The 144179-nt window shown below is 38.1% G+C and overlaps 1 protein-coding gene across 2 annotated transcripts; it reads right to left on the reverse strand.

Moving 5' to 3' along the window:
* Nucleotides 1–9917: 9917 nt before the first annotated feature.
* On the reverse strand, nucleotides 9918–94689 carry A1CF (APOBEC1 complementation factor). 2 transcript variants are annotated; one of them, XM_081250110.1, is made up of 12 exons: nucleotides 94609–94689; nucleotides 68402–68545; nucleotides 51433–51567; nucleotides 49504–49634; nucleotides 44347–44585; nucleotides 38051–38215; nucleotides 31743–31840; nucleotides 27042–27315; nucleotides 24883–25064; nucleotides 21476–21612; nucleotides 20609–20760; nucleotides 9918–17596 (listed from the first exon to the last, which is right to left on the reverse strand). In XM_081250110.1, exons 2-12 carry the CDS (start codon nucleotides 68498–68500, stop codon nucleotides 17445–17447), a joined length of 1764 nt encoding a protein of 587 aa, XP_081106236.1. In that variant the 5' UTR covers nucleotides 68501–68545; nucleotides 94609–94689; the 3' UTR covers nucleotides 9918–17444. The 2 variants fall into 2 exon arrangements, with proteins under 2 accessions (XP_081106236.1, XP_081106235.1); XM_081250109.1 differs by having other exon boundaries at nucleotides 24883–25088.
* Nucleotides 94690–144179: the final 49490 nt, after the last annotated feature.

Genomic DNA, 144179 nt, shown 5'->3' on the forward strand with positions numbered 1-144179 from the left:
AGTCTCATAGCATTGTGGTCGGAAAAGATACTTGATACAATTTCAATTTTCTTAAATTTACCAAGGCTTGATTTGTGACCCAAGATATGATCTATCCTGGAGAATGTTCTATGAGCACTTGAGAAAAATGTGTATTCTGTTGTTTTTGGATGGAATGTCCTATAAATATCAACTAAGTCCATCTTGTTTAATGTATCATTTAAAGCTTGTGTTTCCTTATTTATTTTCATTTTGGATGATATGTCCATTGGTGAAAGTGGGGTGTTAAAGTCCCCTACTATGATTGTGTTACTGTCGATTTCCCCTTTTATGGTTGTTAGTATTTGCCTTATGTATTGAGGTGCTCCTATGTTGGGTGCATAAATATTTACAATTGTTATATCTTCTTCTTGGATTGATCCCTTTTTCGTTATGTAGTGTCCTTCTTTGTCTCTTCTAATAGTCTTTATTTTAAAGTCTATTTTGTCTGATATAAGAATTGCTACTCCAGCTTTCTTTTGATTTCCATTTGCATGGAATATCTTTTTCCATCCCCTTACTTTCAATCTGTATGTGTCTCTAGGTCTGAAGTGGGTCTCTTGTAGACAGCATATATATGGGTCTTGTTTTTGTATCCATTCAGCCACTCTGTGTCTTTTGGTGGGAGCATTTAGTCCATTTACATTTAAGGTAATTATTGATATGTATGTTCCTATTCCCATTTCCTTAATTGCTTTGGGTTCGTTATTGTAGGTCTTTTCCTTCTGTTGTGTTTCTTGCCTAGAGAAGTTACTTTAGCATTTGTTGTAAAGCTGGTTTGGTGGTGCTGAACTCTCTCAGCTTTTGCTTGTCTGTAAACGTTTTAATTTCTCCATCAAATCTGAATGAGATCCTTGCTGGATAGAGTAATCTTGGTTGCAGGTTTCTCTCCTTCATCACTTTAATTATGTCCTGCCACTCCCTTCTGGGTTGTAGAGCTTCTGCTGAGAGATCAGCTATTAACCTGATGGGGATTCCCTTGTGTGTTATTTGTTTTTTTTCCCTTGCTGCTTTTAATATGATTTCTTTGTGTTTAATTTTTGACTGTTTGATTAATATGTGTCTTGGCGTCTTTCTCCTTGGATTTATTCTGTATGGGACTCTCTGTGCCTCATGGACTTGATTAACTATTTCCTTTCTCATATTAGGGAAGTTTGCAACTATAATCTCTTCAAATATTTTCTCAGTCCCTTTCTTTTTCTCTTCTTCTTCTGGAACCCCTATAATTCGAATGTTGGTGCATTTAATGTTGTCCCAGAGGTCTCTGAGACTGTCCTCTGTTCTTTTCATTCTTTTTTCTTTATTTTGCTCTGCAGCAGTTATTTCCACGATTTTATCTTCCACCTCACTTATCCGTTCTTCTGCCTCATTTATTCTGCTATTGATCCCATCTAGAGTATTTTTCAGTTCATTTATTGTGTTTTTAATCGATGCTTCATTCATCTTTAGTTCTTCTAGGTACTTGTTAACTGTTTCTTACATTTTGTCTATTCTATTTCCAAGATTTTGGATCTTGGAAATAGAATCTTGGATCATCTTTACTATCATTATTCTGAATTCTTTTTTAGGTAGACTGCCTATTACCTCTTCATTTGTTAGATCTGGTAGGTTTTTATCTTGCTCCTTCACCTGCTGTGTGTTCTTGTGTTTTCTCATTTTGCTTATCTTACTGTGTTTGGGGTCTCCTTTTTGCAGGCTGCAGATTCGGAGGTGCCGTTGATTTTGGTGTCTGTCCCCAGTGGCTAAGGTTGTTTCAGTAGGTTGTGTAGGCTTCCTGGTGGGGGGGACTAGTGCCTGTGTTCTGGTGGTTGAGGCTCGATCTTGTCTTTCTGGTGGACAGGTCCACGTCTGGTGGTGTGTTTTGGGGTGCCTGTGGCCTTATTATGTTTTTAGGCAGCCTCTCTGCTAATGGGTGGGGTTGTGTTCCTGCCTTGCTAGTTGCTTGGCATAGGGTGACCAGCACTGTAGTTTGCTGGTCGTTGAGTGAAGCTGGGTGCTGGTGTTGAGATGGAGATCTCTGGGAGATTTTCGCTGCTTGATATTATGTAGAGCTGGGAGGTCTCTTGTGGACCCGTGTCCTGAAGTTGGCTCTCCCACTTCAGACTCACAGCACTGACTCCTGGCTGTAGCACCAAGAGCCTTTCATCCACCCGGCTCAGAATAACAGGGAGAAAAAGTAGAAAGAAAGAATTAGTAGAAGAAAGAAAGAGAGAGGGAAAGAAAGGAAGAAGGGAAGAAAGGAAGGAAGGAAGGAAGAAAGAAAGAAAGGAGGGAGGGAGGAAGGATGGAAAGAAAGAAAGAAAGACAGGGGGGAGGGAGGGAGGGAGAAAGGAAAGAAAGAAAGACAGGAGGGAGGAAGGAAAGAAAAAGAAAGTGGAAAGAAGAAGGGTGGGATGGAGGGAGGGAGGAAAGAAAAAGAAAGAAGGAAAGGAGGAGCAGAAGGAGGGAGGGAGGAAGGGAAGGTAGGAAAAAAAGAAAGAGCAGGTAAAGTAAAATAGAAGAAAGTATGAAATATAGTAGCGTTATTAAAATTAAAAAGTAATTATTGAAAAAAAAACGGACCAATAGAACCCTGGGACATATGGTGGAATTAAAGCTGTACAGAGAGAATCTTACACAGAAGATTGCACATACACATTCACAAAAAGAGAGCAGGGGGAAAAATCAAAAATCTTGCTCTCCAAGTCCACCTCCTCAATTTGGGATAATTCGTTGTAAAAAGAGCAAAAGGGCAAGAAGTCTGAAATCTTACTCTCTAAGTCCACCTCCTTAATTTGGGATAATTCGTTGTAAAAAGAGGAAAAGGGGGGAAAGTCTTAAATCTTGTCCTCAAAGTCCACTTCCTCAATTTGGGATGATTCGCTGTCCATTTATGCACTCCACAGACGCAGGGCACATCAAATGGGCCGTGGAGCTTTAATCCGCTGCCTCCGAGGCTGCACAGAGAGATTTCCCTGTCTCTTCTCTGATCTCACAGCTCCCGGGTCTCAGCCTTGGACCTGGCCCCGCCTCTGTGCGTAGGTCGCTGGAGGGCGTCAGTTCTTCGCTCAGACAGGACGGGTTTAAAGGAGTCGCTGATTCGGGGGCTCTGGCTCACTCAGGCAGAGGGGAGGGAGGGGCGCGCAGTGTGGGGCGGGCCTGCGGCGGCTGAGGCCGGCGTGATGTTGCAGCAGCCCGAGGCGCTCCGTGCGGTTTCCCGGGAAAGCCGTCCCCAGGTCCCGGGACCCCGGCAGTGGCGGGGTGCACAGGCCCCCCGGAAGGCGGGGCGGACAGTGACCCGCGCTCGCACACAGGCCCCGTGGCGGCGGCGGCAGCAGCAGCCCCAGCGTCCCACGCCCGTCTCCGAGGTCCGCGCCTGTCTCCGGCGCTTCCCCAAGCAGCCCTCTTAATGCCCTCTCCTCGTGCACCAGGAAACAAAAGGGAAAAAAGTCTCTTGCCTCTTCGGCAGCTCCAGACCCTTTCCCTGGACTCCCTCCGGGCTAGCCGTGGTGCACTAACCCCTTCAGGCTCTCTTCCTGCCGCCAGCCCCAGTCCTCTCCCTGCGCTCCGACTGAAAGCCGAAACCCGAGCCTCAGCTCCCAGCCCCGGCTGCCCCGGCGGCCAAGCAAACAAGCCTCTCGGGCTGGTGTGTGCCTGAGGGCACCGATCCTCTGTGCCGGAATCTCTCCGCTTTGCCCTCCACACCCCTGTTGCTGTGCTCTCCTCCGCTACTCCGAAGCTTTCCCCCTCCGCCACCTGCAGTCTCCGCCCGCGAAGGGGCTTGTAGTGTGTGGAAACCTTTCCTGCTTCACGGCTCCCTCCCACTGGTGCAGGTCCCGTCCCTATCCTATTGTCTCTGTTTATTCTTTTTTTCTTTTGCCCTACCCAGGTATGTGGGGAGTTTCTTGCCTTTTGGGGTGTCTGAGGTCTTCTGTCAGCGTTTAGTAGGTGTTCTGTAGGAGGTGTTCCACATGTAGATGAATTTCTGATGTATCTGTGGGGAGGAAGGTGATCTCCGCGTCTTACTCTTCCGCCATCTTCCTCCGGGGCCCTCTCATGATCTTTTGTATTTCTGCAGTGTCAGTTGTTACTTCTCCTTTTTCATTTCTAATTCTATTGATTTGAGTCTTCTCCCTTCTTTTCTTGATGAGTCTGGCTAATGGTTTATCAATTTTGTCTATCTTCTCAAAGAACCAGCTTTTAGTTTTATTGATCTTTGCTATCGTTTCCTTCATTTCTTTTTCATTTATTTCTGATCTGATTTTTATGATTTCTTTCCTTCTGCTAACTTTGGGGTGTTTTTGTTCTTCTTTCTCTAATTGCTTTAGGTGCAAGGTTAGGTTGTTTACTCGAGATGTTTCCTGTTTCTTAAGGTGGGATTGTATTGCTATAAACATCCCTCTTAGAACTGCTTTTGCCGCCTCTCATAGGTTTTGGGTCGTCGTGTCTCCATTGTCATTTGTTTCTAGGTATTTTTAAATTTCTTCTTTGATTTCTTCAGTGATCACTTCGTTATTAAGTAGTGTATTGTTTAGCCTCCATGTGTTTGTATTTTTTACAGATCTTTTCCTATAATTGATATCTAGTCTCATAGCATTGTGGTCGGAAAAGATACTTGATACAATTTCAATTTTCTTAAATTTACCAAGGCTTGATTTGTGACCCAAGATATGATCTATCCTGGAGAATGTTCCATGAGCACTTGAGAAAAATGTGTATTCTGTTGTTTTTGGATGGAATATCCTATGGTTGCAGGTTTTTCTCCTTCATCACTTTAAATATGTCCTGCCAGTCCCTTCTGGCTTGAAGAGTTTCTCCTGAAAGGTCAGCTGTTAACCTTATGGGGATTCCCTTGTGTGTTATTTGTTGTTTTTCCCTTGCTGCTTTTAATATGTTTTCATTGTATTTAATTTTTGACTGTTTGATTAATATGTGTCTTGCTGTATTTCTCCTTGGATTTACCCTGTATGGGACTCTCTGTGCCTCCTGGACTTGACTGACTCTTTCCTTTCCCATATTAGGGAAGTTTTCAAGTATAATCTCTTCAAATATTTTCTCAGTCCCTTTCTTTTTCTCTTCTTCTTCTGGAACCCCTATAATTCATATGTTGGTGCATTTAATGTTGTCCCAGAGGTCTCTGAGACTGTCCTCTGTTCTTTTCATTCGTCTTTCTTTCTTCCGCTCTGCAGTAGTTATTTCCACTATTTTATCTTCCATGTCACTTATCCGTTCTTCTGCCTCAGTTATTCTGCTATTGATCCCATCTAGAGTATTTTTCAGTTCATTTATTGTGTTTTTAATCGATGCTTGATTCATCTTTAGTTCTTCTAGGTCCTTGTTAACTGTTTCTTGCATTTTGTCTATTCTATTTCCAAGATTTTGGATCATCTTTACTATCATTATTCTGAATTCTTTTTCAGGTAGACTGCCTATTTCCTCTGCATTTGTTAGGTCTGGTGGGTTTTTATCTTGCTCCTTCTCCTGCTGTGTGTTTTTCTGTCTTCTCATTTTGCTTATCTTACTGTGTTTGGGGTCTCCTTTTTGCAGGCTGCAGGTTCGTAGTTCCCGTTGTTTTTGGTGTCTGTCCCCAGTGGCTAAGGTTGGTTTAGTGGGTTGTGTAGGCTTCCTGGTGGAGGGGACTAGTGCCTGTGTTCTGGTGGATGAGTCTGGATCTTGTCTTTCTGGTGGGCAGTTCCACGTCTGGTGGTGTGTTTTGGGGTATCTGTGCACTTTTTATGATTTTAGGCAGCCTCTCTGCTAATGGATGGCACTGTGTTCCTGTCTTGCTAGTTGTTTGGCATAGGGTGTCCAGCACTTTAGCTTGCTGGTTATTGAGTGAAGCTGGATGCTGGTGTTGAGATGGAGATCTCTGGAAGATTTTCGCCATTTGATATTATGTGGAGCTGGGAGGTCTGTTGTGGACCGGTGTCCTGAAGTTGGCTCTCCCACCTCAGAGGCACAGCACTGACTCCTGGCTCCTCAATTTGCGATGATTTGTTGTCTATTCATGTATTCCACAGATGCAGGGTACATCAAGTTGATTGTGCAGCTTTAATCCGCTGCTTCTGAGGCTGCTGGGAGAGGTTTCCCTTTCTCTTCTTTGTTCTCACAGCTCCTGGGTCTCAGCTTTGGATTTGGCCCTGCCTCTGCGTGTAGGTCGCCGGAGGGCGTCTGTTCGTCGCTCAGACAGGACAGGGTTAAAGGAGCAGCCACCTCTGCGACTCTGGCTCACTCAAGCCTGGGGGGAGGGAGGGGCACGGACTGCGGGGCAAGCCTGCGGCGGCAGAGGGCGGCGTGACGTTGCACCAGCCCGAGGCGCACCGTGCGTTCTCCAAGGGAATCCGTCCCTGGATCCCGGGACCCCGGTAGTGACGGGCTGCTCAGGCTTCCTGGAAGGGGGGCGTGGATAGTGACCTGCGCTCGCACACAGGCCTCGTCGGGGTGGCAGCAGCAGCCCCAAGATCTCAAGCCCGTCTCTGGGGTCCGCGCTTTCAGCCGCGGCTCGCACCCGTCTCTGGAGCTCCTTTAAGCAGCGCTCTTAATCCCCTCTCCTCACGCAGCAGGAAACAAAGAGGGATGAAAAAGTCTCTTGCCTCTTCGGCAGGTCCAAACTTTTTCCCATACTCCCTCCCGGCTAGCTGTGGCACATTAGCCCTTTCAGGCTGTGTTCACGCCGCCAGCCCCACTCCTCTCCCTGCGCTCTGACTGAAGCCCTAGCCTCAGCTCCCAGCGCCGCCCGCCCCGGTGGGCGAGCAGACAAGCCTCTTGGGCTGGTGAGTGCTGGTTGGCACCAATCCTCTGTGCGGGAATCTCTCTGCTTTGCCCTACCCAGGTACGTGGGGAGTTTCTTGCCTTTTGGGAGGTCTGAGTTCTTCTGCCAGCGTTCAGTAGGTGTTCTGTAGGAGTTGTTCCACGTGTAGCTGTATTTCTGGTGTATCTGTGAGGAGGAAGGTGATCTCCGCATCTTACTCTTCCGCCATCTTCCCCGGAAGTCTGTTTCTTCCTGATTAAGTTTTGGTAGCTTTTTTGATTCTTACCATGTCAGGCCTTATGATGAGTATGCCTATGTACATGATCTCAGTTCTCATAGCAACCCTATAGTGGAGGTGTTACAATTTCTCCCTAATGAATGAGGAAACAGAATCAGGTAGGTTAAGTTATTTTCTCATTCCCAACCATAAGTAGTGGCAGGGCAGACTTCGTTCTGACTGGCTACAAAGCTTGTGCTTTTAGCCACTCTGCAAGGCAGCATGGGGTTAAAAAGAACAATTGGAACTATGCTGAGGTTGACCTCGATTGATGGAGTAGCAGGTCTCAGTCCACAAACACAAGCACTAAAGAAAAAAAAATCACTTTATTTTTCTATAACTCAACTTGATTTTCGACTGACTCCCATTTTGTGGGGTGGATTAAAACAAAAACTTGCCAAGGCTCATCCTCCCATTCCTGAGATTGTGTTACAATCTTTGGTGTCCTTCGTACTAGTAGGAATGGAGGATCTGGTCCCCATTACTGGGGCACAGAGATAACTTCTGAGAAGGCCAATGTCTCTGTTGCTTTAGTCCCCTTTAGGGACTCCTTTGAGAAGTCCGTTCTTTGTGTGGGGCATGGGTGTGTATTCAAGCCTGCCTGAACTTGTTCTGCAGCCATTCTTTTCTAAGATCTTATTACCTTCTGGTGGGTGCTGCTTGGATGCAGAATCCAAATTCCCTATATTCTTGGCTTTTCAGGTCTCACTATTCTCTCTCTCCCCATCCCCATTCTGTTTTGGAGATGAGGGCACACGTCATTCCTCTTCCTTCTCTATGATACTCTCTCTATACTATGAATCACTATCTCCTACTCTTTCACTTCTGTAAATTCTTTGAATTGATAAATCTTTTGGAAAACCACAGTCAGAAAGCCTTGCATGGAATCTCTGGTTGATGTTTGGCCAGATACCTTTACTGAAGCAATGGTAGACAGATGGACCTTCTGAGAAAGAGGGATAAAGTGAGAGTAGAATTTAGTTAATGTCTTCCTTTTCTCTCTCTTTTCTTTCCTCTCTTTCTCTACCCCTCCCTTCCCTTCTTCCTTTCTTCTTTCCTCCATCCTTCACTCTCTCCCTTCATCCGTCCCTCCCTTCCTTTCTTCTTTCCACTCAGCCAACATTTTTGAGCACTTCCAATCAGGTATCTCCAACCTCCTTAGCTTTAATCCTCCCTAGTATTGGGCATATGGTCCTGCATACGGACAACAGCAAAGTTATTCATAAATTTAAAAATTGAGTTTATTTCTCTGATTTTGAATAACAGCTTCAATGACTCTCAAATAAGCACATTTGCATTCACTATAACTTTATGACTTTTCACTGTTTCATTAATTACTGTTTCACAACAAATTATCCTAGAACTTAGCAACTTAACACAACACATTTTACCTCCTGTGGAACAGGAATCAAGATGCAGTTTAGATGGGTTCTCTGCTTCGGAATCTCTCATAATCTGCTGTTAACTCTGTTAGCCTGGACTGCAGTTCTATTGAGGAGGAATCTGCTTCAGAGCCCAGTCATGTGGCTCTTGGCCTGACTCAGTTACTCACAGGCTGTTCCTTACCATATGGCCCTCTCCATAGCACAGCTCACAACATGGCAGCTGGCTTCATGAGAGTGAGCAAGCAAGATCCCAGCAATGGAAATCCTAATCTTTTACAACCTTATCTCAGAAGTGATATCCCATATTCTGTCCATTAGAAGTGAGCCACTTGGTCCACACTGAACTCAAGGAGAAGGGATTATTTAATGGTGGGAATACCAGGAGGTTTCAGTGGAACCATCCCTACCACAACTATACTTTCAATGGGTGACAACACTTTAAGAAATTCTGAGGTAAATTGACAGTTTCTTTTATTTGGTGAAGGGGAGGGAGGCAAGGGTCCTAGGCATCTAGCATGTGCCAAGCCCAGTGCTGAATGATCTCAAGTGCCTTACTTATTTAACTCTCACATATTTCCTGTGATGTAGGTATCTGTGGCAGACTCTGCTAGCTTTCCCTCAATATTCATTCTTCCATTCTTTCAGAGTAAAGTAATTTTTGATGGTTGCCCAGATGAAGACTACCTTTCCCATTCTTTTTTTGCAGCTAGGCCTAAGTTCTGGCCAATGGGATGGAAGCCATAGTGTTGTGTGGCAGCTTCCAGTAAATTCCCTTTAGGGAAAGCTAGTAGGGGTCTTTTCCTCTTCTTCTTCATCCTGCCTCTATCCTCCTATGTAGAATGTAGGTGCCGTCACTTTAGATCATGAGATTGAGACCATGCAGGTAAAGTAGCAGAAGAGACTCTCTGTTCATGATATCGTGAAACACAATACCAGCATTGTACTGCATTTTGGGACTTTGGGTGAAGAGCAATAAATTGCTATATTATTTAAACCACTGTCATTTGGGACTGTCACTGGCAGCCAAACCTAATCCTAGCTAATTCAGAATTTAGTACCTAGAAGTGGGATGCTACCTGTAACAGAAGATATTCTGTTAATACCATCAAAATGTGTGGTATTGTCTTAGTGCAGGCTTTGCAAACATTTTGTAAAGGGCCAGATGGTAAAGTCTTTAGTCTTTATATGCCATCTATGGGCATTGTCACAAATTCTTCCTTTTTTTTCAAAGCAACTTTATAAAATGTAAAAAACATCTTAGCTCAGTCCTATAAAAATACTACAACCATCCAGGCAGCTGGATTTGGTCCTCCAGGGATGGTTTACTGACTTCTGCTCCCATCCATTAAGGGATCAGCAGATACCCCCAGGGTAAATGTTGACTTCAGAGCCCACTTACCTTTCTGCAGTCATGTTTTCTCATTATTTTTTTGTTTCTTAGTATTTCTCTTGTTTCCTTTATTGATTGGAAAATAATGCACTCAATCATTAAAAGTTACATTTATTCTCAGAAGATGCACCAGAGGGAAATTTTATAAAAGATGTGAATGTAAAGAAGTCACCAAAGGGACATTGCAAATATAGATCATTAATATTTAGGTATTTACTCAAAAAGAGCAAAACTTTAGTTTTCAGGAAATAAAAAATGAATCAGCAACACATGTTGATACTTTTAAAAACTTTATAATGGTGCTTGAAAATTCAGTTAAAATCATTTCACCATTCTGGAATTACACTAGTCATCACAATATTGCGTTATTTCTCATTTCATGTGATTTATGATTCTACAGTGCCCATTATCTTCCAAACCAATGATTATTTTCCCAATGAATGAATGTTGTAATTTTACTCAGTATATATAGATAGATCACAGAGTTTTATAAAACATTGTACTCAAAGTACAAAAATAAGTGCTTTATGCATACTCTTTAATACTGTTTTTGTTTCTTGGTACGTCAGCTAACTCGCATAAATAATGTCAATAATAACAAAAAGGAAAAGAAGAGATCGTTTAACATCTAGAAACTAGAGATACATTTTGCTGACAGCATGCTTTTCATTAAGAGAAGAGATAATAATATCTGGCTATATTGCAGTCAGAAAAGTAGAAAAAAGAACTCATGAAGAAATAGGGATAAAAATGCCAATAATAACATTACATATTTGAACCAGTGATAATGACAGATTGATTTAATAGACTTATCTGCAGCCTGTGAGCCCAAAATTCCCTTATAAATTATTGTAGAAAATGCCAAGTTTCAAAATAAATTCACATTTGAAAATAGGTATACTTCATTGTAAATCATTTACTGCAAAAAATATAGGTATAGATAAGGCTTTTTACGCAGGAGTTTTAAATTTTATAAACACAGGTATATTTAGAAAATAGAAGTTGTTAATAACCAAACTGTTTTCAAGTAAATAAAAAGCATGCATCCCTGCTCATTAACATCATAAATCAGTATGTGAATTTGTCAACTCCATGTTTTAAAGCTCCTTCTGGGTCTCTAACTAAAATTTTTTCCTCTTTTTAAATTTTTGCATGGTCTGTTATATTTCTCCTGGGGAAAATATTTGAAAACTCATTTTACTTAAGTAGCAATAATGATAGATCAAGAGTTAAATTCGTCTTTAAAAAGGCTTACTATACGAACCTAGTGTTTGGCAGTGATAGTGGAAACAAGGTTTAGAACAGAGTCAATTTATTTTGGGGATTCTGACTAAGTGACAAAACCTACCAGATGACACACTTAAATATGTGCAATTATATTCAGTTTTAAAAACTGCAGAATGGATCACTAGACTGTGTACCCCACTGAGGGAAGAAATTTTTAAAAATAGATTTGTGTTCACAGTTTCTGGCATAAGAGTAGGTGCATAGTAAACACAGGCTGATCATACATTCTATGAAGAATAGTTTTGTGGGTTAATAGCAATAGAGACTGTAAAATTTGTTTAATTCTCAATATTAGTAAAGAGAATAAAGGAAGAGTAGAAAGGGATTCCTGTTAAAAAGGAAACTATCTGTTAACATTATTTTCCATTAAAAATAATAAATTCTTTATATGGGATTATATGATGATTTGGGGTGAAGGATAGTTGATGAGCAAACTTAATGGTGAAGTTAAATAGAAGGGAGTCAGTGTTTGAGCAAATCTGGAAAACACAGAAGGAGGGAAAAAGACATCGTGCCTCTTAATATGAAGATTTACATAGGAAGTCCTTTCTGGTTTGAGGTGTAGGTAGCTTGGTTCAAGGAAGAAAGAACCCAGCAAATGCTCTAAGACCCTACTAATGCCCTCTTGACCTTGACAGGCTAAACACATGCCCCCAAGAACTATCTTTCATCTTTTCTTCTGCACCATGTGGCCAAGTGGCTGCTAGCTCTGTCAACAAAAGGCAGAACTCAGGACCCAGAGCCCAGGGGCAGTGGGAAGAAAAGTAGGACCAGCAAGGGTCAGTAGAGGGTCAGCTAGATGGGGAGTGGAAGAGTGGAAAAGATGTTACCTTCCTCTGTGTTCACCATGATCCTACCCCAGTCAGAAAGAAGTGGCAGGGCATTTTAGTTTAAGCTGTATCTGCTCTAGAGAGGATAAAGCCAGTTCTACAAAAATAAAAAAACAGAAAGAGCCATAAAGATGAGGTCACTGTATAATCTGTTGTCTAAACTGAGACAAATTTGAGAGTAAGGGGGACAGGTGTTCATTTTAATTGTTGATTGTTAATATTTATAGTGGGACAGCAGACATAAGGCTGCACTGTCCTGGCAAACCAGGATGTATTCTCACTCCAGAGAGATGGTGTTAAACCATGAGTGGGGTGGATGCTCTTGTGTCTTCAAGAAATTCCTGCTGGCAGCTAACTTTCTTTAAAGACCTGTTTCTTGGTATCTCTCCTCCCCTTAGACAAAGTACCATATGTGAAGAGAGAATGGGGTTTATTCTTTTTCTTGATTTCCCTCTCAAAATAAGAAGAAAGTCCACAAGGGAGAGGTGATGCAGAAGAGTTCTCTATTTTATTCCAGGCACTTTTGAATGAATGAAGGTTTCTGGTTTCCTAATTACTTTTTACTTCTGGATTGGTTATGAACTTCTCTTCACTATTAGCTAAACTATAAGGTGTTCTTTTATCTTTCCTACAAAACTGAGGGTAACTGGGGATGCATAAAGTCTGCCGTTTCCCATAAATGACTCTGTGTGTTCAAGGTATACACTGCTGTCCCTATTAAATTTGTTCATTCTATAATCTTTATCAACATTGTAAGAAAAAGCTGGCTTTTAAAATGTTGGACATTTTGGGGGCACTAGAATATTCTGTACCCATTTATTATTGAGTAAAAAAAATTTTTTTTAATGTTTTACTACATAAGTAAAGAGATAGGTATGGAGGTCAGAAAAAAAACTTATTTTCCTAATAGTTTCACTAATTATAGCAGGACTTGCTTTGCTTTGTTCTAATGTTGGCAAACACAAACATACCGTTTGTGGATACTTTACACTTTCTATGAATATGTTCTCATTAAACTGAGAGATTTTCAAGATGTCACTAGAATGAAGTGAAATTTCAACATCAGATTTGACAATCAATTTAACAAAACCCAGTAGATAACCGTTGCCTCTCAGGTAGGAATGTCTGTTGCCTAGTTTCTCTTTCAATAAGTATATTAAAATTCCTAAATTATGCTATTAGTATTTTCTCTTAAAAGTGTTTATCATAAAGTTCACTTATGGTGTCATATTTGAAACTTAGTTTTGTCTTTAGCAGATGTCTCTACAATATATAAAAAATATATCTACAAAACATAAAAAGTACTAATTCTCTAGGTTAAGTTGTAGCTATGTTTTCACCCCCTGGAAACTTCTATATGAGTGCAAGGGGGTAATACATGATCATGGCCTTGTGTGAATATTGGGCACATTGTTCCCTTTTAGTTGTAAGTTACTTTCAGGAAGTCTGGGACAGGGCTGGAGTTGCACAACAATAATAAACTTTATCAAAACTTTGTAGCTTTGAATACAAGACAGTTTACTGAAAATCCTAACTTTCTTTATTGACCCTTATTCTGCCAAGGCACCCTGGAAAGTTTCCCTATCCCCATGAATTCAAATTGTGACCCAGCTGCCCAAGAAAAAACGATAAAATAGTCATTTTAAAATATAGTGAAAATTAACATAAATTAAAAATTATATTGAAGCAATATTTCTGAAAAGCTAATCTATGTGATTGGAAGAATGTTTTTTTTAAAAAAAACTTTTACATAAGACTAAAATTTCCTGCATAGCTATTAGCAATACATAGCTATAATTTAATTTCCATCCATCATTAGAAAGTTAAACACCTGTGGTTTGGAAATACATTCTCATTTGTTAGATATTTTTTGAAGTCAGTGTTTTCTTAACACGAGGTAGCTTTCTAGCAGCATTTTGGGTGCTGTCACACGAATATCGTGTGATTTAGCATGATACCAGGTTTGGGCGGAGATGGATGGGTGTGGATAGTCATCTAGGAAAATTATATTTTGTGGCAGTTAAAGGCAGTTCTAGCTAAATTAATGGGGTGGGAGAGGAGTATAGCAATTTAAGAAGAGGAAGCATTTTTATAGATAAGAAATTGATATCTAATCTCACTGCTGTTTCATTTCCTCCTAAGTAACATACGGCTGATTTTAATTCTCATTACGCTATTAATTACCCAAATTTTGAAACCCAATCCTAATTCACTAGATGTTTCTAAATTATTGGTTTGGGTATTTTGTTGTTGTCACTTAGTGGGTTGACTCATTTTAATTTTGTTTCTATGAAGATTTTCTTCTATTAAGCAATAAAGTAAGAAATAGAAAAAAGTGTATTGATACACAAGGTACGATAGGTATTAAGTAAGTGCTAATTTCTGAAGTTCAGAACTCTAAACATAATGCAAAATAAACCTTTGGTTCTACACTTGATTTTTTTAAAAATCCCGATTTTTAAAGTTTCAAACTCATCATAACAGGAGTTGCTCTACATTACTTAATTTGGGCAAAGGCAATGCAAACATATGGCATGGCAAACACGTTGATACTTTCTATGATTTATGTTCTAAATGGAATTCTCTAGATTTTACTAGAATAAGATTTCAGCAAAAAATAAAACCACATCTACTCACTTGAATAAAACTAGTTCTCAGGAAGTAAATGTTATGCATACTTGTGACTTTTTTCCTTGAGCAAGTAATGAGATGATATTCCAGTGGTAATTTTCTTGATACTTTGCTATTATTGTATATTTATGTCTCTGCTCTTAATCTTTTAAAAAAGTGATTATGATTTAATCTGGAATAATGACTTTTTTCTCATAAAATGATTCCTGTATTAACTAATTGTTCATTTTGATTAAATTTAAAACTCCTCTGTATCATACCTTCTTTTTTGCATATACTAGATATGCAGAGTATCTTTTTATGTTTATTTTCAAAGATTTTAAAGAACATTAAAACTTTTGTTCTTGGAATTTGGAATGCTTCTTTGGACTGATTAGCAATTTGCCTGCCCCCACTGTAATTACTCTCCTTGAGTATGAAAGCAGGTCTGTGGAAGAGTGTAAATTTGGACCTAAGAATTACTTAAGGAGGAATGTTTCACTTTCTCATACTTAGAATTAGTTTGGCCCAAGAGTTAGTTTGAAGCCAGTATGAATTATATTCACATTCATACTTTTCATGAGATGAATATATGTAAAAATATCTGGCTATTTATTTTAACTTAGACAATTTTTCTTGCATTTTTCTATTTAATAAAAGTGAAATAAAAAAAGTATTAAAATACCAGCTTACCCTTCCCTCTCCCCGTATCCTCAAGTTCATTCTCTAGTAGGAGAGAGTGGCATGGACATATATACACTACCAAATGTAAAATAGATAGCTAGTGGGAAGCAGCCGCATAGCACAGGGAGATCAGCTTGGTGCATTGTGACCGCCTGGAGGGGTGGGATAAGGAGGGTGGGAGGGAGGGAGACACAAGAGGGAAGAGATATGGGGATATATGTATATGTATAACTGATTCACTTTGTTATAAAGCAGAAACTAACACACCATTGTTAAAGCAATTCTACTCCAATAAAGATGTTTTAAAAAAAAGTATTAAAATAGAGTGGAAATACAAAGAATACAGCAGTTCCCAAACTTGGTTGTACACGTGAATCAGCTAAGATCTTTAAAAACAAACAAACAAACAAACTGATGTCCAGCTCCGATCCCAAGACATTCTGATGTAGCTGGTATGAGGTGTGACCTTGGCATTGGCAGTTTGAAAAGCTCTCCAGGTATTTCTAATGTGCAGTCAAGTCTGGGAAACACTGTTCTCAAAAATATGAAAAGCAAAACAAACTGAAAGCATGAGGCCTTTCAGAGTTTCAGCCGTAGCCTTGAGGCCTTTGATATCAGATTGGAGTTAATAGAACTGAAAGATTACAAGGACTCTTAATTGTTGTTGGAATTTACCTGATTTTCATTGGAATCTGGCATGATTTTGGGTCACAGAATTCCATTCAAGACTTGACAGATTTTTCTATGCTTTGGTGTTTATGTCTTCCCTTTAGTCTTACAGAAATTTACAAAAGCCAAGGGAAATGGAAATCTAGTACTGTATGTCTTAAACCACTAATAAGACTGGAGTGGTAGTAATAGGTATTTTGTGTTTGGACTTTGATTATTTCTGTTTTGAACAAAAAGCCATCATTTATAAGTATGAAAGAAAGCAGTGCCTTCTACTCCCCAGTTTTTGTAGCACACTCACCTCAGATGTTCTAGAGAAGAGACCCAAAACTCTAGGAGATTTTGATAATAACATCCTTGTTGAATATCTGAAAAATTGGCTTCTAATAATAATCAGTGATGGATATAAAGTTCTCCTGTGATAACTTCAGGACTCAGATATGGTAAAGCTGTCTGATACTTATTGAAAGTAAAAGGAAGAGAAGGTGGTGGATTTCTCGGCAGATTTAGTATAAGTGGGTTAGATAGTCCAAGTCTGAACCCAGGTTAATAACTGTCTCTGAGTGCTGGATGGTGGGCTGGGTGCTACAAAAACATCATAGGAATGAGAGTAAATCTTCACTCCTCCCTTTGAAATGACTTTTCAGCCAATTTGCTGAATAGCAAAAAGTATCATAAATGATATGCTGTAGATTTGATTAATTTTTTAATGATATCAGAGATGAGCAAAATGAGATTGAGATGAAAATAAATCAATATGGATAAGTCAAAATGTTTAAAATGAGAAAAAGTCATTTCAATTTGGCATGACTATTATGTTGTGGGCATCCTTAGGAAGCGTTGGAGTTCTAGGGAAAAAGAGGTGTGGGCTAATGAGTTTAATAAATGGTGGGCCTGGATTTGTCTTAACAATAACTATAACATATCACATCAATTTCCTAGTCCCCAGGGGCTGCAGGGGATGAGAAGATCCTGACTTATGACAAATTGACTGGATGGAATTTTCAGACTGAAATGTTGCTGACTCCATTAAACCTTGGATAATCTCTCACGAGGTCCAGGCTGTGAATATGCCTCATGCAGTGGGCAATAGGAAATATGCTTGGAAAAGCATCTCCTACTGTCCCTCAGCCTTTTGTGACTTTGTGTATTACAAAAGCAGCTGTGAGCCAGGGGTTAAGACTCTGGAATTACTTGGCCCCCTTGGTTGTTACTGGTTGTCCAGGTCTGCTTAGCCCCTGAACTCCTGCTGGCTAAACATCTCTCTCCACTCTGTCAGGGTTTATAAACATACTCCCAAGACACTCAGGAACCTTTGAAGAACAACTTTTGGGGGCAATTGCTGTTAGCTTCCTGTTAGATAAATGGCTCCTTAATGTTGGATTTCATTAGAAATAAAGTTCTCATACCATGATTCTACAATTAGTATCAATGTAAGCTGTACAGTCTCAGGAAAGGAATCACTCTGGGACAAGTATTACTTGTGATAATTAGGGGACCGAGTTAGAGGTGTATTTCTTCTAGATTGAGTTTCGTGTGTTTTATTCTTAAAAGAAAGATGTCTTCAGAAGGTTCCATATCCATCCCCTTGGGCAGTCACTGCAAAAGTGGGGTAGACCTCATACGTTGCATATGCTGCTAAGTCTTGTCCCAAGGTCACCGCTTGCTTGAGCTGGGCTGCAGACACAGATGCAGTTGCATTAGGGACAGCATAGCCTGGAGGAGAAGACAGAGAAAACTTCATGAAAGGGGTTCGGATTTGCTTCCTTTTGGCTTATTGTCTTTATGAAAGATGAAAATTTAACATATTGCTTAAAGCCAAAAGTTAACGTGTACATTTTAAAAGGTGCCCTCAGGGGACGTAATATCTGGACTCACTGATTAGGGAAGAGTGTTCCTCAAAGTGGGGTCGACCATTTATATCAGAATCGTTTCACTCTTAGAAAACTGGCAACATGGGGGATAGACCCCAAGAAACAGAAACTTGACAGGTTGCTGAGCTGATTAAAGTTTGATGTTCAGAACTTTTTCAGAGGGTCTCAGAACTTGTGAAGGAGGGGAGGCAGTTGATGGGTTTGCAAGGAGATTGGGGTGGGCCTTGTGGGTCTGGTTCTGCTGCATCCCCACCCTCATCTAAATAGAATATTAAAAACCATTGCCTTTACCCAGGGAGGATTGTAGGGACTGGGTAGACCAATAGGAGAAATAGTTAAAGTTTTAGCATATTTCTATATAGCACCATAAAAGCAAATACCTAGGGTGTCCACATTTTGGTCTAAATGGATAGGACAAACAATACCTCACCCCACCATCGAGCTGTCTTTGATGTGTGCAGAGATCTTAGTGCTCGTCCTCACTGTCAGAGAACTAAGGGGTTTGAGTGATAAGGAAATACTCATGTGCTTTTGTATTACTATCATGTCTAGCTGATTAACACTTTTGAAGAAAAGAGCATAATAGCTATTATCTAAAAGCAGTATTTCCCTGTTAATGTTTTAGACCCAAATCTGGTTATTTCTGAGATGATCCCCAAATTGTGAAAGATGATGAAAAAAAGGGAAAAAGTATACTTAAGCAGCAAATGGGGACCTGATTTAAAAAGAAAAGAAAAGAAAGAAAACAAGCCCATTTGGTTTATGTGTTGTCGAAGTCTGCCCAAACCCAGGCACATTGATTTCTTTCTGGTGGCCTCTGAGGAAGTGGTGGTGGGAAGCTGGCTGCACTATTTGTAAAAAAAATTGAATCCACTCCTTGGCTCGTGCACTTTGGGCAGTAATGCTTACTAATGTGCTAGTGAAGTTTGGTACATTTTCCAAGGATATGAGAAATATGTTAACAGTTACTTTCATAATTTTGGAAACAGTATTTCTAAAGTAAGTAAGTAAAATATATGTGTATGTGCGTGTGTAGTGTAGGTTTTACCTTTAGGGATTTTGAAAAAAAATTGAATTTTCATTTTCAATTTGACTAATTTCTAAAGTACAAGAACATTTGTGTTTTAAATAGATTCTTCCCTTGGAGCCTATTATTCTTTGCTTGACTCCATAGCAAATTATAAAAGATCTTCTCAAATTCTTAGGCATTCCCAAGGCAATTCTCATGCTCTAAATAATTTTTTATTTCTTGTGGGAGCAAATAAAAGTGAGGATAAGATAAAATATATTTGGGCAAAAAGCAAATCCTTTCCAATGTGAAAGCAAACTTTAAAATTCTCCTGGCAGTGGCTCATTTATTTTTATAGTATATTAATTTGGTGTCTTTGGGGTACAGTTTTCTGCAAGACAGGGCCTTAACTTTCTACAAGAACTGAGAAGCCTGGCACAAGTCCCCAGAATATGGATGTGTCAACACCCTGTTGTATGGAAAGCAAGCACGGCACTGATGGCTGCAGCACAGCCCAGGAGGGACCTGGCCCTCGCAGTGACAACTGTTGCCTTGATAACCTCGAAGAGGTGCATCACACACCTTCTCCACGTTCTAAGAACAAAGCTGGAATTGAGGTCACATTTGTGTGGGAAGCATGATTCGTTTTGGCTTCACTTGCCAGAGTGGAGGCCACATTTGCAAGTTTTGAGAAATAAAAGGAAAGGAGAGCCAGCTCAGGTGTTATGGATGTGATGTATATAGCAGTTCTCATACCTACACAGGACCAATATATGAATTAATCAATTGATAGGAATGTCTTATTTCTAGGTCTAGTCAGAACTCTCTGATTTGGGCTTATGGGAGGAGGTATGCCAACACAATGACAAGTCAGAATGACAGATTTCTTCGAAAGACCTAAACTTTTATTACTAAGAAAGAGTGGAGTTGCTCAAACTAACTGCTGAGGGAAAATTTCTTGTCTGGTCCTCTTTAATCTCTAGAGGATTCATTTTTAATTGTTAGCATTTGTTGTGGGTACATAATAAACGGAGGAAAGTCTTTTAAATGTGACCCTGAAGGCATGTTGATCTACAGATAGGCTTTACTTTAAATAATCAGCATATGCCCCGGACCTAAATTATAGAACAGATAAAATGAGCCTGATTAGCCACTTATTGAAATGGTCTCTCTTTTTCTTTTTCTCCATCTCTCTCTCTCTCTCTCACACACACACACACACATAGATTTTTGTCTTAAAATAATTTTTAAAAACCTGATCTACACGTTTCTTTCAGAAAGCAAAGCAATACAAGTAGAATTGAGTAGAACTGAAGATTAGAATTGGGGAGGGAGTCCATGGATTGCTTAAAAGCTGATTGGCCTTGGCTGAATGACTTAATCTTTCTACTGGTGGTACTTGGTTTCTTCATCTGTACAATGTGCATGATGATAGAACCTGTCTCTTTTGGTGTCATGAGCATTGCTGAGATAAGTCAGCACCTGGCACATAGTAAGAGTTCAAATAAACATCATCCATGAATGTAGTAGTAGTAGAATGTAGTAGTTCTAAACTCTTACTAAAAGTAAAAACCCAAACAAACTAGATGCAGAGAGATTGATTCATTCAAGGTCACACAGCTGCTTATAGCTGAGGTGAGACTAGACTCCCCCATATGCTGCCCAGCTCAATTCTCTTGCCTTGTTAATGGCTCACTCATCGGGCAAATTCTTTTTGGTCACAGGTGGTGTAAATCAGATTTATTGTAGTTGGAGTTCACAGATAACTCTGTGAGTCCATGGTCCCAAAGAGGGTCTCCCAAACACTCTCTGCAGAGTGCCATTTCTGGCATTATTTTTCCATACCTGGAAATGCGGTGGCAGTAGCAGCAGCAGCAGCTGCGGTCTGGGCATCGGCTCCATCGGTGGGGATGCCCAGGGTCTGCAGGGTGTACTCGGCTGCATATGTCTTTGCTTCATCCACATAGGCACTTAGCTTCGGGGGTGTGAAAGGGTGGCTGGAAAGCAAAGTCAGTCAGGGTGTGCATTTTAAACTTATGTAGCTGAGACAGGTGAAAACCTAAGGCGCTGTTCAGTTTTTTGATTGGATAATGGAATTTTGCGTGGGGACATATCACTCTCTGCTTTTAAAGCTTCCAGATATACATGCATGTTGGAGCATTTGTGAATGGACCTAGAACATCGATGGTTGATGAAATTCCTGGAGCGTACTTGCAACTCATTATAAGTTCTTTCTAATGTATGTGTGAAACAAGATGGTTCCTAAAACACGTAGAAATGCAGGCTCAAGGTGAAATTGAGAAGGTGATAACCACTAATAAAGAGGTTATAGCTTTGGTTCAAAACGTAAATGGCTAGGCATGGTGTTGTTAGTTATAAAAGGGCAGTTTCGTATGGTTCAACCCAAATACTACACAGATAAAAGGATGGGCTATAGTTTTCATTTCTATTACACTTAACATCTGCAGTTTTCCACTGGTTGGTGAGAGTACACAGTCTTCATTGTCTATATGAAATTTAGGGGCTTTGAGATGCTAGTCTCATAGCTGTCACATATATCCCAAATACACATCTCAACGTTTGCACTGAATGAAAAATGAGTAGGTTGTAGACTTGAATATTTATCTTATTTAGATAGCGATAAAATACACTTAATTTACAAGACTCTTATTCTAAAATCAAAATGATTAGGAATTTGGAGAAGTTACACACATGACAGGATTCTGACTGGACAGGGCAGGAATAGTTATTTTGTATAAGAAGAGTTGTCTTTGATCTTGTCCAATGGCAGAGTGCAGCTGATATACAGGTTGTCCCCAGTTATTTTTCTGACAAACTTCTTCTAATATCTACAAGAGCAAAAACAACAACAACCAAAAGTGACTTCCCTTCCAAATATCACATTTGCATTATTTCTCTAACTTTCAGGTTTTTAAACTTGAATCTTCAGAGTTTAAGCAAATATAAGAAGATATAAAATGCCACATGGTTTAATGACTCATAAAATTTAAGATGAACTCAATTTGAACTCCATTTAAAATGTTGTGTCTATTAATTCAGGACAATCATTTTCACACCATTTATTCTAATACACTTTTACTTTAGTCCATTAGCTCTAACTTTTTACCAATAGTTTAATTTACGATTTGTTTGGTATATTTATTCCATTTTTTAAAAAATTGATATTCCAGCACTGTGTAGTTGGATTTACTCATTGTTACCCTGAATCCTTCTGTTTATAATGGTTTAGAGAAAATAACCTAAGGATTTGTTCCTATTTCATGTCATTTGTCATAGGGTTTTAACTTTACATTTTCATAAAAATAGAGTTAAAAAGTTTAATGGGTTAGTATTTATTGATGAACATTAATAGAGGGGTGTTGAGGGGCTTCCCTGGTGGCGCAGTGGTTGAGAGTATGCCTGTCGATGCAGGGGACGCGGGTTCGTGCCCCGGTCCAGGAAGATCCCACATGCCGCGGAGCGGCTGGGCCCGTGAGCCATGGCTGCTGAGCCTGCGCGTCCGGAGCCTGTGCTCCACAACGAGAGAGGCCACAACAGTGAGAGGACCGCCGCGTACCACAAAAAAAAAAAAAAAAAAAAAAATAGAGGGGTGTTGATAGTTGCAATGTCTTTGTTTGGCAAAACACCACTTCTGGCTATTTTTATGATGATCTGATTTTTGGGATCTTCCTTCATGCTTCTTTCTTCTGTCATTACTCCAAACCAAACCTTGCCTGAAGGCACATATTTTCTTCATGCCAAAGCCCTTTCTGGTGGCCCACAAGCCCTGATACTCCCATTGGTCAGAAGATCCAGTAAACTGTGCAAAACAGGGCATAAGTCCTAAAAAATAACTCTTGGGACAGAACAGTTCCCAGGTTGAGTCTGTGGAATTTCTTATCTCATTTGCTCTAATGCTTATCCAGCTGTAATAGCATGACATTTTCCAGTTTATTGAATTTATAGATTGCTCCTATCTCCTCTATTAACTGTTGCTTCTTAATACTCTTAGTTTTGTAGCATCTTTTGTCATCTACAAACTGTTCTCTAAGGTTCCTGGGCAATAGTCAGTTACTTGAGCTGGCAGATATTCTGCCTGCTTGTTTGTGCCCATTGTGCAAACACATGTAAAGGATTCCAGCTCTAACTCCTGACTCTGCAGGGCAGCCTGCTCTTCTTTTTGGAAGTTCATAACTCCACCATGGAGTTGTCCAGGCTCCATCTATGCTGGTTGGGGGTGGCATGGCCCTTAATTTCTAAGCCGTAGTTGCAGAAACAAATTAATTAAGAAAAACTTTCATTAGTTGATAGAGATAGTTATTCATATGTTACTATATAATTTTGGGGGGTACATTTATTTATTTTATTTATTTATTTTTGCCCACATTGGGTCTTCATTGCTGCGTGCGGCCTTTCTCTAGTTGTGGTGAGCAGGGGTTACTCTTTGAGGTGCGCAGGCTTCTCATTGAGGTGGTTTCTCTTGTTGTGGAGCACAGGCTCTAGGCACGTAGGCTTCAGTAGTTGTGGCACACAGGCTCAGTAGTTGTGGCTCACAGGCTCTAGAGTGCAGGCTCAGTAGCTGTGGCTCACGGGCTTAGTTGCTCTGCAGCATGTGGGATCTTCCTGGACCAGGGCTCAAACCCGTGTCCTCTGCATTGGCAGGCGGATTCTTAACCACTGTGCCACCAGTGAAGCCCCCATATATTACTATAAAGCATGACCAATTTCTAACCTGGATTTAATATAAAACCAGAGATCATGACTCATGCTATGGCAGTTCTTAGAACTATTACACAGAATTTATGACAATGATTATTTTTTATTTTCTAAAAATATTTCTGGGTATCCTAGTACTTTAATTAGGTTGCTTATTTTAAGTTTTAACCCAAGGTAGATTGGATTGACTAGCTTTTGTGTTTTCTGAGCAAAGCTCCATCATGGCACTTACTAGATTTTATTGTAATTATGTGTCAGGATTGCCATATGATTTTTGATGGCAAGGGTTGTGTTATATTCACTTTTCCATCCCCAGCACCTAGCACAATACTTGGTGCATAATGCGTGCCCCCCAAATGGGTTTTGAACAGACACATGATTACTATTTACCACTCTGATAGGCATCCTTTAAAAAAAATTGTATGGGGAGGGGTAGCAGAAACTGTAGATGAGCTAATTTGTATGTAAAAGAAAGCCATTAATACACCAAAAACAGAGAAAAAAACCCACTCAAGATGAGATTTTAGAAAATCAAGTTTTCTACTTGATTGCAATCATAAGGCTACTCGTATAAATTTGGGGCTTATACCTTTGGGGTGGGAGTTGGGAATTTTCCTTTAGGATATGCAAACTGTCACTCTGAACAACTGGATATTGATTATTCAGCCAAAGTGTCTCTGCAGAGAGTCCAGCATGTACTACACGTCCAGAGGGGACAGTGTAAGGGTTAACACAGATCCTGTTTTGTTTTATTTTTAACCCTGTCATTCAGTTTCCATACTGGAACAACTTTTATAATTTTTAATTTTCCGATAATAAAATCATAGCCTCATGCAGAAACATGGAAACTTAGAATTGTGAAGTGAAAGCAAAAAATTTACCTTAATGTTACTGCCCAAATACAGTCATTGTAGATGACTTGATTCAATATGGCTGATGGCATCTTATAGTTAATATGAGTAATGATACACCAGAGATAGCACAGTGTTTTCTCTTAGACACAGTGCTTTCAAGAAAAGATGTTCTAAATGATCTATTCATTCCCTGTCATGAGTGCTCTTCATTTGCCAACCAGCCTTGCTTCATTTTATTCTCATTTAAGGTATTGGTTGATAATTCTCGGTAGTGCTCAGGATCCTTGCATTTCAGTGGAAGATTACTTAAGATGTCAAATTTCATAATTTAAAAAAAAGAGACTAAAATGAAACAATTATACTCAACACCCACTTTTCTCTCACAGTACATTATGTTGATTGGCCACTGTATCTATTTAATAAAACAAAACAAAACAAGACAACAGCTGAAGTAGGGATCAAGTCAAATCCTTTGATGAATGGTAAATGATGGTCTTTGGCCCAACTTATACAAATTATCCAAGCTATCTCTGGAATAACATTACCTACCTGTGGAGCAAGTTTAATTCCTTGGGGTTTTAAAGTGACAGGATTCATTGGAGTGAGCTCCATCCCAGGCAAAAGATCATAGAGTTTGTCTTCTCTCTTGTCTCCTTTGACCTGGTATCCTCGACCCAGGCCTGTGTAAGCCAAATAGCCACGGCCGCCCAGTCCTCTCACTCCCGCAGCCCCTACAGGTACATTCATGTAAATTTCTAGGAATGTAAGAAGGCATTAAACCGAATCAAACCACCAGAAAATCACCCTGAATCTTACTGTAATGGAAAAGTTAGCCCAAGTCACACTGATTATTTCCCTGAAGATGGATAGAAAACTCCAGGATTCTAATGTAATGAAACTCAACATAGAATAGGGTTCACCACAGGTGTCTTTTTTTTTTTTCTTTTTAACTGTCTGTGGAAGAAAGCAATACTATCAAAGCTATGGGTAAGTACACATGCAACTTTAAAACTTTGGTACAGAGAAATTTTGCAATTTCTCTCTTCAGTTAACCTTTTGTTGATGTTTTTCTGTAGACTAATAAATGTTGGGAAGGTATTTATGAAAACAACCCAGCATAATATGACCACATGTATTAAAATAAGTCTTGCCTTTTTGTCTTTGATCAGTAAATTAGAAATGAATTCTAGTTTCTCTAATATCCCATTCGTGATGGCCTGCTGGAAAACCAACATTTAGAAAATGTGTTTTAAAACTCACCATTTTCTCTCTTATATTCTATCAATGTGAGGCTTAAATTTCCATTGAGTTTCATTAATAGATTCCTTTTGATTTTTTGTTTTGCCACATTGCTACTTTGATTTTCTATTGGTGGCATAAAGAGATAAAAAATTAAATTGATTACCCTTCATCCATGAATATCATTCATTGATTTCTTTCTTGTTATAAGACAGGTATTTTTTCCCTTGGAGTGAAGTTTGTTTTTTTCCTACATTACAACTGGTTGATAACTTATACTTAATGTAGGGATTATTTAATGATGTGATGTTAGATTATAAATGTACAATGTTTTAATGACATAATTATCAAACCTATAGACAGATCATCATGAAGGAAATCCTGAAGATTTCTTTTACATTAAAATTTTGGGTAGAGTATTATGAGTATGGAAATTTTAAGGCTGTTGAAGACTAGAGTTCCTAGGATGTGGTCAATTCAGTTCTCCTGAAAAATAGTAAAACACAGTAAGATAATTGTTTTCACAGTAATCTGGACATGCCCCTTTTCTTCTAGTCAAACCCAAGAATAGAATTAAGTACACAGTTTGCTGTTGAGTTGCTCAGACTGGTGTCATATTTGGCAGACAGATCTGAGATTCCGTAGGCATTGGTTCTTAGCAGAACCACTCTGAAGGATCCCATTAGGTAGAGACAAAACAGTTTCTTGAAAATAAAACATGCTTTCCTTATCTTTTACATTTTTTGAAATAACTGAGCTCAGAAAACTGCTTGAACATTTGGAATTCTCCCAGGATTCAGCAGGAAGATTTGTTGTTTGGCAGTAAGATTGAGGTCGCATTTTTTTTTTTTTTTATTTTTCTATTTGGACTTTACTATTTGTTTCCTGATATCCTGGAGAAAAAAGTTGATTTCCTTAGTAATGTGGCTTTTTAGAAGGCATAGAACATATTTCTTGGGAGAGGTCAGATGAGAGCATCTCATATATCTGTTAAGTATATTTATGATGAATTGTGATTTATATATGGATGCGATGGCACTGACTCACTATCCAATACTCATGTGTCTTGATATTTGAGGTAACTGGTTTCCACTGAACCATACTGCTCTCAGTTGGGAGTTTTGTAATGAGTCACATGACTTCAATATGGTAGTACAGTGATAAGGAAGAAACTAATAATTGTGGACCCGAGTTTTAGTTTGTATACATTTTACGGGCCCATGCAAAGATCAAATGTGTACATCAGACTCACTTATACCATGTTCTGACCAAGTTTTTTCAATAACCAGTTGTAATGTGAAAAAAGATTCATATGGAAGGAAAACTATTGATATAATATTTGATTTTCAATAAACAATTTTCCAATTCTTGTCTCCCAGTGGACCCGTCCAATTTGTCTAGGGCTATTGCAATACAAAGCATTTGAAATCGCAGAGTTTTTTTCTAAGACAAGAGCTGATTAATGTTACCTCTAACAGAAGGGGCTCTGATAATGGCCCTGTTGCCAAAATGTCCTTTGGTGGCTGGGAAATGAAGGCTGGGAATTGCTGTGTAGGCTTGGGGGGCATAGAAGACAGGAGCTCCAAGGTAGGCTGTGGTGGGATCATAAACATGACCCAAGGAGTAGGTGTACTCTCCTTGAAGCACGGTGCCCCTTCCACCTGTTCCTCGGGTGTACCTAACATAACTATCCTTGTCCACTGGTTTGGCTAGGGTCACTTCGATGGGGGACCCATCCAGCACCTGTTTTAGACAGCAAGGGAAAAGCAATGTGAAAAGATATGAAGACAACCAGGTGTGGCTGAGTCCTAGTAACATGTCTCCTAAGGGTTAATCTAGTTGCTGCTGTGTTTACTGACAGTTTCACTTATAGGTGTGAATGAAAAATATCGCCTCTCATATCAGTAAACAAAGGATGTTGCAGCCATTGAGCCATCACATTACATACTCCCCCAACTGTGATCCTGAAGAAACTCAGGATGTGAAAACACAGGATACTGGCCCCAGAGCACTGAGATGCATATCAAAGGAATGATTTCAATGAGCACAGACTCTTGCATCTTCCTATACATAGAAAGTGCTAAATTCCTTAACTTGAGATATCTGGCTTTCTTTAACTAACAGTAATCTTTTGGTGTTCCAACTACCTGTCTTTGTTGCAAAATCTCCTACATATCCTGGCTCTCCTCTTTCCTCTTCAGAGCAATCCCTTAGAGCTATCTGAGAGGCTGTCTCCTGGGCTTGAAGTCCTCAGAATATCCACAGAAGAAGACGTAATTCTCAACTATTAGATTGTGCAAGTTTTTTCCATTGACATATGTATCTTATCTTTTCATAGGTTCTTGTTTTGTGTGCCAGCTGAGTTTTCTCTGAGTGGTTTGTTGGTAAATTGCATATAATCTATCAACAGGTTTGACAGTGAAAAATTGACCACTGTCCATTGACATATTATTTACAAATTTATTAAGTGAATACAGTTACTGAGACAGAGAATTATGTAATATTTATATGTGATATATATTTTTTAATTACCTATTTATATAATTATTCTAAGAAATTTTAGGTTAATTATGGATGGAATATAATCTCCAGTACCTAGCACAGTGTAATGAAGATAAAAGGAAACCAATAAAAGATCTTACCAATTGTTAACACCTTGGCATGGGCAGCATATCAGGCCTTTCCAGCTGCCAGCCAGGTACGTGTCTTACTTCTTGGTGCAGCTACGCAATAGGTGAATTTTTACTGGAAGAGAAGTGAGGCTTAAAAGTGGGGCCCTACTTAAGAAAGAGGAATCATTGAGGATACTGCATTGTTCTCTGTAGGTGCTTCCTTATGAAGCAACCTTTTGATCTGTTAAACATCTGGGAACTAACAAACAGGGATGGCAGGGCAGTACTGAAGTTTCTCAAGTCAGGCACTACTTAAAACTTGTCCTCAAGAATTGTTGAAGTGGTTTTTTTCTGACACAAGTTTCTGATATTTTGTAACCAGATCCAGATATTGAAGATAATGGCTGTGTGTAGATCTACAAGTGTGACTTGCTTTTATGTGCTGCTTGCATACACAAAAGATAAAGATAGCTCTCAACAAATACTTGATAGATTGGTGAATTTCTTATCAAAGGGACAAGGTGTTTTGAGGAAACAGTTGGTGGCTTCTTTCAAATAAGAATGTCGTTTGTTATAAAGAAAAGAAATGATGTAAAGTGTTCCTGCAAAAACTCCCTTTCACAGCAGCTCATGATTTCATGAGTGATTCAGTGGTTCCTGCATCACTGAAGTCTGCTGGACAAAATTTGTGCTTCATCCTGATCATTTTGGTCAGCCTCTTGTTCCTAGTTACATGTATCTACCTTACTTTTTAGTAGCAGGAGTCAGTATCAAATATGTTAGATGGACCACACTGAGAGATAGAATTCAGCTCATATTCAACTCTATTATATTTATGTTGATGTAATTAGAAGAAACAGATTTGGAGTATTAAAGAAATGGGGTGACCTTGGATGTAATTCTTTGTCTTCGGTCCTGTCTTGAAGAAGATGATACCCAGATAGGTCTCTGCTTATAGGAACTTCCATATCAAGAGATGTTTTTAATATTTTAACTGCAAAGTCAAATATCTTACTGTAATAGATTTTGTTCTGCATTACTCTGCCCTCTAACCGTGTTTTAAACCCAGTACTGTATTTCATTTATTTGGTTTAGACGTTTCAAGATCTAGGACAATATCTTATTAACCTGTATAGCCACAAGCCCAGCAAAATTCCTTTCACATCGTAGACATTCACAAGTATTTACAGAATAAGTGAATAATCACGTGCAAACTTCAATTCATCCCCTTTCTTTCCAAATAGGTTTCTCTTCTTGACTTCCCTATCAGCCTTCTCTGGTCTCTTATATTGAAAACCTATAATGGCTCATCTTGATTTCTCACTGCTATATACAATCAATTGCTTGATCCTTTGAATTCACCCCTCCATAGTCTTGTATAGAGCTCTCTCCTACATTCCATTCCCACCCTTATTCAAGCCCTTATTTCTTCCCATTTGAGCGACTATAATAGTTTTTTAACTAGTTCCAATTACATCTCTCACTCTACTTTATGAAACTTCAATTCTTAAGAGGTTAATTTCCCTAAATTGTTAACATGATCATTACTCCACTGCACAGAAAAACTTCAAAGCCTCACCTTGTCTAATAAATTAAATATAAATATTCATATGTATATTTAAAAACCTTCATAGTTCCTAGGCAAACTTACTTTTGATTTTCCCATACCACATTATAGTTAAATATTATTATAATATTTAGTATATATATTTATAATTACACTGAATATGTATTTAACTACATAATACATGTATACATTGCTATAAAATTATCTAGCTCTAAATATATTAGCTACAAAAATTGGAAACAATTTGAATACTTTTCCATTGTGATTATTCCAATGTAATTATTTAGCATTTAATTTATGATGATCCCTTCTCAGTAAGCATCATATATACCTCAAGAATGTTTTCAAATTGAGAAACTAATCTACAGACTGTTTTCAAAGTAATAATTGTTTTGATAATAAATATAATCATCAATGAAGAAGAAATAATGTTTTGCTTCATAGATATGCATTTAAATATACATTAATTTTTGCTCTGCAGTTTTCTTTTTGTGTTTTGGAGTCAGTACTTCCCCCCTCACCCCCGCCACCGCCCACCAGGATTCAAACACTTCTGTAGGCTCATAAGCCCAGGCCCCACTGTGTCTGAAGGGCCTGTGCTGGGAGACCATTTATTTGCCCTCCAGATCCACTTCCCACTGGTCTCCAGCCTCCCAGCTCCAGGAGGGTGTTCTGCATGGCATCCTCTTCAGGGTCTTGGGCTTTCTGGATTATGATTGGATTTGGCCAGTGGAGAGGCCTGGCAGGAGGTTGGAGGGAGAGAAAACAGTGAGTTCAAGCCATTTCTTCTCTTGGCTCTCTTTCTGAGAGGTCGCCTTGGCCTGGATGTGTCCACTGGCCAAAGATCATTACTTTTCTCAGAGACCTGCTCTTTAGAATCCTGTCTCCTTTAGATTTCCTGTTCCTTCTGTAGCCCCTTGTCCCCCTGGGTTCAGGAGTGGGTGAGCCCCAGTTTCCTGCACTCTTTTAATTCCCCTACCCCACACTCACATGTTTGTAATTAGTCTCTTTGCCAACTGTCTCCTATTAGGACCGACTGATGCAAGTCCGGCAGGTGAAACAGCCCTATGTGCATTAGGTTCGTAGCAAAGCAATCTACTTTTACTGTCCTCCAATCATATCTTGCTCTTTCCAAATTCTGTGCCTCTGAGACTACCTTTCCTTTTCCATGTTTTTTCTTTTGGAATTCTGCCCAACTTTCAAGGCTTCTCTTAAATATTATCTTCTCATATCCATGAAGATTTTCTGATTCTTTATGACCCACTCCTCTTTTCTTTGAACATTCTCACCACTTCTTTTTTTTCCTAAACAAAACTTATCTGGCTGGACTTTGCAAAAGTTCTGCATACTTGTCTTAATCTTCCAGCTGACTTTTAGCCCTTTGATAAACATCTTTGGTTTGATCCTTTTTGTATCCCAAACATTATTTAGCATGATAAGTGGTCTACAAAAGCCTTTTAATGTTTATTGGAGTAATAAGTAAATATTATATTTCTATATACAAATTAGAAGTAAGGATATAGTATTTGAGTTTTCCCCAGACCTTACTCTTGGCAAAGTGAAGAGATTCCAAGGCTTCCAGAGTTTGGAAGATCAAACTCTGAGGGCAAAATGATAACCTTGACATCTTTTTAGATTATCAGCCTCCAAAATCCTGCACTACAAAGGTGATAGTTTCTTTGAAATAGAGAAAACTGGAATTGGGAAAAACACCTTGGGATAATCCACTCCAACTCTCTCCTTCTAAAGAAATTGAGGGCCAATGACATGCCCAAATCAGCCAAAATTAGAGAAAGAATTGGACATATGAACCACATCTCCGCTGTATTTTCCATCACTTCTCTTTTGTTCATCTTAGCTGGATTGAGGCAGCCATGTCAGAGATGGAGGAAGGCTGAGTGAGAAGGACTTGCAGGACTGTTCCCTTGAATAAAACTTCCACACCAAACTTTGATGTAACCTGTACATATTTTTTCTTGGTCCTACATTACCTTCCCATTTAAAGCTTTCATAGCCTCCACCGCATCTTCTCTGTTAGTGAAGTGCACGAAAGCATAGTCTCGGATTTTCTTTACCCTCTCAACAGCACCTGGAAGCAGATTGAAAGTAGTCCCATTAGCAAACCTGAGATAGCATTGAACATGATATATTTAAGCATTTAGCTTCCAAGAATATTTTATCCTTTTTTTTTTATTTTTGGAGACTCTATTTAAGTAAGGAGGTCATTGAAAATATTTCCTGTGTCCAGGTTTAAAATTCTGCACATTCAACAGATGATTTTTTTCTAATTTTTAAATAATACTTATATTCTGCCTTATTGTAATTAGTTGTGGATTTGTGTTTCCACTTCCTAGATTATAAGATCTTTGAGGGTAGGAACGGTATCTTGTATATTATATAATATAAAAGATAGTAACTTATACATGGTAAAATATTGTTGAGTTGGACTCAATTATTGGTCATATTATAAATATATATTTAGGTAATTACCTTTTTAAATTTTATGGCTTTTTCCCCAGAAAAATACCTTGTCTCTTTTGATTTATATAATAAAAAGTGTTAGAGTTAGGAGAGACTTTAGTAATAATTTAATTTTTAATTCATTTTACCTTAATTTATTTATTTTTAACTTAATGATTTGGAATGTAAGGTTCTGATAAGGTATGCGAGATTTCTGAGTTCACATAGCTAGGAACTAGAACTCAGATCTCCCATCTGCTTATCTCATACTCTCTTGATCAAAACAAACAAACAAAAAATAGTTTGTGAAAGAACATCTGAAAACCAAGATAGTTCCTTATGATGTTGTTCATAATATCTAAAAGTTGGAAACAATGTAGATATCTACTAATTCTACCTTGAGATATCTCTTTTACAAGAAGCATTCACACATATACAAAAAGATCATGCATAAGGGTATTAATTACACCAGTCAGTTGAAACAGCAAAAATAAAACAATGTCCAATTTCATGAGTGATTAAATTTGGTATATTCTTATTAAATAGCACTAAGGAGTCTTTAAAGAGAACAAATAGGTCTATATATACATGGAAAGATTCAGAGCCTGTTGTCAAATTTAAAAATTTACAAAATAATAAGTATAATATCATAGCATTTATGTTTTTAAAAATCCCAACCGACATACATGTGCACATAAATATGAATACACACACACACAGAAAGAGAACTGGAAGGATAAATATCAGACCATTAGTAGGGGTTACTTCAGGAATGGGGAGAAATTTGGGGAGAAGAAAGGGGACTTTGAAATTTTAATTTATATTCTCCAGTATTCTCCAAATATTAACAAGGCTTGTTTATATTATTCGTGTAATAAAAAAATAACAAATCAAACTATCCTATTTTTATGTAGAGGGATTGCTGAATATGTTGATGGTAATGTGTAAAAATAAAGTTCTACTGAGATGGTTGAGCTTTATATTTTACATTTTATTATGACATGTTGCTTACTCAATTTTAAAAATAGAAATTTTGCCTAGAGTGAAGGTAAGAGGGAAACTTGTTTAACATTAACCTGTTAGTTTAGCATGTAAATTACCACCTTTTAGTTATAGTCTCTTGGGTGTATCTTGAGAGAACAGGTTTTCTATTATCTTTAGTTTCCAGAGACAACCTAGGATGGGACCCCATGCCAGGGAGGATCAGAAGAGAGGAGAGAAGTCCTCCTTTTCCCCTCTCCCTGTCAAAGTTCAGTTATCTACCCTCTTAGGTTCAAGGTCACAAAGGCAATTAGGCTTCTACTCTATCATGTGGTTCAATGACTATAAACTGTCTTCCTTTGCAATAATGGTAGGGTTCTAATGGAAGGATAATTTAAAAATATTGCAGTACTTCTCTTCTCTCACCCCTCAGCATTCAACCCATGACTTCTTATGATAGTGGTTGTACAGAGCAAAATGGTCTGGCTTAGCTGATAATAAATAAAGGTATTTGAGACCATGAACCATAGGACATGTGATTAACTGAACTTCTAACCTGGTCCCTTTATTCCTTCAGTGTCAAGTGGGGTAATTATTGTGACTTAACCTTATGACTTATCTTGGAAATTAAGTAAAAAGTGGGCCAATGAGGACCTTTACCTTTCCAGTGTTTGCGCCATTCATTCTCCAGTGCCATCCTCCACCCAGGCTCCACTGTTAGCTCCCAGAGGCATTTTGGTATTGTCTTTACCCTAGTTCCTACCTAGTGTTTTGTACACAGGGGCTGAAACTGAGTAGGGCCCTCTGGGGCCCCCAGGCACTGAAACCGAGTGGGACCTGGGCACAGAGGATGAGCAAATATTATCAGTCAGTTCACACTCCAACTCCTATCATTCACATTAGTTAGGTGGCACTTCAGATGATAATGGATTTTGATGTTCTCAAATTCTGTTTGTAGATATTGAAATCAGCTTGCATTTTTGAACAGTAATGTCCAGCCACACATGCTTTTGGAAATCTTTTTCTTTCTTTAACTTTATTTTATTTATTTATTTATTTATTTATTTTTGGCTGTGTGGGTTTTTGTTGCTGTGCGCAGGCTTTCTCTAGTTGCGGCGAGCAGGGGCTACTCTTCGTTGCGGTGCATGGACTTCTCACTGCAGTGGGTTTTCTTGTTGCGGAGCATGGACTCTAGGCACACGGGCTTCAGTAGTTATGGCATGTGGGCTCAGTAGTTGTGGCACACAGGCTCAGTAGTTGTGGCGCATGGGCTTAGTTGCTCTGTGGCATGTGGGATATTCCCAGACCAGGGATAGAACCCGTGTCCCCTGCATTGGCAGGCGGATTCTTAACCACTGCACCACCAGGGAAGTCCTAGAAATCTTAAGATGTAAAAATTTAACCTCATAAAGAAGACAAATTAGAAAGTGAGAGTTTTTATCATAAAAGCTGGTATTCTCTACAGTAGTATCCAACATATGGCTTATTTTAATATGTTCCTTCTTTGTGCATAGGAGTTTGATTATTGATTGATCCTCATTTGGCAGAGGGTGAGGCAATAAAATACCAGTGGTCATCTGTAAGACTCATAATGCAGAGAACTGGGAAACAGTTACTCTGTTTATTACCAACTTGTCAGAGACACATCAATTACCTGAAGACAAACACATCTGCAATCTCAAGGGGAGACTTTCAGAGGGTCGTGGTGCCCAAAGTGTGGTCCCCAGACCTGCAGTATCAGCTTCACCTAGAACTTAATGGAAATGCAAGTGCTTGGGCCCCACCCTAGACGTACTGAATGTGAAACTCAAGGAGTGGGGCCAGCAATCTGTTTTAACAAGCCCTCCAGGTGATTCTGAAGGTAAACCCCTTTAGGAAAATCAGATTTTATAGAATGACTATAATTGGAATTTCAGCAGATACCCTTAGGTTACACTGGGGAAGAACATACATTTTCAGGACCCAGTTTTTGTTCTGATTGTCATTTATTTGTCTGAGTACCGATATAATATTTTCAGGTCAATCAGGGTTAAAATAATTCATTGATAAATATTTGCAAGGAATATTCAGGATCCTCCGAGGGATCCAAACCTTCAATAGAATTTTTAAAGAGTTATTTTTCTGTTTCTCAAATTTTTCTAGGTAAGTATAAACACATCCTTTCCACTGGAAAGGAAACTGGTTAGCTCTGACTTTTTTTTTCCCAATACAGCAGATGTCTGCTAGTAGTCCACCCTTTGCAATTCATTTTCTTCTGCAGAGTGCCAAGAAGCAGCCACACATCGTTATAGAGCCCTGAGGGTTGTCCCACCAGCCTCAGAGAGAGAGAGAGAGAGAGAGAGAGAGAGAGAGGAAGAGACACCTGGCATTTATTATTTTCATTATACTTAAAAGGGCCTGGACACTTGTCTATCTTCAACACACAGACTGGGAAAGCTGATAGCCAGTGTCTATGAAATGAAGCAGCCTTTTAGTAGTTTCTCATTCCAGCCTTTCCCCCCTAAAAAGAGTAATTTTTTAACATCTTTATTGTAGTATAATTGCTTTACAATGTTGTGTTAGTTTCTGCTGTATAACAAAGTGAATCAGCTATACATATACATATATCTCCATATCCCTTCCCTCTTGTGCCTCCCTTCCACCCCTCTAGGTGGTCACAAAGCACCAAGCTGATCTTCCTGTGCTATGCAGATGCTTCCCACTAGCTATCTGTTTTACATTTGGTAGTGTATATATGTCCATGCCACTTTCTCACTTTGTCCCAGCTTACCCTTTCCCCATTCCCGGTGTCCTCAAGTTCATTCTCTACATCTGTGTCTTTATTCCTGTCCTGTCCCAAGGTTCATCAGATCCATTTTTTTTAGATTCCATATATATGTGTTAGCATACAGTATTTGTTTTTCTCTCTCTGACTTGCTTCAAGGAGTAATGTTTTAATTACATAAAAATAAGAAGTATTATTCACTATGGGAAGGAAGAAAATCAACTTAAAGTCATGGTGGAGCAATGCTTATACATTCACAGATAGTTGTTATGCTCATAACTGCATCAACTTTCAGATCTCCAATTATACATCACTTCTCCTAAACATGAGTCTTCTCTACACCTCGGGAGTTAGGTTGCCATTGCTGTTATTCTTCTGGAGCATCTTAAACTCCTTCCACACACACACATCATACCTGTTAGCTCCTCCCACTGTGCCTGGCACCCATGAGCCACTGAAGCAATGACAGGTGAATGAATGAGTGAGTGAATGGAATAAGCACAGAGCACAGGGTCCTAGAGTTGTTAAGAACATGCTGTTAACCAGACCTGGATTCAAGTCCGGTATCTGCCACTTGCTGGTTGTATGCTGGTTGTATGACCCTGGGCAAGCTACTTATCTGCTCTGGGTCCTGGTTTTCTTATCTTTAAAATAATGGAAGTAGTAAGGTACCCTACATCATAGGGTTGTTGAGCCACACCGTTATACTAAAGTAGCAGGGAAGGCAGAGTTCCTAAAGGCTGGAAAAAGGCAAATCTCTGATGAATCTTTAAAAAGGGAGAAATGATAACCTTACTAATTACCTTTAGAATTAATTATCAGTTTATTCTATTATAACTGACAGAGCAACCAGAGTTGGAAACAGGCAACATGACTATGTGAAGTGAATATCCTCAGGCAGTTTTAAGATGATGGCATCATGGCCCATGCTTATCAACAATCTAGAGAGTTACTGCCTGAGAAATTCTCATTTATGGAAAGATGTCACCACAGTGATACACTTAGACTAATATGCTCCAAAGCATGCTAATACCACAAGACAATCTGCCAAAAAATGGGATCCATGGCCCCCAAATTGGGAAGTGAGTTATCCTACAATGCTTCTTTTGGAGACTTTCAAAGCAAATTCGAAGGTGAAGGACTCTGATAAGTCCCACAAGCAAACAAACCTTTACTTTTGCTGAATCTGGTGTTAACAAACTTATTTGACCATGAAACTCTTTTATCATTAACATTTTATAAAATTAATGTTATGCAGAACTGGCTTTGGGAAATGCTTGTTTGGACATTGTTTCTTAAAATGTTTTACTTGTCTCAGTGTTGCAGTTTCTACATGAGAAAAAAAGAGATAGGGAGTCGATCTCATGGCTTAAAATTGATAATGAAAAGTATTGACAAAATGAACAGTAATTATTCTTCTCCACCTTCCTTTTTGCTTTCTCTTCACCCAAATTAGTTTCCTAGAACAAATTGTCACCTCCTTACTTAAGCACCTAAAGTCACAATCATATTCCATTAGACCAGTGGTTCTCAACTGGGGGCAATTTGCCTTCCCAGGCAGAAAAATGTCTAGAGACATTTTTGGTTACAAAAATTTAAAAATTATAAAAATGTCCAGAGACATTTTTTGTTATTACACCATGGACTGCACAGGACAGATCCCCACAGCCAAGAATTATCTGGCCAAAAATGTCAAGAATACTGAGGTTGAGAAACCTGCATTAGATCTATAGTTATAGCCATGCATTTATTAACACAGTTAATATTTATTGAGCATCTACTAAGTCTCAGGCACACAGACAGGAGCTGAGGAGACAATAGAAACAAAAAGAACTCATGGAATTTATAGTTTAATGAAGGAAATATGTATTCATTAAGTAATCACACAGAAACATGTATAATTATAATATCGATAAATGTTATAGGACCTTAGGTCCCTATTTTCTAATCCAAAGGTAGGAATATAGTTTTAATAGTCTATGCAATTATGAGAATAAGTGAAAGCTATCTTATTTAAAGATACAGGAAGTTATCACAAGCATAAGTGTTTTTAAAGTATGTTTTGAAAAAGTAATGTTGTCTGGTATGTCCTACCTGGTTTAATATTGTTGAATTCTTTCTCAATCATCTCTTCAGAGGTAGACAGCATTAGGTTTCTTACATATAGGATTTTCACGGAAGACATTGTGTCTTCATCAACTTCTACTTCTGGTTCTGCCCAGTCTACTGCAATAGGATGTCCCCATAACTGAATTCTTCCTGTTGAGAAGGATCACAAGTACGATTAATTATATAGAAATTAATACATCATCTCAGTTCATACTAACAGACTTTTAAATGGAACCTTGAAGTCTTGATTGAGCTAGAAGACTAATATTAAAAGAGGTGATTATTGTTTTTAAGAGACATTTCAAATAAGACCTGGCTAGAAGGGAGTTCTGTATGACAAGTGGCTTATTATAATGATAGGGTATAAATGGAACTAGAACGTGGTTTGAAATGGAACAGAAATGAGGCAGCAGTGGTCACGTTTGGGTCCTAGTTCTCACAGGGTGAAGGTAGTCATTGGAGATGGCAAAAACGGAAGAAAGAAAAAGAACGGATTTAGGGCTCAGACATAGAGTCTGGCTTCCTGAAGCATTAGAAAGGTCATTAGGAAGTATATCTGCTGCAGTTGGAATCTGTGTGACTAGATGCCACCACTGAGCTGTCCAAAAATGGTGCATGTGAAGGGTGGGAAGGGCTCAGGTACCCCTAGCTTGTTTTTGGTCACTTACACTCGGTCAGAGCTCTGATCAACTATATTCCCTCCTAATTCTCGCTTTATCAGAACATAGACAACTCAGAAATCTGGAGAAAAAGTTATTATTATTTCCCAAATTAAGACAAAGAGCAATGAAGAGTCTATGAAGGGAAATTGAACTCATCTTGAAAGGGTAGCTGTTATCCATGACTACATATATATTTGTATTCCTATATAACTGCAATTTATTGAGTGTCTTGCACTCTACTGCATGTTTCCCATATTCTCTCAGTTCCTTCTCACAGTAACTTTGTGGGGAGGGGAATGACTTTCCCAATTTTACAGAAGAGGAAATGAGCTTTTGAGAGGCTACCTTACTCAGATCTATTTCACTTCTCCACTGCTTCCTTTTGTTTTTTGTTACTCAACCCCTGTACCCCTACACAGTACAGATCCATGTTGAAGTGATGAGAGGAGGGTGAGGGTCAACTCAATTTTTTAATTTGATTGGAAATGTTTAATTATTACACAAGAGGCAAGTATTTTTAATCAAAATGCATCTTTTTATTCCTTAAAAAACAGTCAGTGAAAGCATCTGTGGCATTGACATTTTAAAACTCAAACAAAGGATAGACGCATCCTAATGAGATAGTGAATCCCAGTGAGTTAGCAGAAGGCTGGCTCCTGCTATCCCAGTTGGCTGGCTACCTTGTTCTGCCTTGCAGCCCAGAGGATAGTTTTCTCCATCACTCTCTTTCCCCCCTCCCTTCCACTCCCCTTCTACATTTCCTTTCCTTTTTCTTCCATTCCCTTCCTTTCTATGCTTTACATAGACTTTGCTAAGGGTCTTATCCCCAACACCCTAAGGCTCCTAGGTGACTCTGGTTTCTGTAGCTCAGTGGTTCTCAATCTTGGTCCCATAGTAGAAGAGCTTACAAAAATATGGGTTCCACTGGGTGTGCTGGACTCAGGTCCTTTCTACCTACAAGAATAGACTTAAATTTTCAGAATTTTGTGAGTCAATTGATGTCACCTTGGTGGCTTGAAATGAACCACAATGGGAGTGTTAATAGTATGGAAATCCAAAAATATTACAAATCAGTGCTTTTGATTTTCCCCTGGGAATCGGCTCATCACTGACCTCTGGACCCTCTTTTCCAATTCTGATTTAAGTGGTCTAGGCCTTAGGATTTTAAAAAGCACCTCAGTTAATTCAGCCAAAATTGAGAACACTGTTATAGCCCATTGGCTTTTGCCTTCCCAGACGGGGACCACGGTAAGTCATTCACAGGCCTGAAGATGTGGAAAAGGTTAAAGTGGATAGAAGTGAGAGGAGGTGCAGGGAGCAGTGATTTCCATAAACATCCCTGTGAAAGTCAGTGTTGGAAAGTGATTTGTGAACTTGAGCTTTGAAGTCAGACAAGTTCAAATATCAGATTAATGATCCTGGCTAGGAAAAAAACCTTTCTAAGCATCAGTTTCCTCATCTGCAAAATGGGGATAATAAAAGTACCTGCTTCTCAGGGTTGTTGTGAAGACAAAAGAAGGTGATGCATTAACGCATATATGAGGAATCTAGGAAAATGTTACAGATGAACCTATATGCAAAGCAGAAATAGAGACATAGACGTAGAGCACAAATGTATGGACACAAAAGGGGGAAAGGGTGGGTGGGATGAACTGGGAGATTGGGATTGACATATATACACTACTATGTGTAAAATAGATAACTAATGAGAACCTACTGTACAGCACAGGGAACTCTACTCAGTGCTCTGTGGTGATTTAAATGGGAAGGAAATCCAAAAAGGAGGGGATATATGTATACATATAGCTAATTCACTTTGCTGTACAGCAGAAACTAACACAACATTGTAAAGCAACTATACAGCAATAAAAAATTTTAAAAACCCACCTATTTAAAACTTAAAAAAAACAGAAGGGACTTAATTTATCGCTTTTAAATGATAATTCAATAACATACATTCCTCTTGAGTATTGTTTATCTATTTTTTGGGATGTATAGTTTCCTCAGAATATGCATTGTCCAATGTGAGTAGTGTCACTCACTCAAATTAGGTATGATTTTTTTTTAGAACCTTGTCATTTAGAAGAAAGCAAAGTACATTGTAGACACAATAAATGTTTCTATACTGAGTGGTTCCCCAGGTGTTCCTATTTATTTCCCATGCAGGTGAGTGACTAGTGTCATTATTTGACAGATTTAGCAGTGGATCACAAAATTTGGCTACACAACAGAATTATCTGGAAAACTTAAAATATCAGTGCTCCAACACCGCCCCCCAGAGAAGCAGATTCAATTGATTAGAGGTTGATTTGGGCACTGGTATTGTTTAAAAACCTCTTCAGATGATTCAAATTTGTAGCCCAGCATGGACCACCCTTGATTTAGATGATCAGATCTCAAACTTGTGGTCTCAGGGGCAGTTGCATCCTGGGAACTTGTTATAAATGCAAATGATCAGACCCCATACCACACCTACTGAATCAGGAACTCTGGGCTTGGGGGCCCCAGCAATCTATGCCTTAATGAGCCCTCCAGGTGATTCTGATGGAGGCTAAAATTGCAAACCACTGTTGGAAAATTTTTTCAGAGCATCCTTAGAATGCTTTGATAATGCCTGAACTGGATGCATCAACTTTGTTCTACTACACCTCAGTAAAGATGCAATGTCAAGAGGGAGCTTCCACTGTTTGAGGAGGTAGGTGGTGGGAGGCAATATACCACTTTAGACCACAATTTTCTCTCTGTCTTCAAGCCTGGATCAATGAAGAAGGAAAAGCTTCTTGTGGTCCTTGCTTATCACGTTTCTTAAAGCTCTCCTTGTCCTTTCAAACTGGGGTCTCCAGAGGATTGCCCATTACTGAAATCATGTATTGTTGCTTAATCTATGGTGAGGTCATAAGTAGATGTCCAAATGGGTAATAGATTTTACTCTCAGGCTTCAGTAGAAAGGAAGCAGTTTGCTTTGGCTGGCTTATTCACTGCCTCTTATTCTGCTGATGAGGCAATCTGACTAAACTCCAGCAGACTGAAACTCAACCAGCTGAGGCCAACTTAAAGGGAAACAAGCAAAGGGGGGGGGCTGCCTCACATGATGAGGATGAGAAAATGCCTGGGGAGAGTGAGGCAGCCTATATATTGCTGCGTCCTGGCCAGAGAATCCATAGGGAGAACTCAGGATCTTGGGTGGAAGCATAGCACAGTGCTTGAGAATTCTTGCCGCCTAGCTGCTCAGCCTTGCCCGGCCTAGTCAGTTCAACTCAGGTAAAGACAGAAGCTCTTTCTGTGGGTCAATGTACTGTTTTCTTTGAAGAAGGGAAGCTGACAGGAAGTTTTAATTCCCTAGGAACACTGATTGTCTGGCTGCTGAAAACTCTTTCTCCCATTTTGGACCCTCTTTCACTGCCATCCTCCCCCATCCCCCAAATGATTATACATAACTGTTTTTACAGGTAATGAAGGAGGAAAATGATTAATGTGGGTTGGAATAGTGGAAGCTGGTTTCTCAGTGAAGTGGTGGCTAAGCTGGGGCTTTGAATGCCATGAGTCAGTAGAGACGGGGAGGGGCAGGTCATTCTAGGAAGGGATACAGCCTCCGAAATAAAGGATACAAAAAACGAGCATGGTGTTGTCTAGGACACTGAGTTTGTCCTGATAGAAAGGAGGGTGTTTATTGTGAAAAAGAAGGTCCAATTATGTTTGAAAAGAACTGGGGCTCCGAGTGAAAGGCCTTGAATGATGAGCTCAGAGGTTTATGCTTTATCTCATATGCAGCAGCAAATTGGTGAATATTTTTGAACTAATGAGTGAGTGACATCATTCAGCCTTCCTACTATTTGGAAGAACTTGTAGAAATGATGATATGTTATTTTAGGAACACTACTCTGGTGGTAATGTTTAGGATGGAGTAGGCGGGGGAGGTGGGGGGCTGGGGGCATCAAAGAGAAAGCAGAGCTGGGAGAATACTTAGGAGACCTTGAAAAAAAATAATCCAAGGTTGGGAATATATGTGTTTAGCCTACAGAGATGGCTTGAGAACAAGAAGGATACGAGGCACTTTTCGAAAGCAGAATTGTTGATGTTGAAGAGGACAGCAAAATATTAAGTTCAGGTCATGAGAGGCTAGGTAAGCAGCACGAGGGAGTTTTAGTGATTCTATGCACCTGTGAGTCAGGCGACTTGACCACTGGGTAGTGAAGAAGTAGTGAATGGAAGCTTCCCATTAAAAATATCCACCTCAGATCAAAACATTTTTGCTGGGCTTCCCTGGTGGCGCAGTGGTTGAGAGTCCGCCTGCCGATGTAGGGGACGCGGGTTCGTGCCCCGGTCCGAGAGGATCCCACGTGCCATGGAGCGTCTGGGCCCGTGAGCCATGGCCCCTGAGCCTGCGCATCTGGAGCCTGTGCTCCGCAGCGGGAGAGGCCACAGCAGTGAGAGGCCCGCGTACCGCAAAAAAAAAAAAAAAAAAAAAAAAAAAAAAAATTTTACTGTTAAAATTTTAAATATTGATTTCATCTTCCCTAGTCTTTGCAAAATTTCTCTTTGCTGTGTTTTATAACAATACTATTACACATGTATAAAATATATTAATAATATATTGAATATAAAAAATGTCCTCCTCTCAATAGATTCATCAATTTTGAGGGATATCTCATATTTTTTCACTTTAAGCTGCCTTCATGAAAATATTATTAAAACATATTCCCCAAGCTCAGAAGCCATCTTTCAATTTTGAAAATTTCTGGAAGGCTAATCCTATTGGTTTTATTTTAAAAAATAAAAATAAATGTAGGTGTTTTTGTTGCTGTTTTGCTTTGTTTTAGATTCTGGTGACTTCCACAGTGCTTAAGAGAATCCTTGATTCCAATGTGTTCAATATGCCATTCTTGACACACTTATCATTTTAATATTAATTCATTTTAATACCTTTGTGTAAGTTTGGCAAATATTTTATAACAAGCACAGGACTTTCAACAATTTTTCCTAAGTTGATCTTAGTGGGGCAGTGTCTTGGTGGAGTCTTCTAAACCCAGGAATTTATGGCTGTTGACCAAATAGGACCTACCTCGTGGTTGTAGCATCTAACTAAGGTGTCTTTCTATGGAAAGCTATTATTTCTATTCCCTAAAATTAGACAGAAATTATTAGACACTAGGGAGTCATAATAAAAGTATGTCATTTTAATTGTCATTGGGATAATGTATCACTTGCATATTTATTATTTCTACATTATAATGGATAACATATACCCTATTTCTAATAAGCCTGATAACAAAAACTATATACAAAGATAACTGTTGACTGATAAATTTACTTTTAAGGAGATTCTTCAGTTTAAAGATTCAGTGTAGGGTTGCTATAACTTCAAGTTCTGGATTTCTCCTGTGCAATAAACATTGGATTTAATGCATAAAGTGAATAGTTTTCAGAACCCAATCTGTGAAAACTTCAGGGAACTGAATCGACTGTGAGATAAATAAGAAAGACCAAGAGTTTAAAAAATGTAACATAACCAGAGATAAAGAGCAAAAAAAAACGAACAACAGGCTTTTGTTTCCTTTGCTAAGGAGTACAGCAGCCTGAGGCAGTGGAAAAGTCTCCTCTTTGAGGAGGGGTCCTAACCTGGCAGAAGCTTCCTCCGGGCCATGGCAGCTGCCCGATGATTCTCATACTCCACAAAGGCAAAGCCCCGGTTTTTGGTTTTATCTGCAGCACTTGGGTAGACAATGACATCCACAACTCCTTCGGTGACCTTTTTCATCTCTGATAATATTTCTTCTCTCTTTTTCGTTTTTGGGATTCCCCCAACAAATAATCGACAGTTGTCCACGCTGGCACAAACCCCTAACAGACGCCCATTTCTGTGAAAACAGCAGGCATTTTGATTGGTGAGAGTCCTTGCTTGATTAAGGTTTAAGATGGAAAATGAAAATATATATTGAAATTAAAATTGAAAATATCAGGCCCGGGACCTGATATGGCCTGTGGATATGGAACGTTTGGTCGTCTTAGTGTTTAAACTGGTTTTGGAAAGTTGTAGCTGCTTTTGAGAAACTGGAAGTTCTGTCAACCTTGGCTCTGCATTTTTAAAGAAAAAAAATATTTGAAACTGAGTTGCGTCTGCTGTCTTTAGAGTATTTGTAGATTCACTAGTTATTGTGAATCCTCGACACTCCCTGATACATCATCCAATCCTGAGGTCTTTACACCTGGCTCAATGTACTCTTGTATCCTGCCCTGGAGGTATTCGAGGTTGCAACCCCTGGTGCTCCCTTTTTTTCCAACCAAATAGAGAAGCTATTCTGACATGATCACCATTAAAGATAGTCCCTTATACAGAACAGAGTTTCACATATTATTTGGCCAACACAAAGAGCCCGTGAGATGGGCAGAATAGGTATTGTTTCCATTTTACAGTTGAAGAGCTTGAGACTCCAAGATATTAAGTGACTTGCTTAAGATTTTGTAGATTTTGGGAGTTAAAATGGGCCCCTGGATTCAGTTTAATCCCTGTTTCTTCCACTGTGCAGTGTTGATTATCAGCCAGTTGGTGGATACCTTCAATGGCAAAGGTGTAGGTTGGTTCAACTTTTCTGGGGGACATGTGGGAAAATGTATCAAAAGTCTTAAATGTGCGTAACCTTTGGCCAAATAATGCCCCTCTAGGGGAGTGTCCTTAGAAATAAAGATGAGCATCAGCTTTTTTGTGTAAGGTTATCCACTGCTACTATTTAAAATAGTTCCCAAATTGGAAATGAGCAAAATAGTCCATCATGCAGGACTGGTTTAATGTATCTCAGCTGAGACGACTGACTCTGGGGCTGGACATTTCCTCATTGTATACCGTGGTATGTTTGTCATCCCTGGTTCTTGACCACTAAATGCCAAAAGCCACCTGTTAGGTCATCTAAGAATGCCTCTTCATCTTTCTCCATGTCCCTTAGGGGGACAATATTGCTCCTGGCTGGGATGCACTGGTATATAAAAGATGAGTGTTCATAACATAGAATGCTCTGTGGTCAATAAACATAGTAATAGAGGAGAATAAACATAGTAACATAGGAGAGTATTTGATGGTTGAAAATTCCAGTTCACGCTATGCTGCTGGGTTAAAAAAAATGTAAAATGAGTATATGAGAAAGCCATTTTGATTAAAACTATAGAAAATCTAGAAAGACTATAAAAATTCAACATAGTGATCCTCTTTAGGCAATAGGGTAATGAAGGAATGGTTTGAAATTTTATTACTGTTTTTTTGCTGTTTTTTTGTGTTTGTGTATTAGGCCATGTGACTTTTGCAATAACTCGAAGTTGTTAAAAATGGGTCAAGTTTGCTTAACGGAAACCACTCATTCCTCCTGAATAAAAAGTGCTCAGCCAGGTGAGTGGGAGATTGCTCTGATTTCTTGGAACTAGTGGCTCTCAGCTGTGTGGCAGGTGTTCTCACCCAGGTTGAGCCCTGTCCTAGTTGTCCTCTGTGCTTTGTTGAAGAACCAAGGACCGCATATCAGATATGTAAGAGGTCCGTCTCCATTTGTTGAACATTGTCCTAACAATGTGTTTTTTTCTGGGGGGAGGGAAGGGTCAATAAAGTGATCTTTCAGGGTTTTTTTTTTCTTTTTTAACATTTTGTTCCAAGATACTATTTATTTAGAAATTAATTATATTTTTGATCATTTGGGGGCCGGTCAGTTACCAGTAGGGGGAGTCTGGAGTCTCCATATCCTGTTTTTAAATCTGTGTGATTTGTCAGCAAATCCCAGAATTGCTTGGAGACGAAAAACTCTCTCTCAAAAGCTGAGGGCACGACTTTAACGTCGCCAGAAGCCAGACATTTAGAGGATGCTCAGGGGATATTTGATGACGAGGAGGATGATATGACACCTGTGGGTCTTTTCGGGATAAGAACCTTATCTATGCCCTCAGAGACAGTGGCTAAAAACAAACCAAAGGTTTGTAACAAGAAGAGGTAACAAATAAACCTCTTCTCTACAAGAAAGGTTCTCTCTCTGACAACATCCAAGGCAGAGTGGAAGTAGGTGAAGTTGGCCGTGGGGTGTCTATTCTGCTATTTCACATTCCGTTTATCCTACTCATTAAAATTCAAAGTCACTCTGTGCCTTCACCTTGCTTCTGCCATCCAACCTGAACTTAAACTGGAATTTTGGCCATCAATTCTCTCTTTCCAAATGCTTTGTCATATTTTTTCTCTTCCTTTTCTGCACCCTCCTGCCATCATCATAATAATCAGCAAACATTTATAGAGCATCTGATATGTGTCAGGCACTGAGCTTTACATGCATTATCTCCTTTATTTTTCATAATCCCACCCATGAAGTAGGTGTATTTTTGTCTCTATTTTATAGATGAAGACATTGAAATTCACAGAAGATACTGTTACTTTTTAATGGATTGTGTTCATTGTTCATACCCCATCTATTTTCAGAAAGTCTTGACAGGCTCCAATGTGTAACAATGTATTAAGTAGATTCAGCGAACTTTGTTGATTTCCTACAGAAACAATTCTACATCCATCTCAACTTAAAAGCTATTTTGAGAATAACCTTTGCTATTAAGATGTTTAGTTTCTATGAAAGACCAAGGAATGGAGAATCTTCTAATTCCTGAAAACATCACTAATATAATATAGCTTTTTATAGCCCTTTCTAAAATAACTTAGTATATATTATTTCATATGATGGATGCTCGGAATAACTCTGTGTGATCAGGTGATAATACAAAACGGATGCTGAAAGAGGTCAAAGGATTTGTCCAAAGGAACCTGGGCTAGACCTCTGATCTCCTGATTCTCATACCAAAAATTTTTCCATATATCAGAGCTCTTTTGGATCCATGGTGGCATGTGTGGAAGGGGAGCCTCCTTTATGTTTTTTCAAAGAATCTGTTCCAGAATCCAATCCTGGTACTGAATGACTAGGCTACTAGTAGTTGCCAAGTCCAATCAATCTTTTCATGGCTAAGGGGTTTAAGAAAAATTACCCAGTAGTTGACTGACTACAGAATTACAAAGGATAATGCAGGACTTATTTTGAGCCTATAGGAAGTGAGAGAAAACTAATGACAGGAAATCTACTCTCTCTATATTCATTAAATTTAAGATTCCCTCAGTATTAAAGTACATCTCTGTTACAGGAAGAAAATATAGGTGAAAGACTGTATCTCAGAATTAATGTGCTAATATGTAAGAGTTCTATCACTTATTGACCTATTACTATGTTCCAAACACTAAGCTAAACATACTGAAATCTTGATAACATCCCCATAATAAACCTATGAAATAAGTATTATTATTCCCACTTTATAGATGAGGAAATTGAGGCTCAGAGAGGTCAAGTCACTTTTTGGCACTCAGCTGAGGCCCATCTGACCCCAAGCTATTGCTTTTTCATCTAACACACTAATCTTGCTTCCATGTGGCCCTGGGCTTCCTTAAGAAAGGATTTATGTCAGTTCCCTCTGGTTTAGATTTTAGAACGTAGATAATTTCATGTATTGTCAATTTATAAAAACCAGTTATTGATTGTATAGGGTCAGTAATGTCCTGGAACCCTCTGCTAATCCCATGGTTTCAAATATTGCCTATATTTGGCTGACCCCCAAATTTACGTTCCAATTGTGACCATTCTCCTGACTCCAATATCATACAATCACCTCCTCAGCAATTCCCTGGGATGTCTAATGTGCATCTCAAATGTACATTGTCCCAAACAGAGCTCTTTATGTTTTCCTGTTATTCTCCCAGCCTTTTCCATCTCTACGACACTATCACATCCACACATACTTGGACCAAAATCCTAATTTTCCTCCCTGAATTATAAATCCACTCACACTCTAAATCCAATATTTAGCCAGTCTTGTCTATTCAACCTCCAAAATATATCACACATCTGACTTTTTACCACCTTTACCACTAGCCCCTTATGCAAGCACTACCGTCTCCCATCTAGTTCTAGACACAGCAGCGGCCTTTGAACTGCCTTCCCTCTTTCAGTCCTTACCCTGCTACAGTCCATTCTTCACTTAGTAGTCAGAGGAATGTTGTAAAAAAGCATGAATCTAATTAAAACCTCCTGTGATTCCCCCCCTTTTTTAGAATAAAATCCAAATTCTTAATGATGAAATATAAGACTCTCCAACTGTATTGCCTTCAACCCTCCTCTCTTGACTCTGTTCCGAATGCTGGCTTTCTTTCTGTTCCTTTAACACATCATGCTTATTCTCATTTTGAGACCTTTGCACTTGCTGTTCTTTCTTTCTCTGAAAGGATTTTCCTCCAGGTCTGACTGTCATGGCAGATTCTTTTCATTCAAGTCTCAAATCAAATTTTACTTTCCGGAAGAGTATTTTCTTAAATACATCAAGTTAGAGTAGCAACCTCCTCATACAACTTTACCCCATTTCCTGGTTTTTATGTTTTCAAACTCTTTTAAATAATCTTATACATCCGATTGCTCACTATGAGTGTAGGAAAGTGTACCTTGATACTTCTAACATTTTCAACAGTGTCCAGCACATATTTATGAAACAGATAAATGAATGAATTTTGCTTCTTTGAACAGTTCACAGAACTTAGTCTGGCACCTTACATAGTGTTGGTTAAATAAACATTTCATTAAATTAATTTCCAAGAAAAAGAGCTAACCTTTTATTTCTGATTTTGGCTATATTTTGCATATACTATATTAGATAAACTTGATGGAAGAACAGATAAAGGTACATTGTCTGATTCACTTTTAATCTAGAAGAGATGGATCTTACCTAATTTCATAATTATTAAGTTGCTTGATTGCATTCTTGGCTTCTTGTTTATTTGAGAATGTTACAAACGCATATCCTCTATTGTTGCCATTAAAATCCATCATCATTCTCATTTCATAAATTTTACCAATCTACAAGTAATAAGAGAGAATTCGTATTTATACATTTGTACTTCCAAATGAAAACACACACACAAATACACAACGTTTTCTGAAGTCTCTGCCGTGTTTGGCATTTGCATCCCATGTGTAATAGTTTACATGTTTTCATGCTGGGTTCAGATCTGTTATCTAACTCATGGGCAAAGTCAGGATAAATAAAGAAAACATGTACAAGTGACATTTCAGCCGGAGTTGCCAGAATGTATATTTTTGGCAGAGCAGCAAGTGACCTTTCATCACACAATTATCTGGGGATTTATACGACATCTTAGGGACCAGAAAACACATTTGTCATCAGAAGTACAATTTCTTGATAGATTTGTCCTTGCCCTTTACATTGGCCTCTGAGACCTCCATAGTTTTTATCTTTACTTGGTCATACTCACCAGTGATGTTTAAAACCAAAACCAAGAACTCATTTGGAGCCTTGTAAAATTGACTTCTTAGCTATCTTTTCCACCTACCATGATATAAAGGTGAACACAGAAAGTGTGTTTCAGAGGATGGTCCTGGGAGCCCTGTTTTCTCCATCTGTAGGCTGAAGGTAAATGCTAGTCTTAACACAACTGATCTAGGGCCAGCACCTCAACGGTAGCAGTGTACTCACTCTATCCCTCTCACTGTAACTCCTCTGCTTTGCTTATATACTATTCCCTCCTGCTACCCCAACTGTTCTCTATAATCCAGACACAGTAATTCATTATTGCTGGCTGCTGTAAGACGGGTGGCCCACACAGATGTGAGGGACATGCATGGGGAGAAGAGGCATCATTAAGTTACTTCTATTACGTCAGTGGTGTCTGACCCACAGGTCAGCCCCACGCCACCCCACGGTACTCAGTGATGGACACCTATTATTTTCTGGGCTCATTAGGAAAGAGTTCAAGCATGTTTCATCTCTGCATTTCAAGTGTTTCTTGGTGCTCATTTTCATGTTCAGTATATAAGATTCTTATAGGATTAAGTCCTTGTAATTTATGCACAGGCCAAGTGACGTTGTTTGTATAAAATTAAGAGTAGTTCTGAAACTGAGCTGAACTACACACACACACACACACACACACACACACACACAGCTGATTTTGGCATTTAGGAAAAGAAATAGCTAAGCTCTCATTAAATTTTCTAGGAATTTTAAACACCACTTGGTAAATTATCAAAAATGTTAATTTTGTATTTTTGCTTTAACTTTGGGTTTAGTAGCAAAATATCATTTGGAATTAAAACTGAGGAAATTTATTTCTTAATTATATAGTGACTTTGAAAAACCATGTTATTAATCTTATTGATTGCATTCAAATTTGTAGAAGGAAATTTCATTCTGGATCAATATGTACAGGGACACAGTTGAGCCATGACATACACATTTTTTAATGTGAAAATCTTACACTTTATAAAACCATATTAACATTTCAAAGTTGAAGCAATATCTTATTTTAGACAGGTTGTTGTAGTGTTATTCTAGATTGGTAGAACTGTTGAGTTTGCAGTAAGATGGCTATGCTAGTGGAGATGGGGGATTGAAATATAGATTAAAGTCATCAACAATGGTAGTTTCAGCTGTCAGTAACAGGACAGAGCTGAGTCAAGGCAGTGATAATTAGGGGCCAATCACTAACAGCTGGGAAGGTTTTAACTTTGTCCATGATTGAGGAATGGTAATTGGAAGAGAAACCATCACTGACCAAGAAGAATGAGAGTGAAAGCAAGGTGAAGAGAGTAGTATTTTTTCCTTGAAAGATTAAATAAAAAACATGTTTAGACTCACTTTTTCACATAATGGTATAAGTTCATCTTCAAAAAGGTCTCGGGGAAGTTTTCCAATAAAAATTTCACAGCCCCTTTCTGGGGGTGCAGCATCCCAACCAGGCGGGGGACCACCATATTTTCTTTGTCCATTTTCCTGCAAATCCCATGTGGATTGTAGGAGGGAGAGAAAACAATAGAATCTTTAGTTTGAGTTCCTCAACTATTTTCAAAATCATTTCTCAATAAGGAAGATACTTATTGACAAATAATAGTAGTGGACTGGTCAGAGGATAAAAATGGACGTCTCTTTCATATGAATTTTTAAAAAAATATTTATTTATTTGACTGTGCCAGGGCTTAGTTGTGGCACATGGGATCTTTAGTTGCAGTATGTGAACTCTTAGTTGTGGCATGCATGTGAGGTCTAGTTCCCTGTCCGGGGGTTGAACCCAGGCCCCCTGCATTGGGAGTGCAGACTCTTATCCCCTGGACCACCAGGGAAGTCCATCTTTTGTGTGAATTTCAACACCATGCTCTTGCTTCAGCGACTTGCTCCAGATAAGCACTGTGAAAACTTATAAAGTGCTGGACAAATATAAAGGGTTGTTATTTTTTTGGTTTGTTATTATTTTGCCATTCAAACTCACCAATGCCTGATTGTCAAAGGATATGATTATAATTTGAATCTGGGGTTCTGATTTAATATTGAAGTCTATGAGGTTCTGGACCTGAACTACTTGGCTCCATGACCCACTAGCTGTGGGGCATTAGGCAAATTGCTTGAGTTCCCCAAACCTCAGTGTTTCTCATATATTAAGTGGAGATACTATCAGCTTTTGATTGAAGGAGATAATGTGTCAAATATGCACAGCACAGGTCTTGGCATGTGATATATATTCAATAGTTATTAATTCTCTTCTTGCCTCCCTGGATTGAGGCTGTTTCATGCACTGAGCAAGGCAATGTAGGCCCCTAAATAGAAACATCATGAAGGTTAGCATTTGAAAGAGTGGACTGGCTAATTATGGGGGTAATGAGTGAGGGACTTAAATCTGTCTTCAAAGCTGACAAGATGGTGAAAGGTGTTTACTAATGTTGCATCTCTTTGTGGAGAACAATGCTGTTCTCAGTCCAAATACTGTAGCATTAGCTTCTTTTTTTTTTTTTTTTTCCTTTGTTCTAAAAAATCCTTGGTAAAGTCAATGTCCTTTTAGGGGAGGAGAAGCACTGATGATGGTCTGCCCTGCTGTCTGTATTTTTCTGAAGGTTAATGACCTAAAAATAACTTCAGGGGCCCCAAAGTGAAAGATAGGCCTAATCCACCACTATTGAGCTGGAATAATTCATTTGCTGGAGAAGAATAAATTTACTTTCCACTTAGGCATAGCCAAAGCTCTTTGTTATACTTTAAGTGATTTTTGGAGAAAGGAAAACATAAAAGACCAAATATCAGTATTCATTGTTAACTTCTACAATTACTACTTTAAAAAACTTTTATACCATAAAATGATACATGATGTTGGATAAAACCTAGTAATGTATAAAGTAAAAAGAATTCCCCAAAGCATCACCCTACCCATCTGTAGAAATAGTTACTGTTAAGTTTATCTGCCTTTCCAAATATTTTTCTATGTATATTTTTAAAAGACATATTAGTTATTTAAAGACATTGTTTTTCACGATAGTTGTTTGTCAAAAAAAGTCAAAGTAAAGCAGCTTCTAGTTTCATTGTTAAATCTTTATATATACTAACTTGAGACTTTCTCAATTATTTTATAAGTAGTAGTACAAAGGCTTTTTGGATCACAGTATTTAAGTATTTAAATGATGTCTGTGATTGCAATCATTTAAAAAATTACTACTAATTTAATCATGTTGCCTTAAATTAAAAAGATGTCATATGGGTGTTCTACCTTGCCTTGATTACTTTTTGCTTCAAGCTAGTAGGTGCTTTTCATTTTACTAAACACTGAAATATTTGCCTCAAGAATTCTTGTATTTTTTTCTTCCCCTATATTCTTGCAGGATTATCCAGTAGAAAAACTGTCACTGAAAAATCTGAGAAATAAAATGTTTTATACTTACAGGAAAAAAAAAAGTGAGAATTCAATGAGCATATCTCAACCAAGAATTTCCTAAAAAAATGAATTTGATATTTTCAAAGACATATTTAAAGTTTTCTTACTTAACAAATACCTATATAACACTTAGTATATGACAGCACTGTTCTAATTCTCAATATCATGGGTTAAGGGCTATTACTATTCGTACCTTACAGAAGACAGTTAAGCCCACAGAGATTAAGTAATTTGCCAAGATCATGTGGTTGGGGAGTGGAAAAGTCAGGATTTGAAGCCAGGCAGTCTGGTTTCAAAGGCCATCAGCTTAATCCCTATTACATTTTGCTTTGTTATGTGGTAGCCTAATCACTTATAACAGATTCACACATTTAAGTACTTATTTATGAAAAAATTATCATGCCACTGAATTGAAAACTCTCTGCTTCATTTAAAATCCTTTCCAATTTCCAGTCGTTTTACTACACAAATTTTGGGGAAGAACATATCTCATACCTATTGTTTACAGAGAGGTATTTCTATTGCCATACTACAATCTACTTCCTTGGGTCGACTGTCACCATTTGGTTGATGCTGTTCCCTCTGAGGCCATTTCTGTATTTCTTAAATGTCTGGAGATATACTATTCAATGGATTATTGGAATAAATTTAGTATAAACTTGGCAGTATTTTTACTATTCATGCTGAGGAAACCAAACTTTCATCGCATCATAATGAAATGGTTATTCCAGAATTTCTCACTTGACAAGCTTTGTCTGATAGCTTGAAAATAAATAGGCAACCAGCAGATTGACCTTTAGAATTTCCCCCCTCAACTTTCTTGCTCTAATTGTTAAAAAATGTCACCAACTATTTTGTGCATGTCATGTATATAGGAGAATTCATCTGCTTATAAGCCAAAATGATTGGGTAGGAGAGATGATTAATTCTGTTGTTTCTGCAAACAATTGAAATAAATTCACCAAGAGTATTTTGGGGGACCACCAAGAGTCTGACTGGTGAAGTTCAAGCACTGGGGGTGATTTGCCCTATGAGCTGCCCACTGGGCTGGGAATGCACCAGTGGTGGAGGTCCAGGCCACTTTAAGACAGGCTCTGGGCATTAGTCATGGGGTTGAAATAGCTGTCCGTTACTCAGAAAGGACAGTTGGGAGCTGGATTGCTGGTATTTTAGGCAGTATTTTTATAGTTGAGGAGATTAAAATAGATAAAGCCTAGTTATAGCTGCTCTTTCCTCTCCTGGCTGATGTCCTTCTTGTGAGATGAATTCCTCCAGCAGCACAAATGTATTAGTCATTCAGAAAGAGAAAATATAGGTTTTTGTTTTCCATGAGTGTTTGTTCATTGAACTCTGGGATCTTTTATTTTTCCAATCAAAGACTTGGAAACCATTTATTCTCTCAAGTCACACATAAATAGGTGAAGACCTTCAACTGTGTAAATTTAAAAACTAAAGACCCCATTCTAACTATAAATCCAGTGGCTTTAATTTAAATACTGGATACTGAGCCTACCCAGTAAATATTTGGAAGTCCCTTCTGTTGCAGATATTTTAAGCCTTTCATGAAGGAACCATAGAGTCTTTAAGAAATTTTATATACCATCTTCTTAACCTCGGATAAAACCATCCAACATTTAGTAAATGATTCTAAGCAATAAATCTTAGCATGAAGGACAAGTGGACTGAGTTAATTTGGGCCACCTGGCATCTGATCTTTTAATACATCTGGGAAATCTGGGCAAAACTGCCTTTTTCCTATAGGAGTTAAAAATAGCAGATACTTGCTTTTCTAGTGTCCCTTGCAACTAGGACAGTAATGGTTATAATAAAGTTAAATTGAGTTCTGGTGCAGAAATTTTCAACGTGCTAACATTAGTGTTGAATCCTCCTTGGATACATTTTCTTATCATTCCAGGTTTGTGGTGTGGTTTTGGGTTTCATTCCTAAAATCTTACTCTTTAAAAAATTTTTAAATTAAATTAAATTTATTATTTATTAAAGTATAGTTGATTTACAATGTTGCATTAGTTTCAGGCGTACAGCAAAGTGATTCAGTTATACATATACATATCTACTTTTTTCCTAAAAGCTTACTCTTGAATCTAGTTCTCTAAATTCAAAATTTCTGTAAATCAGCATCCTTTTTTATAAACTCCTTTTCTGCTTAATCAGCCAGAATTTACCTCTAATACTTGCATGTGATAGTAACAGCAGCAAAAAACAACAGCTAAAACAGTGGCTAACTGAGTCAAGCAATGTGCCAAGTGCTTCCCAGGTATTAATTCATTTAATCTTCTCAACAAACCTATGAGGATGATAGTACTATTACTTTCATTTTGTAGGTGAGAAATCCAAAGACATAAAAGTAGTAAGTGGCAAAGAGAAAATCTGAATCCTGAGTCCATGCTTGTAGTTATAACATTTTTCTGTTTTTTTTATATTAACCCAATATGCTCATTTTACAGATGAGGAAACTGAGTCCAGAGATGTTATATGACTTCCTTAAAGTTACACTGGTTAAATTTATTGCAGAAAACACTAGACTAAATGTCCTCTGATTCCCAATCTGGTGAACTTGGCAAATATACTGTTCAAAAGTCGAGATGACTTTTCTTCTCAGGCTTACCAGCCTCACAAGTTTGTATGTTGTGTGTCACACCTACTTTCTTGTTCAACTTCATCAAACATGGACACCAGATGGTTGGTTGTCTCACATAAATGAACAGATTCATAAACTAGAAGAATATTAATTAATGAACCCTCATTCAGTCTATTTTTCTGAGTAGTAATTTCAATTCCTTTAATGGTTCTTTGGAAATTTTATATTCCAAATCTGTAATCATCTTTGTGGTTCCCTTTGGTCCTTTGTTTTTCTTGCCAAGAGGGAAGAAATTGTGTATGTTTCCTTATTAAACTGCTTTCAGCTGTTCTCCTACCCATTTTCCAATTGACTATGTTTGGATCTATTTCTGCTCTTGATCGCTCAGGTGCTGGACAATCTCCCCATGCTTGGTGACATTTCTAACCTTCACAAGCATGCCAGTCACCACCACCATACCCAGAACAATGGTTCCATGGCTAAACTCCTGTGGTCTCTTCTCACAGCTGATGCCAATGCATTGAGAACAGCTCTCTGGACTGTGTCTATTGCAGTTCATAAATTAATACCATATTTTCCTGGTTGTTGATTTGAAAGATTGAATAAAGGTCTTTACAAGGCATTATTTCTATTACCTTTCACCTGTGTACCAACTATATATCTCAATATGTGATAGGGTTCAAGGCAAATCTAAAGGGCCTTAAATAAGATGTACCAAAAGAATCCTCTTAGATGTGATTTTAACTTTGGTCTGCTAACGCTGTTGTTGTTGTTGAGGCCAACAGACGGTGCTATAGGGAGTGTTTATTTTGTTAATTCTGTATGAAAGATAATGATCTGTTTTGTGTATTGTTTGTTTACCTGTGCATCTTAAGACCAGTGACTTCATATTGGTAAAATCTATTTTAGGCTAAGAATTTTTGAAAGGCAGAATTTATTTAACTTATATACTGTGGAAGTTGGCATTACCATTATTAGCTTTTTTTTTTACAGTCTTTGCATTCATATACAATATGAATGGCAGATATTTTCTTTAAAATAGAAAGAGCAATAATAATTGTGGTGTAAAGACTGAATAAATGGGATGTTGGAAGTTGTAGACATGTGGTACTTTAGTTAGTAACAAAGAGGCAAAGTTAGGGCAGGAACATAACACATGAATATAAATTTAACTTTATCATCATACAGCCCAGAGTTTCTCAAAATATTTTATGTGAGGTAATATTAGGTTGTTTATAGACCAATGTTTTATTTTAATAGTTATGCGTTTATTGTACATCAGGCAAATATATTTATCACATAAAACCTTTTCCACTTACATAAGAGAAAAGTCTACTTTTAACACTAAACTCAGTATTTCTATTCAAGTTATTTAATGAATTCTAAATAAATATTATTTTTGGCTGTATGTGTTTATGGCAAAAATCACAAAGATGCAAATAGATTTTGGCTTTTGAAAATTTATCTTTGTTTCAGTCTTCAAAAAGCTCTCACATTTGATTTTTTAAAATATATGGTATGGTTTGTTCCTAAAAACAACTATCAGCAAATTATGAATCATGTTCCTGTATCACTTTGGAAGACTGACTGTTGAAAGCCTATTGCCTAGGAAAATAGTCTTAATTTCATTTCAAGTTACTAGTTGTCTTATGGAGGCAGAACTAACTTGTTATCAGATGATGCATTTAATAATATCATCTTCTAATATTTTCCCTTTATGGATTATGTGTGAAAACCACCCTTGAGGAATTCAGTATCTCAGTTGTTGAAGTATTTAAGAGCAAACAGGCTTTTAAAAATAATTTGCATTTTGTAAAGCTTATTATATGTTTTTGGCCAATTCATGGGTATATTAAATTCAAGAATATCCTTACATAAAATTAGAAATCAGAAAATATATTTTTTGGGAGTGTGTATGTGTGTTTCTACATAAGAGAACAAGTAAAATGCCAATTAACTTCTAAGACCCTCTGTTCACATTTGTTTTCACGTGAGTTTCACTAATGATGGACTGCACAGCGTATATTATCTTGAGACCAGGATTTGCTGTGTTCATGCTCACTTCCAGCTCTGGGCAGTTGCCTTGTCTTACTGCTGCAATCTCCAGGAACCTATAAATTCCATCTATAAAATAACTAGGTGAAATCTTTGGTGATTCCTTTATCAATTTTGGGCTTTTATCTTTTTGCAATGTGTAATTTATTCAATAGGCCCATCCAACTTTTTATTATAGATACAATTTGCCTTTCTGAATTGACTAATAGTAGTCAGAGATCTGATTAAATGACATAAAGATATCCACATGCGAATAAGGACATTTGGCCATATGCAGATAATGAACATTTGGTTTGGGTTAATTGCTCTTCTATCCTTTCCTAGTTCAACATATGCCAAGGAGAATTCCATCAAATGCACTTGTCTTTTAGCATGTGAGAAATTTTATACAGTAATTATTCTCCTTATGACACCCCCATGAATTTTTACAAGCTGAGGGTCTCGGCAAGACACTAAATTTCTCCTGACTTGAAATTCTTCATTTAAAAGGGAATAGGGTTAACTAGGTGATTGCAGAGGTCTTGGGAGGGTATTAGGATGGTTGTGAAAGGGAGGCTGACTTTCACCATATTAAAATGTGGAAAAATGTTCATAGGATGTTTTCTGAGTTAGTCAATAGGACCCTTAAAGGAAATGTAGGGATTTTTAAAACCAATGTGTCTCCATTGCATATCCCCTTGACACCTGGTCCATTAATTACTTAATGACTTTCTTTGCATTGATTCACTTTCTTAAACTTACACAAAAAAGAAAACATCATTCTCATAAGTGGAGTATCGTTTCCCACAAATGGAAGGTCATTATAAAAGAAACTGCAAAAGAAGGAAACCATGATCAAGTTCTAGCTGGACATCATTGTCTACTAAAAGTTCTGAACCCTAGTTCTGCTGTTTAAAAAGATTAGCGGGGGGGGGATATGGGGATATATGTATACATATAACTGATTCACTTTGTTATACAGCAGAAACTAATACAACATTGTAAATCAATTATACTCCAATAAAGATGTTAAAAAATAACAACAACAACAAAAAAGATTAGCAGGGGCTGGAGAGGTGTTTAAGACATACCTTCAATGACTTCCCTCATCAGAAAGCTTAAAATAGAATTGAAAGTGGAATAACTCTCTCATGATGAAATTCATGATTATTGAATCCTCTGTCAAGGTACGGTTTAACATCAGTTCGGCTCTCTACCTTGCATCTCTGAAATAATGTTAAAAAAAGGATCACAGCTACTGAAGTCCTACCCAAATTCATGATTGTATGTTTCTGTGATCTCATATTTTTCTCCTTAGCCTATGTTAGAGAGCTCTCTTTGCATGTCATAATAACATTTTAGTTTCTGAGGATGAAGAGCCACTTATTTTTGCTTGCTGATTGGTATTAACAGGTAACAATTAAAAAAATCCTGAAGTTGTCTGCAAACAAAGTCTAAAGTTCAAAACAGCCATCGATGCTTTTGTGTATTTGAGTCATGAAATTTACACCAATTTTTAAGCTGATAAAATGGAAACGCTTATGTGCTTCTAGTTTAAGGGAAAACACTATAATCCATATTTTGCAAAGATTTTGAACCTTATATTGAAGATCTCATATATAACCAACTTTCTGTTAGGCTATTGGAGGAGAAATTCATTGCTGTTTGAAAATAGTTCCTGGAATGCCTTTCTATTTTGTGGGATGCTGAAGTTCCCATCACATGTCAGGTACACACACTCTCCACAAAAGGATTCACAGAGCTGCTCCTTCATTTGGAGTCTTCCACACCAGCCTATGGCGTTGCTGGCTAGTAGAAGCAAGGCTTCTAAGGAGCTTGATAATTAAGTTAGCCTGTGGGTGGCTGGAGTGATAAGCTTAGGGAAACACGTGCCTGTGATGATCTACTGGTCCCACCCTGTTCTCATGCTTAGTGCCACCTATTTAAGGAATTAGGTCATTCACCAAGTGCATGAATGATAAGTCCTTGGGTAGTGGGGACAGGAGCAGTTGGTGAGAACAGGCAATAGAAGAAAAAGTAGGACCCAGGAACTATATTTTACCATGAAGTCAAATTCCTTTTTCTGTCCCTAGGATTTTTGTGTAGAGGTTGGAAAAGAATGTCAATGCCACAGTGTTCCTCCATCTGCTTCTCACTGAGCTAGTCTAGTCAAAGCCACTTGTAAACTCTGGGATCCTAAGTTACTTATTTTTTATTGCATTATTTGTAGGAAAAATTGTAATTTGAAAAATACCCAAGGAAATTTACTAAAGTACATTATACCAAACCAGAGAGATAGGGGAGTTAACTTAGTTTGAGGCACACTTAGCAGAGGGATGGTCTCCTAATCAGATCTAGTGCCATCCTTTGTACCTTATGGCTGGTACATATTTATTGAGGAACTGAATAAATTAGAATTAAAATATGCAGTTGCAGTGAAACTCCAAATAAGAGAACATGCCTAGAAAGCAAAGTTTGAGAAATGGGAATTAAAGTCTGTATTTTATTCTAGTTTGAGGAAATTGTTCCCAGGAACAGATTGATGACTGATTTAAAAAAGGAAGAGAAGGATGAAGCCCACTGATTTCTCATTTATCTGCTGTAATCTTACTGGACCTTTGAAATTAAGACACACTAATGTCTTCACCGCTGAAAAGTGTTGTGCATTTTACAAATATTTTGGTTAATCAGTATCACCCAAGTGGTCCCCTCTGCCAAGGATGCTGTTTTGTCCTTGGCTCCTTGCAATGTTTGTTTGCTCTCATCCTCTAAGTCTGAGCTCAGTGTCATCTTGTCTGAAGAAGGCCTTCTGCCCTTGTCACTTAACCTGGTTTATGACATTCATAGCACTCAACATGATATGTCATTATTTTATTTGTTGTTTATTTTCTGTCTTCCCCTGAGTAATTTTCATGAAGGCAGGCACCGTGTCTCTCTTTATGGAATCAATAAATGAATCAATAAGTGAATGAATGATAGTTTAGACTTCATTTGGTGGGTAGGACAAGGAAGGATACTCCTACTTCCTTTAAGGAATCTTAAATGCTCTTCTATGTTATAGGAAGTTTTCTTTAAAAACTGTGATTTAAGCATAGAGAACAGACTTGTGAGTTCCAAGGGGGAGAGGGAGCAGGTGGGGGATGGATTGGGAGTTTGGGATGAGCAGATGCAAATTATTATATATAGAATGGATAAACAACAAGGTCGTACTGTATAGCACAGGGAACTATATTCAGTATCCTGTGATAAATCATAACCATAATGGAAAAGAACATAAAAAAGAATATATGTGTGTGTATATATATGTATAACTGAATCACTTTGCTGTACACCAGAAGTTAACACAACATGGTAAATCAACTGTACTTCAATTTTTAAAAAACCTGTGAATGAACTTATAGCATAGAGTACTAGATTAAGGATAAGAGTTAGGAGTCAGCAAACTTTCTCTATAAAACGCTAGATAGTTGATATTTTAGGATTAAAAAACCCCCCGAACTTTTGAAATTGTGAGAATCACTCATAGCCTTCAATCACTACAAAAACAGTCTGTGGCCACATTTGAGTCATGGGTCAGTTTGCTGACCTCTGGCTTATGTCTCTACTGAAGTGTATAACTCGGGGGCTTGTTTTCCAATGTAAAATGGAAAGGGTTGGATTATATCAGTATTAAATATACATGTAGTAAACATATAAAGAATTAGAAATAATAGCCTAATGAACACAAGCACCTATCATCCAGCTTCATTAATGAAATTTTCTTCATGAATTTTTCCCAACTTTTCTATTCCTAACCGAATGCTTCTTATAAATTTTTTCTACTTCATGAGATTTTTTTCCTTGGCTTAAAAAGAATCCATATTCATTATAGAAAGTTTGGAACATAAAGAGCACAAGGAAGAAAAAACTACTCTCATCAGAGATTACATTTCATTATCTTCCAATATTTGTGTGTGTGAATAATTTCTTAAAATATGATCTATAAACTGATATATACAGTTTTGCATTCTGATTTTTAACTAAACATTAAATTTGGACATTTCTGCATGTCTTTGAAATCACAGTTTTACATGACTATATAATTTGGAAATATAAGGGTGACATATTTTATATGACCAGTAATATTTTATTGGACACTTAGGATATGTCCAATATTTTTAAACATAAATTCCACTATGATGAGCATCCTTATGTCTAAATATTTGTCCTCATTCCTTAGGTCAAAGACTTCGGTCAGTTTTAAGGCTCTAAATAGGAAGGTAACACCCACAGCTGTATTGCTCATTTAATGCAGTCTTATGGTATCCTTTTAAATTCTGGATAAATTCATTTTTATTGCAACTACTTGCTATGCATTTTAGGTCAGCTGCTACACCTTATACATCTATAATGCCAAGGACCAACACTAACATATTGTGTTCAATAATAGGGACTAAGGAAACAAAACAGGAAAACAAGAACAAAAAAACTTTAAGGGCAACCACTGGATTAAGCAAGCAATGGGACTGACATACCACGTAAATATTTGTTGTAATAATTTTTAGAAAATAGATTATCAGTAGGGTAATTGGACAAAGTGTTAATACACACCATATCTTAAATCACTTAAAAATAGTATATAAGTATCCTGAGTCTTCTTTAAAAAAATATTCAGACTACTTGAGGGTGATCTTTATTAGCTATATATTTAGCTTTCCTTGTAGTAGAATTAAAACTGATGTAAACTGACTCCACATTGGGTGGAAAGTTTTCTGAAAATGTTCATCTATGAAAATGTATTTTTCTAGATTTAAGGAGAAAATTCCAGCTGAAAGAAGCATCGCATGTCACAGAGTTGATGACCCACGCTAGTAATGCGTTCTGGAGGAAATGTTCATCATAATGTGACTTTTTTTTTCCTTTGACTCTCAAAGACATGTATAGTAGTTTTAGAAAATCTGGGAAGTACAGTTAAGAGTGAAAAAGTGAGAAAAAAAAGCCCCACACATAATTTCATTGCCTGGAGACAAAGTCTGTTTACAAGCTAACATAGTGGCACACATCCAAAATCTTTCTGTGTGGCATAATGCAACTAAGTTGAAAGTTTAACTTGTCAATATTACACAATTTTTATCAATAATATTTATTGAACCTATATATGCAGAGTATTGCATTAATGTTCTTCTTTAAAGAACTTTGATAAAAATTTTAGCTATGAATTCTGAAGATATCCAATTATTATTAAAAAGATATCACAAAGCATATTTTCAAGCCCTCACAAGCACGTTTTATTGCATCAGTTTGTATATAAAAGACTGGCTCACGTTATTAAGTAACCTGCAAAATTCTATTTTTGGCCACTGTATTTGTCCTGCTAGTGATAAGAGAGCACAAATTAGTCACCGTCTCTTTTTCAAATTCTTGTTTTGCAAGTATTCAGCATTCAATATCAGAGACTGCAAAGAAGAGCAGAAGCAAATCCTTCAATCCCTAACTTAGCAAATACCATAACACTTAAAAATATCATTTTATGGGTATGCTCCCTGAATTGTATTAATATATTTACCTTCATTTGTGTACAGAGATTTTTAAAAAAGTAAACCCGATGTTCTTTTTTTTTTTTTGAAGACGATACTAATGTTTTCTCTAATCCAGAGTAGAAAGACTGAAGTATTGAGAAGGCTAAAGGATTTTCCCTAAATTGCAGAGTTTGAAGCTATGTCTCAATACATGCTGGTTTCCTCTTCCAATTAGACAAGTTTGCCGAGCAGTAAATAGATTGAGCAGATGCTAGAATCACAAAATCTTGACTAAGAGTGGGGTAGGTCCTAGCCAACCTTCTGGGAAATTAAGGCCGAGAGCAGTTAAGGGACTTGAGTTTGGGATTAACATATACACACTACTATATATAAAATAAGTAAACAACAAGGACCTACTGTATAGCACAGGGAACTATACTCAATATATTGTAATAACCTACAATGGAAAAGAATATGAAAAATAATATATATATACATCACTGAATCACTTTGCTGTACATCTGAAATGAACACAATGTTGTAAATCAACTATAGGTCAATTTTAAAAACAGAATTAAAATATAGATCATACTTGCATATGGTAGATAATGGGTTGAATAGCAGATCTCTGATTTGAAGTCTTGAGTGATTTTCTACACTTTGCAGCCAAAATCAGAAGGTATTTTCCAAATCATTAAAAGTGGTTGACCCAAGTCATGTATATATTTACATCTTGATTAGAGGCTTTAGATCTAGATAGCTAAGTGTCAGAGTTTTAGGTTTCTACATTACTAGAAAATTTCTGTTCCAGTAGTCATTCTGCTAACAAATACTTACTTAAAGTGAATCATGTTACAAGGTTTAAGCTCAACAAGATATTTTTAGCATGCTCTGCCATGCTAATCTCTCAAACTGCAATCTTAAAGATAACATTACAACAGCTCTTAGTTCTGTAAACCTTGCCAGAAATTTTGGCCACTTGCAGTGGAATTAAGATGGCCTATAAATCTTGGGCAAGCTACCCTAACTCCTTGAGCCTTGTTTCTCTTATCTGGAAATTGGAGATGATCATAAGTAACTACCTCATAGTGTTGTTATTAGTATTAAATGAATTAATAGATACAAAGCAGTTAGAATATAAATGTCCAGTAAATGTTTACTATTTTGTAATTGTTACTAACTTGTGATCTAAAACCTCTATTAATATCTTCTGAAAGTAATTGAATATATAAGATCAAAGTAATAGGCAGTTTGGCCGTATAGTTTTAGGGGTATTATATTTGAAAACATTTAAAATGATAAAAGTAAAATAACCTTATTTTTTTCCTTTATAATGCAAATGTTCTTAAATTATTAGGTTTATGAAAAGATCTCCATTGCTGTTTGAGTCTCTTTTAAAAATATATTGTTATTTGCAAGCTTTTTACATTGTTCTAATATGTTAAAGTTTTCTGTTCTGCAGAATTTTCTAAATGATCACTTAATGACTGTTTACGTTTCATTTGTAACAGGATTTTAAGATGGAATGGATTATTTGGGCCTCTGGTTTGGATACGAAACTGTCACTGAACCACAAGCACGACAAAGAGGTAGGGAGTAACTGTTTAACTGTTTGACATTCTTAACTGAACATTCCCTACCCCTCCTCATCCCTGAATTTAGAAAAAAATATTGAAGAGTTTGAAAGGAATTTTTGGAGTTGATTGAAAGGTATTTGGAGCCCACTGCTGGTGTGTTGTGAATCCTAGTTCTCCTTAAATGGGAGGAATTTTGAGGTGCTTCTCAGCTAACCTAAAGCAGGGGAGAGGAGTAGGAAACCACTCAGAGCTTGCTATGTATTCCCTGCTATTGGGAACACAGGAGGCTGGTGGGTCTAACTCAGTCCTAAAGTATCTAATGGTGAACAATGGGCTGGCCTCCTGCTTTGATGGTGGTGAGAAGGAGAGCTGGTTGCTTTGTGTCACGTGCACTTGCAGGTTTTACTGGGTCAGAATGTGTGTTTCCAGGGGACTAGAATTTGGTCAAATGTAGGAATCAGGGGTCATTTTCCATCTTCTCCAAGAGGGATGCTTGGGGTGTTGAAAAGAGCTCTGCCAAAGGAGACTGAGGCCCAGGGAAGGAGCCTCTAGCTAGAGCAGAGCATAGCCAGGTGAGAGACCCCTGGCAATGGAATTAAGGAGGTCTTTGATGACCCTACAAAGTATCCCAGGAGGTTTACACACCTGCTGGGCCCAGAGCCCAATGCCAAAACCAGTCAAGTAGAAACTCCTGTCCCCTCTCCTTTGCTTTCACCCCTTTCTTCTGCCTCAGCTGAGTCAGGAATTCTAGTTAGGAAACTGGTGTCGGAAACTATGCTTCTGAAAGCATAAAGGAGAAAAAATAGAAATTGCCCTCCACCCTGACATGCTTGGAAAGGGAAATGGCTTTCACTTTGAATGAAGTTAAGTTTTTATTCTACTGGACTAGGCATATTCATTATTTAGTGGAGGATCTTTTATTAGCTGAAAGTTACCAGAAAAGTCATGAGACTTTCCCTGAATTTCATCTGGGGGGAATGAAAGAACCAGGGCCCAGAATAAAATTAAATGGACAGTTTATATTGTTTCAGGATTATTTCTCATAAAGTCTGCTTGTTGAGATACTTATATATTCATAGTTTATAATTTCCTTTTATGCATTAGGTTTATGATATTTAGATATTAGAAATAGTGTCACACTAGAAAGGCTTATATATGTTTTCATCATTATATTTCAGATAATTAGAGGTTTGTTTCCAGAAGGGGAATACACTTGTGTATGAATATTGACAAATTGGTTTTCAAAAGGGTTTAAGTGCTTTCCACTACCACGATCTTTGCAGGAGTGTTTCAGATACAAAGCAGTTAAAAAGATAAACTGATATAAAACATTTTTGATTTTATAATATTTATGAAACTGCTGATTACAAAAGATAAAAACATTTTTTCAACTAACTGTACCTGACCAAATGTAAAAAATTACTATTCTAAGTGTATCTGTTTTTTTTGTTTTTTGTTTTTTTTTTTTTGTGGTACGCGGGCCTCTCACTGCTGTGGCCTCTCCCCTTGCGGAGCACAGGCTCCGGACGCACAGGCCCAGCAGCCATGGCTCACGGGCCCAATCGCTCCGCGGCATGTGGGATCTTCCCGGACCGGGGCACGAACCCGTGTCCCCTGCATCGGCAGGCAGACTCTCAACCACTGCGCCACCAGGGAAACCCTAAGTGTATCTGTTTTATAGACTGTAAACTCTATAGAATTTTCTCTATGGATTATGAAATACCCCTTTATGTGGGAAAAGACTGCATAAAAACTTTCAATCAGGCATTAATTTTGAAGCACATTAAATTTGGAGATGAAGACATTTAAAAGTTTAGTAATGATCCTAAAATAGACTTTTATTAAGTATTAAAAACTAATAATACATTAGTATCTCCCTTGACTTAAATGAAACTTTTAGAAGGCTTCTGTGAAATAATACTCTCTGAAATCTTTAAAATGTCTAAATAAATACTCTTCATTAGGATAAAAAATTAGAAATAACTTTGAGCATTATATTATCTCTAACAAAGTGTGCCATGACTTATAAGATTATTGCAGGGCTTCCCTGGTGGCGCAGTGGTTGAGAGTCTGCCTGCCGATGCAGGGGACACGGGTTCATGCCCCAGTCCGGGAAGATCCCACATGCCGCAGAGCGGCTGGGCCCGTGAGCCATGGCTGCTAAGCCTGCGCATCCAGAGCCTGTGCTCCGCAACGGGAGAGGCCACAACAGTGAGAGGCCCGTGTACCACAAAAACAAAACAAAACAAAAAATTATTGCAAAATGTACTACATTTAGTTTTCAACTGATCTGACAAAGGAACATGTAATAAAGGACACTATTGTATATTTTATTATTATCCACTTATGAATTTTGTATTCATAATAGCACAAAGATTTGGTTAAGTTGGGAAAGTATGTGGATAAAATGTAATAGCTGAGCAGTAAAATACTTTGTCTTACTGTAAAAAGAACAACATTAAAACAAAGCAACATTATTTCTTCGAGTAAGATAATTAACTTATATGTCTAAAACTAGTTTGTTTTTCAGTATATCATAAGCTCTCTAACAGAGGTTATCATAAAGACAATAATAATGTACAGACAATTCATAACAACCAGTGACAATGAATAGATAGTTTTAGGATAGTTTTTCTTCTTTCTTTTTCAAAAATGCTGAACATGGAGAGAAATTATTATATATCCTAAACAGATCGGATAGGTATTATGAGAAAACATCCTGGAATAGCTAGGCTGACCAGATGGTCAGTTCTTGGATCCTTCATCTAGAAGTTGTTTTACATCTGCAGTCAAAAATCTCTCTAGAGACCAAGGCAAGTTCCTGGATAGTTTGTTTTCTTCTGGTTCTTGAAGCACCAGCTGGGTTCTCCTTCACTGACAAGCTCTGGGTGGTGAATTCCAGCTGCCTTTTCTTATACTAAACTGGCCTTTCAAAACTGTGATAGTCTTTATGACTGTTAACCCTAGTTCTGCTTCCAAATGACAAGGCAAAATTGAGTTGATAACCCAGAGTAGAAAGAACATCACCTGGAAGATCACCTACAAAACTGAAGTGATCCAACTTCCTTCCACCCCTGGAAAGGAATGTCCATCTAAAGAGTTATACAACTGACTGATCACATTTTGCATGTTAGGATCGCTAATATTCCCACCATTCTGAATTCAGTGGTGAGTTTCAGCAGATGGCACAAGAAGTTCCTACCTGGACCAAGCTATATCCTGTACGCTGGACCAGGGCGCGGAGGGCTGCTTCCTTCTGGGTGCCGCTCAATCCATCCCCGGATTTGTGATTTGATTCCATTGAGAATGATTATCAGCAAAAAATCAGGTTAATTAGGGTTGCTCACTGAAACCAAATTTAAGATAAATTAAGTAAATTACTATTACCAAGTCCAAACTTGTCCTTTTCATGAAGGACATCTTTAGGAAACATTCTGTATAAATTACTCATTAAGGTTAGAGCAACTAACAGACACCCACAAACCAGGCCAGTTAAATATCCTCATTAAAAAAAAAGTTTTAAAAAAATGTTCAAGTTTAGTTGAAATTTAGAAGTCAACACTGAATAATGTCCTTTTTCCACTTAGAATGCAGACCAGTAGTTCTCAGTCCAGTTATCTCAGAATGTCACCAAATACTCAAAAACAAATGTATTCTTGCCAATTAAAAGTATGAGGAATGGTCCTTGCAGATGTGGGAAGAAAGCACTGTTACTAAATCAAATTGACGAGGATATGGTATGAAGATCCTGAAAGTTTTAGCTTCATCTATCTATTCTGTCTGTTACCTGAGACATTTATTTATCTACTTATTCTTCAAAGATAAATTTCTAGATCAGAGTGTGCTGGTATCAGATATACAGAAGTCATCATGCAAACTACTCTGTAATAAAAATGTCACATGGGTTTTAACAAAACAAGAACAATGAATCCTTTTGAATGGTGTTGGAAGGGCCTACTGACACCTGGATCGTATATCACATAGACCACTCAGAAAAGGACATGAAGCCCTTTGTAAAATCTAAGAAATTAGGAAAATTTACATATGTTCATGTTGATCTATATAGATGTGAATATGAAACTTCAGCATTTCATTATCTATACTTTCTATCAGGGAACATGATTTGAACCCCATTACAAATCTGATGGTTGTTCAAATTCACAGGTTCCCAGCACAAGGACTTGTCGAAGGTCCCAGGCTATGATGGTGCGAGCCCCTGGAGGCTCCCATGTACAGAGGGGAGTGCACTGACCCACTGGATTAGAGTGGGAGTGACTCAGTGAAGGTTCCGTGCTGGGGTTTCACTCTGCTTGATGTACTCTGCCAACCAAGACAAAGGAAGCTTTTTTACACTGATTTGAATCCCATGCAAATATAATGTATTTCACTATAGGCCCTTTAAGAACTTTTCTGTTTTATGCATTGGGATTTCCTATACCACTTTGGTTTTCATTTAAAGATTCAGAGTAAAGGTACCATTAATAATACAAGGAATGGGTAAAAAATTGGGTGACAAAAGTGAAGCCAAGATAATAATCTGAGTAAAATGCAGCCTCAAAGTATTCTATTATGAAAGTAATAGAATAATATAGCAGAAACTAACACAACATTGTAAAGCAATTATACTCAATTAAAAATAAAGTTCCCAAACAATAGACAAGCATCATCTAGAAAGAAATATTTTCAATATAATTTAGAAAACCAAATTAAAAAAAAACTAGATTCCAGCGAGAATATTCATTAGCTGTTACAGGGATAAAACAATTTCATGTTCTGTATATAAGCATGGCCATTCTTGCCCTAGACTTTTCCAATAATTCTTGCTTGCTTCTGACCCAGATCAATTCAGTTTTCAATCATTCATTCTCTCAAGAAGTATTTAGTTAGTGCTGTCTATATGGCAGCTTCACTCCCTGCCCAGCTTTAGGGCATTGTGTTTTATGGACAGTTGGCTAACTCAGTTAATACACCAGTTTCTGTGTCTGTTACTTTGCAAAAGGCAGTGTTTTGTTTGTTTGTTTGTTTTAATCTTAACTTTTTATCTTGGCTAAGACAAATTGGAAAGTATTTTCTGATAGTGGTGGTTTGATATATAAATGTAGCAATTCAGATTGGACGTGTAGATTTAGTGACACATTTATAGTGTAAATACTCTTTCTATGGATACTACAAGGTAGGCATAAAATGAGACCTATATTCAGTTTTTAATCCTAAACTGCTGGTGAGTACAGTCATAGAAATCTCTATGAAAAAATACAATCCTCTTAAAAGATAAAACTACAAAAGGCATTTTGTGCCACTTGCAGCAACATGGGTGGACCTAGAGATTACCATACTAAGTGAAGTAAGCCAGACAGAGAAAGACGAATATGATATTGTTTATATGTGGAATCTAAAAAAAAAAAAGATGCAAATGAACTTACATACAAAACAACAATAGACCCACAGACATAGGAAACAAACTTATGGTTACCAAAGGGTAAAGAAAAGGGAGGGATAAATTAGGAGTTCGGAATTAACATATACACATTATTGCATGTAAAATAGATAACCAACAAGGACCTATTGTATAGCACAGGGAACTATACTCAGTATTTTGTAATAACCTATAAGGGAAAAGAATCTGCAAAAGAATATATATATATATATATATATATATACATATATTCAGTTTTGTATATATATATGTGTGTGTGTATATATATATATATATATATATATATCTGAATCACTTCACTGTGATGTACAGCTGAAACTAACACTAAGTTGTAAATCAACTATACTTCAATAAAAAATATAAATTAAAAAAAGGAATTTTGAAGATTTACAAAGAAAAACTAGCCTTTAAGACTAATTCTAACTCGTGCACTTTTCTCAAACGTTACTAAAATTGCGTTTTCATCAGGATACTCTCAAATGCTCCCACAGTGCTGGATTAAACCTGTAAGAGCAGTGAGGCCATGGATGGACTGGGGTCTGATGAGGTTAGTCTTGCATGTTTTAACAGATGCTGGAAGGCAAAGTCTGTTGTCTTCTAGCCAAGTTGTAGGTTTGCTCTTTGCTGAACTTCATCTTCTCCATCAAGAGATAGCAATTCATGGTGAGACAAGTTTTATTTGTAAAACCTGCCTTTAGTTTTGGTTAATTATTAATAAAGGTGATTAAAAATACTTTGACATCAGAATGGTCTTTTGATCACACACAGGTTCACTCTGACATTATTGAGAAAATCTGTATAATATCTCAACACAGAATCAAGTCATTGGAAATCAGGACAGAAACAAAATTCAGAATTTGCCTTAAGAGACACTTGACCTTCAATGTTTATTTCTCAAAAACAACTCCCTCTTTCAACATTGACTTAATCTAAAGAGTGAACTCAAATCCAAGATAAATATTTTCTTAAGCAAGTCAAACTTTTGTTTAAAAATTTGGTCAAATTTGAAAGAAACGTTTTGCAATACATTTTCTAATTTAACACCTTGCAGATTCTTCAGATCTGAGCTACTGCATTTTGAGGAGTAGTTCCCAGTGTAATTTATTGAGGCAATAGAATTCAAAACCTATATATATAGCAGGCATTAAGACCATTGGAGCTAAAGGAAAGCACTCATAAACATGTATTACTTATTCATTCAAAAGTTGTTTACTGGGTACCTACCATGATCCAAGAATTTTTGAGACACTGGGAATAAAGCAGAGAGCAAAACAAACCCCTCTCCCCCCAAAATCTCATGGAATTTTATAGTGATTGTGAGAGACAGCAAACAAGATAAATAAGCAAAGTATACACTGTGCTTATGTTAATTTCTGAAGAGAAAAAAATAAAGAATGGAAGAGCAATATGAAGTATTTGTGTTGGGAGGAGGATGGAAGTTTAGATAGTGTGGTCCTGATACAGTGAATTTGGAAAGGAACCTGGGTGAAATGAGGGATGTATTTGGGGGAGAGCATTCCAAGAAGTTGGAGGGCCCTGAGGTGGGAGATTGTTGATGAAACAGTGGCCTATGTGGAGAGGATGGAACTGAGTGAATGAGGAGAGAAGTGGGAACTGGGGTCAGGGAGATAATGGCGGACCAGGTCATGAAGGATCTTATAGGTCATGGTAAGGACCTTGGCTTTTGCCCTGAGATGTGAAGATTTTACTTATGTTTAACAGACTCACTCTAACCATCGAGAAAACATTGAAGGGAGTCAGGCAGGGCTGGGACTAAGGTGAGGCAAGGGAGGTAAGGCAATCACTCTGATCCTGTTTTTACATAAATTTTGCCATTTTGTTCATCATGGATTTTTTCATTGATTTTGATTTTTTTAAATTGCATTAAAATATCATTTGTCTTAATTACCGAGTTTTTTTTTATGGCTCTTAAATTTTGCATTTGAGGCAGTGCCTCACTTGCCTTGCTCTGGTTAGAGGGGTCGAGGGGAGAAGCAGGGAGACCAGTTAGAAACACTGTGACATCTGGGTACGAGAGAATAGTGGCTTGGATTAGAGTGGTGATAGTGAGGGTGCTGAAAAGTGATCGAATCTTGGAATATATTTTACAGATGAGTTGGTTGCATCGTGAGAGAGAAAAATGAAGAGTTGAGGGTGACATCGTTTTTTGGCTGGGCAACTAGAGGAATGGAGTTGCCAGTTTACTGAGATGAGGAAAAACAAGTTTGTGGAGGAAGAGCAGGAGCTCAGTTGGAGGCACATTGATTTTGAGATGCCCATTAGGTAGCCATGTGAAGAGGTTCAGTGCACAGTTAGATATCTGAGTCAGAATGTTATGGGAGATTTACAGACAGGAGATATCGATTTGGCAGCTATCTGTGTAGAGATGATGATTAAGCTATGAAATTGGATGAAATCAGTAGGGACAGAGTATAAAAAATAGGTCCTACTTTGGGGTATTCTAACTTTTGGAAGTTGGAGAGACAAAGAGGAATCAGCAAAGGGGAATGAGATGAAGCAGCCAGGTAGGTAGGAGGTCAACCAAATGAGAGAGGTGGATTGGAAGCCAAGAAAAAAAAAAAAAAAGGATTTTGAGATCAAGTGCGTGGTCAGGTGTGCCAAGTCCTGCTAAGTCAAGGAAGATAAAGCCTGAATAGGGATGCAGACCCTGGAGCTAGACCTCCTGGGTTCAAATCCTCCTTCTGCGTCTTACTCTGTGCCCTGGAAAAGTTCCTTAACCTCTTGGTAACTCAATATCTTTAACTGAGGAAGCAATAACATTTCTCTGGGGGTCTTGTATTACATGAGTAAATGTGTTGGAAGGGCTTTGGAAGAATTCCTGGAATGAAGTAAGTGCTAGACTATTGTTAGGCATAGATAATTAAAATATAAAAGCAGAAAGGGAGAGGCAGTCACCCCAACTTCTCAGAGATTGTACAGTAAGAAATTCCAGAGGTTCATGGAACAGCAGGGTTATCTAGATGAGAATGGATGAGGGAAGAAAGGGGCAAAGAAATGGAAGTTGGATGGAGAAAGAGCACAGGCAATATTATAGGAAAGAATCATGGGCTCCTCTCCCCACAGCATCGCTTTGCTCATTTGTGAATTGGGGTAACAGGTAGGCTGTGATATTGCTGGTGTGGAGGTGAAATGAGAAAATACCTGTCAAGTATTTAGTTGGGTCCAGCATACAGCAAGTTCTCCCACCTGACTTACGACTAATCACTCACGTTGGAGGGGAGGAATAGCAAAGAGATTGCAGAAAGGTCCTGCCGGACATGACAGCACTTCCTTGTGTGCTTTCCTTCCCTTCTCCTCCTTCCTTATTCATTCTGAAAATGAGGTGAGGGAGGAGCTAATAATGCAAAAAACGAGAGGTCTCTTCCAGCTCTGCCAGCTTCCGCTAGTCTGCCCTCAGTGTCTCCCATCCTCCTTTTTCTTAGCAAAGTAATACTTTGTTCAAATGTGTACTTGCCACCAAACTTGCTGTATAAAAATGTTCCGCTCTTTTGTTCCTCTGCTTCCATTCAGTGGAAACTGAGTCTCAGTTTCCTAACATTTAAAATTTAGGATAATATTAGTTCCTATTTCATAGGGTTGTTTTTAAGGATTAAGTTTTTTTTTTTTTTTTTTTTTTTTTTGTGGTACGTGGGCCTCTCACGGCTGTGGCCTCTCCCGTTGCGGAGCACAGGCTCTGGACGCGCAGACTCAGTGGCATGGCTCATGGGCCCAGCCGCTCCATGGCATGTGGGACCTTCCTGGACCGGGGCACGAACCCGTGTCCCCTGCATCGGCAGGCGGACTCTCAACCACTGCGCCACCAGGGAAGCCCTGGATTAAGTATTTTAAATGTATTCTTATTTAAAGTGTATCCTGATGGTTACTAACTGCACAGGAAGTGTTAGCTATTTTATTATTTAATTATTATTATTATAATTAATCAATCTCTAGTTCCAAGGGGTAGAATTGCAAAACCACTTGCTGGGAGGATAAAGTCCCAAGTCCTTAGCATGACACCTCATCTCTTCAGGACTAGCTCCCAGACTCCCCTTCCAGTGTCATTCACATACCCTGCCACTGGGAAGTCCCATGTTTTCTTATACTTCTGGGCTCTCTGCTTCAAATGCCCTTTCCTTCTCTTCTCTTCCCTTCTCTTAGCTACCATTCTCTTCTCACATTGGTCTCACTACATTGACCCTGTTGATCCTGCCAGACTTGATTGAAATATTATCTGCTCTGTGATGCTTCCTTTGATCCTGTCTATGGGTAATGTTAGGTGCCACTTCCTTAATGCTCTCAAGAAAGCTCGTACATCCCTCGGTTGTTGCATATGGTACTATAATTATAATTATTATAGTTTAGTTATTACCTAACTAAACTGTGAATGTCCTGAATGTATGGACTATGTTGTACTCATCTTTACCCAAGAGTTTTAGCCTGACATTATGCTAAGTGCTCAGTAAATACTTACGGAACAAATGAAAGATTTTGGATCAGCATTTTATAAATGATAGTGACTTGCACTGGATCAGAAGTAAAATTAGTCTGCAGCTAATTTCCTAACACTTATTATTATGCTTGTTCCAGTCACTTCCTGAAAGTTCCATCCTAGAATGAATTTGCTCTATGTGAGAAATTGATTTGCATGGTTTCTCTGCATTTTTGAATGTGTCATTGTATTTGGGAGGGTAAAATTTTGTAAGAGTAAAATTTTGAGTGCAAAGTGATTCAAAAATAGAGTTGATGTTTGGATTCACTTTTCTTCTCAATGCCTTTCTGGTTTTGTATTTGCAATGTTAGTGCCTATTTGATGAAGATAAAAAGAACCTAGAAGTTATTGGGGGTTCAAGATTTCTGCTTCCCTTAAAGTCACAGGTGGATTGGAGTGAACAGCTCACCTCATCACTTGGCTGATACTGATCAGTAGCAATTTCCAGAGTTCACTGTTGGGCAAGATCAGAGCTGCTGTTCCTGACCCTTGACCCTGATGTCCTCCAGTGCCAGTGTGTCCTGGCTCAGGGAAGGTGGCAGGGAACAAAATAAGAAGGAAGCTGTAGGAGAGCAGCAGGTAGGGTGGTAGATTATGACTTTTCCAAATCTAGAGCTGTCAGGTAGATACTGTATGCTGCTCTTAAATTATAACCCTAATCTGTAAAGAAAAAAAGCATACATAAAAATTGGGCTCACATAGAGAAGCAAGTTGTGGAAGGAAAAATATGATAATATGAGAGAATTTGGGGTGATATGTGTTATCTAGGTTTGCCTGAAGTTATGGCAAAGTGGGAAGATCTTAATGCCCTGGTGGAACATAATTTGGCAGCTAGGGAAACAGAGAAAGTGGGAAAACAAGTTTTTTTTGTTTGTTTGCTTTTAAAGTCTCTCAAAATAGTAAATTGGGCAAGACATGAGACAAAGGTAAGAGAAGTACACGATGGAAAAGCACACTTAAAGAGTGAAGAAAGAATGACTTAGAAAAGCAAAAGTTGAAATGGTAGCTGTGAATGATAGGCAGAGAAGAACAAAAAGGAGATGCAGGATAAGACAGAGAACTAAAGTTAGAAGGTTTCTTGGTAAAAAACTAAATGAAGTAATTATCCTCAACTTTAACAAAAAGGTCAATAAATGTTTAATATCTTAAAATGTTTAATATATTACAGGCATACAATGCCAGCCATTGTACTAACAATTTAGAGTTAGGAAATGGAGTAGTTTTGTTAATATTATCATTTCTATCTTATTTGGATTTTTTCTGAAGAGGACAGATAAGGAAACTGAATGGGAAGCAAGCCTATTTCTGACTTGGTAAACAGAAGAGAGGTGTTCTTTGTGATTGTGGGGGGCCTGTACTAGCAACGTGCTGTGTGCATTTCAAATTGATGGTAGGTTCACTTGCCTTCGGGACCTCTCCAAACCCAATCCAGTCTTTCCCCAGTGTCTTATTGTATACTGATGTTGCATGATGTAGGCTGGACATAACTCTTAATGCAACATGCAAGCGGTACAAGTGATTTTATCATGAATTTCAGCCTTCTAGTATCTCCTGGGAATTTTACACAGAAGGTGTTCCAAATTGTATTGAAATGGTTTGTTAAGGATTTATGACCAAAGTTTACACATTTGCCTAATGAGGCTAAGTAAAAATTACTTTGTGTTACTTGATAAAAAATATAAATTAGCTCTAATATTCTCTTTGGAAAAATGTTTACAATCAGTCTTAAGCTCATTTTGGAAGTGAATTAATATTATAGCTGTTTATTTGGCCGTGCATCATGAACCATAGCAAAATTAATAGAGAATACGCATACATAAAATTCCAAAGCGTAACCATAAAAACATCTCACAAAGTCTTAATATGTGGCATCTTAATTTTTAAAAAGCAATGTATATCAGCAAAAAATCAAATTAACCAGAATCCCTTCTATGTTATTCAGGCATTAGTAATGAATCATGCATTAAGTTGGGCCTGGTCAATTTGAGCTTAGACAAGGCTTAAAATAAAGAAAAATAAAGTTTTTCATAGTAGATATATTAATTTTACTGGTAATTATTGACAAAATCCTCTTTCTAGAGTAGGTTTCACATTTTTAGAGAAGGACAAGCTTGCATTTAAATTTCAGTTCTGCCACCATGATTTTCACTATTCTGAGACACTGTTTCCTATTTTAAGAAAAGAATAGGAACACAGATACTTAAATGTTTTTCTTTCCTTTTTTTTTTCTAAACAAAGGATTAAATAAATCAGATAATGGATATGAGAGCATCTAACAAAATGCTTGACATACAGAAGATACTCAGTAAACATTCCTTCTTTGTTCCTTATCTGCTGCTTTGGTTGACTTTTCTTTTTTTTTTTCTGTTGGCAAATTATGCTAGCTTTATTTAATTAGAGATTTTTTTTTACATCTTTATTGGAGTATAATTGCTTTACAATGGTGTGTTAGTTTCTGCTTTATAACAAAGTGAATCAGTTATACATATACATATGTTCCCATATCTCTTCCCTCTTGCGTCTCCCTCCCTCCCACCCTCCCTATCCCACCCCTCTAGGTGCTCACAAAGCACCGAGCTGATCTCCCTGTGCTATGCAGCTGCTTCCCACTAGCTATCTGTTTTACGTTTGGTAGTGTATATATGTCCATGCCACTTTTTAATCACCATCTATGGCTCTCTGAATGGTTATTCTCCTTTCTAGAAACTGTCTGAGGTGAAGAAAAGTGCAGTTTTGAATGTATTATCTTGATTTCTTTCATATTGTTTTAATAATCCAGTTATTTCATTTGTTTTCATTTCTCAGTAGGAAAAATCTTTAAAGTCCTCAGTGTGTATGTGTGTGTGTGTGTGTGTGTGTGTGTGTGTGGTGTCTCATAGAGCATGTTAATTTTGTAATAAAAATTAGACACAATCTAAATATCCAATGATAAAGAAATATTAATAAGCAGTGGTACTGTACAGCTAATAAAACTGATGTTCTAGTAGAATATGTTATTTAAGCAGATATTTGTAAACTATAATCAAGTAAAAAAAGGCAGATTACAACACAATGTATAGTCTGATTTCATTTGTGTTAATTTTTATATTCATCACAGTGATTATAAAAGATAACTCATTCTATCTTCTTGGTGCATTAAAAATTATTTTTATCATTCTTGATATTTTTAGCTGTCTATAATATGCAGCTCTTACTCTAATTTTAAAAAGTTAAATTATATTAACAAATGGATGTCAGTGTAAGCAAGTCATCAAAAACTATGAGATGTGGTCAAGATTATATTCTTAGGAAACTGTTTCTCTTCAGCATTTTTCTAATAAGTGTTAATCATTTGACTAAGGAGGCTAGGAAAAAGCAAAAGAGACTAAAAGAAATCAGAAGAAGTTAAAGATAAAAGTAAATTAATAAAACACAAAAATCTGTAGACTTGATAAATACATGTAAGAGCTGATTGAAGAGATGGGTAAATGAGCACACCTCTGGCAATCTTGCAAGGTAAAAAGAAGAAAACCTATTTTAAAAACAAAGGGAAAATGAATATAACCACAGATCAAGAGACTTTTACAGAATATGTTTTTATCAATAAATTGAAAAATTAGATGCAGTAACCAGTTACCTAGAAAACTGTGAATTTTCAAAATTGCTTCAAGGGTAAGTCAAAAATTTGCATATACCAATAACTGTAAACTGTATTGAAAAAATTCTTTGTATTCCTCCCAAATAACACATGGTCCAAATGGCTTTATTAGGCAAGTTTTATAAACTTTAAGTTTTCTTAAATGAGTTTTACAGACTCATTTAAGAAATACATTTTTTATTATAGAAAGCTTTTGAAGCATAGAATAATAACAGAAAATTTATGAAATTATTGACAAAGTTAGCACATCTCTGATACAAAGCCAGACAAACATACCACAAAACAGAAGACTATAGATCAGTATCACAAATATAGATATGAACTGCATACAGAAAAATATCAAAAGACTAATATACAATAAACATGATGGGTTTACTATAAGACTACAAAGATTATTCAACATCAGGGATTCTATTAGTTTAATTCACTTCATTGATGAAGAAGAAAAAACATGATCATCCCAGTAAATGTAAATTCAATACCCACTAGTGGTTTAAAAAAAACTCTTAGTAAATTAGTAATAGAATAGTAATTCTTAAATTGATACAGTGTCTATCAGAGACATGTAGCAAACATCACACTAAATAGTGAAACACTGCAATCATTCATTCTCAGTCAAAAGAAGTAAATCGGGCTTCCCTGGTGGTGCAGTGGTTGGGAGTCTGCCTGCCGATGCAGTGGACACGGGTTTGTGCCCCGGTCCAGGAGGATGCCACATGCCACGGAGCGGCTGGGCCCATGGGCCATGGCCGTTGAGCCTGCGTGTCCGGAGCCTGTGCTCCACAATGGGAGGGGCCACAACGGTGAGAGGCCCGCATACCACCCCCCCAAAAAAGGGTAAATCAACTATATAAAACTATTAGAACTAATAAAAGAATACTACGAGGACAGTTATAAAAATGTTCCGTATTTAAGCAGAAAAAAATGAAATGAGAATCTGAACAATATAAACAAAATATATAAAGTAACAATAAGCAACGTGAAATATCCAAAATCTATATGAAGAAAATGATGAAAGTCTACTTACTGGAGGATCTAAAAGCCTGGGTAAATAGAGGTCTTATTATTTTTTTATTTTTATTTTTTTTTGCGTTACGTGGGCCTCTCGCTGTTGTGGCCTCTCCCGTTGCAGAGCACAGGCTCCGGACGCGCAGGCTCACCAGCCATGGCTCACGGGCCCAGCCGCTCCGCGGCATGTGGGATCCTCCCAGACCGGGGCACGAACCCGTGTCCCCTGCATCGGCAGGCGGACTCTCAACCGCTGCACCACCAGGGAAGCCCAGGTCTTATTATTATAAAAATTAATTTTTCCAAAGTTATTAATCTAGTGCAATACCAATACCAATACCAATATACCAATACCAATCAAAATACCAATAATTTCCAATTAAATTATTTCGAAATTTGACAAACTGATTCTAAAGTTCATCTGTCAGGAAAAATGGTAATACATATAACAACATGCATTGAAAGTATAGAGTTATTTGAAACTAGCCTAATTAAAACTTAAAATTAAAACAGGCAATGGTGATCATTTGGTAATATATAGAAATATTGAATTACTATGTTGTGTACATGGAATTAACATAGTGTTGTAGATGAATTATACTTCAATAAAAATAAATACAATAGGCACAGGAATAGACAAATAGATTAATGGAATGGAAAAATTCTAGACCCATAGTTGTGTTTATATTGGAACTGCCAATAGGTGCAATCATAGGGAGATCATAGACAATTTGAGAAGAAAGATAAAGTTGGCATACCATCTCACAACACATACCGAAATTCTAAGTGAACTGAAGAAATAACCTTTCAAAAACATTGTATAACGGCTAGAAGAAAATATGGGAGGACATTTTTGTAATCTTGTAATGCAGAAAGTCTTCTTAACTAAGCATACCAAAAGCCAGAATTGAAAAGACTAACAGATGTGACTACATAAAAATTACAAATATCTGTAATGACAACATAAAGTTAAAAGGAAGCCACAGACTAGATAAAATGATTGCTACTTACATAATATACAGAGAATTAATATCTGCAATATACAAAGAGTACTTTAAAATCAATAGTAAAGGGGCTCAGAAGTCAGTGGACAAAGAGCAAAGGACATGAGCAGTAAATTCACAGAAAAAATAGTTTATAAACTTATTTAAATATGGTCATTTAGTGGTCAGAAAAGACATAAAACCAAGATACTTGGTTTTGCCTATTATGGGGCAATATTAGAACAGATTTCAAATAATACAAACAATAAACATAGCTGACATTAACTGAACGATTACTATTGGCTATGTTCTAAAAACTTAAAATGTAATTTATTTAATCCTTATAAAAACTTAATGGGGTAGGTATTATCATTCCTCTGATATAAGTAATAAACCAAGTTAGAGAAGTTAATGAGCCCAAGGTTACTTAGGTAATAAGTGGCACAACCGTGATTTGAATCTAAGTAGCTGTCTACCTGTCTCTAAGTAGCTGTCTACCTGTCTCTAAGTAGCTGTCTATCTGTCTCTTACTCCCTTCCATTCTTTAATCCTGTACTTTGTTCTCTCTCCTGCTCCTTTGGTGACACCCCTGGCTAAAGAAGTTGCTGATTCTATCTGGAAGGTACACCATATTTTTAAGACAAGTTATTAACAGTTGTAGAGAAGCAATGCTGACAGACAAACTTTCTAAATAAATGGCTATTTTTTCAAAGATGTAAAAAGCTGATATTTTGATTACTGTTTGTTGATATTTAAATCCATATACTGTCTTACTTGGAGTCATTCCAAGTCCTAAATAGAGTAACTTAAAATATCACATCCTAAGATACTGGGGAAATTGCACCACAGTAAAAATATCTATAGACAAAAATAAAACTATACCAGAGAAAAAAAATACTATTGGGGCTACCAACTTAGAATTTATCAGAGAAAAAGAACAAGCAGAGGTATAATAGACAAATGATTGGGTTGCAATTTTTATACATTTCTTTGTGTATATACATGTGTATATGCTTACACCTGGACTAAATCAGGGCATTGTGAACATTCAGGGGATGAGAAGACATGTCTTCCCGACATTTTTTAAAAAAATAATTAAAAATCAGGAGTCACACACAATCTCTTTTGAAAAGAAAAAGTTACCCAAACTCTTGGGAAAGTTAAGCACATTCATGTGGCCCACAGATCATCATTACTGCAAAACAATCCTGACATCTGGAATTCCTTCTTGTTTTGTTTGAGAAAAAATGATTTCAAATGAACAGAAGTTTTTATTTTCATTTAAAAAATCTGTTTAAAATTGCATAATTTATGGTCCAGTGGAAACACCTCCTGCTCTTTAACATATTCTCATTAAGTAGATATTACGGAGGTATATTTTATTGGCTTCAAAAGACATTTCACCATTTATTTGCTTCAAATGCCCTTTAAATATCAACAAAGAGCCTTTAAATCCCTGGAATTTAGCTTGAAACTATAAATTACACAAGGAAAGACAGGAGAGAAAGTGTTAACCTATGCATGTCTTGTCAAAATAGGACTTCAAGATTTAACTGCAAGTGTTTCTAAATTTTAGCAGAAACTATGGAGAAAGAACAGACTCCCTACCTGGCCTCATGTTATAATCACCTGTACTTGGGCATCACCCTTACCACCCCTAGAGGGATTCTCATTCAACTGGTCTGGAGTGGAGCCCAGGAAATTGTATGGTTTAAAACCTCCTCAGGTGATAATACACAGCTGATGTTAGAACTTCTGAAATAAGATCTAGTCTATGCATGTTAAATGTCAAACAAAATGAAATATGGAGAGTAATTTATTCCACCTGCCAAATAGTTGGGACAGACACATCTTTAAAAATTACTAAAAAGAAGAAAAATCTATAAAAGAAAGAGTCTAGATTACAGGAGAAAGAGAATAATTCAAAATTGTCTCTAATAATTGTCCTGTCTACTTTTCATCACTTTTAATGAATAAATGTTTTCATAATTGCCAGTATTTACAAATAATGCCCTTGAAATACCAAAAAAAATCACATTCTTCCTAGATTCTGGCCTAAGTGATTCATATTCAACTCCATTTCCATGAGGACCAACCAATAAGGTATTCATATTACCACTGTATGCATAAAGCTCTATGTCATGGCTCTGTATATGGAGAGGAAGCAAAAGCTGTGAGGTAGAGAAAGGATAGAGAGTAGAAAGTAAGGATGGCATTTAGAAGAGAGAGAAGCAGATGTAGGAAGTAGTTGAGTCAAGTTAACAGTGAAGCACCTTAGCAGATCCATGAATAACTACAGCTGAGGTCCTTACAGTCTCTTTATCCAGAACAACCTCCAGCGTAGGCTCCTCATGAAGTCTGGATCTTGACTTTTTCCTGCTCCTGTACATATGTATCCTTATTTGTTGCTCTTCTTACTCCTATTCCCATCCTCCACCCTCTCTTCCATTACTAGACTTAACTCAGCCAAAGTAGAATGAAACTTCACTGCTTACTACCCCTAGTTACTGCCTACCTCTGTGAGATCAGTCTCCCTAAGTCCCTTCTAATATTCTTCATTGGTCTCATAATTAACTATAAAGAAACAGTCCAACCCCTTAGCCTGACATCCAGTATCCACCATGATCTTGTCCTAAGTCTACTTTTCTGACTATCTCTCAATCCAAGTCTAGAGCTATTCTGCACTCAAGCCCATCAGGTCTCCCAGATACACCAGTTACTTCTTACTTCTTAGGTTCCTTTGTTCTTGTTTCCCATTTGCCATGTGCCTAGAGTCCCCATCCTTATTTTCACACTCTCCCTGGTTGAGATGAATTTATGCCTGCACCATCAGGTTGTGTGTGGTTGTACATATGTAGGAATGCACAAGCACACGTGTGGCTATGAATGTGTATATATACATAAGGGTGAATAAACTCCTGGTGGCCAGTGTTGATAGCACAACATCACACAAGAAGTTTCCTTTTGTAGCTGGTTCTGACACCACCACTCCCTTACAAATCCTCCAGCTTCTGCTCAACTTGGATAAGAATATCAGAAACTCTGAACCAGAGATCCTCATAAGTGACCTGTCCTTGACAACATTGAATATTGAGAGATGAATAGCAGTTTTTATAATCCAAAAAAGACTTTGGAAAATTTTAACAGCAGATGGAAACTGTACATGTGTTGGATGAAGGAGTGGGTAATGGAGAAGGAATGGACATCCTTAAGACCAGACAACATGAGGTGCTTTCTATTCCCTTAAGGTTATACTGTGATGGTTAATTTTATGAATCAACTTGACTGGGTCACAGAGTGCCCAGACATTTGACCAAGCATTATTCTGAGTGTGTCTTTGAGGGTATTTCTGGATGAGATGAATGTTTGAATTGATAGACTGAGTAAAGCAGATTGCTCTTCCTAATGTGGGTGAGCCTCACCTAATCAACTGAAGGTCTGAATAGAATAAAAAGGCTAAATAAGAGAGAATGCCCAGTTTATTACAAAAAAAAAAAAAAAAAAGAGAGGGAGACCTCTATCCTGACTGAGTGCTTGAGCTAGGACATCAGTCTCTTCCTGCATTCAGAGTTGAACTGAAACATTGGCTTTTCTTGGGAAGCCTTCTGGCTTTCAGACAGGAACTACATGTTGGCTCTCCTGGGTCTCCAGATTGCCAACTGCAGATCTTGGGACTTGTCAGCCTCCATAATCAGATGAGCCAATTCCTTATAATAAACCTCTTTATCTATTGATAGATAAATAGATTTATATGTATCTTACAGATACTAGAACAATGACAACACTAAAACTATGTAGGTATATGTATTAGCCAGTTAGGATTCCAATTGGAATATTGGTTCTGTTTCTCTGGAGAACCCTGGCTAATACATATACATACATGGTTTTGGTGTTGTCATTGTTCTAGTACATGTAAGATCAAGGTACAGATGGCTATTGTGTTATCTTCTCTCAATAATAATTCCCAACTCTGACTCCATGCCTGACTTTCTTAAAGATCCCTGGGAAAGAGAACTGGCAGAGTTTAGAAATTCTAGAATCACATAACCTAACAAGAAGAGTAGAATTTCTTTGCATGTATGTTGAATTTCTAAGTTGACTTACAAATTGGTATGGTGGTAATCACAGCATACAATGTAGATATCCTTCAGCTTAAAAGCAGATGTTTATCCAATAGTCCTGGGACCAATTATTTGTGTGTCTGATTACAGAGACCTGATGAGCTGGTGAGGTCTGGTGTTATCATGTCTCTTTTTATTCTCGTTGAGATTGTCCTTTTGAACTTAGTTCCTGCATCTGGTTTCTTCAGACCAATTTGGAAAAATTAAATTGAAAACTCAATGTTCACCAAGGCTGCCAATCGCTGACTGATGGAATACATTCAATCCTGGAGTGAAGCTTACAAATTCCAACGATCTAAAGCTCTGTAGTACAATGGCCCTGAGGCAATCTGACTCTTTCAATAAAGGCCAACCTTATGTTTCCCTTAAAAAAAAAGATTATATGGATATTCTATAACTAGGTCACTGAGTAAGGGTGACTTGCCATCTGATATACCTTGATAAGAGATGTAGCAAATGGTTCTGCTTGGTGTTTTCTTTTTTTTTTTTTTAATGTACCGTTGTTTTTTTTTTTTTGGCTGTGTTGGGTCTTCATTGTTACACACAGGCTTTCTCTGGATGAGACGAGCAGGGGTTACTCTTCGTTGCGGTGCACATGCTTCTCATCGTGGTGGCTTCTCTTGTTGCGCAGCATGGGCTCTAGGCATGCAGGCTTCAGTGGTTGTGACACGGGGGCTCAGTAGTTTGTGCTCGCGGGCTCTGGAGTGCAGGCTCAGTAGTTGTGGTGCATGGGCTTTGTTGCTCCCTGGCATGTGGGATCTTGCCAGACCAGGTACGAACCGTGTCCCCTGCACTGGCAGGCGGCTTCTTGACCACTGCACCACCAGGGAAGTCCCTCCGTGCTTTATGAATTGCCTGCAATTGTAATTCTCACAGAGAAGCAGGTGACAGTTTCCTGTAGTAAGAATTTCAGGGCTCTGGCTAGCCCACAGTTGTATCTCACCGGGATGAGTAGCACAGGGCTCTGGCCATGTGTTCTTCATGTCCTCTACTTAGCTAGTCAAACCCAAGCTGACCAATTGCAGCATCCATCTCTCATCCCCGATTGTAGACTGCCCTCCAAAGATTCAGGCTTCTGAAAGAAATCCAGATCCTCTTCTCCCTGCTCTTTGTCAACAACCCCAAATTCTGCCCTGGTCTCACATCTAGCCTTCCCCAGCCCTCCCAGCATTACAACCATATGGCTGCTCCCAACCTGATGCACTTAGAAAAAGTGAAAGATTAAAGACCAGATTGTGCGAAGCCTGATGAATGAATAATTTGGAGTGTTTGTTTCCACGATTCAGTTTTTTTTCCACTGAAAAGCCAGAAACTTCCAAGACTCAGTGTCAGAAAATAAAGGGAGGGGGCAAGAAAAACAGTCTTTACCTCCTGAAACATGTATGGAATTTACTCATACAAATTCCGGGCAGTCTGACCACACATACAACTACTTAGATTTATAGTTCTACCTCTCAAAATTGGACAATTTGCTTCAAGGACAAGAGTCAGCTAGACAGAACTTTTGAAGATGAAAGAAAAGATCCTAGTGTATGTCAATGATTAAATTGTGTCAATGCAGTATTTTTTGGTTGCAAAAATAAAATCAGCTCAAATGTATATATAAACAAAATAATACATTTCAATCACAGTGAAAAAAAAGATTATATAAATTCTGATTTTATGTTAACTCATATGCGTTGGTATAAACTGCCCTTATGAAATTCTTGCCTCCTTATTTCTAGTCAGCCACTGGGTTCTGATACTTTGCTTTCTTTTGAATTCCCACTGCCATTAATTATCATCTCTGCAGCCATCACTTAATACCTAGATCATCGCTGTAATTCAGCCTCTAGTCTTTTCTAACTCTAATGTCATCGGTACAACACTGGTTGATTTTCTTAAATATCCATTTTATATTACTCTTCAAATAAAATAATTCCAATGGCCTCATATAACTCTATGAACTAATGTCAATTTTTCTATCTTATTACCAAACTTCTCCAATGTTGTTCTTCATATTAATTTCCAGTGTATACATTCCCTCTACTCAGGCCAGTTTGAAGGATGGCTAGGAGTTAGGAGAAGGGAGAAGAAAGGGACTCTAGGGGACAGAGGAGTAAGTGAAAATAATATGGATGGTTGAGAAGCTTGAGTATGATTAGAATGTTGAATTCAAGTTGGGAGGGGGTTTCTTGAGAGAGGGAGCAAGAGTGACAGAAGATAAAGCTGGTAAGGTAGGCAAGAATTAAATCAATATTGACATGATAAGAGTGTTTGCATTATATTATGAAGTCACTGGGAACAGCATGGAAGAATTCTAGGACCCTGTGTACTTTAGAAAGATAACACGTGAGTTTTGTTGAGAACAGCTTAAAGGCAGAAAGATTAGTTTAGAGACAGATGGAAAAGAAAAAGGAGGACAGAACATCCTACATTCATTCCTCATTCATTCATTGAGGAATGAAGGTAGGATAAAGAGAGGGAGGGCCATAAACCCACCAAGGATGTACACTCATCTTCTTAGCCCTTAGCCTCGTGTTAGTTGGCACTTCATACATATTTGCTAAACAGAATGGACATGTTATATATCCCCTCTGACTACTCCAGACTTTGTCCTCTTTTTCCTAATTTTCTAGTTTCACCACAGGATATTAGAATATACAGTATTTTGCACTGTGTTGTTCATTATTGGTTCACAAGTCTAAGGGTGTCATAGTCAATAATGAACAAAAAACCATGGGATCATGAAGTCATACTGACTTAGGTTCAAATATTGAGTTCCATCCTTTAAGAACTTTGCAAACTTGGGTTAAGTTATTTATAACTGGCTCCCAGTTTCTTCATTTCAAAATTGGAGATAATGATGCCTGCCTTATAGGGTTGTTATAGTGATTCAAAGTGATTGGATAAGTGCACAGCACGGAGCTTGGTACATGACACTCACTAATGTTTTTCTTTATTGGATAAGTGCACAGCACGGAGCATGGTACATGACACTCACTAATGTTTTTCTTTATCTCTTCTACCTTCCCGCCTTCTGTCCCCAGTTATGTGGCTATTTTATTCAATAAAGAGTATTGATTGTGCCTTTGAATACTTTGATTTTTTTTTTTTTTTGTCATAACAGTGAAAATAACAGAGCCTGAGAGGTTTCTACTCTGGGGTGATTTCAGACCAGATTTCTAGCCTGTTTCTCTTGCTAATTACCCAGGTTCCTTTAAATCACTCTATACTGACTTAATTAGGAGGCTCTGCCTATGATAGAGAACATCTCTGCCTTGGGAAAACTGCAATAGTCAGGGAGAAATTGTTCCCAATTTGCACAGCAAGCCAGTCGTGGGGATAGTTAATTTCTAAGCCACTGACTTCCAGGCTAAAATACACTTTCTACATTTTGACCCCATAGCCTCTCTCTCTTCTAACCATTTTCCTCAAGTAAAACATTGTGAAATCAACACAGAAATGAGATGAGAATTACAGCTGCAATAGCTGAGGTTTATGCACACTTACTTGGTATTGTTCTAAGATCTTCATGTGTAACTTTTGATCTAATCTCAAAGCAACCTTGATTTTACAGCAGAGGAAACAGGCACAGAGAAGTTACCTTGCTGAAGGTCACATGGCTAGTAAGTGGTGAAACTAGGATTTGAGCCCAGGCATTCTGGGACCAGAGCCTTCTGCTTTAACATTGTATTCATCTCCCTCTTGGCCATTCCAGCACCATGAATCAGCTTTGTTTCATTGGAATTTGGGGAATACTTTGAAATATTGAATTATTATTATTGGAAGTAATAAACTAAATTATTATTATTATAGTAAATATTTGATCTTATGGCTTATTTTGAAAGGCAAATAAGAATAAGAGTTTCTAGACATTGTAATTTTTTCTCTTATCTTTATTACCCTCTGGGACCTCATAATGGCATTCCCTGATTAATTCCAACGTAAGTAATGCAGTTGTATTAAGTAACTTATGAAATGAGAGAGACACGTGGAGGAATTAGTACCTGGTAAGTGTGATGCTCAAATGACTTTAATAATAAATCAAAATTATTTAATAAGTAAATTCTTTCTCAAAAATCAGACAAACACCTGCCATTCAAATACCTTCTATTATCCTCTGGTTACCCATGACACTTTCACCCTGGGCCATCTCTCCTGTACGTCTTCTCTTCCCCACCATCAAAACTTGCTTGTCCTAAGTACCATTTTCCTAAGGCTTTATGAGACTAGTGAATATGCTAGGTGATTTTAGGCTACGGTGTTCCTATATGTCAACACCTCAAAGCGCCCTGATCACTCCCACTCTGTATTCCAACTAATTTGTATTTTAAAAAGGAACTTCTGGAAACATACTCTTTTTATCCTAAATGAAGAACTCTATTGAGGCTGATGGAGCTGCTATTTGGGTGCATCTGGGTTCCAATTTAAAGCTCCAAATTAGGTCAGTTTAAATATGGGATTCCCTTAGCATTCAGAGACCTAGCAACCCAATTATCCTTTCCCTGGGGAGAAGGGTGTGTCCTCCAGGTGGGAGGTGCTATGTCCTTTTCAGACGCTAACAGAATTCGAGTGTAAGGCAGCCAAGTCATTCAGGACAATTACTTTGTATTTTCAGAGGTGACGCCACTGTGTTCCTGGCCTGTGCCTGTGCATATTTCCTCTGTGACCTGGGCCTGGCAGTCTCTCTTTGTTCACAAGAGAGGTCTTCTTTAACTGCATCTCCGGCTGTGTCAGTCCCTGAATCTGAACGTAACAGGGAGAGTGGCACTCAGAGTGAAGGGAATATTTCCTCATAATCGTGGAGGTCCTATTAATCTCTCTCTCAGAGTCTGAATAGAGAATCAGGATGAATTAGAAATGCTGTCCTTTGGGAGGTGGTATAATGGAAAGGGCCTGCCTGAGGGATGGAGTCCTGCACATGGGTTCTTACCCTAATAAAAAGTGTCTTTTATCCCTGGGGCACTCATATAGCTTTTTCTCTATCAAAGGACCTCAACGTTTCCTTTTAACTCCAAGACTCAGTGCTTCTCAGTGTTCCATTTTTATTCTGTTTGCAGGGTCTATGTGCCAGACTCCTGGAGTTCACTCTTGTTTCTACCACTGATTCACTGTGTGATCTTGGGCAATTTGTCTCATGTCTCTGAGACATCACCTCTTTCCTGGAAAAATGGAATTGCACCAGTACCAATTCCAGGAGATTCCAGAGGATTAAATGAGTTAATCTATGTGTCTGGCATACGGCAGGAGCTATATAAGGATATAAGAGCTATTATTAATATCATTGTTATCATTATCATACAGTGTCCATTGGCTGGTAGTAAATGCCTGAATTGTGAGGCCGTGTTAGGGCTCTTCAGGAAAGAGGATTGGAAAGAGGGTTCCTAAGGGGGGCATTTGTATGTGCCAACAGAGTTTTCTCCTCCGTGGTATCAGATTCTGCTTTTTGACTTCCACTGCAAGTAAGCACAGGTTTTAGGCTAAGCCAATTCATGCAGAAGGCCCCAGCTGAGCCCCAGCTGAGCACGAAATATAAACCTAATAGACAAGCTGGATAGAAGGCTACTACAGATGGGTTAATAGAAGTGAAAATCAATTGCGTTTATACCTAATGCCCTGCCAGTGCTCTGTCAGTTTTTTAGGAGATGTTATAGAATCTTCCCTTCTTTGTTTCCTTCACTATCTTAGTTACAGCATCTGCACTGGTTTAAATCTTTTTAGGGTTGTTTTCTTCTGGGACCTGCATGGGACTTGTTCTCCTCTCAGCTTCCATCTGGATCCTTATATCCTTCCTTCACAGTTTCATCAAACCTCTTAATTCATCAACAAATCAGTTAATGCCCAGGACAGTAGTTGAAGGCTCCCTACGTAGTCTGCACTATTGCTACATAAATGGAGCTAAGCTTATAAACTCTAGGTGAGAGCATCATTCAGTGATGAATAATGACAATTACCTTGAAGAAACTAGGATTACTAAATTGACTATGAAGAAATTTGGCATTAAAAAAATCTAAATTCTTCTGTATAAAATGCTCTGTAAACTAGAATATTCTATAGAAATACGGTATCATGGTAGTTAATTTTGCTCTGTAAATCTAGTGTTAAGTCTACTGGGCATCCCAAAACAATGGTCATTTTTTAACTCCTAGAGGAAGAGAAGACATTGCTATGTCCTTGAAAGAGGGATTTTGATAGAATTGCAAACCGGTTTGCTGGCTTAGTCATTCCTTCTGGCCAAATTGTCATATGCTAATTCTCTTTAGCCACATTACTGACTGGGGCAGAACCCTGTACATAACCTTGCAAACTAGAGAGAGTTATCCTAATCCTTATTATTACTTTCCTCTTAATATTAGCACGAACTGAGTCTTATTGGAATAAGCAAATCCGGAAAATGTTTTCTGTATGATCAGTAATACCTACATATATAAAGTTCTACGTATATATCCGAATAAGGAAAAAACAAGCTTTAAAAGAAAATCAAATCTGAGAGCTTAAGATACCGGTATATTTTAGTCAAGACAACTATTTTTACAAAGATAAATATTTTAATTTTTCATTTGGATCCATCAAAAATATTCATCACAAAATTCTAATTTATTAAAATAAAAATTTGAAATAGTTTTTAATGCTGATAACCTAGTTGGGTTAGGTTTGATGGAATAAAGTGATAAATCAGCTTTTCTGATCGAATCAGCAACAAATTAAATATTTGTTAATTACTGCCTGGATTTTACTTTATTAGGCCAAGGAGCAGATGGGATTTAGATTTCTAATACAGAATGTCACTGTAGTCGTGCTGTTCGTTTTCTAGATGCTTTCCCTGGGGGAGTTTGGACTGTTACGACTGCACTTTAGAAGAGCCTGGTTACTGTTTCCATGAATAAGATAAAATGGTGTTTATCCTCTGTGGATCAATACCATCTTGTTTGAACTTATTGAGTCATTTAGAGACACATAAGGTAATGAAAACCATTGTGCAATGGTACCCAGCGTACTACCCATACTGCCCAGGTTTCTGTAGGACGACAGTATTTTAAAAGATAGTTATTGAAACGGATTTTTAATATCAACTGGCTGTGTGATGAAATGAACACACACTGTGACAGGGTGTCTTGTGGGTTTCAGTGAAAAAATTATTTTTTTTAGAATAAAAGAGAATGATAAGTTGTCTTATTTTCTGAATAAATGGAATGGGGTTTCACTTTGTGACTCACAAAAAAACTTCATTGTTTACATACAGCTTTTCATTTAAATGATAGTAGCATTGTTTTGACAAAGAGGAGCTAATAGGTAAGTTTGGAAAGTTTTAGGAAACTTTTCTGGAGGTTTTTACCAACAGGGAAACGGAAAGGGAAAAGAGTTTTGCTGAATTCCTCCTGTGTACCAGGGACTGTGCTTAACTATTTTGCTTTATCATCTCATTTAATCTTTACTAAATTCTGCAGGACAGATTTTGCCCCCATTTTACCTTTGAGGATTCCGAGATTTAGGGAAGCTGAATATCATGCCCAGGGTCACAAACCTAGGGAGTTTGTGAACAAGCAGTCCAACCCAGCTTTGTCAGGAGAAAAGTCCAGTGTTCTGTCTATAATTAATTTGGAAAGTCTCTAAGATAAGCATGGACCTGTTTGACGAAAGATGGTTAGACTCTAAAGTACCTAAGAGGTTTTCAGTCATGATGATTTCAATAGTGATGGTTTCAGTCAATTCTGGTTGTTATGAATGCTGAACACGGGCTATAAAAATGATTTGTTCTGTCTTAATCTGTAGTCTGAGGAATACCATTTCTGAGAGATGTTAATAAATGTTACTGAAAGAAGATGTTCTGTTGTAAATTAAGCTTAGGAAACAGAACATTGCTTACTCTCCTAGATATTCAAGATGAATGAATGTATTTACACACAGAGTAAATCTCCAGTCATTGTGAGGACGGTCTCATGGTTCTATGCTTGGGCTCTGGAGTCAGACCACTTGGCTGGGGAACTTGGCTCTGCCACCTCCTAACTGGGTGATGTTCAGCCCATTAGGTAACTTACTTGTGCCTCAGTTTTCTCATTTTGGAAAATGTTATAATAGTATCTACCTTATCTGACTCTTCTAAGAATAACTTGAGATAAACTCATGGAAAGCACTTAGAAGTGCACTTGGCAATATGCATAATAAATGTCTGTTATTATTATTATTCAAAATACTCATGTAGTAACAAGACCTGCTTTAACTTGTCCAACCACCATTTCCTCAACTTACTTGACAATAGAATCCCTCTTTTTGAGCCACATATATTAATTCCCACTGAATACAGTGTAGGAAATGCTATATTTGAAAAGACACAAAAGCAACTTGGTATTAGCCCAATTGGAAATAATAACCAAATATTCAGTGTTTTCATATCCACTATGTCATTTTATGTTTGCCCATAACAACTAATTTCTTTTTTCTCAACAACTATCTTTCTCCTTCCCTTACACTTGATAAATAATAAATTGAAACAGTAAAATGTGAGAACTATCTCAAATGGGCAGTATCAATACTATTCCAGAAAATATTGCCCTTAAAAATGAACCTGTAAGTCATTTGTCTATTACCTGTATTTAGCAGGGAAAGCCCTCAGTGTTTTGACAAGTTAGTGATTTCACTTTTATTTCCAGACCTATGCTCCTACTGTATGCATCTCAGCATATATTAATAAAAAAGAATGTTTCAGACCAGACCGCCACATCTTTGATGATCTTAAATTGTATACAACTAGAGTTAAATTTGCTAATGCACGTTTTGCAGAACACTAATCCTGCACAATGCACAAATGATGGTGTGTTAGTCATCTTCTTGGAGATACACAATACACATCTCAGAAGTCCCATCGTAAAGAAACTTGTTTGGGAACCCATTCTCCTTGGAACTTACTTTGGTAATTATAGAACAAAACTATTTCAATCAGAGTATTTAAGAGATTTCTAGGAGGAATGGGATATTCCTGGTAAGTGCCCTGATTGATTTCTTTTTTTAGGTAAGATACCATCATAGTCTGATTGTGAATCATCTTGTTGGAGTGAACAAAATGATCATGTGAAATATATCCACTGCAGCACAGTTGCCCAAACCATCCTGAAAGGAAAAGATCTAATAATTAGCCATCTCAAGGTTGAGATTTAATATACTCAAACCAATCATTGTCCATGACTGTGTGTGTGTGTGTGTGTGTGTGTGTGTGTGTGTGTGTGTGTGTTTGGTGGTGGTGCAGGATAAAGGAGGAGAGGAAAGAAGATAATTGAATATATGAAGTCTAAAGTATGGTAGAAATTATGACCTATACAGAGAACTCAGAATCTGTCAGTGACGTTAATACTATTTCTCTTGTTAATTATACTTTTACATTTCCTGGGATCTGAGGACCAGGACAGGCAGTCAACCACAACTCTCCCAGCTGTCTGGCTATTGCTAAATACATTTCTCAGAAACATTAGCCTTACTCTTATACCCAAAGTGATAAATCTACAATTTTTTTAACCCTCAGAAATTGATTAAATCAAGGAGCAAAAACAGCTGCCATCTCATTTTGAGATTATATGATCATTCTAATTTTCTTTTGTTTTCAGGTGGCTTCATTAGTATAAAAACAAACTAGAAAAATCTCTGAATTCAGCTCTATAGTGGAAGAGGGTAAAAACTGTTTTCACTGCATTCCCACTGATCCACACCGCACAGTTTTACACAGTTGAGATAGAAAAAGCAAAACACATGGACAATACCTGAGTGATTTCAGAGATCCCCACCCGGAAAAGGTTTCCTTGATTATGGCGAATTCAACGTGTCACTCTGGGTATGCTCTAATCATCATATCAAACTCCAAAGGTTCAGTGGCTTTAGGCTTGGTTTACAATTCCTGGATGTTAAACTTTAACTCACCCTGTCTCTTGCATCCATGCAGCCCTTTGACCAGATAATTGGGTCACTACAACCCAAGCAGAATCTACAAAATTACTGTTGTCATTTGTTTACCATATTAAAATGAATTTTGCATTAAAAATCATTAACGTGAATATTATTTTGATGCCGTTTTAAGTGATATATTTTAAAAGTAGAACTCACTGCAATTTGGGTAACTAAGCTTTTCTTTATATTGGCTCCCTTGTTTTCTGCTATGCCAAAATGATATTAACCCTATGGTAATTTAGGAGAATGTTTCCTTTTTTTTCCCCTCCACACTTCCTATGTCACTGTATTACATGGAATAAAGTGTGGAGTTTTAGGTCAGGTATGTAGATAAATGCAGGCTTACCAAAATAAAACACAAAAAGCATTTATATAACCAAATAAATAGGGTCAGATCAGGTTGGGGAAAGCATGCTTCTTTTTATACAGGCTGCTCATTCAGATTTTAAGAGGGAGCCATAATAATCAGTCATGTACTGAGGTTATATGAGAGCCAAAGTTATTGTTCATTACTTGTTCATTTCTTGAAGAATAGGAAAATGTTATTTCCAAAGATATAAACTCTACATTCTCAGTTCTCTGAGAAGAGCTCCTGTCTATAGAGGAAATTTCTAAGGGTCATAAAGCCCACTTTAAAAAAAAAAAAGAACTAAAACTCTCCTAATTTTGAGCAAATTGTAAGGGTTTATAAACTACAGGTCCCCGCGCTAAAATTAGAGGGCACACTTGGTTTCAGTTCTAATAAGAGGAATCTGATTTTCTAGGAACCAACTATTAACAGAAGTACTTGTTCATTCTGTGCTTTCTTTTTTTTTTTTTTAAACAAACAATCATTCCATAATATGGACATAGAGGAAGATAAGTCGACTACGCACATCTGGGAAAATAAAGTATACTGTCAGAATGCTAGTTCTGCCCACAGTTTTCAGTTCTCAAACACAAGGAAGCCTTGATTTACCTAAGTTTTTTCCAAAGCAAGGTCTACAAGGTTTAACAAAAACACTCCCAGAACAATTGTTTTGCCCTGGAATTTTGCCCCTGGAGTGAGACCTGAGGGAAGCATCATGCCCCTCCCAGCTAGACAGCTCTCTGAGGGACGCATCCCTCTACAACCTCCTTGGGAGTGGACACCCCTCACCAAGCAGTTTTATTGGTTTTCCTAGTGAAAGCTCAATCTGGGCTCATATGGTTCCCCAATGTGTGGGGAATTCTTTCATTGAGTTCACCTGGTCCTGCAGAGAACTGTTGATATTGTAAGATTGTCAGTTTTGGGAGGATTATTGTTGGTTGTTTGGTATGATAGATGCCTGGATGGTGAGAAGTAGAGACGAAGCAAAAAAAAAAAAAAAAAAAAAAAAAAGCCAGGGTTTTGAGGGTATCTAATGGAACAGCAAAATATGATGGTAAAAGAAGGCATTATGTTAACTGGTTATTTTAAAATATATCGGTTTCCTATTTGAGCTGTCCTGGCATTTAACAGGGCAGGATTATAATCACGTTAAACCAAAATGTTTGGAAATAAGTTAAATAGCCCTTAGATCTGACAATTCAGGTAAGATAATTCATATATTACTCATAAGAGCCAAAGGCAGTAATGAATTCGATGATATTGTTAAGATATTGCTGGAAAGCTTTTTCCTTTTTATTTTCTAAGCCATATTTGTTGCAATGATAGGGATGTGCTGATCAGCAATAAAAAGAAAAATAGTGGATCAGCCTCTGTCTTTCCTAAGGTTACTTACTTAGGGAGGCAATCTGTGGCCTTGGGACAAAGAGAAACCAAATGATCAGAAAGAGATCAAGTTCATGACCTTGATCTCATCAGTCTAATCAAGGGAAATAATTGTAGCTAGAATGGCAAGGCTTGCTTTTACTTTGTAAAACTAGACCTAGGTTAGTCCTCCTGGGGCTTCATTATCCTAGGAGAGACAAAGCAATAGTCAAATAAACTGTTATACAGTGTTAACAAGGAAAAAATTCGGTTTAAATAGTGGTTGGTAAATATTGTTTCATTTGTTTATTCTTCAGTTACCTGAGGACTTACTATCTGCTAAGTGTAGATGGGTAATTATTTAAAATGAGAGTTGAATTTATAAGTAGGGTGTAAAATCAATACACTGGGTCATATCCAACATACTAAAACCAGAATAGAATAGAAAATATCAAGCGAATTGCTTCTAGAAAGGGTATATAGTGCTCCTGAAACTTTTGTTTCAGTTACATGTATGTGTATGTGTGTACTGGTTATGATGTAAATTTTATTTTATTGTGGAGCACAATTTTAAACGCTCACAAAATATTGTTAGTCTTTAGGTATTCCATGGTTAACCAACCAGATACAGGGTATATGCGTTAAGCCAGTTCCCCCCTGCAGTGACTAACTTAGTTATAAGTATTATGAGGGAAAAGTACAGGATGCTAAGCAGAGCATAAAACACAGGGATCTACAATTATACTTCAAAAACAAACTCATAGAAAGAGAGAACAGATTTGTGTTATTAGTGGTGGGGGTGGGTAAATTGGAGGAAGGCAGTCAAAAGGTACAGATTTCCAGTTACAGATAAGTACTAGGGATGGAATGTACAACATGTTAAATATAATTAACACTGCTGTATGTTATATATGAAAGTCGTTAAGCGAGTGAATCCTGAGTTGTCATCGCGAGAAATTTTCTATTTAATTTTGTATCTATATGAGATGATGAATATACACTGATATCACTTATTGTGATAATCATGTTAAAAAAAGAAACAAACAGAAACAACAACAACACAGGAACCTAACCTAGTGTGGGACTGTGTGGGAGTGAGGAAAGGCTTCCAGAACACCAGATATTTAAACTGAGACCCGAGGGGTGTGTGAGTGGGAGGGTGGGCATTCGAGTAGGTGGAAATAGCTCATGTGGACGCCCTGAGTTTGAATGAGTTTGAACTGGTAGAAAGCCAGTTGTGAGCGGCAAGACGGAGAAAGTGGCAGAAAGTGGCCCCTAGAGGGCCATGCATGTGGTGATACAGATTTCCAACATTATCCTGGGGCACCATGGGTAGTCACTGAAGGGTTCTAAGAAGGTGAGTCATATGATCTATTTGTGTATATTTTGGGTGTAGAGTTGAGAATAAATTGTCATGAGATGACATTGTCTGCCCCTCTCCTTATTTTAAAAATTGAGGAATAATTGATATATGATATATTAGTTTATCTTTTTTAAGATCAAAATATGCTTGTTTTAGAATTATTTTATTCATGTATATGTTCAAATAAGAGTTAGTGGTTTGGATTTGAGGGAGGCAAAGCATCTAACAGACTAGATGGTGGTGAAGATTAGGGTGGTGGCATTGGAGTGAGAAAGAATGGAATTGGAGGAAGAGGTTTACAAAATGGATCATAGTAACTGCTCATTAAATGGTATTTTAACTAATCTTGCTTTTAATATTGGACTGACTTTGCCACCTAGCAGAGCTGGCATACTTAGGCAAAATTCATTGATAGTTGCTGGCTTAGGTAAAATGAAAGCTTTAAAAAACTTAAACTATAATTCAAAGCCAAAGTGTAAGAAATTTCCTTCCCAGCCATGATCCTCCCTCTCCTATCTCAATAAAAGATTTCTTCAGCGTTTTCATTTTCTTAGGAATTCAAATTTCACTTTGGATGTTTGATGGGTGGGTGGGTGTTATTTACTTCCCTAGAAGGGAACATTCTAGATAATGAAAGGGCCGTGTTGGACACGTTACCTAGGGCACAAGCCTAATTCTCTTTCCTTCTCTATTATGTAGAAAGAGCTTTGAGCCTGGAGCTGGTACCTGAGGAATCCAGGGCTAATGCTATCACTCAAGAGCTGCTTGACCCTGAGCAAATGTCTGCCCCTTCTCTGAGTCTGTGTCGCTGCCTTTAATGAGGCAAACCTCTACCTGCCTTATCTACCTCACTGATTATTGAGATGGTCAAAGTATATGTGAAAATGATTTGAAAATAGTAGAGTACCACAGACTACAGAGTAGAATGATTGCAGAGCAAATGAAATCTACATCCTCAAGGCTATGTCAATGCAACTTCTTGTTTTAATTTAACTGTGAAATAAGGTCTTCTAGGATTTTAAGCCTGCTCTTTTAGAGATTCATAACATTTCAACCTTAAAGCCTGATGCTATTCTTAATGCCTGCTAGACTTTGGAAGAAAGCAGAGTTTGATTCAGGGGGTTAGAATCCATCTGTTCTTTAATGCCACATCCCAGGATTTTAGACTTTTGACAAGTTATTGGTTTTGTAACTAGAGCCATCTAGTGTTGAACTGATTAAAACACACACACACATACACACACACCCACACACACCTACCCACCCCTCTCTTTGCTTTGTGCTTTAGGAAATTGCATTTGGTTCTCCTGACATACTTGAACAGTATTTTCCATATCACATAGGATTAAATGAGTACTTGAGAATTTATCTAAAGTGTAGGCTAGATCTAACAATCATAGCAGCAAGCAGGAGGCTACCCTGGCCCTGTCCTTTAAACATGAATTGAGTATCTCCCACTTTTTAATCCTTGCTCCTTTCCATAGTCATTCCTGTGTTGAAATGAATGTTATTGAAATTATAGTTTACAAAGATCATATTGCTTTTTTAAAGCAATATTATTTAGTTCAACCCCAAAGCAAAAGCAAATATGGATTTTTTGGTAAAAGAACAGTTTTAGAACAAGAAATCCAGTTGGTAATCTGGTGTTTTCCTTTATTGATATTAGAAAATACTGATCATTGGGTTTTTTGGGGGTTTTTTGATCATTGGGTTTTTAATCTGCCTAATGTGCTGTGCTCTATTTTCTTTACTATAAAGAAAATAATTCCCAGAGAAAAATTGCTTCTAAGCTCTTAGATAACTTCTTGAGAGGAATTTATTATATAATCTCTCTCCTAATGATCATGACATTACCTATTTCCTTGAGTTAATTTTACTAAGTTTTGACAAAAAAGATCTTCTTTTCAAAAGGTAGGAGACATTCTGGGGGATGCAAAGTTAAAACGCATATACACATGTGTATGTGCACACAGCTCATACACACAAACACACACACGTCCCAGACAAGATAATTATGGCATAATCATATATTTTTTCCTTCTTTCATCAAATGTACCGCTCCTTATGACCAATTGATACACTAAATTCTTCAGGTTCACAAAGCATCTGAGAAGTAATCGATGGCAACTTGGGCAGCATCTTGAATTTTTTTCCAGTAAAACTAGATCTGGCTAATTTAGCAAATCTAGGTTTTCCACATCCAAGTAGAAAAACATTTATCGATGAACCAGAAAGGACATTTTTTTCTGATTTTCTTAAATACTAGAATAACATTGGGGTTAAGAATAACAGAAATGGATTAATAAAATGCTAATTATTTGCATTAATACATTTTCAAATGGTAAAAGAAAGCTGAAATGAATGGCAAGCTGGTTAGGAAGAGAACGTTAACTTTTCAAACATAACTGAAGCTGCTGCTCAATGGGCCTAATTCCTAATTTGTGTTCATTGTGGTTTATACAAAATGGAAACTTACATTTCAAATGCACTTTGTAGTTTCCAAAACACTTCTAATGTGTCTTCTCAAAAACCATATAAGATTAGGAGGCGGTAGAGTAAAATGTTTAATAGCATGGGTTTTGCAGTCCAGTTGCTTGGGTTGTCATCTCAGTTAACCACAGTAGCTATCTACCCTCAGGTAAGTCTTCTAACCTCTCAGAGCCTCTATTTTCACATCTGGTAATAGGGATCATGGTAAAACCTACCTCAGAGCTCCTATGAGACTCAAAGGAGAGAAGGCATGGAAAGAGCTTAGTCCAAAGCCAAATTCGTAGCATATATTTACCTATTAATTTTATATTAGTTTTAAAAGGAGCCTTCAGGGTTAACCGTCCTCCTTCCATTATACCAGTGAACAGAAAACTGTGATTCCATGTGGTCTCAAATGTACTGCTCTGAAAACTGGTGTTTCCTGTCAGATGGTCCGAGGTCATCCGCATGGTCTGGTGAACACCATGCATTTACAATGTGGAGTAAACAGTGTACGTGCGCTTTGAGAATCATAGATCACTGTAGGAATTAAGATATTATATGTATGTGTGTTTTATCTTCATAGCAACTCTGGGGAACGATTAAGGCAGGAGGGCAATTTCCTCTGTTTTGAAGAAGAAAAGATGAGATAATAAGAGGTTAAATGTTTTGTGCAAAGTAGTGTTATACCAGGAAACAGTGTAGGGGTGGAGCAAAGCATACAGGCTTTTGCCGTTTACTCACTGAGTGGCCTTAGAAAGTCTCCTAATGTCTTTGAACATTAATTTTTTCTCATATGTAAAATAGGATTGGTAATATCTAATTTATAATATTTTGTTAGAATTAAATGAGCTTTGTGTTTGTACTATGGCTGGCACATGGTAAATTCCTGTCTCAGCTCAGGGTCTCGTTCTACCACATCGTAATCCATCCAGATTAGGATTCTTATCCTGGTTCTCCCACTAACAAATCGGTATTTTTATTTAGACTGCTTGAGGAGCCTTCTGCTTCCTGAATCTAAAGTTCTAAGTCTTTCATCACTTCTATAAAATTCTTGATCATCATTTCTTCAAATGTTGCCCCTGAACCAGTTCTCTCTAATCTTTCTCTTTATAGCTATGATTAGATATATTTTGGTAATTTCTTCAAATACACATTTCTGTTCATTAATTTCCTTCTCAACACTGTGTAATCTTATGTTTAATTCATCTTAATGTATCCACTGAGTTTTTAAACTTCGCCAAACACATATATACATATGTACGTGTGTGTATGTATATATATATATATATATATGCACATATACATATGTATATGTGCATATATATATCTTAGAAGTTCTATTTTTTTAACAGAGCTGTGCATTATTTTTCTTTGTTTTCAGTTCCATCTTTTATTTTGTGAATCACGATAAACACATTCATTTATAGTCTGTATATGATTACAGTTCTATCTATGAAGCGATTCATGTCCAGTTCTTTTTGTTGTTTTTGTTAACTCTCTTTTAAGATGTCTTATGTCCTTGTAGTTTTGTCATTTTTAGATTGTCATATTTAATATATAAGTTATTTAATAGAGAGGTTATATTTCATATGTGCTTTTATACGTAGGAATTCTGGACCGCCTGAGTTTGCCAAGGGGGTTGTATCCCTCCAGAGAGATTTTGCATTTGCTTCCTCTGGGCGACACTTTTCTAAATTAATTTTTTAGCTTGCTATTTATGATACTATACAATACATATATATACACACGTACACACACGCATATACAGACACAAATCATCTGTGTGTGTCTGTGTGTGTACCTTAAAACCTGCGTAAGGATATATTAGGTTATAAACATTAGAGAAATTTTATCTCATTTAGATCTAAGATTGAGACAGACAAATTCCATTTTAATTTTCCTTTGCCAGTGGGCAAATATCTTCCAGTCTACATTTCGTTTTGGATGGCGTGGTTACATTCAAGAGTCCTGGCTTTATGAAGGGGCTCAGTACCAATGCTGATGCTATGCTTATTTCAGGTCCAAGGTCCCCACCTGGTTGCAAGGATCCACTCCACTTGGTTACTAATAATCAGGTTCTGACAATTTTTTGTTTTCTTATTTTTATGCATTTATATGAGTGTGTTATATTCTATCCACATTTCTAGGTCTTTTAGTGGAAATTACATATATTTGAATTAGGTTTGGATTCATATAATAGGAAACCCAAAATAGCAGTGATTTAAAGAAGATAGAAGTTTATTTCTTATGTAAAATAAGTCCAAAGGAGGCAGTGAAAGCTGGCAGGGTAGCTATAAGATTTTCTTAGGGACCTGGGCTCCTTCCTGCCCTCAGCTATGATGTAACTCTCATCTTCACACACCTGGATCCTGATCCAAAGGAACATTATTTATTTATTTATTGGCTGCATTGGGTCTTCATTGCTGTGCACGCAGGCTTTCTCTAGTTGCAACGAGTGGGGGCTACTCTTTGTTGCAGTGCATGGGCTTCTCATTGTGGTGGCTTCTCTTGTTGCGGAGCACGGGCTCTAGGCACACGGGCTTCAGTAGTTGTGGCACGCAGGCTCAGTAGTTTTGGCGCATGGGCTTAGTCGTCCAGCGGCATGTGGGATCTTCCCGGACCAGGGCTCAAACCCATGTCCCTTCATTGGCAGGCAGATTCTTAACCACTGCGCCACCAGGGAAGTCCCAAGCTGGTCATCACTTCTAAAATCCAGAATGCAGGGTACAGAAAGGAGTTTAGAATACATACTTCCTCTCTTTAGGGAAATTCTCCCCCAAATCCCACTCAACATTTCTGCTTACATCTTATCGGCCAAAACTTGGTCAAATGGCCTCATCTAGATCCTAGTTGGAGGAATTACTCTTTCAAGGCCATCCCAAATAAGAACAGGGTTCTTTTACTATGAAGGCAGAATTGAGGTAAGCAACTAGTCTTTTCCATCACAAGAAGTTTTTCAAGAAGTCTAGTCTACAGGATTACACCTAAAGGAACAATGTTCATTGAACATCTGGATCATGCTTGATATGGGGGTTATTGGAGCCAGCAGGCATGGTATCTGTTCTCATGGGGCTTTTGTCTAGAGGGATATATTGTCATATAACTTAATAACTATGGAAACAATTTCATGTCTCTGAATCTGTTTCCTCACTTGAAAATTTACATCCAATTAGGAGCTTTTGTGGTGACTAATTTTATGTGTCAACGTGGCTAGGGTATAGTACCCAAATATTTGGTGAAACATTATTTTAGATGTTTCTGTGGAGGTATTCTTTAGATGAGATTAACATTCAAATCAGTAGACTTTGAATAAAGCAGATAACCCTCCATAATGTGGGTAAGCCTAATTCAATCAGTTGGAGCTTTAAGAGGAAAAGACCTTTCCCAAGGTAGATGGAATTCTGTCAGCAGATTGCCTTTGGGATTGAAATGCAACTGTTCCCTGGGTCTCCAGCCTGCTAGCCTACACTGCAGATTTTGGACTTGCCAAACTTCCAGGACTGAATTACATAAGCCAATACCTTAAATTCTGTCTATCTGTCTCTCTCTCTCTGTGGATACACACACACACAGACACACACACACAGACACACACAGACACACACAGACATAGTCACTTGCCAGAGGCAGGCTACTATTAAAACCTACCTTAGAAATTTGATAATTATCAAATTATAAAATTAGGAATGAAAAATCAAGGTCAATAAGCATTTGAGGAAAGGCAGATCTGTGTTACATAAGCAACAAATTCAGAACATAGCATGTCCAAGAATTATTATCTTCAGATATTTGATAGGAATTAGCATTTACTAAAAAAAAAAATAGGCTACTATAAAAAAGAAATCTTGGGCAACTAAGAATGCTCACTTCAGTATTATTGGAATTTCAACAATAAGAGTATATTTAGGTATTATTATTATTATTATTATTATTTTTTTTCTTTTTGCGGTATGCGGGCCTCTCACTGTTGTGGCCTCTCCCGTTGCGGAGCACAGGCTCCGGATGCGCAGGCCCAGCGGCCATGGCTCACGGGCCCAGCCGCTCCGCGGCATATGGGATCCTCCCAGACCGGGGCACGAACCCGTATCCCCTGCATCGGCAGGCGGACTCTCAACCACTGCGCCACCAGGGAGGCCCTAGGTATTATTTTTAATACTAATTATTTTAAAAGTGAAATCTGTATACTACTGTTGTAAAGAGTATGCTAAATTGGTTGGTAAGGAGATGCTTAGTAGAACTGAATTTGACATGTTGGAATGTCGTTGGGTCAAGAAAAGAGAAGCCTGAGAGGGTTCACTTTAAATTTTGTTCCCATCTTAGGAATCGCAGTTACTCTGTAAAGAAGGCTTTGAAGAGGGATGTTGCCTTCACCAGCTGGTTTATCATCCACACCCTTTAAGCACTGACTTCCATTCTTTTTCTGTCATTGAGGAAATTGAGACCCAGAAAGAAGTGACCTCTGCAAGGCTGGCAAAAGGTTTAGTTTAGTGTAGAACATCAAGACCTAGGATAAGCAACTCCCAAACTTGAAACCCAACTTTAAAACTTTGTTCTAAGTTAGAGTTAGGAGGTCAGTTCTGGGATTCACTAGCTGGCATGGCTGAGTAGTAATGCCTGGTGAGATGGTGCGGTGATGAAGCATTCAGGCTCTCAAGCTTGATTTCCTGCTTTATTTACTTTGTAGCTCCCCCACTCACTACCTGTGAAATCTTGGTAAAATTATTTAAATTCTTGGTGCTTAGTTTCCTTCCATTTAAAATGGGGTATTTGGGGGATTAATTACTATAATTATGTAAAGTGCTTAACCCATTGTCAGGCATACTCTAAGGATTCAGTGGATATTAGCTATAGGTTATTGAAGTAAAACATGAGTTCCTATGATATCATGAGTTCACCATCCAAAAAGATTTCCTAATAAAGGAGAAAGGTGAGAGTTCCTTTATATTGTTATTTGACAGAAATATGAGAGAAAGTAGAAGGGCCCAGAGTATATTCAGTTTGTGTCAAAGCATAAATTAAAATGTATGCTTGGTGTTCAGGGTAGCACTATTTATGCCTGAATCCTGGGGTGAGAGAATTGGAGAGGAAGGTATAAAATGCATCCCAGGTTGTGTTTGCTTTGGCCAGCTCAAATATTTCTGGATTTTGTTGCTGACAATATTTTGACCTGGCCACACAAATTACTTCTACCCCATTAACTTCACACAGCGGAGAACCGCTGAAAAGAGAACAACCAAACTTTACAACCTCAGCCAGTTCTTTTCACTCAGTTGGAAAATGAGTTCCATGTTAATGGCATTTATTGTGATCCCTTTGCTGCAAAAGGGACATTCAACCAAAACACCAATTAAAGGCACATTTAATTCAGCAAGACCTACTTTGCTGAGGTCCTTTGAGTTCAAACATCTGACTGCTGACTTTATGCCAAGGAGTTTTGTTTTTTGTTCTTTTTTAATTTTTAGTATGGAAGTAGATTGACATTTTCACCATTCTGTGAAATTTGTAAATTCCCATATAACTGTGACTAGGACAGGCCTTTAAAAATGTTTCATCTCATTAGGGCAGTTTTTTTTGGGTTGTACAGAAAAAACAGGGAGCCAGAAAGATTTCAGTTTAATGAGTCTGAGCTCTGGCAGATCTGGCCATATACTTTCTGAACCTTAGTTTCCTCATCTGTAAAATGGGAGTTGTCACACTTCAGAAGTGCTGTGAAGAGTGAGATTGGTTCTGTTTAAAAAGCTTGTTACGTGCTAAGCACACAAGCATCTGAGACATGTTAGTTTCCTTCTTAGACTGATGGAATAATGGCAGCATCTTGGCTTCTTGGGTGAAACAATCAGACTTAAGGATCTTATCCCCTCTCCCAGGCAAAGACCCTTGGGTAGCCTAACTCAAATCAGTGACTCCAACAGAGTAGATTTCTAATAGGAGGCAGAGATTTTTTTTTTAATTAAACCAGAAAAGTTTATCAGAATAAAAAAAATAGCTACTGTTTAACGAGTCCAAACCCAGCTCTTCCAATACTGCCTCAAGGAAACTATTATATACACACGTATAAATCCAGAAGTTGGAAATCAAATCTAGCAATTGCCTGCTCTATTAGTTCCATATGCTTCTATTTAGGAGAACTTTTTAAAGTTTTTGAAAACATGTTTATTAAAGTTTAGAACAGTACATTCTAGATATTAAAAATAACTATTTTTAAAATAAACTTTATTTTCAGAACAGTTTTAAATTTACAGAAAAATTGTGAAGACAGCGCTTAGTTCCCTTATACCCAGCATCCAGTTTTGCCTAGTATTAACATCATATAATAGTACAGTACCTGTGTTACAACTAATAAACCAATATTGACACAGTATTTCTAACTAAAATACATGATTTATTCAGATTTCCTTAAATTTTACCTAATATCCTCTCCCTGTCACAGGTTCTCATCCAAGATATATTGCACTGAGCCATCATGCCTCCTTAAGCTCTTCTTGGCAGTGACAGTTTCACAGACTTTCCTTGTTTTTGGTGACCTTGACAGTCTTGAGGCATACTGATGAAGTGAGTTGTAGGACATCCCTTAATTGGGTTTTATCTGTGTTTTTGTCATGATGAGACTGGAGTTATAGATTTGGGGAAGAGCACAGAGGTAAAGTGCTATTTTAATCATATCATATCAAGGGTACATACTATCAACATGACTTATGACTGTTGATGTTGACCTTGAACCCCTGGCTGAAGCAGTGTTTGTCAGCTTTCTCTGCTGCAAAGTTACTCTTTATTTTCCCCTTTCCATACTGTACTCTTTGGCAGAGAGACACTATGCCCAGGCCACACTGAAGGAGTAGGGAGCTACGTTCCCCCTCCTTTAGAGTATAGGACCTACATAATCTCTTTGGAATTCTTCTGCATGGGAGATTTGGCTCTTCTCCCCTATTTGCTTGCTTTATTGCTTGCTTGCTTATTTATCAGTGTGGAACCATGGATATTTATTTTACCCTTTGGGTTGTAATCAAATAGTACTTTCTTCTCTTGCTCAAACGTTCCAACTTTGGCCATTGGGCTATCTTACAGTCAGCTGCTGCGTCCAGGTACACTTTTCACAATTGTAACTTTACACATACTTTTATGATTTGTTGATTTAATGCAGTTTCCTCACAAACTTATAAACTTTATGAGGGCAAGGTATATGTCTTATTGAGTTTGTTTGCCACTGTGTCCTTGGTATTTAGAAGTTGACTGGAATGTAGTAAGTGCTCAATGAATATTGAATGGCTAAATACAGGAATGAATGAGTAAATGAATGTGTCAGACACTGTGTCTGAGGCACATTACATACATCATTTGTAAACCTCAAAATAAGTCTGAAAAGGAGGCATTACTATTCCCTATTCTATGGATGGAGGAACTAAACTCAGAGTAACTTGACCAAAGTCACACAGCGGTAGGCAAGAACTTGAACCCAAGATTGCCTGACTTGATGCACATGGGCAGCCCTGAATATTGCAATTGAGACATATGTTAAAGATCTTCAAAAGTCTAATTATAAGGTTATATGTGTATATAATCACTGCTCTCACTATTTCTCTCCTTCTCTCTCTTTATCCGTACTTATATACAACCAGGTATAATCTATTGTTGTAAATGGAACCAAAAATAGTGAGTATAAGTTCCAAAAAATTTTACATTTTACTAGTCCTTTACTCAATGCATAAATTATGCATCTTCCAACCTTTTCTCACATATACTGGTTTGTAGGAGGAATTCCAAAATTTGAGTAAGCTATATATTTAAATCAATGTAGGTTACTCCAGAATACTGGTGAGAGTTAAATAAAGCATTTTCCTGCTCTTCATGGAAAGGCTCAGAAGGGACCCCTGGTTTTATTTTACCACCTTATAAGTTAGTGACAATGGGCAGTCGGTGGAAAGCAAATAGTCTTAGGGGATGGAAAGACCAGGTTTGACTCATGGCTCTGCCATTTCCCAGTGGGAGACCTCAGGCAAGTTCCCTAAAACTTTCAAGCCTCAGTTTTCTTCTCTATAAAATGGTGGTATTCAAAGTGCCCACTTCATAAGTGAAGATGATATGGAGCATTGTGTATTCAGTGCATGACACAGTGCCTGTAATATACAAAGAACTCAATACATGGTAGCTGTTGTTTTTATTTTTGTTATCATTGTTATTCCCTTCTCTGGAGTTTAAAACATATTGGAGGTTTTTTTTTTTTTTAAGTGTTTTGCTTTAATGGAGGACTGATACGGAATATAGGGAGACTCAAGCTGAGAACCCATAAACTACACGTGACCGATTTTGGAAAATGCTTAGTTTCAAGATGAGACTCTATTTTTCTGGCAAAAATGTTAACTTGAATACATTTACTCTTAAATTATAATCTAATTTATAAAGATAGCTCCCTGGCTCTGTTCAACTGCCTCATACTCTTTGATAATCATGCTCCACACATTTTTTTGATGACCTACAGACTATCACTTACTCCACTTATTTAGGAATATTGTCATCCTCTAAACCAATGGTAGCAAATCCCCCTCTGTATTATGACAAATAATGTTTAATTCCATTTGGTCATATTGGGTGTGCTGGACAATGAATTATAATGTAGATATTAATACCTATTGCCCTCTAGTTTCCATGCCCTTTAAGAATTGCTTTCTAATACTGTGTAAAGTTTCACCAATGACTCACCATTCAACCCATAAATCACTGTTGCCTTACAGAATCCTTCAACACAGACCCTGTTGTTGGCCCACCTCTCCAGTTGTCATGATTCTAAAAGAGCAGTTCACAGTCAGCGATAGTAGGAAGTCTGGTGACCTCTCAGCGGTCACAGTCTCATGTCAATGGTTAGAGGATACTGCAGCAATAAGGACATTTACTGGCATGTATACTGGTATTTAGTGATTCTAAGACGCACATTTTCCATATTTTAAATCTCAATGTGTCTTACAGTCACTGTTGGCCAGACAGTGGATATAATGTTGTCATCGCCTCCATGTGCATATCAATATTAGAAGAATTGGTGTTACTGGGTTGAAAGGCGGTCCTGAAGATAGTAGTGGACCATTCTTTTGGGGGAAAAAAGAAAAAAAAGCATGGTCTGTATCCTTAATGGCATAGAAAAGGTTGGGATATATGGGATCCAAGGAGAGCCAGATTGAGTGTGAAGAAGTTTTGAGATGACCTTAAATTTGTTTTGTATGCATCCCTTATTATTATGTATGAAAAGGAGATATAATTCCAATCTCTGCCTGAATAAGTCTAAAAGAGCTATTTCAGTAACAAAGTTAAAAAAAAACCAAAACCCTTAAGTGTAAGAAAGCATTATGTCTCAGGGACAGAGCTTTTTCTTAGTGGTGCATATAATAATGGCATGTCTTACAATGGATGGCATATTAAATTTGATAAAATATGGCAGCTGGATGCCCTCAGGTAGCACAGGCTTTAGGTTTTTTCTAGAGCTTCTGGCTCCATATTTCAGCCAACACTCTTGGTTTAATGTTTCAGCCCCTCATAGTTAATTTGGTTCAGGCCTTACATGCTCACATAGCAAAATCTAGACGATGAGAAAGATCTTCATGAGTTCCTTCTTCAGTTAATCTCTGTAGGGAAAAGCTGTCCATTTCATGGCTTAAGTCTTGTTTTCTAAGCCAATTATTGGCAAAGGGAATTTCATTCTCATGATTAAGGTTAACCAGGGTTAAATTTGAAAACCACATGGGCTGGTACACTAAGGGGAAAGGTGAAGAGAATGTTGAGAGGCAGCCATACAGGGTCCACTACAGAGATTTTCTTTCTTTGTTTTACACTGCATCAAGGCAGTTTTTTTTTTCAAGGCGTACTTTTAAAGTTTAATGCTATTGTTGAAACCAAAATCTTTTCCCATTACCTGATTCAATAAGCATCCAATTTTTGTAAGTACTTATACAAAATAAAATCTATTTGCAGCTTTCATATTTAAATATGGACAAAGTTGTAAAATACTTTCCTGGAACAAATGTGTACAATATTTCACAGTTATCTGTTAGAATATTCTAGTACTTGAATATTTCTATTATATCACAAATGTTATCAACCTTTCAGAGAAGCAAAGCTGAATGAGGGTATTTTAGCATAGTACTATGAAAATTGAATGCTGCTCTTTGGGAGGTTATTTGCCTAAAGTTGACTAGAATCACCCAAGTGTCTTTATAACTTGGGCAAGAGAACAGTTGTCATTTTCTGGATCTGAGAGAAGAGATGGGATCTCTTCTATATTCCCTAGGTGTGTGTTTTAATTTACTATCTGCTCTACCTCTAGGAAAGGATTTAAGGGCACACTACTGGTGATTTGTAGTTACAGAGAAGCAGGTTTCTTTCCTTCTTTTCCTTTTTCTTTTTTTAGATAAGATGATGGACAAGATGGTCAATTTCTTTATCCAGTGGGGGGGCAGTTGGACCTTCTGGGTTTGGGGTAAAAGGTTAGATTGTTTTTCTCCCCACTGTGGTATGAGAAGCAGAGGGTGGGTAAATACATTGGCGGTGGAGCCAGGATCAGAGCTTGAGAAATGCATCCAAACTTATCAGGGCAAAAAAACATGCAAATGGGAAAAGAACGGTCAGAAATCCTGGAAAAATAAATGCAAAGTTCTCATAGGTGACCAAAAATGAATCCCACCTGGGCTTTCAATGAAGCCATGTTAGTGGAGTAGTTAAGATAGTAGGCTCTGGTTTAGGTTAAATTCAGCTCTGCCATTTACTAGCTACGTGACTCTCAACTAATTGTGTAACCGTCAAAATAAATTTCCTTGTCTGTAAAATAAGAATAATAATAGTACCTACCTCATTCTCCTTATACTGTGTCTATTTCTTTCTTAACCTATCCTGATCATTACCTATTTCATTTCATTTGTTGGTTGTATTTGTTACCTTTCTTTCCGAAGATAAACTCCGTGGTTGTAGGAACTTTGTTTGACTCATTCACTGCTGAATTTCAATTACCTTGCACAGTGACAATATAAGAAAATAAGGAGGTGGTTTCAGCAGTAATGTTTTTGAATAGACAAGAGGGGATAGAATCAAGGAGACAAACTGAAAAGGCTGGAAGGAAGAGGAGGATAGCTCAGTGCTTCTCCAACTTTGAAGTGCATACAAATCTCTTAGGGATCTTGGTAAAAGTGCAGATTCTAATTCAGTAGGGCTAAGGTGAGATCTGAGATTCTGAATATACAACAGGCTCCCAGGTGATGTCAAGGTGATGTTGCTTGGACCATACTTTAAGTAGCAAGGTCTAGAGAGATTATTGAGTCAGACACTGTATGAATGGGAATAGGGAACTGTGTTTTTAATAACTCTCCAGGTGATTATGATGCATATCAAAGTTGGAAAACTACTGGGCTTAATGAAAGAGGAAAAGAGATTTTAGAAAGCATGGAGGGACAGCTGAGTTGGAATGAAGTGAATATCTAATGACAGTCAGAGGCGAGGATTAATGTATGATAATGCTTAAGTGGACTTCTGGGATCCTCTAATGTAAGTTTTTATTATATTAAAAAATGGTGCCTTCAGCACTGATTTCAACATTGCTAAACTTCATATTGCTTAAAATGAGAAATTACATATCCCATCCAATTTAATGCCTACATATTCTGGTTACCTTAACTTGAATGCCTCTGAACTTATTGGCAAACACTTCAGACAAATTGAAGAGTTTCCTAATACCTGGTGCTGTTTTGTAAAGAACCAACTATGTCTAACAAGTGAAATTTGCCTCTTAGGTAAAGCAATGGACCCCTTACTGAAAATAATGGGAAAGAAGTAGCCAGCTTGTGTTTCAGCTTCAATAAGCTTTTGATTTTTTTTCATATTTACAAATTAAATATAGCAAGGCTATATTTAGACTGCAATATCAGTGGCTTAATAGCAGTATTAAAAAAGGGAAGAGAACTTATTAGGTAATATTTTATAGGCCTTTGGCCTTAGGCCACTGCTATGTACTATTTTACATGACTTTAATGATGGAAAGGAAAGCATAGTCTTTAAATCTGCAATGTTGGCAGAGCTGGTATCTCATGGATAGAATCTAAAATCAAATTGTATTGAAGGTGATGCAGAAATGGTTTATTATTCACTCAATAAGTATTTTATTGTCTGATTATATGTCCCTCATGTCTGAAAAGGACTTCCAGCAGAGTCAGCAAATGTTTGAATGCCTGCTGTGTGGAGCAGCTATGCCAGGCTCTGAGCAGAATAGAGATAGAGGACTTGAGTGCCAACTTCAAGGTACTTACAGCCTGAGAAGATGATAAGACAACTACCTGAATAACTAAAACAAGATACCAAAGGATGCATCCTACCAGAGGTGTCAATAGAATCCCCCTGGGAATTGAAGGAGGTAGTGAGAGTGTCTTTCAACATGGATTATAGACTTGATTTTAGAATTCAGCAACATTATTCAAAATGTAAAATACACATGCACTTTGACTCTGCTGTCATAGAAAATTTATACTACATCCAGCTGCTGATCCAGGTTTTGTGGATCTTCAAGCATATATACTATAATTTTGTGGTTCTCTTGTTAAGAGGAAAAATACACCAAAAGACCCATGAAAGTGAGGGACTCTGAAGCTTGAGCTTCAGTAGATTCACTGTGAACCTGTCTCTGTGTAATTTAGCATCATTTTTAGTAGCAAAATTCTGGGCTAATCAAATTGTTCATTAGCAGAGTACTGGTTAAATAAATTATGATATGTTTTTAATGAAATATTATACAGTTGCTAAAAAGCATGTGGGAGGTCTATCCATATGTACCGATATAGAACAATCTCTAAGATATTATTAGATGACAAAAGCCAAGTGCAGAACAGTGTGTATAGTGTGCTACTATTTATTTTAAAAGGTGGGGACATGTATACATGGGGATATGTTTATAGATGCATTGAATAGCTCTGACACTGGCAGCATTGTTGCCTCTGGGAAATGGTACAGGGTGAGAGTCAATGGTGAAAGGAAATGTAATTTATTTCCTCATACCCTTTTGCACTGCTTGAATATTTACTATGTGCATTTACAACATTACAAAAATAATGTTAAAAACCAGCCACAACATCCAAAGCAAAGAAGAGAATTTGAGACAGTCCTTGGAAGCAAACGGCATGAAGATATGTTTGGCTGTTGCACAGGGTGAAGTTGCCTCCCAGTGTTGAAGAAGCTCTTCCATGGTGGTGTTGGGGAGCCACTGAGCAGAGGATTTACCTGACAGCAGCTGTGCTTTGCAAATACACATCTGGCCACACTGGCCTGATAAGTCAGTGTGATGCATTGAAGTCAGTAGGCTGGTTCTGAGCCTGTTACGGTGGACCTCCAGGAAAGATACAACAAGGATCTGGGTGGTGTTTTGCAAACAAGAGCAGGGGAAAAAAGATGGGAGTGGGAGAGAGATTGGAAGACGGACCACAGAGTTAGGGAATGCTTTAGGTATGGAAGGAAGTGATATAGAAAAGGGCCACAGGAGACCCTGAAGAAATAGGCTTCATCTGATTAGGAAAAGTAGTGCCCAGTAGTGTGTTCTAAGTTGTTTTTCCTTTGGTGTTTGGTGATATATGTAAACTGTCTTAGAAAACTATTTGTTTGGGAAGGTTCCTGTTGTCATCAGCCTTCCTTCCTTTTCTCCTCGGTGCCTTGGGAAAGGACAGGCCTTCCCAAGGACCCTGGCTTTGGTGGTTTTTCAGAGGTTATTTTCAGTCCTTATCTTTTGAAAATATGGAGAGAAGCATAAAACTCATTGGACCACAAGGAAATGAAGACTCGTTCATTGTGCATCTTGTGTAAGAGATAGCAAGTGTAGATAGAGTGAGCGGTCCACAGAGCAGGTGTGTCCCAGAGCTCTGGGGTACCTTTTCTCACAAGCTAAATAAATGGTCACCTTCAAGGTCTGATTTTTCTGGTCAATAGGAAAGGTTCCCTGGTAATCTGCAGGTAATCCTGCCTCCCTGAGGATGTTCACATTCCTTTATTGAAGACAAAGATTTTTGTTCCTCAGAGATCAGGATAAAAAGCAGATTCATCCTGGTCATGGTAACTCAAGACCCTCACTTCACACTGGGATGTGAAGGGTGCACTTTCCAGAGAATATGTTTCCATAGAGGAGGCCATGAGGGACTGGGTGAAGAGGGGTGTAATTTGAGTGGATTGCAGCTGAAAGAGTGAAGAAAATATAGACAAAGTCATTAATGATGACTTTTTTGACTTCGTAAGGCTGCCTACCTCAGGTCAGGAATAGCACACATGTGAGTGGGGTGATCTTGGCTTAGCTTTGGGTAAAGGGTTTCCCAGAATGGGGTATAGGACCACTTGAAATAGAATCACCTGGGACTCTTGTGAAAAATCAGATTCCTGGGATCCACCCAAGTCCCAGTTAATAATAAACTCAGGAGGGGGTTAAGGAGGAGTGGCTTGGGAATCTGCATTTTGAGAGCTCCCTGGTGATTCTTTTGCCCACAAAAGTTTGGGAATCATTGCCCTAGTAGTTTAGGATTTCTCTCCTCTTCTCTCCCTCCAAGTATCTTTCCATCCCTAACCTTTCTTTCTGTTCTTAAGCCATGACATTCTGGGTTGGCTGCCCGTCTTCTCTGCTCCTACAACACAAGGGTTTACCTGCATCGTAACACTTATCACACTCTTGTAAATAAGTTTACTTGCATTAGAATGTGCATTCTTTGGGTCCAGGAGCTGTGTATTTTATTTTTACATATCCTGTTCTAGAATTCTAGGCTAGGAACACCTCACCAAAGAGCTTCTCAATCACAGGGGGTTGGGATGGTGAGATTTGTTCTCAATATCAGTGCAGAGCTATGGCTTTCAAAAGTGTTGAATGGAGTCAGGTCGGTTCAATGATTTTCTGATTTCCCCGTAGCCTTTTGTGTCCTCAGCAGGAATCTGGTAGTAGCATGTGTATGAGCTCATTCATGGAGATGCATTTTGTCTTCTTTGCTTGGATCTCTCCCCAGGTTCCTTTACTCCCACACTATGAGGCTCTTACCTACCTCTAACAATAACTACAGGCACAGGCTACTATTTGCAGAATTCAGATATGAAACACAGAACTGGCTAAACCCAAGTTTCATACATAAATAACACCAGAGAGCTGGGCTTACACTACCTGCCTATACCAGAGATGTGAAAACAGGTCAGTGACAAACTTAGATCCTGATCTAATCAAGTAGTCTGGAAGGCAGCCAGCAAATCAGGACAGCTCAGATAGCAGGCAGCATCCTTCTCCCTTCCTAACATTCTGCTTATAGGCTGTTAGCCTCCATGCCTCAGCAAGAGCTGCTAAGTTCTTGAGTACTTTACAAAGCACTTTAAAATGAATTCAAATCAGGCCATAGGTGGTTATGATGCAAGTTGTTGAACAAGTGTCAAACAGTGCCCTGGCATCATTTCTAGGATTCATTTCCCTCACATGTAAAGAAATTATACTCCAATAAAGATGTTAAAAAAAATCAATTGGTTTTCTTCATAGCCAGAGATTTTATGGGATGGAGAAACGAGGATCTGAAATAAGCAAGCCTTCCAAGTGTCCCTAGCATTTGGAAGTGCTCAGAACCTGTGAAAGGCCAGCTTCCCACACAATACACATCTCTGGAGCCTGGAAAAAGAGGATGGCCTGGCACTTAGGCCCACATGGTGCGTTTAGGCTCTCCGTCTGGGCACCCCCTAGGCTTAGGTGAAGCTGATTTTCTTCTTGCTCCAAACCTCCCTCAGGACTTCAAGCCCACTCCCATCCTGCTCTGCTGCTCACTCAGAGTTCTGTCTTCACCTGTGGATAGGATGGGGCTTCAACATATTATTAAACATCATTCAATCTGCTGGACGAGCACACCCAAGTCCATGAAACCATAACTCAGGTTCGATTTGTGTCTTTTATCTCATGTAGAATCCACTGGTGGAGAGGAGTGTGTGAAGGACTCTGTTACTCTCATCCACTTGTCCTCCAACTTCAGCGATTGTGGGCCACTTATGACTCCCACTCCACAGTTAATTACTCTTCTCAAGGTCCTGGGGGAAGGTTCTTCCTTCCTTCACATGCTTTTAAATTTCGTCCTCTCGGCTCCCTCTCTTGGGGCCTTCCTCTTGGGGCTTCTTTTCTGGTGTTGGTTATCAATCATGCAGTTCCATCTCTTCCATCAGGGTGGACCACGGTGGAGAGCAATACTGGGGAAGATGCTCAGAACATGCAGTTGTAACACTGCCATTATGGTCAGACTTGCACTCTGCTGTGATGCTCAACCTCTTAGAATGCTTTTTTGTGGCATATTCTTTCTTTTCTTTGAGTTACATTACCAAACGTCCCTTTTTTTTTTTTTTTTTTTTTTTTGCGGTACGCAGGACTCTCACTGTTGTGGCCTCTCCCGTTGCGGAGCACAGGCTCCGGACGCGCAGGCTCAGTGGCCATGGCTCACGGGCCTAGCCGCTCCGCGGCATGTGGGATCTTCCCAGACCGGGGCACGAACCCATGTCCCCTGCATCGGCAGGCGGACTCTCAACCACTGCGCCACCACGGAAGCCCCAAACGTCCCTTTTACCAAACATATGAATCTGCCTCCTTGGCTATCCCTTCATAAGTAAGGTAATCATATTCTCTGGGTCTCATTATTGGGAAGTTATACCTGAGAAGTGTGAGTATTTTTATAGGGACAATAGAATAAGATAATTGAAGAAAGGACTATTTGGATTGAAAGTTTTGAAGTATGTGGTTGAGTCAGTATATTCAAGGGCTATGGTATCAGATTTTCCTTTGACCATCAAACGTACTATTCAGAGTCTCATTCCTCATTCAAGTCCCTGATAGTAACAGGTTACCTCATTCATGTTCAATGAATGAACATAATCTGCTCATCTTAATGATTTACTCATGCAGAGTAATCTATTTTCATTTTGGGAAAGACTTTAACTTAAAGGGGAAATATCAGAATTAAATGACAAGTTGTTGAAGATTTGAGTTGAACCTGGAATTTTATCTCAGTTTTGGCTCTTATCAGCTATATTACTTTGAAAACCTCATTTAACTGATCCTCAGTTCTCTTGGGCTTGAAGTAACTGGAGATAATAATAGTTATGTCCCATGCTTTAAATGTGTGCAATCTAGTACTTATCAAAATATGTTATGCAAAAGAATCACCTGAAGAATTTGTTAAGACACAAGGTTCCTGGTCCCCATGCCCAGGAGAGGTTCTATTTGGTAGGTTTGGAGTAAGCTTGAGAATTTACATTTTGGAAAGACCTCAGGTAATGTTGCTGAAAGTGCACCACATTTTGTATAGCAAGGGCATAATCTCAAATTAGCAACTGTCAAAACTGCCTGTGGAACAGGGAATGTGTGCTTGTCTAAATTACGGATTCTTATACTCTGTCTTTGGAGAATGTGATTCTATAATCCTGGGAGGGACCTGGGAATCTTTATTTTTAATAAAACCCCCAGGAAATTCTTTGTTCTTGTTTATAACCTCAATAACATTGTTTTGTTTTTCACTAATTTTAGACTTATAGAAATATTACCAAAATTGTACAGAGAGTTCACATATACCACTTATCCAGCTTCTCCTGTTAACAGTTTACATAATTTTAATATAATTACCAAAACTGGGAAAAGAACATGGGTTCAATACTATTAACTACCCACCATTCAGGAAATTCTGACACAACCAGTCTGTAGCAAGCTGAATAATGGCCACTGAAGATGTTTGCATGCTAATCCTGAGAACCTCGGAATGTTACCTTATATGACAAAATGGACTTTGTAGATGTGACTAAGTTAGGGATCACAAGGTGGGGAGATTGTCCTTGATTATTTGGATGGATCTGATGTAATCACAAGGGTCCTTATTATCATAAGGGACACAGGCAAAAAATCAGAACTAGAAAAGAAGGCAATGTGCTGATGGAAACAAGGAGAAAAATGTCTTTTGATGCAAGGCAATAAGCCAAGGAACAAAGACAGCCTCTGGAAACCAGGAAAGGCTAGGAAATGGATTCTCCCTTAGAGATTCCAGAATGATCCAGCTTGCCCCAGTACCCTGATGTTAGCCCTGTAAGGCTTATTTTGGATTTCTGGCCTCCAGAACTGTTAGAATAAATTTATATTATTTTAAGCCATAAAATTTGTACTGCGTTGGTTTGGTACACTTTCTTATTTTGAGTTAGGGTTTTACAAAACACTGTTTCCTTTTGGATTCATATTATCTTTTGGATCTCTAATTTGTTTTCCTTTTCATTCTTTATTTTCATCTGATCTTTTGATTTCTCTTTAACTCTTATCTATTTGAATCTTGTATTTTACTATATTATAATTTAACCATCCTGATTCCTGTTTTCTTTTTTTTTGTATGTGTGTGTCTAGTAGAGAGCAAGGAGTACAAGATGAGATGGCGGGGGTGGGGGGAGTTCTGTGTCCTTCAGGTGCTTCTGGCAAGAACCATTTTTAGTCCATTTCCATACCTGCAAGGCACAATCTGTTGCATGTTATAGATGCCCTGTCTACATTTGTGGGATGAGTATGCAAAGATTAACAAGGAACTCCTTGTCAAACTCCCTCAGATGACAACTTTTCCAAGATGTCTCTTGGCTGAGTAGTGGTCATTTCTTTTTTTTTAATTGAAGTAATAGTTGATTTACAATGTTGTGTTAATTTCTGCTGTACAGCAAAGTGATTCAGTTATACATACATATTACTGTTTATTATATTGTTTTCCATTATGATTTATCACAGGATATTGAATGTAATTCCCTGTGCTATGCAGTAGGACCTTGTTGTTTATCCATCCGATATATATAATAGTTTGCATCTGCTAACCCCAAACTCCCACTCCATCCCTCCTCCAGTTTCCCTCCTCCTTGGCAACCACAGGTCTCTTCTCTATGTCTGTGAGTCTGTTTCTGTTTAGTAGATAAGTTCATTTGTGTCATATTTTAGATTCTACATATAAGTGATATCATATGGCATTTGTCGTCCTCTTTCTTACTTACTTCACTTAGTATGATAATCTTTAGGTCCAACCATGGTACTGCAAATGGCATTATTTCGTTCTTTTTTATGGGTGAGTAGTATTCCATTGTATATATATACCACATTTTCTTTATCCATTTGTCCGTCGATGGAAATATAGGTTTTTTTCCATGTCTTGGCTATTGTGAATAGTGCTGCTATGAACATAAGGGTGCATATATCTTTTTGAATTACAGTTTTGTCTGAATATAGGCCCAGGAGTGGGAGTGCTGGATCATATGGCAGCTCTATTTTTAGTTTTTTGAGGAACCTCATACTGTTTTCCATCGTGGCTGCACCAACTTACATTCCCACCAGCAGTGTAGGAGGGTTCCTTTTTCTCCACACCCACTCCAGCATTTATTGTTTGTAGATTTTTTGATGATGGCCATTCTGACCAGTGTGAGGAGATACCTCATTGTGGTTTTGATTTGCATTTCTCTAATGATTAGTGATGTTGAGCATACTTTCATGTGTTTGTTGTCAATCTGTATATCTTCTTTGGAGAAATGTCTATTTAGGTCTTCTGCCCATTTTTTGATTAGGTTGCTTGTTTTTTTAATATTGAGCTGCATGAGCTGTTTATATATTTTGGAGATTAATCCTTTGTCTGTTGATTCATTTGCAAATATTTTCTCCCATTCTGTAGGTTTTCTTTTTGTTTTGTTCATGGTTCCCTTTGTTGTGCAAAAGCTTGTAAGTTTGATTAGGTCCCTTTTGTTTATTTTTGCTTCTATTTCTACTGCCTTGGGAGAGTGTAGAGGTCATTTCTTTTAGTCAGCTTACTTACTAAGCATCTGCTCTGTCCCAGGCATTAAACTGGGCCTCAGCAGCACAGTGCAAAAGAGGTGGGATAGCCCAGTGATTTCAGGTTTGGTCTCAAAGCTTGATTCTGCCATTAACTGATAACAGGATAAAAATCACCTGTTTTCTTTTTAATGATAATATTTTTGCTCATTGTATATTTTTACCAACAACATTAACCTCCAATTAACTTCTTATCTGTGTTTTGATATAGCTCTCATTTATGTTTTCCTTCAAGTTTATTTATTTTAATTTTTAACTTGTTTTTTTCATTGTAGCAGGAAGTTTGGTCTTTGAGGGATAGGGGAATAATTCCACCATAAATGGAAAATTTGTAGGCCTCTTTCTCTCTAGCCAGTTCTTCAGGGGTCACACTTAATAAAAGTCATATTCTACTCAATATTGGTTCTCAAAAACGCATACCTCACTAAGAATATTCAGAAATACTTTTGAAGGAAAATCACAGCTCTCCCTGAAAGATGACAGTAAGAAATGAGGCTGTTTGCTGATATCATGTGTGACCACTTGTTCTAAAGTCTTTGGGGAAGGGAAATTCCTGTTTGCAGGAAGGGGAGCAGCAGAGATGCTCAGGGAAGTCTGTCTCACTTCCCTTGGTGCCTTCCAAGACTGATATCCCTCTCTTGGGTAAGGCCAGAAGGTACTGTAAAGTTCCAGCTGTTCTTCAGATGCTCCAGCTGTTCTTCCAAATTTTATTTTCATAAGTTTGTATGAAATCTAGACTTTTGAAGACACATTTTTCACATTCAAGATGTTGACTGTATCAGTCAGATCTCTTGGTTGTAGTAAACAAAAACAAGCTCTGGTTAACCAAAACCAGAAAACTACTTCAAATATATTAGGGATAGCTCCCAGTAGCTTTTGCAGAACCAGTGTCAAAACAGAGGCAGGAGGGACCCGGAGGAAGATAGCGGAAGAGTAAGACGCGGAGATCACCTTCCTCCCCACAGATACATCAGAAATTCATCTACACGTGGAACAACTCCTACAGAACACCTACTAAACGCTGACAGAAGACCTCAGACCCCCCAAAAGGCAAGAAACTCCCCCACATACCTGGGTAGGGCAAAAGAAAAAAAGAATAAACAGACAATAGGATAGGGACGGGACCTGCACCAGTGGGAGGGAGCCGTGAAGTAGGAAAGGTTTCCACACACTAGAAGTCCCTTCGCGGGCGGAGACTGCAGGTGGCAGAGGGGGAAAGCTTCGGAGTAGCGGAGGAGAGCACAGCAACAGGGGTGTGGAGGGCAAAGCGGAGAGATTCCGGCACAGAGGATCGGTGCCCTCAGGCACACACCAGCCCGAGAGGCTTGTCTGCTCGGCCGCTGGGGCGGGCGGGGCTGGGAGCTGAGGCTCGGGTATTGGGTTTCAGTCGGAGCACAGGGAGAGGACTGGGGCTGGCGGCAGGAAGAGAGCCTGAAGCGGTTAGTGCACCACGGCTAGCCCGGAGGGAGTCCAGGGAAAGGGTCTGGAGCTGCCGAAGAGGCAAGAGACTTTTTTCCCTTTTGTTTCCTGGTGCGCGAGGAGAGGGCATTAAGAGGGCTGCTTGGGGAAGCGCCGGAGACAGGCGCGGACCTCGGAGACGGGCGTGGGACGCTGGGGCTGCTGCTGCCGCCGCCGCCGCGGGGCCTGTGTGCGAGCGCGGGTCACTGTCCGCCCCGCCTTCCGGGGGGCCTGTGCACCCCGCCACTGCCGGGGACCCGGGACCCGGGGACGGCTTTCCCGGGAAAGCGCACGGAGCGCCTCGGGCTGCTGCAACGTCACGTCGGCCTCTGCCGCCGCAGGCCCGCCCCACACTGTGCGCCCCTCCCTCCCCTCTGCCTGAGTGAGCCGGAGCACCCGAATCAGCGGCTCCTTTAAACCCGTCCTGTCTGAGCGAAGAACGGACGCCCTCCAGCGACCTACGCACAGAGGCGGGGCCAGGTCCAAGGCTGAGACCCGGGAGCTGTGAGAGCAGAGAAGAGACAGGGAAATCTCTCTATGCAGCCTCGGAGGCAGCGGATTAAAGCTCCACGGCCCATTTGATGTGCCCGGTGTCTGTGGAGTGCATAAATGGACAGCGAATCATCCCAAATTGAGGAAGTGGACTTTGAGGACAAGATTTAAGACTTTCCCCCCTTTTCCTCTTTTTACAACGAATTATCCCAAATTAAGGAGGTGGACTTAGAGAGTAAGATTTCAGACTTCTTGCCCTTTTCCTCTTTTTACAACGAATTATCCCAAATTGAGGAGGTGGACTTGGAGAGCAAGATTTTTGATTTTTCCCCCTGCTCTCTTTTTGTGAATGTGTATGTGTAATCTTCTGTGTAAGATTCTCTCTGTATAGCTTTGCTTCCACCATATGTCCCAGGGTTCTATCGGTCCGTTTTTTTTCAATAATTACTTTTTAATTTTAATAACGCTACTATATTTCATACTTTATTCTATTTTACTTTACCTGCTCTTTCTTTTTTTCCTACCTTCCCTTCCTCCCTCCCTCCCTCCGCTCCTCCTTTCCTTCTTTCTTTTTCTTTCCTCCCTCCCTCCATCCCACCCTTCTTCTTTCCACTTTCTTTTTCTTTCCTTCCTCCCTCCCACACTCCTGTCTTTCTTTCTTTCCTTCCTCCCTCCCTCCCTCCTGTCTTTCTTTCTTTCGTTCCTCCCTCCCTCCCTTCTTCCATTCACTCTTCCTTTTGCTTTCATTCCTCCCTCCCTCCCTCCTTTCTTTCTTCCTTCCTTCCTTCCTTTCTTCCCTTCTTCCTTTCTTTCCCTCTCTCTTTCTTTCTTCTACTAATTCTTTCTTTCTACTTTTTCTCCCTGTTATTCTGAGCCGGGTGGATGAAAGGCTCTTGGTGCTACAGCCAGGAGTCAGTGCTGTGAGTCTGAAGTGGGAGAGCCAACTTCAGGACACGGGTCCACAAGAGACCTCCCAGCTCCACATAATATCAAGCAGCGAAAATCTCCCAGAGATCTCCATCTCAACACCAGCACCCAGCTTCACTCAACGACCAGCAAGCTACAGTGCTGGTCACCCTATGCCAAGCAACTAGCAAGGCAGGAACACAACCCCACCCATTAGCAGAGAGGCTGCCTAAAAACATAAGGCCACAGGCACCCCAAAACACACCACCAGACGTGGACCTGTCCACCAGAAAGACAAGATCGAGCCTCAACCACCAGAACACAGGCACTAGTCCCCCACACCAGGAAGCCTACACAACCTACTGAAACAACCTTAGCCACTGGGGACAGACACCAAAAACAACGGGAACTACGAATCTGCAGCCTGCAAAAAGGAGACCCCAAACACAGTAAGATAAGCAAAATGAGAAGACAGGAGAACACACAGCAGGTGAAGGAGCAAGATAAAAACCTACCAGATCTAACAAATGAAGAGGTAATAGGCAGTCTACCAGAAAAAGAATTCAGAATAATGATAGTAAAGCTGATCCAAGATTCTATTTCCAAGATCCAAAATCTTGGAAATAGAGTAGACAAAATGCAAGAAACAGTTAACAAGGACCTAGAAGAACTAAAGATGAATCAAGCATCGATTAAAAACACAATAAATGAAATGAAAAATACTCTAGATGGGATCAATAGCAGAATAACTGAGGCAGAAGAACGGATAAGTGAGGTGGAAGATAAAATAGTGGAAATAACTGCTGCAGAGCAAAATAAAGAAAAAAGAATGAAAAGAACAGAGGACAGTCTCAGAGACCTCTGGGACAACATTAAACGCACCAACATTCGAATTATAGGGGTTCCAGAAGAAGAAGAGAAAAAGAAAGGGACTGAGAAAATATTTGAAGAGATTATAGTTGAAAACTTCCCTAATATGGGAAAGGAAATAGTTAATCAAGTCCAGGAGGCACAGAGATTCCCATACAGAATAAATCCAAGGAGAAATACGCCAAGACACATATTAATCAAACTGTCAAAAATTAAACACAAAGAAATCATATTAAAAGCAGCAAGGGAAAAACAACAAATAACACACAAGGGAATCCCCATCAGGTTAACAGCTGATCTCTCAGCAGAAACTCTACAAGCCAGAAGGGAGTGGCAGGACATAATTAAAGTGATGAAGGAGAGAAACCTGCAACCAAGATTACTCTACCCAGCAAGGATCTCATTCAGAGTTGATGGAGAAATTAAAACGTTTACAGACAAGCAAAAGCTGAGAGAGTTCAGCACCACCAAACCAGCTTTACAACAAATGCTAAAGGAACTTCTCTAGGCAAGAAACACAACAGAAGGAATATACCTACAATAACGAACCCAAAGCAATTAAGGAAATGGGAATAGGAACATACATATCAATAATTACCTTAAATGTAAATGGACTAAATGCTCCCACCAAAAGACACAGATTGGCTGAATGGATACAAAAACAAGACCCATATATATGCTGTCTACAAGAGACCCACTTAAGACCTAGAGACACATACAGATTGAAAGTAAGGGGATGGAAAAAGATATTCCATGCAAATGGAAATCAAAAGAAAGCTGGAGTAGCAATTCTTATATCAGACAAAATAGACTTTAAAATAAAGACTATTAGAAGAGACAAAGAAGGACACTACATAATGATCAAGGGATCGATCCAAGAAGAAGATATAACAATTGTAAATATTTATGCACCCAGCATAGGAGCACCTAAATACATAAGGCAAATACTAACAGCCATAAAAGGGGAAATCGACAGTAACACAATCATAGTAGGAGACTTTAACACCCCACTTTCACCAATGGACAGATCATCCAAAATGAAAATAAATAAGGAAACACAAGCTTTAAATGATACATTAAACAAGATGGACTTAGTTGATATTTATAGGACATTCCATCCAAAAACAACAGAATACACATTTTTCTCAAGTGCTCATGGAACATTCTCCAGGATAGATCATATCTTGGGTCACAAATCAAGCCTTGGTAAATTTAAGAAAATTGAAATTGTATCAAGTATCTTTTCCGACCACAATGCTATGAGACTAGACATCAATTACAGGAAAAGATCTGTAAAAAATACAAACACATGGAGGCTAAACAATACACTACTCAATAACGAAGTGATCACTGAAGAAATTCAAGAGGAAATTAAAAAATACCTAGAAACAAATGACAATGGAGACATGACGACCCAAAACCTATGGGACACAGCAAAAGCAGTTCTAAGGGGGAAGTTTATAGCAATACAATCCCACCTTAAGAAACAGGAAACATCTCGAGTAAACAACCTGACCCTGCGCCTAAAGCAATTAGAGAAATAAGAACAAAAAACCCCCAAAATTAGCAGAAGGAAAGAAATCATAAAAATCAGATCAGAAATAAATGAAAAAGAAATGAAGGAAACGATAGCAACGATCAACCAAACTAAAAGCTGGTTCTTTGAGAAGATAAACAAAATTGACAGACCATTAGCCAGACTCATCAAGAAAAGAAGGGAGAAGACTCAAATCAATAGAATTAGAAATGAAAAAGGAGAAGTAACAACTGACACGGCAGAAATACAAAAGATCATGAGAGATTACTACAAGCAACTCTATGCCAATAAAATGGACAACCTGGAAGAAATGGACCAATTCTTAGAAATGCACAACCTGCCAAGACTGAATCAGGAAGAAATAGAAAATATGAATAGACCTATCACAAGCACTGAAATTGAAACTGTGATTAAAAATCTTCCAACAAACAAAAGCCCAGGACCAGATGGCTTCACAGGCGAATTCTATCAAACATTTAGAGAAGAGCTAACACCTATCCTTCTCAAACTCTTCCAAAAAATATCAGAGGAAGGAACACTCCCAAACTCATTCTACGAGGCCAACATCACCTTGATACCAAAACCAGACAAGGATGTCACAAAGAAAGAAAACTGCAGGCCAATATCACTGATGAACATAGATGCAAAAATCCTCAACAAAATACCAGCAAACATAATCCAACAGCACATTAAAAGGATCATACACCATGATCAAGTGGGGTTTATGCAAGGAATGCAAGGATTCTTCAATATACGCAAATCAATCAATGTGATACACCATATTAACAAACTGAAGGAGAAAAACCATATGATCATCTCAATAGATGCAGAGAAAGCTTTCGACACCCATTTATGATAAAAACCCTGCAGAAAGTAGGCATAGAGGGAACTTTCCTCAACATAATAAAGGCCATATATGACAAACCCACAGCCAAGATTGTCCTCAATGGTGAAAAACTGAAACCATTTCCACTAAGATCAGGAACAAGACAAGGCTGCCCACTCTCACCACTCTTATTCAACCTAGTTTTGGAAGTTTTAGCCACAGCAATCAGAGAAGAAAAGGAAATAAAAGGAATCCATATTGGAAAAGAAGAAGTAAAGCTGTCACTGTTTGCAGATGACATGATACTATACATAGAGAATCCTAAAGATGCTACCAGAAAACTACTAGAGCTAATCAATGAATTTGGTAAAGTAGCAGGATACAAAATTAATGCACAGAAATCTCTGGCATTCCTGTACCCTAATGATGAAAAATCTGAAAATGAAATCAAGAAAACACTGCCATTTACCATTGCAACAAAAAGAATAAAATAGCTAGGAATAAACCTACCTAAGGAGACAAAAGACCTGTATGCAGAAAATTATAAGACACTGATGAAAGAAATTAAAGATGATACAAATAGATGGAGAGATATACCATGCTCCTGGATTGGAAGAATCAATATTGTGAAAATTACTCTACTACCCAAAGCAATCTACAGATTCAATGCAATCCCTATCAAACTACCACTGGCATTTTTCACAGAACTAGAACAAAAAATTTCAAAATTTGTTTGGAAAAACAAAAGACCCCGAATAGCCAAAGCAATCTTGAGAACGAAAAACGGAGCTGGAGGAATCAGGCTCCCTGACTTCAGACTATACTACAAAGCTACAGTAATCAAGACAGTGTGGTACTGGCACAAAAATAGAAAGATAGATCAATGGAACAGGATAGAAAACCCAGAGATAAACCCACGCACATATGGTCAACTTATCTTTGATAAAGGAGGCAGGAATATACAGTGGAGAAAGGACAGCCTCTTCAATAAGTGCTGCTGGGAAAACTGGACAGGGACATGTAAAAGTATGAGATTAGATCATTCCCTAACACCATACACAAAAATAAGCTCAAAATGGATTAAAGAGCTAAATGTAAGGGCAGACACTATCAAACTCTTAGAGGAAAACATAGGTAGAACACTCTATGACATAAATCACAGCAAGATCCTTTTGGACCCACCTCCTAGAGAAATGGAAATAAAAACAAAGATAAACAAAAGGGACCTAATGAAACTTCAAATCTTTTGCACAGCAAAGGAAACCATAAACAAGACCAAAAGACAACCCTCAGAATGGGAGAAAATATTTGCAAATGAAGCAACTGACAAAGGATTAATCTCCAAAATTTATAAACAGCTCATGCAGCTCAATAGCCAAAAAAAACAAACAACCCAATCCAAAAATGGGCAGAAGACTTAAATAGGCATTTCTCCAAAGAAGATATACAGACTGCCAACAAACACATGAAAGAATGCTCAACATCATTAATCATTAGAGAAATGCAAATCAAAACTACAATGAGATATCATCTCACACCAGTCAGAATGGCCATCATCAAGAAATCTAGAAACAATAACTGCTGGAGAGGGTGTGGAGAAAAGGGAACCGTCTTGCACTGCTGGTGGGAATGTGAATTGGTACAGCCACTATGGAGAACAGTATGGAGGTTCCTTAAAAAACTAAAAATAGAACTACCATATGACCCAGCAACCCCACTACTAGGCATATACCCTGAGAAAACCATAATTCAAAAAGAGACATGTACCAAAATGTTCATTGCAGCTCTATTCACAATAGCCTGGAGCTGGAAACAACCTAAGTGTCCATCATCGGATGAATGGATAAAGAAGATGTGGCACATATATACAATGGAATATTACTCAGCTGTAAAAAGAAACGAAACTGAGCTATTTGTAATGAGGTGGATAGACCTAGAGTCTGTCATACAGAGTGAAGTAAGTCAGAAAGAGAAAGACAAATACCGTATGCTAACACATATATATGGAATTAAAAAAAAAATGTCATGAAGAACCTAGGGGTAAAACGGGAATAAAGACACAGACCTACTTGAGAATGGACTTGAGGATATGGGGAGGGGTATTGTAAGCTGTGACAAAGCGAAAGAGAGGTATGGACATGTATACACTACCACACGTGAGGTAGATAGATAGTAGGAAGCAGCCGCAGAGCACGGGGAGATCAGCTCGGTGCTTTGTGACCGCCTGGAGGGGTGGGATGCGGCGGGTGGGATGGAGGGAGATGCATGAGGGAAGGGATGTGGGAATGGATGTATATGTATATGTATGACTGTATGACTTTGTTATAAAGCAGAAACTAAAAAAAAAAAAAAAAAAAAAAAAAACAGAGGCAGGACCAAGTGAGATCAGGGCATCAGGAATTTTCATCCAAGACACACCATAGAAACAGTCTGGTTGAGGAGTCACCCTTGGTGATCCCTTCCCTGCCCTGTCTCTGCCAAGGACTCGTCAGTAACTTTAGAACTGCCTTGGCATCCCTCATCTCTATTCCCCAAAATTCAAAATCCTGTGTAGAAGCCCTGAATTAGCCAAGCCTTAGCCGTCTTCTCTTATTCTGTCTGCCAGGGATAGGAAGAGAGCAAATCTCCCTTTGGCTTTCATAGTGGGAGACAGATTGCTAAAATAGGAAGGGTGTTCAAAAGATGGGCAGTCAAAATATTACACATGACGCTACAGAGGCACACATAAAAGCAGTGGGAGATATTTGAGGGTAAGTTCATATCTTGTTCTCTTCAAGCCACATCATATCAGCAGTTCTTTACTCTCACTGTAAGTTTGTCTTATTGGAGTATCTCTTTTTGAAGTCTCTTTACTATTGGTCCTTAAAGATTTGCAGTTATTCTTTTTATCAAGGGGGCAACTTTCCTTCTTTCTCTCTGTCTCTCTTTTTTCTTATTGACTCATATATTTTTAAAGCTGGAAGCGGTCTTAGGACCCCTTAGAATGACGTCTATTCAATAAGAATGATTCTGGCTAAAAGTAATGGAATATCCCCCCAAATGGCTTATAGAATGAGAAATTGTTTAATGAATTCTAATGTTGGTAATTCAGCAGCTCAAAAGTGACAGGGGGCCCTCAGATTCTATATAATCCTCTTATCTTCCATGTCATGGTTGCATGATAGCTACAACCGCTACAAGCACAAAAGCTTCCAAAGGCATGTAGGCGGGAAATTTATTTTCAATAGTAAGGAAAACCTTTCCCAGAATACCCCAGGCAGAATAATCACTTTCCACTGGCTGAGACTGATTATGTGCCTGTGTACTAGATACATAGGAAAATGGAGAAGTGAGATGATCTTTTTAGCTTTATAGTGGGAGATAAGTTCCACTAGCAAGGAAGGAGGGGAGAGAATGATGTCTGGAAACCAACACTGTTTGTTTTAGCATCTAACTCAGCACTTGACTTTGAAGGAAACTGAGCCCCAGCAGGAGTTAAACAATTTGTCCAAAGTCACAAGATTAGTCAAGACAGATCCAATAATAGACCCAGGGAAATAAATTGAGTACTCCTTTTAATCTGTTTACTATTCCTCTGCTATTCAAATACTCCTATTCATCAGATAGTTGTATCTGAAGGACAAAAAATAATGTTTACCTTGCAAATTTTTCACGTCATCAAATACATCATTATTAAATGAGGTTTGCAATGTAACCATAGGATGGTTGCATTTCTGGAATGATGGGGCATTTCATAAGGGAGTTTTATATCAGGGTAGAGGATTTTATTTTCTATCTTCCTTGCCATAGTTTCTTAGACCCCTGTGTACTTTGTGCAAATGGACAATTTGCCATCTGTAGTAAAGTTTGTTTTCCCTCAGCAGTTGAGATTAGGGTTAACATACTGGGAGAATGGAGAAAGAAAGGCAAAGGGAGGTAGAGATTTAAAGAGACCGGGTAGGTATAAAAGAGAAACCAGATTCTATTGTTTCAGAGCCAGTCCATTCTTGTGAGTTGAAAAGAGGGCAATATAGAACCCCCTTCATTCCTCTCTGGATCTATTGTAAAGGACATTTATGAACATCCCATTCTTCTTGCCCACTTGTCTCTATGGTACTCGAAATTACAGTCAGAGTGTGCTGTGGCAGATGGAGAAAATTTGAGCACCCTCTTATCATTGCTGTAGAAGTGGGCCATCATGGTCACTAGACAGATGATCCATGTGGATTTTGCCTTGTTTCAATACTAAGTAGGTTCTGAAGGTTGAGGGCTTAAAATGAAGGATAATGAAAGAGATGTGGGAGGCTAGCAAACAAATGTGAAATGGATTTGAATCAAGAAAATCTATAATAATTGGAAAGCAAGAAGAGAGGAAGGGCTGAACATACTATAAAACAACCTACAGATATTTCAAGGTAGGAATACAGAGGTTGAGTCCACTAAAGATGTTTCATCTCTTGCCCCTATCCACAGATTTTAAAACATTCTTCCCTATCCAAATGCCACTTAGACAGCCCTACATACTTTGGTACCTTGATACATCCTGGGCCCAGATAATTGGGCCATGAGTAAGCACCTTATCCAATATCTGCCTATGCAATGGTTAGACAGCAAATTTTTTATAGCTTGGCTTGAAGAGATGAGCTGGACCACTCAAACTCTGACTCATATCCTCTCCTTGTTTCCCTCCTTCATATTTGAACTGAGGAACAAAGACTGGTACTAGTTGGTGATGTGCAGAAGGGCTGAAACTTTATGACATAGAGTTGGAACTGCTGGTCACATTGAGCCATGTGCAAGGTGATGTAGAAGCTGATTGAGAAAGGAAATGGACCAAACTCAGAGGAACAGAAGTTAGAAATCATGTAGTTCCTAGTTTCTAGTTAAAATTCTACCAAATGCCCATCTTTTCTTCACCCTCTGTTCTTGGCCCATGAAATGCCTGTATTCTTATCATCAATCCCACTTTGTGTCTATGCTAGTGCATTTCTGCTTCTTGCAGGCAAAATAAATGGAAGACAGTAGGTTGCCCCATAGCCTGAAGCCTTCATTGTTGAAGGCTTCATATCTTGAGCTAAACTTTATCCTTTCCAAGTGTTCTCTTTAAGAAATGTTATTCCTTGAAAGGTAATACTCATATATCATTGTATATCTTCTATTATAGTAGATTCTGTCTATTGGCGAAGGTGAATTGTAGGCAAAGGTAAAGAGAAGGAAAGGAGAACTTAGTCATGGATTTACTCACATGAATGTGAATTATTTTTCAAGCGACACTGTAGAGCAGAGACTTTGAAGAGGGCAAAGCCGTGAAAGGAGGGTTGAGGGATTCCAGAAACAAATAATGATGAATTTGTCATTCTAAGGAGGGGCACTACTGATCAGGACAAGTGAGCTTTAAGACTGAGCTCTTGTCTTGAAAATAGGGGTGGGGTCAACATTTTACTCTTAGATCCTAACAAAGTGTGTGGCCTCTAGCAAACATTCAAAAGTTCAAAATACTAGTTGATGATAGAGAAAATAATGGAATGGACATAGTTATCCCAGATGCATCGCAAGAATTCCCCAGAAGACTTTTAAATGAACGATGACCCCAGGAACTGTCTTATGTTTTCTCTTCCTCTTCATAATCAGCAAAGTTTAAATAGCAAAGGAAATCTTTATAAAATTTTAAACCATAGGTCAGGGACTTTCTACTTGAAAAACTTTCCTTTACCCATTGAAGTAGGCTGATATTAAACAAGATTTTGCTGTTCATTCCCACTTTTTCTACCTTTAGTTTATAGAGAGGATAATGTGGCCCCTCGAAATAAAAGATTAATCTGGATCGTCCTGCAAATGGCATAGTAATTATTAAAATTTTTTTAGAGCTTTGGTATTCTTTGTTTGTAAAAACCTTTGATCTAGGCTTAGAAAAGACAGCAACAAGTCTTAGTAGTATTATTAGCTCCTCAGTGCCATCTCATATTCTAAAGTTACGATTCTAAAATTACTAGTATAGAATTTAAGACACTGATGAGACTTTAGGTCATCTCCCCCTCCCTGATTTAGAATTCTTTCTCTAAGAAATACTAGCACAGATTTCTGTAAGAGATAAGACAGTTTTGGTTGGACTTCAGGTATGAGTACATTAAAAAAACAACAAACGTGAGCACAACTTTCTATAAAAATAAGGTTTATGTTTATCCAAAGATCAGTCTCATTTATGTCTGTTTATTCAATCAAGAGCCATCCATTTTAGGAATGTTGGCTCAAAACTACACAAAGAAATAAGGAAATAAAAGAAAGCTATATTTCAGCCAAATCAAGTTGATTAGCAACAATCTACCCGTAATTGCACATACTTGGGTGTGATAGACTATTAAAAATATATCTTGGAAACCAAAAGAAAAAATATTTTACTAAATGATAGAATTTTATTTTCAAAAGGGCTTTCAACTTCAAAAGCTTTTCTGGGTTGTGGGTGACAGATGGACGTAGGCAAGGGAAGCATGTCATTGAAGAAGATTAAATGAATAAAAGGAAAGTCTTGAAATCCTCCAATGTTATAGACCCACAAGCTAATGGGCTTCCAATGAATTTTCCCTGATTCTAAATTCTTGGTGATCGAGGGAGCCCAGGCATTTTTAGGCTACACACTCTAAGGTCCCAGAAGAGACAGATTTGGTGAGGTATTTCAAGGCCAATAAAGAGATGTGAGATGAGCGGGTACCAACATCAGAGGCACAGACTACTTCAAAGGCTAGAGTGGTGATGTGAGCAACCTAGATGAGCTTGTTTTAAGTGCATCCTTTGTGGAAAGGATGGTGGAAAAACAGAGTAGTTGACTGTGGCCAGTTCCTTTCCCTTCTACCTTTAGGAACAGAAGAAGAATGGAAGGCATAGGTATTAAGCTGAATCATATTAAGACTGGGGCTATCTTAGCTAAACTATAAAGAAATCTTAAGGTCTTTTGGAATGATCATATCACTAGCTTAATTTAATATGATCATTCCTCTAACCAATAAAACAATTCAGTTTGTTTCTGGCTCAGCCACTTGGGAATTTCCCACCATGAGTACCCATTGGTCAGGTAGCAACAGACCTGTCAACCTTGAGTGATGTCCATGCTTAAGAAAAAATCTCTTTAACCATTCCTCTTCAAGAACCAATTGTTTCACCTCTGATGATTTGGCTGTGACTCTGATTTCAGGCTGTGATTTTATATTAAATGAACTCTCTACACATCTATGAAGCTGCTCTTTGGCATCCTTTGTTTATGCTTTCTATTTATTCTACAGAACTTTATGTCATAGAATAAAAATTGAAAAGCATTTTTATTAAGATAAATATGACCTTATGGATACTTTATTGAGAAATATTTGCATTTTTAAGGAATGTACAGGGACAGAGAGGTCTAGTTGAATAAATGATAGGATTTCAATGTTTGGGTATGTTGATGAATTCATGACACATAACGTAGTAGTTAGTCTGATAACTTGTGAAGCCTCACTTTACAGTGTTTTTGGTATCCCTAGAAAAGTTATAGCTTGAGGGGGAAAGAAAATTTGTTGAACACATACTAAGTTCTATCCCACTATTCAGAGGATTTATACAATTTATCTCAATTATTCCTTATGACAACTCTTAGAGGAGGTGATAATTATGCTCACTTTAGAGATGAAGAAAATTAGGGTCCAGGGAAGTTAAGCAACTTGCTAAAGGTAACATAACCTGGAAGTAGAAGAGCTGGGAATTGAACTGAGCACTGGTTTGTTTCTTCATTCATCTATTCATTCACTCACTCACTCACTGACTGTGTGCCAGGAACCAAGGATATATCAGTATTTGAGAAGACAAGGCTTTGCTCTCATGGACTTTATGTTCTGGTGAGGGGGGCAGACAATATCAACAACAACTTAAATTCAAACTGAAATCTTTCTGACACTCTGCTTTTTCCATGCTACCCAGAATAGTGGCTTATTTTTTAGACCCAGAGAATATGTGTATGTATGTGTCATAGATGATATACACACACATATATGTATAGGTAGTCAAGAAATACATGCTATATATAAAATATAAGCAGGATAAAAGGAAAGAGAGTGACTGGGTTGGGGCAGAGGTACTGTTTTAGATAGGATGGGAGGAAAGTTTTTCTCTGAGGAAGTAGCAATTGAGTTGAGACCTCACTGAAGATCTGTGCAAAGATTTGAGGTTAGAGCATTCCAGGCAGAAGGAACAGCTTGTGCAAAGGCCCATAAAGAGTCATGTGCTTAGTGTGTTCAAGTACAAAGTGCTAAAGCAGAGTGATCCAGGGGGAAAAGTGGTTGGAGTTGAAGTTGGGGAAAGAGAGGCAGGGGCCGGAGTACACAGGGCTTTCTAAACTACCATAAGGAGTTTTAATTTTATTCTGAGTACGATGGGGAATCAAGAATGTTTGAAACAGAGGGTGACACAGTCTGATTTCTGGTTTCAAAAGGTTATACGCTGGCTGTTTTGTGAGGAGTTGACTTTAGGAAGACGAGAGGAAGCAGGGGGACAAGGTAGGGGGTAACTGCTGTAAAATTGAGAGATGATAGGGATGTGAACTAGGTTGGTACTGGGGAAGTGGTGAGATTCGTGATAGATTATGATTCCAGGAAGGGGAGAGCTCTCTCAGCCACTCTGGGCTTTTTTTTTTTTTTTTTTTTGTCTTTCTGAGACTCATGTTCCTCTATCCTCAGACCTCATGGGAGAGACCAAAGCAGGTAGAGACTTGGATGAGAATGTCCTTATCCTTTGTGAGTGTGAGGCAACTCAGGGCTCAGGAAGACCCTGATATTCTCATAAATTATTGCCTTTTATCCCACAGCAGGTATCACTGTACCCTTGACTCCAGATGTTCAGGGGTAACACTTTTTAAAACATTTTAGTTTTTGTAGTTTTAGTTTCCAAACCTGTTTTCAACCTGGGACATCTAAGCTTTTGTCTGCACTGTGATTTCAAAACAGACCAGGATAGCAGTTAGATGAGAACTTTCCCGCCACCAGGGAATCTGAGCTAGTCAGCGCTGACCTGAGAGTGAAATGTGCTCATTAACAAAGAAAATTGGAAACTAGGCACCACTTTTCTATTAGTACTTTGCTTTCTGAAGCATTAATGGATAGATCTTGCTACTGCTCCAGAAACTATTAATAATTCTCCCTATGGTGCACAAATATGATACTACTGACCCACCCTCAGTAGGGTGTGAGAGTTAAAAACTTTTTAAATTGTTTGGACAGTGCTGGTGATGGATATTATATTAATCAAAGTTATTTTAGTTCTGAATAACAGAAGCTGACCTCCACTAATTTAAACCAAAACAATAAATAAAACCCAGGCAATTTGTTATACAAGTTTATCCTGGGTTAATAAAATGATAGAGTTGCAGCTGGTCCTCGTGGACCACTGAAATCAGAAATCTGGAAACCATTGAGGGCCCAGGCCATTTTCTTTTCCTTTTCTCATCCCAGCTTTTCCCTGCACATCTGCCCAGTTCTCAGCAACGGGACCAAGCTAAGTGGATCAGGCTTCTTGGGAAGCAGACCTTTGTCTGTGGCCTCATCACTGTCAGCTTTTTCCTCAATGAGGAATCAGCAGTTAGTATGACCAACTGTCCTGGTTTGCAGGAATTATCCTGGTTTTAATACTGAAAGCCCTGCGTCCTGGATAACTGTGGAAGCTGGTCACCCTACATGCGGCAGTATTGCATGTGGAAAGAGGATGGAGGTGGATATTGGGTATACAGGTTCTAGTTCAAAGGAATTGGAACTGGGAAAGACCCAAATTGGGTCTAAATAAGAACTTCACAGTTTGTCTCTTAGGCTTGCCTAGTTTGAATTCAACCAGCTCTTAGATTTTCAAAGATAATTTAGCCACTTATGTTAGAAACATGTAGACACAAACTACATCTTCCAGGAAGCACCTACTGGGGATATATTTTCACCATTACTGTCACCTCCACTGCAACAAATATAGTGACCCACCAAACAAGAGAGTTCATTTTCTTTCTTTTTTTTCTTAATTGAAGTATGGCTGATTTACAATGTTGTGTTAGTTTCAGGTGTACAGCAAAGCACCTACACACACACACACATACACACACACACACATAAAACTTTTTCAGATTCTTTTCCCTTTTGGTTATTTCAAGATATTGAGTATAGTTCCCTGTGCTATACAGTAGGTCCTTGTTGGTTATCTATTTTATGTATAGTAGTGTATATATATATGTTAATCCCAAACTCCTTAATTATCCCTCTCCCACCCCTTTCTCCTTTGGTAACTGTAAGTTTGTTTTCTATGTCTGTGGGTCTATTTTTGTTTTATAAACAAGTTCACTTGTGTCATTTTTTTTTTTTAGATTCCACACATAAGTGATCTCATATGATACTTGTCTTTGCCTGGCTTACTTCACTTAGTATGATTCTAGGTCCATCCATGTTGCTGCAAATAGCATTATTTCATTCTTTTTCATTGCTGAGTAATATTCTGTTGTGTGTGTGTGTGTGTGTGTGTGTGTGTGTGTGTGTATGTATGTATCACATCTTCTTTATCCATTCATCTGTCTATGGACATTTAGGTTGCTCCCATGTCTTGGCTATTATAAATAGTGCTGCAGTGAACATTGGGGTGCCTGTATCTTTTCAAATTAGAGTTTTCTCCAGATATATGCCCAAGAGTGGGGTTGCTGGATATTATGGTAACTCTATTTTTAGCTTTTTAAGGAACCTCCATACTGTTCTCCATAGTGGCTCCACCAATTTATATTCCCACCAGCAGTGTAGGAGGGTTCCCTTTTGTCCACACCCTCTCCAGCATTTATTACTTGTAGACTTTTTAATGATGGCCATTCTGACTGGTATAAGGTAGAGAGAGTTCATTTTAGACCAAGACAATTAAACAGTTATGGCTGGGTTTTTTTGTTTGGTTTGGTTGAGCTTTTGGTTTTGTTTTCTAGTTTTAGCAATGGCAAATATACCTCAAGTACTATTTGATTTTGCCTTAGTTTCTTTCTATTCAGATGTAGCAGAAAGATTAAACCCTGAACTGGGATTAGAGACTCCTCATCCTTTTTCTACCTTCATGACCTTAGGCCAGTTAACCTGCTATTAGCAGCTTCAGTTACTTTATTGTCAAATGGGTAAGGTGATTGCTACTTTCTCTCGAGATGGAAGATGAGGTCATATGGCTCTTGATCTCTGATTCCCTGTATGATTATAGAAAATAATTATATAGAAATCCCTCTATGATTTCCTAAAGCCACAGGAAACCTTCCCATGCTTACTGTCTTAAGGATCCCCATCTTTGTATTCTTTGCATTATAAGTTAAAATTCTGTGAGCTTTCCCAGCCCGTAGATCCAGAAATCATTTAATTTTATGTGACTCACAATTATAAGGACTGTGAAGGTATTAGCTCTCTCACTTGTTTCCTGCATTCACTTGTACAATATCAGGAAATGCTCTGAAAGCAAAACCTTCTATTAATCATACCTTTCTTTCAGGTTTTCCTCTACACTGTCCTTCTAAATGCACAGCTCCAGCAGCAATATATATTTTAAGATTAAATATGGTTTTAAAACTGAGATTTAAAATGGCTCTCCACAAAGAAATTGAATATTTAATCAATATTTAATATTTAGCAATATTTAATCCTTTTTTCAGCATTATTGAGATATAATTGACAAATAAAATTTGTAGTATATTTAAAGGGCTGACATTAAATGTCCAAGGAGATCCCTAGGTTTTAAACAGTCAATCAATTCCTGACATGCCACAATGCCATACATGATTTGGGCACTTCTTGATTTGGGTTATTTTCACTATCTGTAAATGATAAATTATATATTATAGTCTACAGGTTGAGTCAGGATCTGTTAAACTGTTAACAGTTTAATTAATGTTCAGTTAACAGTTAATTAATCTTCACCCTTGTCACTCAATAATAATTTAATTTTTCTTACATATTTAAGAGATCATTTAAAGGAATAATGAATATCTGACTTCTCCTAAAGGAGTGCCCACATGGTTGAAACGCCAGTTTTAAAAAATAGTTTCTTAACATGGTGGCAATTTACCCTTGAGGTGGAATGATTTGAAATAGGTTTCACAGAAGGGAGGCCAACTTTATGGGGTGAATCAAACTCACTATACGTTTATCGCATGAAAGAAAAAAGAGTTTATAAAGCCAATTTCCTAGTACATTACAAGCTATTATATTGAGGAGCAAATTATCTTTTGGTTTTTAGAAACTTCCCACATGAAATAATGAATTTTTGACTGCACAGTCAAGATTCTACATTAAAATGTAACACTTGATCTTTCTGAAAGCATTAGAATTGTCCAAAGAGTTTCCCATTGATTTGTGCGTTCTGTTTGACACCACTGATTTTACTTATTTTTGATAAACTTTGAGATAAATGGCCTCATCTCGGGTGTGGTGGTAATCACCATTAAAATGTATCACCTATTATTGGCAACGGCTTAAGTCATATGTGACGTTGCTGTAAAGTTAATTAGATAATGTGCAGACACTCTTCTGAACACTGTGTATGTATAATCTCATTTCAATCCTCACAAAATCCTAGGAAGTAGGTACTGTTAGACCTGTGTCATCGGTGAAGAATCTGATGCACAGAGAGATTTATCTAAAACTATCCCAGCCTAAATAACTCAGGGGAGGGGGTGATGGAGCTGGCTGGCTAACTTGGGAATCCATGCCTTTAATTACCCCACCATGGTTCCTTCCTATGGGCAAGGGAATCGCCAGGCAGCCTGCTGGTTTTCACTATCCATTGGTCTGTCACCATACCAACCACTGCCTTTCCCCTACCTTTCCCTGCAAAGCCACAGATGCCTACTTTTTTAAACTAAAAATCTAAAAACAAAACAAACTCCAACTCATCAGAGGGAAAAAACTGTAAAAGTTTAGAGTTGGGTAGCCAAAGTGCTCTTGTTGTCTCTTCATGTTTAAAGCCTGTCTCTCATACTTGTAACATCATTCAGGCTCCTTTTCATGACATTTTCATCCAATTCAATATGTATCTACTTATCATGATATCTAGGAAAGCCACAGTTTTCTCAACTTTAAATTCCAGATTCCTTACACAAAGCAAACAGCCCTTCCCTGCCATCAAACAAAAGCAATAAGAGTCATATCAACCACTTAGACAAAATTGAAAAACCTAAGAAAATTGTTTTGCTTCACACTCAAGTCCCAAATCATAGCTTCTTGTTTGAGATATAATAAGCTCACTGGGTAGGAAGAAAGAAATTTAGTATTTCTACTGAACTCAATCCATTGTACAAATATAATACGTTTCCATTACTCACAACATCTTGAAAGGATTCAGTTGAATATGATGGCAAGAATGTCTTAAAACTAGGCAGGTAATAATTACTGTTATTTATGCTCAGTTGGCTTTTGTAAAGGTGTTTATTTTTTCTGAGCTGTCATTTAATACTCAGGCTGTCCCAATCTTGACACTCATGACCATAATAAAACATGAGAAAGTGAATTTAGAAATGTACCACGAGAGGGAAACAAAACTAAGCCCTCTTCAAAACTCTACAAAAAGACTGTATTAGACTGGAGTTAGAAGAAGGACAAGATTCAACACCTAAGTTGCAGAAAACGTAACACTAAGTGGCGTAGAATTGTAAAGAATGTTCTTTGTTCATCAGAGCCCATTTTGCTAAGGTAGAAGGCTCTGGCTAGAAAAAAAAGGAACTGAAAACACTTGAATAACATTAGCATCATTCCAGGTCAGCTTTAGTGTATGAAGCATTAGAGTTTATTGATTGTGCAGCTGAAACTTTTCTTGCAATTGACGACATTGTGTTTCACACTAAGGAAACAAGAAATAACAGCTAAAATGATTGAGTCACACTATTCTTGATCCGTTTTCTTTGCACAATGCTCACGAATACTGTAAAATGCATAGAAATGTCAATTACATGGAGATGGGAGACCAGAAGTTTGAGGGGGGTGAGGGTCCTACTCCCTGAGATGATTGCAGTACCTAAGAGGAAGAAAAAAAAGACTCCCCTTGTCTCCTGGACAGGACTCAGTCAATGAAAAACCATGGACTCTTTGTTTACTATAGCCCCCCCAGCCCCCCAACTTTTTTCTCCCTCTATAAAAGTGCTCTCCTTCCCTTGCTGTTCAGGGACTTGCATGTGGCTCGCCATGGTTGCAGGCCCCCAAGTTGCAATTATCTGCTGATCCCAAGTAAACCCATCTTTGCTGGAGAAATATCTGGCAGTCTATTTTGTTTTGGTTTGGTTTTTGTTTCTTGGCAGTCTATTTCAGGTCAACAATAGTCACTTTGCAGTTCTCCTGGTATTAAGACTATTTCAAACTCTTTAAAAGCAAGGATCTGTAAGGGCTCATGGCTTCACGATCACAACACATCCTTGAAATCTTTGTAATATTCTAGTGATTTAAGCCTAAGTAAACTGCAGATCTTGTAAAAGGAACAAGTTCATGGCTGGAAGAAACCATAGAAATCATTTAATCCAACCTTTCATTTTACAAAGGAGAAAAAGATAAACTGGAGCTGTGACTGTTAAGATGATGTGGTTGTCCTGAAGCCAGGGAGAAGGCAGCAGCCGAGCCGTATGTGGACCCTGGGGCCTCTGACTCTCAGAATAAAGACCAGGATCTTTAACCTGGCCTCACGAGCTCAGCCCTCACTGCCTCTCATCAAAGGCTCCCCTCACTACACTCTGGCTCTCCTACTATTTTATGTTTATTCAATTAATATCCATCATTCTCCCCACCTTCCCCTCCACCCTGAGGACTATAAGGGCATGGCCTGTGAATATTTCACATCTCCATTCTACCCGTGTCATAGTGCCTGGTACACAGAACATACTCAACTTGTATTGTTGAATGAATGACTACTGTAGATGGGTATATTATTTTCATTGGGGCAGGTTTGGTGAGGCTGGGGTTTATAGATTAAGCTGTAGTTACTAAGAGGATGCAGAAAGAACTCTTTACTGATTTTTGCTTAGAAAACAAACTTTGTCTATTTCTTGGTTCAACCCAAAGTCCCTGCTGACTGCCAGTTTGGACGCTGTGACATCTGGTTTCATCACAAATTGGATCTTCCTCCAGTGCTTTGGCAAGGACGCAAATAACTCTAAGCAATGCAGGCACAGAAGGGCCAATACAATAGACTAGGAAGCTGGAAAAGGCATGTCAACACTCCTAGTCAAACAGTCTATTTTACAGAAGAGGAAGTAAGCCTTGCTTGGTCATTCTGGCAGGGTTGGGGTATGGGGAGGGGCATGAAAAATAATTTTCCCTTTACCCTTTTAGGCTCTTGGCTGAGGCCTCCCTGTAATAAAAGGCAGATTAAGAGGAGAAAAACAGAAGTTAAATAACATGTGTACATCCTATATACATGGAAGACACCCAGGAGAACTGAGTAACTCCCTGAAATGACCCAAGCCACCACCTTAAATACCATCTTCAGCTAAAGATAGAAGATGTTGATAGGAAGAGGAATGGCCAGTTATGGGGAGGTTACCAGGAAAGGCAGAGTAAACAAGCGTACGTTGTTATGCAGATCTAAGTCTCTGTCTTCTCCATTGATACGATTTACTAGAGATTTTGCCATCTTCTTCTTCCTAGTACAGAGAGGGAGACACACTACAAATGGAGATTTCCCTTATAAATGTAAATGTCTCTTACTTTATGTGGTTTTCAGAGCTTTTCCTATGTCTGCCATTTCTTAAAAATAACCAGCTCAAAATTATCCTTATGCCAAAGAGACATATTTTGGGGTGGCATATTCTGTTCCCCTTCAACTCAATGCATTAAAATATTCAGAAAACTGGAGTGGGAAGGGAGGTCTACTGTTATTCCAATATTTGGTTATCAGAAAGCTATAAACATGAGGGCATTCCCATATTCTTTGGACTCATCTTGTCCTGCCTCAGTCTGAGAGTTGTAGGTTTGATAAAGTACAGCTGTTCACCCAGTTTTTACCATCTTCCATTCCAAGGATTGTGAGGGAACCTGGTTGTCTATGTACCTGACACAGTGTTAGGGGCTTTCTTTAGGGAATCCTGTGAGACTTGGATAGCTCCACCATCTCATCTTGTCCTGGGACTTTGCCATGCCCTTTGCTCATGACAGTTGCTGAAACTCTGACAGATTGAATCACCCATGATTACTCCACTTGCTGAAGAGCTTCTGATATTTCATATATTATTGTTTCTTCCTTCTTTCATTGACATTGTGGATATTTTCAAATTTTATTTTTAGAAGCTTTGATATAGCATTTTAAATGTCTGCATTCTATTCTATTGCAAAAATTGTTCTTAACCAATCATCTATTTTTGATCATTTAGGTTGTTTTCAATTTATCACTATTATATATTGCAAGATGAGTTTCTTGTATTTTTTCTTTAAGATAAATGCCCAGAAATCAAATTATCAGTCATGGGGTAATGTTAAAAAAAAAAAAAAGCAAGAAAGAAAAGAAAGAACAGGTATGAAGGTGGAGTCACTTGCTCCCAGGACAACAAACTTAAGACTGAACTGTAGTTTCAACCCCTCTCAGAAGTGGAATTTTAAGCCAATCAGTCTGGAATGTCCTGATCAACAATAGTGAAGTAATCTGCTTGATGAGACCCCTGCTGCCCCTCCCCCAAATAAAGGCGACCTTGACTGAAACAATCTTTTCTTTCTTTTGCTAACTTTCTTATCCCATCCAGCTTCTGTATGGATGGGATAGGAAAGTTAGTAGCCAAAGAAAAAAATGAACAGGTGTTCCTTGGCACACTTCTCTTTTTACTAGATGAGATGCTGCCCAATTCATGAATCATACAATAGAACCAACTAGATCTTCAAATTTATTCAGTTGAATTTTGTTTTTTAACAGCAGGAAGAATTTAAAGTACTTGGTACATGATCTCAAACTGGAAAAATCTTGCTTAGTTAAGAAAGTCACACTAGTCTATAAGTTCTCTGTTAGCAGACTTTATCTTTTCAGATGATTGTTTCATAACACCTATTATAGTTTCTTAACACTTAGAACAGCCTTGCATATAGGTGCTCAGTAAATATTTTTGTCTGACTGGTGTATGGCTCTACTTAGAGTTGTATTAAGGTATTCCCAAATGACCCTGGAGCCAAGCTACCAACAGAAAATCAACTTCTTTGAGTACTAATTTGTTATCAATAACACAGAAGAAAATAAATCTGCTATTCACATTTTTTGCTTGTCTTCTATACTTAGAGCAAAAGTAAGTAGACTCTGGGTATATCTTCAAATAGAATCTTTGGTTTTGTAACTTTTTGAAGAAACTGGTTGATTCTGAACTTCTGTAGGTGATGGTGGTGATGGTAGTAAAGGTAGGTGTGTGTGGTGGTGTGGGCGAGATGAGGATAAGGGCAGAGATTCACTCTCCCCCTTCACCAGTTTAAGTATTTAACGACCTTGGCTCTTAGGTATTGTTTTCTGATTCCTTCAATTACAACCTAATTAAAATGACATAGTTGCAAGTTTGCAATTTAAACTTTGACCTAACTCTACACTCACAGCAAATCTCAGTGTCCTTTTTAAAAGATGTACTTGTTTTCCTCAGATTGCCTATAGAATTGTGAATTGGAATACTTAAAATCTTTTTGAGTTACCAGCTTTTCTTAAGACATCACAGTTCTTAACACTAGATGGCATGGTAGAGTTATTATACCATTCTTGGAAAGTGAAGTCCTCTCCAAATCAGAAATTTTCAGGTTTGAGAAACCTGAGGTGGCGGGCTATAGCTTGGATACAGGAACAAGTGTGAATTATCTCTAGGCTCTTAAATGCTTTTAACTGACTGTGTATTATGCCTCTTTTTCAACTTTATTATAAAAGTAATAATGCTTATTTTAAAATATAAGTAATATAGAAAGGATTAAAAGTGGAAATCA

The sequence above is a fragment of the Mesoplodon bidens genome, assembly GCF_964165515.1.
Source record: "Mesoplodon bidens genome assembly, chromosome: 1".
NCBI lineage: Eukaryota > Metazoa > Chordata > Mammalia > Artiodactyla > Ziphiidae > Mesoplodon > Mesoplodon bidens.

What these genes read in the sequence shown, in the direction of transcription:
- A1CF (XM_081250109.1), bottom strand. Translation starts at nt 68,500, where the DNA reads ATGGAATCAAATCACAAATCCGGGGATGGATTGAGCGGCACCCAGAAG. An exon ending in TTATACCATTATGTGAAAAA is followed by an intron (nt 49,635 to 51,432) that starts GTGAGTCTAAAC and finishes TATTACTTGTAG; the next exon opens with ATTGGTAAAATTTATGAAAT. An exon ending in TACTGCCACCGCATTTCCAG is followed by an intron (nt 17,597 to 20,608) that starts GTATGGAAAAAT and finishes CTTCTCCTCCAG; the next exon opens with GCTATGCTGTCCCTAATGCA.